At 47.9% G+C, this 144179-nt stretch overlaps 1 protein-coding gene across 1 annotated transcript; it reads left to right on the top strand.

Annotated features, from left to right (window-relative positions):
• Positions 1-43060: 43060 nt before the first annotated feature.
• On the top strand, positions 43061-141415 carry LOC146869605 (E3 ubiquitin-protein ligase TRIM39-like). The gene is made up of 6 exons (XM_085608559.1): positions 43061-43547; positions 51726-51821; positions 77459-77689; positions 99854-99876; positions 116911-116963; positions 135465-141415. Exons 1-6 carry the CDS (start codon positions 43131-43133, stop codon positions 135974-135976), a joined length of 1332 nt encoding a protein of 443 aa, XP_085464685.1. The 5' UTR covers positions 43061-43130; the 3' UTR covers positions 135977-141415.
• Positions 141416-144179: the final 2764 nt, after the last annotated feature.

Here is a 144179-nt window from a genome sequence, read left to right as displayed (position 1 = left end):
CAGATCGTTTTGACATTGTTTGTTTCTACAGCGTGAGAATTTCGGAACAATATTGCATGGAAAATGTGACAGACATTTTGAGGTTTGCAGGACATTGTGGATAAAATAACTTTTTGGAATTCACAAGAGAGACATCACCATGAACTCCCGTGGGTTTACAACAATATCTACAGTTGGTGGGTTATTCTTACATGGAACATACACCTTGGCAGAGAAACTAAAAAGACAAAGATTCCTGCACAGCCATCTATTCCTCAAACGCACACACATACTGGTTGGATTTGGCACGAGGGCGAGTGATGGTTCAGTATATTAAATTTTATTAACAAGAGATTTCACAAAAATGAAATGCACTGTCAATAATTAAATGGAGAAAAAACTGAACCAATGACTCGCAGCTCGTGAGCTGTAAAGGCACGGCAAGGCACCAACCGCTTTACAGGCCATTCACACACCTTTCATACGTGATACACACAAGACCATTCACACCACCAGGCACAAAAACAACACATTACAAAATTCACAAAAGGGACAAGGTACACCCTGCTTCAGAAAGGCAAATATTACTGCACAGTCATCTAATCCTCAAGCACACACACATACTGGTTGGATTTGGCACGAGGGTGAGTGATGGTTCAGTATATACAATTGTATTAGCAAGTGATTTCACAAAAATGAAATGCACTGATAATAATTGAAAGGGCGAGAAACTGAACCATTGACTCACAGCTCGTGAGCTGTAAAGCCACGACAAGGCACCAACCTCTTTACAGGCCATTCATACACCTTTCATACATGTGAGACATACAAAACCATTCCTACCGCCAGCCGTGGGCCCATCACATAACAAAACTCACACCAGCACACAGCGCCATTCAAGGGCCCATCACTTTCACACGCCCACATTCCTGACACAGCAACTACACAAGCTGATGGATTGCGTGGAGTGGCACTCAGCTAGCAGTGTGTGTAGTGACCAGCAGCAAGTCACTACTCACACACAGCCAGCCAAGCGCCAGTCCACGCACACCGCTAGCCTAGCGCCAGTCCACGCACACCGCTAGCTAAACACCAGTCCACGCACACCACTAGCAAAGCCCCTGTCCAGGCACACCGCCAGCCAAGTACCAGTCCACGCACACCGCCAACCAAGTGCCAGTCCACACACACCGCCAACACATTTAGGATTTTTTTTAGACAAAAATAAAAACACAAACAAATCGCAAATAGATGCAAATCTACAAACACAAAATCAGAAACTAAACACATTGCACTAACGCCAACCTTGAAACAGAATCAAATTTTTTAAAGACTACAGGCCAGGCAGTTCACTTTACCACTCATGAATGCTCCCAAAAATTCTTCTGCGTGTGGTATGCTCTAAAACAAGCAGGGACACACAGCCCAGGTTTAGATGGACCGTCGAGGTATTACATACGAATCTCCTTCCGCGTACCTCTTCGCCAACAGACTCTGCATCTCCTAGTGGGAAAATCTTTTGCCGGTGTGGGAGGGATGACATCAGGAAAGTGGCGATCTTTCAATCGAACCAAATCCTCCACCACTCCAAATCTAGGAACACTTGCCTGTTCCACAACAACAAGGCTAGCTATCACAGAGTGCTGAAACTGAAGAAATGTCAACTTTGACGCAGGAGAACACTCCTTGAACACAATAAAAGCATTGAACATTGCTAATTCGAAGAAATGGATGGCCAACTTCTTATACCAAACATAAGCCTTCCGAATAGCAGAGTAAGGTTCCAACCTCTGATCTACTCTGTCAACACCACCCATGTGCTTATTATAGTCTAGAATGCACACAGGTTTGCGCACTTCAGCAACCTGACCCCAAACAGCCACAGGTGAGGTACTCTCATCATGGATGGTAGTCAGCATGTACACATCCCTCCTGTCCACAAATTTTACAGCTAGTAGTTCATCACTACGCAAGGAACTGCACTGCCCCCTCTGAAGTTTTTTGCAAACAAGCTCTTTCGGATAACCTTTACGGTTAGAGCGGATTGTGCCACATGCAAAAGTGTCCACTTTATGCAATTCCTTAAATAATTGCACAGCAGTATAGAAGTTATCAAGGTACAAATGGTGGCCTCTGATAAACAGTCTTCTAGCAAGATCCCACACAATTTTCTCTGAAACTCCAAAAGTGGACGGACAACCTGGGGGGTCAATAGTAGAATCTCTACCAGTGTACACATGAAAATTAAAAACATATCCTGTCCTACTCTCAGACAACATATACAGCTTAATTTCATAGCGTGCCCTCGTGCTAGGGATGTACTGCCTAAAAACCAAATGGCCCTTGAACAAGACCAAAGACTCATCAATAGATATTTCTTTCCCTGGAGTATAGATCTCAGAAAATCGATCTACAAAGTGATCAAGAACGGGCCGAATCTTAAAAAGACGGTCACAGTCAGGGTGATCTCGTGGCAACGCCATAGAATTATTAACAAAATGCAGCATACGTAGCAAAAGTAAATACCGATTACGAGTCATAACTGCAGGAAATATGGCAGTTGCCAACAAGGGGCTAGTAGACCAATATGAAGCCAAGGTTGGCTTCCTTACCACACTCATCAATAAAGTCAAACCCAAAAACTTCTTAATCTCTTCCAGATATGTGGGAGTCCACCGGGTAGCTCTAGACTGGGGCCTAAGTTTGTCGCTGTTGTCCCTCAAAAACTGTTCAGCATACAAATTCGTCTGCTCAACAATCTCACCCAAAAATACATCATCCATAAACAACTGAAAAAACTGTATAGGCAAAAAGTTTTCACAAAGCACTGTACACCCTGCATCACCGCTAAAGGGAGGCAACACCGGCTGCACCATGTTTGGATCAACCCAAAGTCCAGCACTTCCAGTAGGAAGCCTAGCAGCCTCAGACTGCAATCCAGATGCCTCTTGCACCATCGGCACAGCAGTTTCCTCCTCTAAGACAGGCACTTCATCCGCACTGAGAGTTGCTTCATCCACACCAAGAGTACCTTCATCTGCACTGAGAGTACCTTCATCATCCGATGATTCCATGTTGAGTGAAAACTCACTGCCAGAATCTTCCCCTCCCTCCTCTCCCTCAGACGCACTGTCAGTCTCATAATCATGCTCAGAGGAAGATTCAAGAAGCATACCGACCACCTGTTGAGCAGTCATTCTACGGCTAGCCATATTGCTTACTAATAAAGGAAACTTGTCAAACAAGTCAACAACAACAAACACTTTATAAAATAAGTAATAAACAAAAAGCACCTTTATCAAAAACTCATATATACTCCAAAACAATACCACTTACTTGCCAGAGGCAGCTAAACTACTCACCACCACCTACTCTGTACAGACATAGTATGGATCAACAATATCTTACTGAAAAAGAAAGAGAAAAGCAATTACACATAAGACTATGCAAAACACATCGCAAAGAATTTCATGCTCAAGCCACTACTAAATATGCCGCCATTATGACATCACTTACAAAAAAAATCATTCAGACATTATAATATTACTCATTTGGAGTAAATACAACAAAAAAAAAATCTTACCAAAACAATGCAACTACACAGAACTGCAGAACAACCACTGTCGAAAAGCTTTAGACTAGAATAAAAAGGAGAAAAAAACTTTATTGTCACATATGCATATAATGCTCTAGACCATCACGTACTGCGCAAAATGTATTACTAGAACCTCCCACTTTCAAGAAGGAAAGATCGATGGCCCAATCCTTTACAAGCAACGCGGCGAGAATCTGGAACTGAGCCTCAGCTCCGGACCACCCCCTCCCTCTTCCCAGTCCTTCAAAACTGACCTCAAAGTTCTCCTCCTGCAAAGACACTTCCAAACTTAATTCACACCCTCTCTATTGTCTGAAGGAAGTCTTTACATTATAGGAAATTCTGTTCTCCATGCCCGTAGAAGTGCCTTCCCAGTGTGTTCCTGTGTTTTGCGTGTCTGCCATTTATTGCACTTTTATACCTCTACTTGTACTTTGTACTCTTTTGTAAGTTGCACACATGTCACTTTTCCTCTTGTAACGTATTGTTTGCTACCTCTTGTATTTTGTTTGCTTTTGATACATGCACAATTACCACCATTGCCTCATGTAACATAACGTTTGCTCTTGTTTTCAGAGTGTCTGCCATTTATTGCAGTATTTTACCTCATGTGACATCCATCAGAGAGCTGCGTGAATAATTACCTGGTAATCCCCTCAGCACAATGCAAACACCCACCCGAAATAGGTACCCAGTGAGGTCACACCGTTCGCATCGCCCTAACCTGCTCAAGGTTCATGTGACCTCAGTGACAGTCACAGCGACTGGATCACTGTTGCTCTAGGGTGTGCTGCTTCGTAGGCCTGTCAGCAACACTGGAGATGAACTTCAGTATGGATTGTGGTGGACAGGCCTTCAAGGATAACCCACAATTGACACCACTACAGTACACCTGCTTGTGCTAAGACATCAAGCCTTCTAAGGTCTAGTGGGGCCTTCTACGGTCTAGCATGGGAATGTGCTCCCTCAGTACAGTGGTGTGGTGGACTGGTCATGAATGCTGAACCCGGTTTCCCAGTTCCAAATTTGACAGCTCAGGCCATACTGCCACATCCCCACTGAACGCCATACTTGCCCACTGAGAGAAACTCGCACTGCCTTCAGCTATAACCTAATTGTGCCCGCTATAAACACTTGGATGTGGCTCAATTCAAATTATGCACTTGATAAGAGTAATACGCTGCCTAAAAAAAAAAAAAAAAGCAACCACTCATAGGGAATGCAAAGCATGTGAAATGTAAGCAGAAACAACATGGTTACCTAAACGATCTCTCACTAACTATTCAGAAATCAGCGAGTGGTTTCACCTGAAAAGTTATGGACATGAGGGAACCGTTTCACTGCCCATTGCTTACATCCTTACAAAACATAAGCAGTATGGTAGACCACATCCATAAACACAGAGCCATGGTGCACATTGTGTTTTCCAATTCACCCATCAACCAGGTATTGCGGTACCTCCAGGAATGGTACACTCTCCCACCCTGGAAACAACAATCTGGCCACTTTGCAACCCCTCTGTCTTACTTTATTTCGCCCCCCGGGAACAACAATGCTGTTCAAAGAAAGAAGAGAAAACGAAAGTAGCGCTTCACTGGCAAACTCTGTGATGCTGGTGTATTTGGATGTAAATAAAATCAATCTGGTCACTTTGCAACCCCTCTGTCTTACTTTATTTCGCCCCCCATGGGAACAACAATGCTGTTCAAAGGAAGACGAGAAAACGAAAGTAGCACTTCACTGGCAAAGTCTGTGATGCTGGTGTATTTGGATGTAAAAAACCCCAATCTGGCCACTTTGCAACCCCTCTGTCTTACTTTATTTCAACCCCCCTGGGAACAACAATGCTGTCCAAAGAAAGAAGAGAAAACGAAAGTAGCGCTTCACTGGCAAACTCTGTGATGCTGGTGTATTTGGGTGTAAATGAAATCAATCTGGCCACTTTGCAACCCCTCTGTCTAACTTTATTTTGCCCCCTGGGAACAACAATGCTGTTCAAAGGAAGACGAGAAAACGAAAGTAGCCCTTCACTGGCAAACTCTTTGATGCTGGTGTATTTGGATGTAAAAAACCCCAATCTGGCCACTTTGCAACCCCTCTGTCTTACTTTATTTCAACCCCCCCTGGGAACAACAATGCTGTTCAAAGAAAGAAGAGAAAACGAAAGTAGCGCTTCACTGGCAAACTCTGTGATGCTGGTGCATTTGGATGTAAATGAAATCAATCTGGCCACTTTGCAACCCCTCTGTCTAACTTTATTTTGCCCCCCGGGAACAACAATGCTGTTCAAAGTAAGACGATAAAACGAAAGTAGCACTTCACTGGCAAACTATGTGATGCTGGTGTATTTGGATGCAAATAAAATCAATCTGGCCACTTTGCAACCCCTATGGCTTACTTTGTTTCGCCCCCCACGCCCCATCCCACGCTAGAAGCACCCCTCACAGAGAAAACGAGAGGTAAAGGGCATCTCTCGAGAGCGTGCGTTTATTTTTTGGATCCATTTCACCTTCAAAGTAACTGCAATTGAAGAATCCATGCGCACGAACAAAGCGGAGCCTAAAATAAAACATTTCTACCCCCCCCCAACATTGTGCCCCCACCCTACCTAACCCACCGATCGCAATAATCCCCCCTCCCCAGCCCCAAAACTCACCTTTACTCTCCGACGCGCAGGAAGCAAATGGCTTCCTGCGCCTCGGAGAGCAAAGGGGAAACCTCCAATGACGTCAGCGCGCGAGCGCGGGGGAGGGGGGCGGGGGGAGGCAGGGGAAGGTCTTCCCCTGCCTTCCCAGTAAAAAAAAAAAGATCGACCACTCACGGGGGGTGCGCCAGCGCTTCCCCCGTGGGTGGGTGCCATGACGAGCTGGGCTCGCCATGGGCACAGCGCGACTGTGCTCCATGACGAGTCCAGCTCGTCATGGGCACAGAAAGGGTTAAAGTGTTTGTATTTGAACCCAGTGCCGGGACTGTATCTGGAGAGGTTTCATCCACTTTTCACGGTAAGTCACTACCCACCTACCTGGCCAAAGGACAGGCCTAAATGGTGAGAAGATCATGACACTAGACACTGGTGTCACCTTTATGTACAAGCACTTTCGTCCCGGATCAGAGCACAGGTCCCTGCTGCTCTGTGCATGCCAGTGACAAATTTAAAGGCCTCTTCCCGCCTGTGCTCTCCTGCTGCGGTGAGCATGCCAGTGACAAATTTAAAGGCCTCTTCCTGCCTGTGCTCTCCTGCTGCGGTGTACACACCAGACACACATTTAAAGGCCTCTTCCTGCCTGTGCTCTCCTGCTGCGGTGTACACACCAGACACACATTTAAAGGCCTCTTCCTGCCTGTGCTCTCCTGCTGCGGTGTACACACCAGACACACATTTAAAGGCCTCTTCCTGCCTGTGCTCTCCTGCTGCGGTGTACACACCAGACACACATTTAAAGGCCTCTTCCTGCCTGTGCTCTCCTGCTGCGGTGTGCACACCAGACACACATTTAAAGGCCTCTTCCTGCCTGTGCTCTCCTGCTGCGGTGTGCACACCAGACACACATTTAAAGGCCTCTTCCTGCCTGTGCTCTCCTGCTGCGGTGTGCACACCAGACACACATTTAAAGGCCTCTTCCTGCCTGTGCTCTCCTGCTGCGGTGTGCACACCAGACACACATTTAAAGGCCTCTTCCTGCCTGTGCTCTCCTGCTGCGGTGTACACACCAGACACACATTTAAAGGTCTCTTCCTGCCTGTGCTCTCCTGCTGCGGTGTGCACACCAGTCACACATTTAAAGGCCTCTTCCCGCCTGTGCTCTCCTCCTGCGGTGTACACACCAGACACACATTTAAAGGCCTCTTCCTGCCTGTGCTCTCCTGCTGCGGTGCACACACCAGACACACATTTAAAGGCCTCTTCCTGCCTGTGCTCTCCTGCTGCGGTGCACACACCAGACACACATTTAAAGGCCTCTTCCTGCCTGTGCTCTCCTGCTGCGGTGCACACACCAGACACACATTTAAAGGCCTCTTCCTGCCTGTGCTCTCCTGCTGCGGTGTACACACCAGACACAAATTTAAAGGCCTCTTCCTGCCTGTGCTCTCCTGCTGCGGTGTACACACCAGACACACATATAAAGGCCTCTTCCTGGCTATGCTCTCCTGCTGCGGTGTACACACCAGACACACATTTAAAGGCCTCTTCCTGCCTGTGCTCTCCTGCTGCGGTGTACACACCAGACACACATTTAAAGGCCTCTTCCTGCCTGTGCTCTCCTGCTGCGGTGTGCACACCAGACTCACATTTAAAGGCCTCTTCCTGCCTGTGCTCTCCTGCTGCGGTGTGCACACCAGACACACATTTAAAGGCCTCTTCCTGCCTGTGCTCTACTGCTGTGGTGTACACACCAGACACACATTTAAAGGCCTCTTCCTGCCTGTGCTCTCCTGCTGCGGTGTGCACGCCAGACACACATATAAAGGCCTCTTCCTGCCTGTGCTCTCCTGCTGCGGTGTGCACGCCAGACACACATTTAAAGGCCTCTTCCTGCCTGTGCTCTCCTGCTGCGGTGTACACACCAGACACAAATTTAAAGGCCTCTTCCTGCCTGTGCTCTCCTGCTGCGGTGTACACACCAGACACACATTTAAAGGCCTCTTCCTGCCTGTGCTCTCCTGCTGCGGTGTGCACACCAGACACACATTTAAAGGACTCTTCCTGCCTGTGCTCTACTGCTGCGGTGTACACACCAGACACACATTTAAAGGCCTCTTCCTGCCTGTGCTCTCCTGCTGCGGTGTACACACCAGACACACATTTAAAGGCCTCTTCCTGCCTGTGCTCTCCTGCTGCGGTGTGCACACCAGACACACATTTAAAGGCCTCTTCCTGCCTGTGCTCTCCTGCTGCGGTGTACACACCAGACACACATATAAAGGCCTCTTCCTGGCTATGCTCTCCTGCTGCGGTGTACACACCAGACACACATTTAAAGGCATCTTCCTGCCTGTGCTCTCCTGCTGCGGTGTACACACCAGACACACATTTAAAGGCCTCTTCCTGCCTGTGCTCTCCTGCTGCGGTGTGCACACCAGACTCACATTTAAAGGCCTCTTCCTGCCTGTGCTCTCCTGCTGCGGTGTGCACACCAGACACACATTTAAAGGCCTCTTCCTGCCTGTGCTCTACTGCTGCGGTGTACACACCAGACACACATTTAAAGGCCTCTTCCTGCCTGTGCTCTCCTGCTGCGCTGTGCACACCAGACACACATTTAAAGGCCTCTTCCTGCCTGTGCTCTCCTGCTGCGGTGTACACACCAGACACACATTTAAAGGCCTCTTCCTGCCTGTGCTCTCCTGCTGCGGTGTACACACCAGACACACATTTAAAGGCCTCTTCCTGCCTGTGCTCTCCTGCTGCGGTGTGCACACCAGACACACATTTAAAGGCCTCTTCCTGCCTGTGCTCTCCTGCTGCGCTGTGCACACCAGACACACATTTAAAGGCCTCTTCCTGCCTGTGCTCTCCTGCTGCGGTGTACACACCAGACACACATTAAAAGGCCTCTTCCTGCCTGTGCTCTCCTGCTGCGGTGTACACACCAGACACACATTTAAAGGCCTCTTCCTGCCTGTGCTCTCCTGCTGCGGTGTGCACACCAGACACACATTTAAAGGCCTCTTCCTGCCTGTGCTCTCCTGCTGCGGTGTGCACGCCAGACACACATATAAAGGCCTCTTCCTGCCTGTGCTCTCCTGCTGCGGTGTGCACGCCAGACACACATTTAAAGGCCTCTTCCTGCCTGTGCTCTCCTGCTGCGGTGTACACACCAGACACAAATTTAAAGGCCTCTTCCTGCCTGTGCTCTCCTGCTGCGGTGTACACACCAGACACACATTTAAAGGCCTCTTCCTGCCTGTGCTCTCCTGCTGCGGTGTGCACACCAGACACACATTTAAAGGCCTCTTCCTGCCTGTGCTCTCCTGCTGCCGTGTGCACACCAGACACACATTTAAAGGCCTCTTCCTGCCTGTGCTCTCCTGCTGCGGTGTACACACCAGACACACATATAAAGGCCTCTTCCTGGCTATGCTCTCCTGCTGCGGTGTACACACCAGACACACATTTAAAGGCCTCTTCCTGCCTGTGCTCTCCTGCTGCGGTGTACACACCAGACACACATTTAAAGGCCTCTTCCTGCCTGTGCTCTCCTGCTGCGGTGTGCACACCAGACACATTTAAACGCCTCTTCCTGCCTGTGCTCTCCTGCTGCCGTGTGCACACCAGACACACATTTAAAGGCCTCTTCCTGCCTGTGCTCTCCTGCTGCGGTGTACACACCAGACACACATATAAAGGCCTCTTCCTGGCTATGCTCTCCTGCTGCGGTGTACACACCAGACACACATTTAAAGGCCTCTTCCTGCCTGTGCTCTCCTGCTGCGGTGTACACGCCAGACACACATTTAAAGGCCTCTTCCTGCCTGTGCTCTCCTGCTGCGGTGTGCACACCAGACTCACATTTAAAGGCCTCTTCCTGCCTGTGCTCTCCTGCTGCGGTGTGCACACCAGACACACATTTAAAGGCCTCTTGCTGCCTGTGCTCTACTGCTGCGGTGTACACACCAGACACACATTTAAAGGCCTCTTCCTGCCTGTGCTCTCCTGCTGCGCTGTGCACACCAGACACACATTTAAAGGCTTCTTCCTGCCTGTGCTCTCCTGCTGCGGTGTACACACCTGACACACATTTAAAGGCCTCTTCCTGCCTGTGCTCTCCTGCTGCGGTGTACACACCAGACACACATTTAAAGGCCTCTTCCTGCCTGTGCTCTCCTGCTGCGGTGTGCACACCAGACACACATTTAAAGGCCTCTTCCTGCCTGTGCTCTCCTGCTGCGGTGTACACACCAGACACAAATTTAAAGGCCTCTTCCTGCCTGTGCTCTCCTGCTGCGGTGTACACACCAGACACACATATAAAGGCCTCTTCCTGGCTGTGCTCTCCTGCTGCGGTGTACACACCAGACACACATTTAAAGGCCTCTTCCTGCCTGTGCTCTCCTGCTGCGGTGTACACACCAGACACACATTTAAAGGCCTCTTCCTGCCTGTGCTCTCCTGCTGCGGTGTACACACCAGACACACTTTTAAAGGCCTCTTCCTGACTGTGCTCTCCTGTTGCGGTGTGCACACCAGACACACATTTAAAGGCCTCTTCCTGCCTATGCTCTCCTGCTGCGGTGTGCACACCAGACACACATTTAAAGGCCTCTTCCTGCCTGTTCTCTCCTGCTGCGGTGTGCACACCAGACACACATTTAAAGGCCTCTTCCTGCCTGTGCTCTCCTGCTGCGGTGTGCACACCAGACACACATTTAAAGGTCTCTTCCTGCCTGTGCTCTCCTGCTGCGGTGTGCACACCAGTCACACATTTAAAGGCCTCTTCCCGCCTGTGCTCTCCTCCTGCGGTGTGCACACCAGACACACATTTAAAGGCCTCTTCCCGCCTGTGCTCTCCTGCTGCGGTGTGCACACCAGACACACATTTAAAGGCCTCTTCCCGCCTGTGCTCTCCTGCTGCGGTGTGCACACCAGACACACATTTAAAGGCCTCTTCCTGCCTATGCTCTCCTGCTGCGGTGTGCACACCAGACTCACATTTAAAGGCCTCTTCCTGCCTGTGCTCTCCTGCTGCGGTGTGCACACCAGACACACATTTAAAGGCCTCTTCCTGCCTGTGCTCTCCTGCTGCGGTGTACACACCAGACACACATTTAAAGGCCTCTTCCTGCCTGTGCTCTCCTGCTGCGGTTTACACACCAGACACACATTTAAAGGCCTCTTCCCGCCTGTGCTCTCCTGCTGCGGTGTGCACACCAGACACACATTTAAAGGCCTCTTCCTGCCTGTGCTCTCCTGCTGCGGTGTACACACCAGACACACATTTAAAGGCCTCTTCCTGCCTGTGCTCTCCTGCTGCGGTGTACACACCAGACACACATTTAAAGGCCTCTTCCTGCCTGTGCTCTCCTGCTGCGGTGTACACACCAGACACACTTTTAAAGGCCTCTTCCTGCCTGTGCTCTCCTGCTGCGGTGTGCACACCAGACACACATTTAAAGGCCTCTTCCTGCCTGTGCTCTCCTGCTGCGGTGTGCACACCAGACACACATTTAAAGGCCTCTTCCTGCCTGTTCTCTCCTGCTGCGGTGTGCACACCAGACACACATTTAAAGGCCTCTTCCTGCCTGTGCTCTCCTGCTGGGGTGTGCACACCAGACACACATTTAAAGGTCTCTTCCTGCCTGTGCTCTCCTGCTGCGGTGTGCACACCAGTCACACATTTAAAGGCCTCTTCCCGCCTGTGCTCTCCTCCTGCGGTGTGCACACCAGACACACATTTAAAGGCCTCTTCCCGCCTGTGCTCTCCTGCTGCGGTGTGCACACCAGACACACATTTAAAGGCCTCTTCCCGCCTGTGCTCTCCTGCTGCGGTGTGCACACCAGACACACATTTAAAGGCCTCTTCCCGCCTATGCTCTCCTGCTGCGGTGTGCACACCAGACTCACATTTAAAGGCCTCTTCCTGCCTGTGCTCTCCTGCTGCGGTGTGCACACCAGACACACATTTAAAGGCCTCTTCCTGCCTGTGCTCTCCTGCTGCGGTGTACACACCAGACACACATTTAAAGGCCTCTTCCTGCCTGTGCTCTCCTGCTGCGGTTTACACACCAGACACACATTTAAAGGCCTCTTCCTGCCTGTGCTCTCCTGCTGCGGTGTGCACACCAGACACACATTTAAAGGCCTCTTCCTGCCTGTGCTCTCCTGCTGCGGTGTGCACACCAGACACACATTTAAAGGCCTCTTCCTGCCTGTGCTCTCCTGCTGCGGTGTGCACACCAGACACACATTTAAAGGCCTCTTCCTGCCTGTGCTCTCCTGCTGCGGTGTGCACACCAGACACACATTTAAAGGCCTCTTCCTGCCTGTGCTCTCCTGCTGCGGTGTGCACACCAGACACACATTTAAAGGCCTCTTCCTGCCTGTGCTCTCCTGCTGCGGTGTGCACACCAGACACACATGTAAAGGCCTCTTCCTGCCTGTGCTCTCCTGCTGCGGTGTGCACACCAGACACACATTTAAAGGCCTCTTCCTGCCTGTGCTCTCCTGCTGCGGTGTGCACACCAGACACACATTTAAAGGCCTCTTCCTGCCTGTTCTCTCCTGCTGCGGTGTGCACACCAGACACACATTTAAAGGCCTCTTCCTGCCTGTGCTCTCCTGCTGGGGTGTGCACACCAGACACACATTTAAAGGTCTCTTCCTGCCTGTGCTCTCCTGCTGCGGTGTGCACACCAGTCACACATTTAAAGGCCTCTTCCCGCCTGTGCTCTCCTCCTGCGGTGTGCACACCAGACACACATTTAAAGGCCTCTTCCCGCCTGTGCTCTCCTGCTGCGGTGTGCACACCAGACACACATTTAAAGGCCTCTTCCCGCCTGTGCTCTCCTGCTGCGGTGTGCACACCAGACACACATTTAAAGGCCTCTTCCTGCCTATGCTCTCCTGCTGCGGTGTGCACACCAGACTCACATTTAAAGGCCTCTTCCTGCCTGTGCTCTCCTGCTGCGGTGTGCACACCAGACACACATTTAAAGGCCTCTTCCTGCCTGTGCTCTCCTGCTGCGGTGTACACACCAGACTCACATTTAAAGGCCTCTTCCTGCCTGTGCTCTCCTGCTGCGGTTTACACACCAGACACACATTTAAAGGCCTCTTCCTGCCTGTGCTCTCCTGCTGCGGTGTGCACACCAGACACACATTTAAAGGCCTCTTCCTGCCTGTGCTCTCCTGCTGCGGTGTGCACACCAGACACACATTTAAAGGCCTCTTCCTGCCTGTGCTCTCCTGCTGCGGTGTGCACACCAGACACACATTTAAAGGCCTCTTCCTGCCTGTGCTCTCCTGCTGCCGTGTGCACACCAGACACACATTTAAAGGCCTCTTCCTGCCTGTGCTCTCCTGCTGCGGTGTGCACACCAGACACACATTTAAAGGCCTCTTCCTGCCTGTGCTCTCCTGCTGCGGTGTGCACACCAGACACACATTTAAAGGCCTCTTCCTGCCTGTGCTCTCCTGCTGCGGTGTGCACACCAGACACACATTTAAAGGCCTCTTCCTGCCTGTGCTCTCCTGCTGCGGTGTGCACACCAGACACACATTTAAAGGTCTCTTCCTGCCTGTGTCTCCTGCTGCGGTGTACACACCAGACACACATTTAAAGGCCTCTTCCTGCCTGTGCTCTCCTGCTGCGGTGTACACTCCAGACACACATTTAAAGGCCTCTTCCTGCCTGTGCTCTCCTGCTGCGGTGTGCACACCAGACACACATTTAAAGGCCTCTTCCTGCCTGTGCTCTCCTGCTGCGGTGTACACACCAGACACACATTTAAAGGTCTCTTCCTGCCTGTGTCTCCTGCTGCGGTGCACACACCAGACACACATTTAAAGGCCTCTTCCTGCCTGTGCTCTCCTGCTGCGGTGTACACCCCAGACACACATTTAAAGGCCTCTTCCTGCCTGTGCTCTCCTGCTGCGGTGTACACACCAGACACACATTTAAAGGTCTCTTCCTGCCTGTGTCTCCTGCTGCGGTGCACACACCAGACACACATTTAAAGGCCTCTTCCTGCCTGTGCTCTCCTGCTGCGGTGTACACACCAGACACACATTTAAAGGCCTCTTCCTGCCTGTGCTCTCCTGCTGCGGTGTGCACATCAGACACACATTTAAAGGCCTCTTCCTGCCTATGCTCTTGTGCTGCTTTTTGAAAACAAAGGTTCAAGCATAAGCACAAGAGTCGAGTCCAATCCTGCACCTTGCTCTGACACGAGACAACCATCTCTTATGTGGCCTCAAAGGGTATTTATTTGAAATCAGTGCTGGGACCGTATACGGAAAGGTTTAGACACTCAGCACAGCAAATCATCCCTAGCCCCCTCGGTCAAAGGGCGAGAATATGGGACACTAGACGCTGGTGGCCCCTTGTTGCACAAGCACGTTTGTTCCCATTCGGATCACCGCTGCCAGCTGGAGCGTGCATGCCACTTACGAGCCTAACAGATTTTTATTGTTTATTGTTTTTTATATTTCTTGTTTTTTGTATATTGTAATGATTTTAATTCATCGAAAAATGAAAAGAATTTATATAGAGATAACTGGGTGCATTCCTGCAGTGCCTAGGTCCTGCAGCTGTGGTGATAGCTGTGCGTGTTCCTGCAGTGCCTAGGTCCTGCAGCTGTGGTGATAGCTGTGCGTGTTCCTGCAGTGCAGAAGTGCTGCAGCTGTGGTAACAGCTGTGCGTGTTCCTGCAGTGCACAAGTCCTGCAGCTGTGGTGACAGCTGTGTGTGTTCCTGCAGTGCACAAGTCCTGCAGCTGTGGTGACAGCTGTGCGTGTTCCTGCAGTGCACAATTCCTGCAGCTTTGGTGATAGCTGTGCGTGTTCCTGCAGTGCACAAGTCCTGCAGCTGTGGTGACAGCTGTGCGTGTTCCTGCAGTGCACAAGTCCTGCAGCTGTGGTGATAGCTGTGCGTGTTCCTGCAGTGCAGAAGTGCTGCAGCTGTGGTGACAGCTGTGCGTGTTCCTGCAGTGCACAAGTCTTGCAGCTGTGGTGATAGCTGTAGGTGTTCCTGCAGTGCACAATTGCTGTCGCTATGGTGACTGCTGTGTATGTTCCAGCAGTCTATCAGAAAAAAGGGGGGGGGGTGGACCAGGAGCTAGTTGTGGTCCAGTGCCTGTGCTCCTTATGTCGACTGTATCAATCAAATCAGGAGGCACTGTTCCATGAGAGGGGTGCGAGTAGTCACCCACTCATTGAAAAGAGGAATGTATAGAGGGTCCTAGGCTAGATGTGACCCATGTGTCGAAGGGAAAAGCAGAGCTTGTCTCTTGATGCCCTCACACACCCCGAGAGGTGTCATGCTTCATCATTGGGCGTTTTGCTCCTCATCGGGCCGGCGGTGCAATGCCCTACGGGTCCCCTGAAGGGTCACTTTAGTGGAGATCTTTTGAGACACAACGCCGTATGGTGCATGCAGGTGTGGGTCCTAAAAAAGGTGGTGCAGTGGTGTGTGCAGAGTGAGTCTAAAACTGTCTAAGGGTTGCCCAAAAGGGTACTTTTAATGAAGGGGGTGGCACCCTTGACAGGTTAAAAAACCCATAGGTTAGGTGTTACCTTGATGGACTAAATGTTCCAAAGGTAACTACAACGAGGTCGACATGTTTCGCGCCCCTGTGGTCCAAACGGATTCGTGGTGCTTCCTCAGGACCAAGTAAATTGTGAGGTGTAAGTGAAAGTGAACTGAGGGATACTACCCTTAGTGTGCATCCGGGCGTATAAGGCCTTAATAGACCCTGCCGTCTAACTTGTTAGATCTAGGTCGCTCCTGGATACTGCCTAGGTAGAAAATGACAAAAAGAGAGAAGACAATGTGTCAGAGCTTCGAGGGGGCAGGGGAGAAGGTAGCCTTGCCCCAGAGTTTGTCCTAAAATTAATTTAAAAAGCTGGGTACGAACCAGAGATGGAAAATAATGGGCCTTCCAAAGAGTAGGTGGGATGCGGGGTCTCAACTATGAGTGACGAGAGTGAGGCGCGCATGTCAAGGGGGTGTTGGCGCCCTGGCACGTACGGCACCACTGACACTCTAGGAGTCACCTGCTAATCCCAATGCGCTCTTGTTAAGAAACCATCAATAATTGTCACCCAGTTATGCCTCATTCGTATCATTGGTGTGTTTATACGGCGTCTCATCAAGGGTGACTGAGACGAGTGATGGAACGTCCACCCTTGTTGTCGCCGCAGTATCACATCATTGTAGATATCGACCTCATCATCACAACGCTCACCTAAAGATAAGGAGAAAGTTGCTCCATAGACTAGGAGACGAGCGCCCGCACCTTCTCGGGCTAAATGAGAGGTAATATAGAAAATAAAAGCAGACACACTTGTAAGTATCATCAGGCGCCGGACTGTTGATCGTGCGGTCTAAGTGTTAGTAACTCAGGCATCATACCACATTCTTTATTCGGCGCGATATTACTCACAGTTTTGCTCGGGTGCTGGCTCTTGTGCACCTACCCCAGCCGTCCTCCTGCCTGTAAAAGAGAAGAGCATCGGTACCGGCTCTGTATGTAGTCCCGCTGGGCTCATTGTGGCAGTACCTGTTTCCGGTCCGATCGGCCCGACTGCGATTCAGCTGTGTTCAAGGAAGTGTTAGTGGTAACGCGCATGCGTGATGGCCAGACATTCTGTTCCTGCGCATGCGTGTGTTACCTATACTGATTGCCAAGTGAAGTTATCTCGTCATTTATGTTAGTACACGAAGGGATAACTAATCGGTAAAGCAATGAAGATGGGTGACATATATGAGTTCAGAGTCAAATAAGGGACATAGTGTGGACCGTGTGCCAACCTCTAATGATCATTGTGTTGTTGTTTATAATGTTGCTAGTAGGTGCATAAGGAGATCGTATTCCAAATGTCAGGTGGTTATGTGTCTTATTTGAGATCATTATCATAGTAAAGTGGGTAGCAGTCGCCGCCCAATCAAATTGTACACTCTAGTTCTTACTAGTAGGTCCTAGCCCTTGGTCATGGATCCAGTAGTTGCTAGTAAGCAAAGTTACACCCCAAGAGGTGTGTGCTGCGTAGTGTGCCATATGTGTTACTAGAGAGAAAGTGTGGCTCATATGAATAAATGCCATCGTACTGGAGTGACTATGTCATGGAGGGGCTGGACTAGATCATGGGTATGAGAGTTTAAAGTTCAGTCCATGTTATCTCATCATTAAGACCTTGTTCCTGTGTACGTAGACGGTGTACCCATCGTTGTTCACAGAGTAGTAAGGATGTGTTGTTCCACAACTGGTTACTCTCCAGTATTGTCCATTTTATGTCATCACATGAATGTCCTCAATGTAGTGATTAGTTAATCTTGTGGCCATTCTGCCCCGTCTGATCGTACTCCTGTGCTCACTGATCCTCATTTTGACCGGCCGTGTAGTCATCCCTATGTATTGGAGTGTACATGGGCAGGTGATCAGGTAAACACAGTTTCTGGTGTTGCAATTCGTGTGTCTACACTGTTCCCACGTGAAATCATTCAGGTTGAGGGTTTTGGTGTGTCGTGTGAGAGGACAAACACTGCAAGTCCCGCATGGGTAATGGCCCTTCACAGCAGGGAGGTCCCATAGGGTTGACTCCTGGGGGTTGTTTTTGGGGAGTGGTCTGGTGTTGATCAGTTGGTCACATAAGTTTGTGGTTCTTTTGAACGCAAAATGTGGTCATTCTATCGTCAAGGTGCCAGTGTTCAGGATCTTCCAGTTGCGGTTCACAATATTCTTGATTTTGTTTGACAAGGGTGTGAAGGTCGTCACGCATGTAATGATGTTATCAGGTTCTTTCGCCCTGTCCTCCAGGAGTGCCTGTCGATTATTGTTTCTGGCTCATTTACGAGCTCTCTTCACCACCATATCTGGATAGTCCCTGTCCTGAAGGTTTCTTGTCAAGGTGTTAGCTTGGATGTCATATTCATCGATGTTGCTGCAATTGTGGCGGATTCTCAGAAATTGCTTTTCCCTTCGACACATGGGTCACATCTAGCCTAGGACCCTCTATACATTTCTCTTTTCAATGAGTGGGTGACTACTCGCACCCCTCTGATGGACCAGTGCCTCCTGATTTGATTAATATGTTCCAGCAGTGCCAAGCCCGGCAGCTGTTGTTCTGCTTTTTGAAAACAAAGGTTCAAGCATAAGCACAAGAGTCGAATCCAATCTTGCACCTTGTTCTGACACGAGACAACCATCTCTTATGTGACCTCAAAGAGTATTGATTAGAAATCAGTACTGAGCCGAAAACATCACGGGGCATATTTACTAGAAACTGGCGGAGCGCTGTGTTACACCAAAATTGATAACGCCGCGCTCTGTCGTTTCAAAATGCAGGAATGCGCTGTATTTACCCCTGTGTTTCTCCTAGCTCTGGCGCTAAAGAAGCTGCCTAGCGGCTGGCACACCTTCCTGCACATAAACAATCTTTACAGGCGATTTGCTGTTTCTTTCTGTACTGACACATTTTATTCAACATCTGATCCTGTATTTTCCTTGATTCTTCAAATCCTCTAGACAACCTGTTTTTTCTACCACATCATAACATAGACTTCCTCATCGCCTAGTACTAATAATTTGTGCAAATATCTTCAATCTCACCATAGCAACCATACTGCTAAAAGTATTGAAAATCAGCTATGTGCTGCGCAAGAGCGCATGATAAGTGGAGTGATTTTATGCCCTCGAGTAGAAAATCTACTTGAGCGGCAGAAAATCTACTCGAACGGCAGTCTTCTGGCCACGACCGCTCACAAACGCCGGAGACCGCCCGCGTTAGGAAATCCCATTAGGGGACGCCAAATCTCGCTCCTGCTTGCCAGCTCGCATATTTTGGAGCCTCATGGAAGAAAAATTCTGCCGCGTGGCGATTGGCGTAATTTGGCCAGAATGCCGCGTTAAGAGTGTCCAAAATTCTAACAATTCATTCCGCCCACCCTTACACGTAATAAACCATGATATTGAGTGTAAGATATTTGTGCGCTATCAACCTATATCAGAGCATCTCGCTATATAATGAATACAAGCCGTGAAGTAATGAGCAAAATCAAGCGGTTATCATGATTACGTTGAGGAGTTCAAGACTAGAGCTAGGGTAATAATTGTTGTGAATATGTGCATATACAATCTAAAGACTTCGGGCCTAGTCACAAACTGCATTTTCTAGTACTTTTAGAAGTATCAAAATTGATCTATTAACGTACTGCAAAATGCAAATCCCAAACCCATGTGGTTCTATCTACGCCTTTGCTTCTCCTATCTTTTATGAGCAGGGATCGCCCTGACTGTAGAGCTCTACCCACACATAGGTATACGATTTATTAGTAACTGTGGGAGGGATGGGGCAATGGATGGAAAATGGGGAATACTTACTAGGGTGGGTGCTAAGCTCCACTACGCCAGGGGAGTTCACGGAGTTATGCCCACTAGTTGCTGTGTGGCAGAGTTTTTTCCACACACGGCTGAACATCAAGTTGGCGAGCCCGAGTGAGAAAATCGAGTGCTAAGACGAGTCTTGGTGCAATCTCTCAACGCGAGTGGCAGGAAGAAGAAGTGCCCTCCAGCACACCATGTGGTGCCATTCCCACACAATTTTACAAAGTAAAACAAGAGCACAGTGCTAAAAATCAGCAGGCGCATTGCGACGTACCGACATTCCGCCACTCATGCATCACGGCGGAATCTCGCTGAGTTTTAGGTAACTCCGCGAAATTCCACAGAGTGAAACTCTGCAAGTTCCACCCACCCCTAATACTTACTACTAAAGTGAAGGAGTTTTGGGAGGAGTAAGAACTGGGTAATGGGGGGTTGGGGAGGGTTTTAGATAAGAACATACGCCCATCCACAAAAGAGTAAGCCCCTTCCTATTCTCAAACTATTCTTCTAAGGTTACTAAATGCAAACAAGCATTTGCAATGCAATAGGTCTCGCATTTACAAGAGTTTGAGCTATTGCCTTTGTTAATGACAATGCCTTTTATTTATTGGCGGGTTTTAAAACAAATAAAAGTCATTGTCATTTACAATGCCAATAGCTTAAACTCTCCCTAACGTGAGACCTACTGCAGTGCAAATGCGTGCTATAAATGCGCGCTATGAAATCTTTTTCAAACGTTAGAGAGCATTTCACAGAAAGCAGGACAAAGCTATTTGAGAAATTAGTGCTTGGAGGCTGTAATTAAAGCCAACCAAGTAACAAAACATGTAACAGGGAGTGTCACCATGGTAGGTTACAAAATGAGACAAGGCGGTACTAAGGAGAAACTACTAAGCTTTTTGACCAATGAACAGCCACAGTTTACAGTGGACAATGACACAAGCCAATGTAATATATGGCGGAAAGGGGTCAGAGCTTCAAGTACCTACCTGAATACAGCATGCCTAGCAGAGCAGCACTTGCTTGCCCAGGCTAGACCTAAAAAGGAGTTTCTGAATGCAAGCAGTAGAGGACACAGCGATAATACATTAAATAAGAAATGCTCCAGAAGTAGGACAAATAAAAGAGAAGGAGGAAAGCCCTCAAAAAGTAGAAAATTAGGAGTATAAGTGATAATAGCCTTGAGCAAGACATTGTAACCTGCATCACAAACAGGTGAAATAAATAAGAAAAATATTAAAATAGCCATAAAAAATAGAAAAATCATGGAAAATATAGCAAAGTAAACATGACAAAGCCTCGGCCCAATATGTACAAGCTAGGCATATGTACGGAAATGGAGCTCACATATTTTGGAGAAAGCCATGAAGTTTTTGTGCCAAGAGGGAATGAGATGTGAATAAAAGTAAAACGCCTAAGATAGTGAAAAATGTAAAGGTGAAACAAATGATAAACATTAAAACAGTACGGTTATTCTAACCATTTGCATTCGTTAACGGGCACCAACGTCTCACTGTACATTTCCACATCATGATATGCAGACGACCACAAAAGCAGGCTTTGTTCTCATTATGTAACACTACAACAGAACAAGGAAGGTTTACAATCAAGAATTTTAATTGGGCGCTTGTTCATGACCAAGTTTTTAGTGGACGGTAAAGTCATGCAGCTACCTGGAAAAGATCCTTACTGAAGTCTCGTGGTCTGGCACACCTATGCCACTCGGACTTCAAAAACTAAACTAAAGCGAACACTCCTGGCAGCATTTGCTTACTTAGAAAAGTAATGCAACTGGATTCTGAGGCAGAGAAGACTGTGGTAGAGGAAGCTGGGCTGCGACAACGGCCCAAATACAAGAAACACCCAAAACGATAGCTGCTTAGCTGTTCCAAACCTCCATTTTAAATGCATGCCCAATTTTTAAACCGCATAATCTTCTCTTCTTGGTCGAACTTTTTACAAAACCAAAATGTTTACCCTTCCAATTTACTACACCTAGTTAATAATTACCCTAAACAAACGTAATAATTTTTGATAAACCGAAAAAAATGTGAAAAGCTAGATACGGGCAAACTAAAATAGTTGTATGAAAACGTGCAATCAATGCTAATTGGAATTAAGTACCAACTTGTACTGTATTTTTCATGCTTTCACCTAGCAAAAAGTAACGTTGGAAAAAATGAAATAAAAAAGAATGTTAAAAGCCGCACCTTACAGCTGCCAAAGGGACAAAGAGTATATTAAATATTTGAAAAGACCAGTACAATAAAGCCACAAAATTCTCCAACTAAGGAGAGGCCAAGTGTGAAACAGAATGACTTACAAGTGTCCCCCCAGACATTGCATAAAACCTTGACTGAAGACTCCGATTCGAAAACATCACAGACTCAAAAAAAAAAAAAAAAAAAGGTAGAAGTTCTCCCTGTGGCGTTAATTCAAGACTTGTCAAATATGCAATTTAAGAGTTAAAGCTTCGTTAATTTTGCAGAGAAAGATAGACACGTTTACATTCTGCTCATCCAGTAGCCTGTTTACATGATACAATAAACACATCACCTGTGACTTCTTCTGAATACTGTTAATTTCAGAGTTAGGAAGCAAGTCTTTTTACGTAGCAAGTGGCAATCCGGCTAATGTGAGAGAATTACTGAAGCTATTTAAACAAGCCCGGCGGAGCGTGGTGCGCGCGCTTGGCCGGGGCGGGGGAGCGCATTCCAGGCGGGGGAGCGGACCCTTTGAAGTTTGATGCCGAGGGCGCCAGTAGGCTGAAGCGCTTCGCCAAAAGTGGAATTGCATGGCGGCACGATGCACGTGATTGTGCGCGTGCTCGCCATGCAATCCACTTTTGGGAGCACTTTGAAATGCCCCTTTACTAAAGTCTCGCCTAGCAATTGCTATTGCAATAGCTAGGCGAGACCTAAAAAGGACCCAGAACAGTAATAAAATTACTCCAGCTTAGAGCTGGAGTAAGTACAGCACCACCGCTGGCCACTCACAACACTGTCACATAAAAAAAATAAAAAAGTAGGGACTCCTTACGAAATAATGTTAACTTTTAAAAAATATATGTACATTTATTACAATTCTTACACCTTAAATATTAAATTATACATAAATATTATTTCATTAAAATATTTAATAAAATGTTTGATTTAAAGAATACATCTAACTTTTAGAAAACATAATTAATTAATGTATTCTATACTTAAAGTTTAGCAATTTTTAATATATAATAAATACATATGAATACTACTTTAGGTGGGTGTTATTTTGCTAAAGAATTCTTTAAAAAACATTTACATTTAATATAATCAAATAAATAATTTTTTTAATGTAAAGTAGTTAATAGTGCTGCAGCAGTTTTTGTAATTATTCTACATTTAAAATTCATATATAAAATTAACATTTAACTGGCTAATATTTTAGGTTTTTTTCCAAACCTAAATTAACTTTTCATTATTGGAGTATACTCTACCACAGAGAGATTATGGAGGTCTCCACCGATATTGCAGACTGCCAAATATGGTTGTAAGTTCGCTGCTAGCAGTTACTTTACGTTCTTATATGACATTTGTACTGTCTCCACCCCCCTATTGTAAGTGACATTCAGAGTGGTAGTGTGTGTGACTATATTCGAAAGCAGTATTTTAGAAAATAAATGTAGTAATCGGTGGATGATTTACATGCAGTCTATAACATAGATTATGCATGCCTACACCTAGGTTAATCATATGAGTGCAATGTCTGGCAAGTGATTGTATCTCCAGCCCTTTATATAATGTGCCTGATTTATGTAATATATCAGTGACTGAGTAGTGGCAGTCTGCCCTTAGGGTGCATAGTTGAATAATGACTGTGGAGTGTGTGTTCAGTGAGTAAAGTGAGAAAGTGAAGGTTACAATCTGAATAGTTTTGTATTTTCTGATAAAGATTTTAAAGACAATGGTGTGAGCATTTTAATATAAAAAAAAGCTTAGTATGTTGAAATTATATTTAAGTGCGAAAATGTACATTTGTAAAATATGTGCATTCACATACTGAGCTGAGGTGTGGGGGTAGTAAAATTGTATTAGGTGAGTGCTATACATGGGTGTGTTAAATGAGACATGTGACCAGACAGGAACACTGACTGACTTGCAGATAGAAATGGTTGGGAGTTCATAACGTTACATTCAGTTGCACTGCTACTTAACACTGTGTATTGAATAAAGTTTTTTAAAGTTTTGCGTCTCTTCTGTTATGAGGGGGGTTGTGTTGTTGTTCATCCAGCACTAGCAGACAGAGCCCCAGGTCTGGGAGTAGCCATCCCATGTTGTTTGAGTTGGTTTTCTGGTTGTTGTGGGCAGGGTGTGGCTCTTTATACTCAGGCGTGGAGGATGGACCACCAGGTTCCCAGTGACGGGGGAGGTTACTCTAAATACGGCAGACAGAGTGTTGGCTCTCCGTTGCTCCATCCATCGTGTTTAGTGTTGGATTCCGCAGACGGAGGTAGGAACATGCGGTGGAGCAGCCTTTAGTGCGTCAACCCGCTGTGCTCTAAATCAGACGGATGTATCTCCTTGGTGGCGGCCCGGTGAACAGACGGATTTTGGCACTTGAAACTCATCCACCAAACTCTAAGTCAGGCCCTCTATTTCCAACACCGAGTGCGCACAGCCTTCGGCCTTGCGCAACACAGGTTGGGCATAGAGCCTGGCCTACGTCCAGGCCCAGCGTCCAAGCTTGCCGTGGGTGCATAATGCGCACTGTGCATGGCCTGCACCCAACCTAATGCTTGCGGCAGCCCCCACTGTCCAGCGCTGAAGGCCATGCATAGCAGGTGTTGGGCGCACAGCCCCGGCTGCCCACATCCTTCAGCTGTGCATAGCGGGGGTTGAGCACAGGGACTGTACTATGCATAGCAGGTGTGGGTAACACAGCACCAGCTGCACACATCCTTCAGCAATGTGTAGCAGGGGTTGAGCACAGGGTCTTTACTATGCATAGCAGGTGTGGGGCGCACAGCACCAGCTGCACACATCCTTCAGCTGGTGCTGGTAGCAGGGGTTGAGCACAGGGTCTGTATTATGCATAGCAGGTGTTGGATGCACAACACCAGCTGCACACATCCTTCAGCTATGCGTAGCAGGGGTTGAGCACAGGGTCTGTATTATACATAGCAGGTGTGGGGCGCACAGCACCAGCTACACACATCCTTCAGCTGTGCATAGCAGGAGTTGAGCACAGGGTCTGTATTATGCATAGCAGGTGTTGGATGCACAGCACCAGCTGCACACATCCTGCAGCTGTGCATAGCGGGTGTTGAGCACAGGGCCTGCGCTATGCACAGCAGGTGTTGGGTGCAAAAAACTTTGGCCCCTAGAGCTTCGCCTTTTGTCAGGCCTTTCCTTATTCAATTATTTTTACCGAATTGACAGACCTTTTGAGAATCCTGTGTAGCGTCTCACCCTGAAGCTTGCCACTGACACCAAAAATGGCATTCAGGAACTGCGGTACCAAAACTGGCACAATGGTTGCCAGACGCCATTTTAGGTTTCTGCGACTCATGAGCCACCAGTGACTCGTGAATCCTGCCACTCGGATTACTCATTTAAAACAAGCATTTGCAATGTAACAGGTCTCGCATTTTGTTTTAGAGCAGGGGTCTTCAAAGTGTGGGGCGCGACCCCCAGGGGGGCCGTGAAGTGATGGAAAGGGGGTCGCGCATTCCCAGTCACACTTCTGCCCAGGCACAACAAGGGATTCAGCCCCCCTCCTCCCCCGTAGTGTGTCTCAGCTCGAGCTGCTGTGGGCTCCGCTGGGCTGTCTGCAGTCTTATCTCCTGAGTTTTTCACATGTCATTAAGGACCATTTGCAGATTTACATACCTTTTGTAAAGTGGTTACTGAGGCTTAGTTTTTTTGTCTAGTTCCAGTACCCCCTGTGCCCCAACTCTGCCTTTTTCTTACATTTGTATTTTACAGTTACTGCAGTAGTGTGAGAATGCATTTCATGAAAATAAATATAAAGTAGGGTTGCAAGAAGAAAAATACCAGCCATTTGATGTTTAAAGAGCCTGCAAAGGCCTCCTCTTGACACTAAATGGGATTGTAAATAAAATCGTATGCATTCATTCGTAATGTGACTTTTCTGTCTTTGTTCCCTTTAATTATCAGTCATGGATCATTGAGGCAGCCCTAGAACACAATTAAAAGTGCTTTCTATTTATATTTGCTGTTCCAAGTACGTACAGATGAGTGCTGAAATATACAGCTTTAGGTGACTTCTTATTTTTGTACCGTCTGGGACATCAAATTAATGAGCAGGCAACCCTAACCATAGGTCTGGAAGTGTGTTGCAGGATCAGCATATTATTTATTTCCTCCACCCTCGATCCCTGATTAATGTCATAATAGCAATAGTTTAACTTATATCTTAAACCCCTACGCTGCCGTCAATAATATGCTGAGTTACTTCAAGTGTTTGGGAATGCACCCTGCAATCAGAGAACTCACTTCTCATTCTCGCATTTCACTTTCACGCTCACCCTGCACTCACAGCGATCGCAATGCACTCACACTGATCACCATGCACTCACATCATTCACCCTCTCCCACTGCACTCATAGTGATCACTCTGCAATCACAATGCACTTGCGTTGTTCACCCTGTACCTCAGCCTGCAGTCACACCACTCATATGCACTCATGTGACACCTCATTCACCTGTCCCCTCACTGCTCAATTTGCAACTTGCTCAAACAAACCCATCATTAACCATGGATTCTTTCGTCCCACTCTGCACTTACATCCGCACCCAAATTCATGGTCACCTCACTCACCCTGCAGTCACTCCTCTTTCACTACTCTCACACTGTCGCATCACTCACCGTGCACTCACATGGGCACACTTCTCATCCACAGAGTGCAGAGGGTTAATGTGCCTGCTACAAAGAACATGTACTATGCAGATCACAGAACTGTGAGTAAACTGAGTAGCACTATAAAAAAAAAATGTTTGTCAGAAAGGTGCTACAGAGAGATGAGGTGCTTTGTTGGTGAGTGGTAGTGATGGAATTTATGGAGAAGGAGGAAACGGGGATGGGGCACCAAAAAAAAGACTGTTGCGCCGTGTGTGGCCAGTGCTATGGCCAGCCCTGCCTGGGAGTGTAGGCTCCCTCGCGAAGTTTGGGTCTAGTCGCTCCCATGCTTCTGCCTACTACTATTATTATTTCCTTTTGTAGTGTGCTGCTATTACCAAAAGGTGTTCTGGGGCTAATAGCCATCTGCTGCCTGAAGGCAAATGAGAAACATACAGAAGGGGAAGGAGAACCCGCCAAATGGGGTGACCTACAGAGCATAGAGCCAGGTTTTTATATCTTCCTAAAGGATAATAGTCTTGGTGGAGCGAAGCAAACGAGGGTGGATGTTCCATAACTGTGTGGCCTGCACCAAAACAGCAAGACAAACAATTTGTGCCTTCCTGAATTAGGGAACAATAAGCAGAGTGGCACAGGCCAAGAGGAGCATACGGGTCCATCCCGTGTGCTCGGTGAGGAGAGATGAGAGGATGAGAAAGGACAGCAAGGGAGTGAGGGAATTTGATTGAAGAGGTCAGGGATGAGGAGAAATGTGAAGTGCCGAAGGGAAGTGCGGACACGCAAGAAGTGAGTGTGAGGGAAAGTTGAGGGCACAGAGGAGGGCTACTGTCAAACTGTGAGAGAAGATAGCTGAGAGATGATCTGTGACCTAAAAAGTAATTTGATGCGACATTGGTGAGGGACAGCAGCGATAGGGGAAGAGAGGGAGTACTGGGGTGGGTGCTGAGCAGTGATTAATTTGTAATTAAACATGTACCAGGAACCTCACCATTAGGCCACTGCAACTTTAACCACCCACCGCCTTGCATGTGCGGCCAATGTCAATACCTATGCAACTACCAACCATAACACTGTACAAGTGTGACTATTTCAAGCCCCCAAAGCTATAAGAATGGCATGGATGTCAGGAGTTTATCGTTTTTAATGTATATTGAATTAATAAACAGCTGTTCTGCTCATCTCTAAATTACACAGACAGAGCCATCAAGTGGCATGTGGTAGACGGTCATATTGCCAGTGTGCACAATTAGGTGCCAGTGCGGAGCAACGGAAACCACCTGCTCAAATTAAGCACTGGTGCTGAGGTAACAGGGGAGAGGGACATTTGTTCAAGAAGGTGTGAAAAAACAAAGGATAGATGTGAAAGATGAATGGGGGACTGGAGAGGTGTAAGATACAAATAGGCAACAATTTGAACGGAGAGACTTGAGATGAATGAGAAGTGCAGATGGGCACGGGAGGTGACAGGGCCAGAGAGGCCATGAGATAAATGCGAGAAACTGTTAGAGATGAGGGCAGTGAAAAGGCAGAATGGCAAGAGGTGATTAAGGGTGAAGTGAGAAGTTGAATGGGGAGAGTTTAGAAGTTGTAAGAAGGGGTGAAAGAAAATGGCCTGCAAAGTGAGAGAGGGATCCAGGATTGGGAGAGGAGAGGAGAGAGGGATGGAAGGGAGGGGTGAGAGGAAAATGGCATGGGTAAATTGCTTAACTCTGCACAAGACCACCAGGGTTTTAAGGGACCCCTGCTGCTCCCGGCCAGGGCCAGGTGAGCTTCTAATGTGGCAGCACGTATTCCTGCGGAGTGGAAGGCCCATCTTTCGATGTTAATTGCTGTATTTTGGTTATAAACTGGCACTGATGGGGTGAAATCTTTCCTCAGTGTTACTGTGTGCAAAAAAATTCAAAATAATGAAGCAATTCTATCCCAAAATAACGCTGCATCACATAACATTATTTAAATTTTCTTCCCACACAATTTAGTCAAGCCTGTCGTGTAATTTGGTCCTCACCTGCCTCGTAATTCCAGAAGCCCTGCCTACAGGTTTAGAAATGTTTATCAGGAGGGGGTCCTTACGACTGAAAATGTTGACAGGGGGGTCTCGGCACCCAAAAGTTTGAAGACCTCTGTTTTAGAGTTAGAGCTATTGGCCCTGTAATGGAAATGTTTTTTTACTTATGTGTGCGCCAGTGCAGTTATCAGATGTTCAAAACTGAGATTGGTAAATGAGTTATATAATTGGGTGGGAATAGCGCAATGTATTCATCAGAAAGAGGCCAACAAACGCGGCAATGTTGAACGGGGCTGTCATTTATACAAATGGAGTAAAATGTAGAAAACATGACCAGTTTGAAAAGACCAAAGAATCTCAAGGGTCCCAGAAGAGGAGGAAGCGAATGGTAATGGATTAGAGGCAAGGGTAAACAGAGAAGGTGTTTAAGATGCTTCAATGAAGGCGTTAGAAAGATGCTTGGTGTGACAGCTGAGAGCGCCAGGGATTAATACCTGCCCGAAGTGGGCGCAAATGAGATTAAACTAATGAACAAAAACACAGAGGGCGGGATGGATTTTTTTAAATTCAAGAAGCAGTGGCGCATCTAGTGGCAAACAGTGGTGCATCTAGGGGCAAACAGTGGTGCATCTAGTGACAACAGTGGTGCATCTAGTGGCAAACAGTGGTGTATCTAGTGGCAAACAGGGGTGCATCTAGGGGATAACAGTGGTGCATCTAGTGACAACAGTGGTGCATATAGTGGTAACAGTGGTGCATCTAGGGGATAACAGTGGTGCATCTAGTGGCAAACAGTGGAGCATCTAGGGGATAACAGTGGTGCGTCTAGGGGATAACAGTGGTGCGTCTAGGGGATAACAGTGGTGCATCTAGTGGCAATAGTGGTGCTTCTAGTGGCAAACAGTGGTGCATCCAGGGGCAAACATTGGTGCATCTTGGGGCAAACAGTTGTGCATCTAGGGGCAAACAGTGGTGCATCTAGGGGCAAACAGAGGTGCATCTAGGGGATAACAGTGGTGCATATAGGGGCAAACAGGGGTGCATCTAGTGGCAACAGTGGTTCATCTAGTGTCTCGACAGACACAGAGTTAGTAGCCACTCCCCTATGGGAGTGGGCACACTTGCACCCCCACACGCATCCCTCACAGGCATCACGAGTGACATGAGCCTGTCAATAAAAGGGCCCGGGTGCACGTGTTCGTGGCCAGTTGTATTACCCCACTAACGGTGTCTGTGTCACTGATTCATCAGCATGTGGGCCTAGGGTCCACAACACAACAATGGCGACGAGGGGTTCGAGCCCCACGTGTGTGCTGGCGGCTTTCTCGTGTTTGGTTGAGGGAGAAGTGTAGCCTGTGCAGAAGGCACCCTTTTCAGCACCTGCCATCAAACCAGTGAGAACGACGGCACATGCAAGCGGATGTCCCGCTGCCGCAGTACTGACCAGGCTGGTAGGGGGGGCTCGGCAGTGGAGGAGCAGGGGAGAACCAGTCCACCGCTTTGGCCGTGACCTCAGAAAGGTAGAGCCTGCTGACCCGTCTGGCGTGAGGTGAGCCAGGCAAGTAGCAGCATGCAAGTGGTGAGTGGCGCTCCGATACACACACCCTGCTGAGACTGCTAATCATAGCACACTAGGACCAAGCCAGCACTGGCTGTGAACGTCCCGAGGCCGCTGCACCGAACGGCCCCAGTGCATCCCTGCACAGCGCCGAAATGAGCTGCAATGCCCACTTCACAAATGGGCATATTATCACGCCAGGCGATAGAATTTTCAATTGGAATTCCATAGAGCATATTATCAAGCCCATTATCGCCTTTGGGTTTGCTTTGTTCGCCCTAAGTTGGCAGGGTATGCCCAGGCGTGGGTCCCTTGCTCACTTTGCCCCTGGAATCAAGATAGCCTGGCTGATGTGGGTTATGAACCCGAAATCGGTCCCAGGATGCTTGTTTCCGGTCCAGGGAAGACATGGCTTAGCAGTTCGGGCTGGACTGTTCCCATGATGTACAGGGTCAGACTGATTTGCATATGGCCATGTCTGAAATAGGGTGGCAGAGTGAGCTAAAGAATGATGATGGATTAAACCCAGATCAGTTGACTGGTGGTGAGTGTTTGCAATGTTCAAGCGCTCCGTCCATCATCCCCTTTGGTTTTGTTTTGTTCGCCCTAAATTGGCAGGGTATGCCCAGACGTGGGTCCCTTGCTCACTTTGCCACTGGATTCAAGATCGCCTGGCTGATGAGAGTTATGAACCCGAAACCGGTCCCAGGATGCTTGTTTCCGGTCCAGGGAAGACATGGCTTGGCAGTTCGGGCTCGACTGTTCCCCCGAGGCACAGGGTCATGTCTGAACTGGGGTGGCGGAGTGAGCTAAAGAATGATGATGGATTAAACCCAGATCAGTTGACTGGGGGTGAGTGGTTGCAATGTTCAAGCGCTCCGTCCATCATCCCCTTTGGTTTTGCTTTGTTCGCCCTAAGTTGGCAGGGTATGCCCAGACGTGGGTCCCTTGCTCACTTTGCCATTCGATTCAAGATAGCCTGGCTGATGAGGGTTATGACCCCGAAACCAGTCCCAGGATGCTTGTTTCCGGTCCAGGGAAGACATGGCTTGGCAGTTCGGGCTGGACTGTTCCCATGAGGCACAGGGTCAGACTGATTTCCATATGGCCATGTCTGAACTGGGGTGGTGGAGTGAGCTAAAGAATGATGATGGCTTAAACCCAGATCAGTTGACTGGGGGGGAGTGCTTGCAATGTTCAAGCGCGCCATCCGTTGAGGAGGATGCACCTCAGGGCTAAAATTGTAAAGGTAGCTTTGGCGATTAATGTTCCTGCTGGAGAGAAATGGAAGTTTTATCTAGTGACTGTTTCCACTCATGCTAAAGTAGCACAGAGGATTAAGATGCCTGCTGCTAAGAACATGTCCTCGTGAGTTCAGAGGTTTTCAGGCTACAATAAAAAGGTAAAGGTAACTTGGAGATTGAGGCTCCTGAAGGAGCGAGATGGGAGTTTTATCTAGTGGCCGTTTCCACTCCTGTTAACGTAGCACAGAGGATTTCATTACCTGCTGCAAATAACATGTCCTTGTGCCCCCAGAGGTATTCAGAAATCAATAAAAATTTAAAGGTAACCTTGGCGATTAATGTTCCTGCAGGAGAGAAATGGAAGTTTTATCTCATGGCCGTTTCAACTCATGCTAACGTAATGCAGAGGATTAAGATGCCTGCTGCAAAGAACATGTCCTTGTGCGTTCAGACGTTTTCAGGCGACAATAAAAATGTAAAGGTAACTTTGGCGATTAAGGTTCCTGCGGGAGAGGGATATGGGAATTTTATCTAGTGGCTGTTTCCACTCATGTTAAAGTAGACCAGAGGATTAAGATGCCTACTGGGAAGAACATGTTCTTTTGTGTTCAGAGGTTTTCAGGCAACAATGAAAATGTAAAGGTAACTTTGGCGATTAATGCTCCTTCTGAAGAGAGACCAGAGTTTTTTTAGTGGCTGTTTCCACTCCTGCTAAAGTAGCGCAGAGGATTAAGATACCTGCTGCAAAGAACGTGTGCTTGTCAAACAATCAAACATTTGTAGAGCCCACTACTCACCCGTGAGGGTCTTAAGGTGCTGTGGGGAGAGGGGGGGGGGCAGCTACTGGTCGAACAGCCAAGTTTTGAGGAGTCTCCTGAAGATCGGCAGGTCCTTGGTCCGGCACAGGTAGGCGGGGAGGGTGTTCCATGTCTTTGCAGCGAGGTGGGAGAAGCTGGCAGTTCGGGGTGTAGGACAGTCGTTCGTTGAGGTATGTTGGTCTGGCATTGTTGAGTGCTTTGTGGACGTGGGTGAGGAGTTTGAAGGTGATCCTCTTGTTGACCGGGAGCCAGTGCAGGTCTCTAAGGTGGGTGGTGATGTGGCTGTGGCGAGGGAGTCCAAGGATGAGGCGTGCGGAGGCGTTTTGTATACGTTGGAGTCTCTTCTGGAGTGTCACTGTGGTTCCTGCGTAGAGGGCATTGCCATAGTCCAGCCTGCTGGTGACGAGTGCTTGGGTGACTGTTTTCATGTTTCGGTGAGGATCCATTTGTAGATCATACGGAGGGTGTTGAAACAGGAGGAGGAAACAGTGTTGACTTGCTGGGTCATAGAGAGCGTTGAGTCCAGGAAGAACCCCAGATTGCATGTGCGATTTGTGGGTGTCGGGGCAGCTCCCAGTTTGGTCGGCCACCAGGAGTCATCCCATGCAGAGGGGGTGGAGCAGAGGATGAGGACCTCTGTCTTGTCTGAGTTCAGTTTCAGTCGGCTGGTCTTCATCCAATCTGCAACGGCCTTCATTCCTTCTTGGAGGTTGGATTTGGCGGTGGCTGGGTCCTTGGTGAGGGAGAGGATCAGCTGGGTGTCGTCGGCGTACGAGACGATGTTGAGGTGGTGGGCTCAGACGATGTTGGTGAGCGGTCCCATGTAGATGTTAAAAAGGGTCGGGCTGAGGGATGATCCTTGGGATACGCCGCAGGTGATCGTGGTGGCTTCGGATCGGAAAGGGGGAGGCGGACTCTCTGCGTTCTGCCGGTGAGGAAGGAGGAGATCCAGTCCAGGGTTTTGCCTCGGATCCCTGCGTCGTGGAGGTGTGTGTGCAGGGTGTGGTGGCAGACGGTGTCAAAGGCGGCCAAGAGGCCCAGGAGGATGAGGGCCATGGTTTCGCCCTTGTCTAGTATGGTCCTGATGTCGTTGGTGGCGGTGATGAGGGCGGTCTCAGTGCTGTGGTTGCTGCGGTTGCTGCGGAAGCCGGATTGGGAGGAATCCAGGACATTGTTCTCCTCCAGGAAGTGGGTCAGTTGTCTGTTGGCGGTCTTCTCAATGACTTTTGCCGGGAACGGGAGCAGGGAGATGGGTCAGAAGTTCTTGAGGTCCTTTGGGTCTGCCTTGGGTTTCTTGAGGAGGGCGTTGATCTCGGCGTGTTTCCAGCTCTCTGGGAAGGTGGTGGTCTTGAAGGAGCTGTTGATGATCTTTCGGAGTTGGGGTGCGATGATGGCACTTGCCTTGTTGAAGATGTGGTGGGGGCAGGACTCGGAAGGTGAGCCGGAGTGGATGGTGTTCATGATTTAGATGGTGTCTTCGTTGTTTACGTTGTTCCAGGAGAGCAGAAGGTTGGTGTGTGTTGAGTCGGGGGTGTCGGCGTCAGTCATCGGCATCTGGGTGTCGAAGCTGTTGTGAATGTCTGCGATCTTGCGGTGGAAGAAGGTAGCTAGGGAGTTGCAGAGTTCTTGCGACGGCGGTACATCATTGGAGCTAGAGCTGGGGGTGGCGAGCTCTTTCACGATGCTGAAGAGCTCTTTGCTGTTGTGTGCTTTGTTGTCGATGCGTTCCTTGAAAGAGGTTCTTTTGGCTGATCGGATGAGCTGGTGGTGTTTGCGTCTGGCGTTCATGAGGGCTGTGTGGTTGTCGGATGTCTGGTCATTTCGCCATTGCTTCTCGAGTCTTCTGCAGGTGTGCTTGGAGTTCTGGAGGTTGGCGTTGAACCAGATGGCTCTTGTGTCAGTGCGCCTGTTGGGGGGTTTCTTGATCGGGGCGAGGGTGTTGGCGCAATCGTCGATCCATTGTCTGAAGTGGTGGGCTGCTGCGTCTGTCTCGGAGGGCTCGGGTGGAGGGTCTCGGGCGAGTGTGGGGATGAGCTGGTCTTCGATTACTTTTTTCCAGTTGCGGTGTGGGATGAGTAGTGGTTGGTTGTGTGCGGTGTGTTTCTCGAAGGAGAAGTGGATGCAGTGGTGGTCAGTCCAGTGGAGTTCGGTGGTGTGGCTGAAGGTGACGTGGTCGCTGGCGGAAAAGATGGGGTCGAGCGTGTGTCTGGCGGAGTGGGTGGGTGCCGTGACGAGTGTGTCCAGAGGTTTTCAGGCGACAATAAAAATGTAAAGGTGACTTTGGCGTTTAATGCTCCTGCTGGAGAGAGATCGGAAGTTTTATCTAGTGGCTGTTTCCACTGATGCTAAAGTTGCTCACAGGATTAAGACGCCTGCTGCAAATAGGTGTCCTTGAGTGTCCAGAGGGTTTCAGGTAACAATAAAAATGTAAAGGTAACTTTGGCGATTAATGTTCCTGCAGGAGAGAGATCGGAGTTTTATCCAGTGTCTGTTTCCATTCCTGTTAACGAAGCACAGAGGATTTCATTGCCTGCTGCAAAGAACATGTCCTTGTGTCCCCTGAGGTATTCAGGCAACAATAAAAATGTAAAGGTAACTTTGGCGATTAATGTTCCTGGGGAAAGAGAAGGAAGTTTTATCTAGTGGCTGTTTCCATTCATGCTAAAGTAGTGCAGAGGATTAAGATGCCTGCAGCAAAGAACATGTCTTTGAGTGTTCAGAGGTTTTCAGGCAAAAATGTAAAGGTAACTTTGGCGATTAATGCTCCTGCTGGAGAGAGATCGGAAGATTTATCTAGTGGTTGTTTACACCCATGCTGAAGTAGTGCAGAGGATTAAGATGCCTGTTGCAAAGAACATGTCCTTGTGTGTTCATAGATTTCCCAGGCAACAATAAAAATGTAAAGGTAACTTTGGCGATTAGAGTCTTGCTGGAGCGAGAGATTAGAGTTTTATCTAGTGTTTTTTTTTACTCATGTTAAAGTGATGCAGAGGATTTAGAGCCCTCCTGCATAGAACATATCCTTGTATGTTCAGAGGTTTTCAGGCAACAATAAAAATGTAAAGGTAACTTTGGCGTTTAATGTTCCTGCGTCAGAGAGATGGGAGTTTTATCTAGTGGCAGTATCCAATCATGCTAAAGTAGCACAGGGGATTAAGATGCCAGCTGAAAAGAACATGTCCTTGTGTATTCAGAGGTTTTCAGGCAACAATAAAAATGTAAAGATAAATTTGGCGATTAGTGTTCCTGCTGCAGAAACATGGGAATTTTATCCAGTGGATGTTTCTACTCATATTAAAGTAGTGCAGAGGATTAAGATGCCTGCTGCAAAGAACATATGCTTGTGTGTTCAGAGGTTTCCAGGCAACAATAAAAATGTAATGGTAACTTTGGCGATTAATTTTCCTGCTGGAGAGAGATCGGATTTTTATCTAGAGGCTGTTTCCACTGATGCTAAAGTACCATAGAGGATTCAGATGCCTTGTGCTAAGAACATGTCCTTGTTTGTTCAGAGGTTTTCAGTCAACAATAAAAATGTAAAGGTAACTTTGGCAATTAATGTTTCTGTGGGAGAGAGATCGGAAGTTTTATCTAGTGGCTGTTTCCACTCATGCTAAAGTAGCACAGAGGATTAAGATGCCTGCTGGAAAGAACATATCCTTGAATGTCCAGAGGTTTTCAGGCAACAATAAAAATGTAAAGATGACTTTGGCGATCACTGTCCCTGTGGGGAAGCGATGGGAGTTTTATCTAGTGGCTGTTTCCCCTCATGCTAAAGTAGCGCAGAGGATTAGGATGCCTGCTGTTTGTGTGTGCAGAGGTTTTCAGGCGACAATAAAAATGTAAAGGTAACTTTGGCAATTAATGTTCCTGCTGGAGAGAGATCAGATTTTTATCTAGTGGATGGTTGCACTCATACTAAGGTAGAGTAGCCCGGAGGATTAAGATTGTTGCTGCAAATAACATGTCCTTGTGTGTTCAGAGGTTTTCAGGCAACAATAAAAATGTGAAGGTAAGTTTGGTGATTAATGTTCCTGCGGGAGAGAGGTTGGAGTTCTATCTAGTGGCTGTTTCCACTCATGCTGAAGCAGCTGTTGGACTTGGCCCTTTTTGCAGGGCCATCCCTAAACTTTTTGCCTTTCTCCTAGCCTTTTTTTCTGACATGGTGTTGGTGGTTTCAGGACTCTGGGCACTTTAGCACTGCTGTCCAGTGTAAAGTGTTTGTGCTCTCTTTGATAAATATGGTAAGATTGGTCTACACCTGTTTTGTCCTATTTAATCGACCTGTCAGTCCCTTGTAAAGTGGTATCTCAGATACCAAGGGCTGGTTAATTAAATGCTACTGGTGGGCTTGCAGCACTGATTGCGCCACTTACCAAAGTAGCCTTGCAAACCTATCTCAGCCCTCTGCCATCGCAGGGCCTGTCCGCGCAGTGTTACTGCCGCTGTGACGTGGCACCTGAAGTGTGTGCCATGTCCGTACCCCCCTTTTACTACATATCAATCACCTCTAAGGTAGGTCCTAGATAGCCCTATGGGCAGGGTGCATTGTAGGTAAAAGATAGGACATGTACCTTAAGTGTGTGGCATGACCTGGTGGTGACAAACAGCCCTTTTGGTTTCTCACTACTGTGTGGCTGCCCTTCCATAGGAATGCATTGGGGATTCCCTGATAAGTGTTTCAGTGGTAATTCCTGATATGAGAGGCGCAGCGTGGTCAAGTTTGGTATGTTTGGAATAGGGATAATAAATGCTACGCAATGGTGTGCGCAGATTTATTCTAACTATTTTAGAAATGCCACTTTTAGAAGTTAGCATTTCTGTGTGCTATGTGTCTGCCTGCCTGATGTGAATTGCATGTCTGGCTTTTGAGTAACAGGGGCTGGGAGGTGTGTGTGACTCCAGGAGGGGCAGGGTGAGTCACCGCTAGGCTGAATGGGACATCTACATTTGGAGTGGTGGTAGGAGAAGTCCCTGAATAGGATTATGCCTACCCTAGTGAATACTGGCTCCGCCCCCCTGTGGTGTGTCTGATGACGAGCCCCCACCTGACAAAGGGAAAGAGGAGCTTGGAAAACAAAGTGCTCCAATTCCCCCCTGAACCAGTTTTTGCTGCTTCCCCCTAGCCCTGTGCTCTGCAGAACAAAGTGAATAGTGGTATAAATGTAGGGGCTGTGACCCCATGTGAGTGAGCTGTTCCTGGACCTTTGGGGGCTTGCTGCTGCTGGGGCCAAGGAGGAACCACCATGGGGGCTGCCCTCCCTGCTGGAGGCCCCTGTGTGCTGGCCTCCCTGGGCCCAGATGTGTCCCTGAACTTTGCTTTTGAATCTTGGGACATCTAGCACCCGGGAAGCGCTGAGTTTTGATTTCCCAGAGAAGAGAAGCACCAGGCCTCCGCAACGCTGGGCCACAGAGGCATCCCGAGGAAATCCCGGCTTGGGGATTCCCCTGCACAACGCAGGGATCGAGCGGGAGACCACCCCACTGTTTCATGCTTCTTTAAGCGGGAGCCTACCCCGAGTTTTGGATGCAAGTCTGGCGGGTGCCCACCCTGCAATTGTATCCCTGAGAAGCGGGTGCCTACCCCACTTTTTCATTATGCTAAATGGCGGGTGCCCATCCCGCACTTTGGTGTGTAATTACCGCAGGTGCCCACCCCGCATTGGGAGGAAGTTCGGCGGGTGCCCATCCTGCGTTTTGGTGTGCGGCACAGCGGGAGTCCACCCCGCACTTCAGAAGAGGAAGAGAATCACCGCCGCAACCCGGGACAGGCAAAACAGGAAACCAGGCTGCCTGCCTGGTTGTAGGCAGGGCCGAGGGGAAGCGGGGCCGGAGACCCAGGCGGGAGCCCACCCCGTGCTGGGACGTGTGCAGGAGAAAAATGAAGCGCTGAGGGATCCTGGAGGCAGGGCTCCCGCAGCCGAGGTGTGAGTCCTGCATGTCCTGCCTGCTGAGACGGGCCCCCGGGAGTAGGGAAAAGCCCCGCGACGTGCCTGAAAGAAGGAGGGGTCCTGCGGCGGAAGGGGCCGAGGCACATTGTCGGTGCCTGCCCCCGCCGCGCTGGTGAAGAAGAGAAGGCTCCAGTAAGGTTGGAGAAGAGGTTCCAGCAACGGGAGCTGTCGGGGCACATTTCCGGTGCCCAGAGCCTGCGGAGTCACCCACAGAGAGCCCGGTGAGCGGGGCTCAGTTGGACACTAGTTGGGGGTGTCGGGACACATTGCCGGTGCCTGCCCCCTGTGGTAGTGCTTAGGGCACCGTGAGTGCCCGTGCTGATTTCCCAGCTGCCCCGCCTGAGAGTGGGCAGCTGCAACATTTGGGAGCAATTTGGCAAGTAAGAGTCCCGGAGTAGGGCTGTCAGGGCACTGCGTGACAGGTTTCATTTTTGTCCAGCTGCCCGCTTGACAGTGGGCAGCTGCAACGTGGACCTATTTCTTAAAGAGCTCAGTGGGGCTCACCAGGCACAGTAGTAGAACTAATTGGATAGGCCTGGAGTAACCCTTGACTTTCTGGACATAGGGCATTGGAGCCCTAGAAAAGTCCAGTTGGCCTAGGGTCAGTTTTTAAGGTGGGCCTACTGTGAGATTATTGCATAATGTGTTTATGCTGGTGGGGCCTAATGCATAATATGTTTATGCTAATGAGGTTTGGGCCTAATGTGTTCTATGCCTAATGCGTAGTGTGGTATAGGCGTAATGTGAGTTATGCGTAATGTGATTTAGGCCTAACGTGATGCAGACATAATGTGTTTAACACAAGGTTATATCGAAAATAGCCTTTGTATTATCATAAACACATTAGAAACATATTCACACATTTACACTGTGCCCACTGGCACTGGCAATATTCACAGAGGATTATATACAGAACCAGGCCAATCGGGCCATGGTCAGAACCATCAGGACAGGTAAGTAAATGTAAAACACAACCAGTAACTACTAGTACAATAAGGTACTTAGCATTGTCACCTGCAATTCGCATCTTCCCGGCAGCGGCACTTCTTTGCCAGCTCCCATTGAAATCGACGACGCAACTCGACACCATTTGACACCTATGCACCCGGCTTCCCTGGGTGAGGTAACACGAGTACTACGGTGCTCCTGTGGGTGTTGGCCCTAGAACTTCCTAAGTCCGAAAGGGTTTGGTCCTGACTCACTTCTAAGTGTCCCTAATCTTTAAAAATCTAACCGTAACTTTCCCCATAGAAGCTAACCGGAGCTCACGGCTGTGTTCACACACTGCACACGGCCCCGTGGGTCCCCTGTGTCACTGCCTTGGGTCGGGTCCCAGCGATTCTACAGGCTCTAGGCCTTGTGTCTAGTTAAGTTGTGGTTCTTATACCACTATTTTAGCATATGGTTTGGCTCGCCCCTAGGGCCTGACGTGTATTTGTGCTATTTAACTGTAATATTTGAAGTGTAACTTATGTGTTGTGACCTCTAGTCTCATAAAGAGACTAGGAAGGTGTGTTTGGATATAAATACGTATATCTTATATATATACCTGGTGTGGATGTCTTTCATTTAGGCACTCAAGAGATTATAGACTGGTAAAACAAGCTGCTTTACATTCCTTCAAGACTTAGCCTGAAGGCTGCTCTACACAGCTACCACTAGGATAGCTTTCAATAAAGGTTGTCTTTAACCTATAACCAATAAGGGGTTGTTTGGACTGGTACAGGGTGCCCACTATAACTAGTGGACAGCATATACCAGGCCAACTTCTCACACTGGAGTTGTGTGTTGTGTTTGTGTGAGGAACTGTGTGTTTGCGTACCTGAGGCGTCGTCCGCGATGGTCCATAACTTGCTGGTAGTGTATCAGGTACAACACCGGGAAGACGTGTAGAGCTGGAGGCATTGCGGTCGGGACCGGGTGGAAGGGACCGGGAATCTGGTTGCGCGCTCCGCTGAGGTGCTTCCGCCGTCTCTGGTCTTCTAAACCGCCATCACCAGGATCACTGGACTGCTCCCTTCTTTGTAATTCTAAACTGCTCTCCCCACCCAGCTCCACAGCAATGCAGCACAACCACCACCGTTTGTTCCCCTAAAACAGTTAACCTTAGCCCAGCTGTTGTAAGCGGGTTTAGTTTCCAATTTCTTTTTTATTTTGGTCTAATTTGGACCATATAAATACAAATACATTTCATATCCTTCTTTACACAAACTTACGAGCTTAAGAATATACCATTGTCATAAAACAACGCAGATGCATAAAATGAGAAGCTAAAGTCTTGAAGATGAACAAGGCCAGTTGTTGGAGGTAACCATGCAAAAAGGGGCACTTTCCTACACAACCCCTATCCCACAAACTAAAGAGGATGAGACTAACCTTTCCCAAGAGAGTCTTCATTGTCTAAGTGGAAAAATCTGGAAAGGCCATCGGCATGGGCAGTCCAAGGTCCATGTTCCACTGTAAAGTCCATTCCCCGTGGGGATCTGGGCCACCTCAAACGTTTTGGGTTTACTCCTTTCTTCTGCATCAGCCAACTGAGAGGTCTGTGGTCAGTTTGAACCAGAAAGTGAGTACCAAACAGGTATGGTCTCAGCTTCTTCAGAGACCAAACCCCAACAAAGGCCTCCCTCTTAATGGCACTCCAGCGCGGCTCCCTGGGTTGTAGCCTTCTGCTTATGAAAGCAACAGGTTGGTCTTGTCCAACATCAGTGGTCTGGGATAGGACCGCTCCTATCCATAGAGCAGAGGAGTCAGTCTGCACAATGAACTGCTTGGAGTAATCTGGAGTCTTGAGAATTGGTGCTGAGCACATTGCCTCTTTTAGGGTCTCAAAAGTTAGGCTTCCTTAGTAGAGCTGTAAGTGGAGTCTGGTATAGGAGCAGCAGGGGCTGCTCAGGTCAGGAGTGAGGGTCATGTGTAGAGCTGTGGGCGGGGCCTGGTAGAGGAGGAGCAGGGGGTGCTCTGGTAAGGAGTGAGGGTCCTCGGTAGAGCTGTGGGAGGGGCCTGGTACAGGAGGAGCAGGGGGTGCTCAGGAGTGAGGGTCTGTGGTAGAGCTATAAGTGGAGTCTGGTACAGGAGCAGCAGGGGGTGCTCAGGTCAGGGGTGAGAGTCTGCGGTAGAGCTGTGGGCGGGGCCTGGTACAGGAGCAGCAGGGGTGCTCAGGTCAGGAGTGAGGTTCCGCGGTAGAGCTGTGGGCGGGGCCTGGGGCAGGAAGAGCAGGAGGTGCTCAGGCCAGGAGTGAGTGTCCTCGGTAGAGCTGGGTGTGGGGCCTGGGGCAGGAACAGCAGGGGATGCTCAGGAGTGAGGGTCCGCGGTAGAGCTATAAGTGGAGTCTGGTACAGGAGCAGCAGGGGGTGCTCAGGTCAGGGGTGAGGGTCCGCGGTAGAGCTGTGGGCGGGGCCTGGTACAAGAGCAGCAGGGGGTGCTCAGGTCAGGGGTAAGGGTCCTCGGTAGAGCTGTGGGTGGGGCCTGGTACAGAAACAGCATGGGGTGTACAGCTCGGGGGAGGCGGCCCTTAGTAGAGCGGTAAGTGGGGCCTGGTACAGGAGGAGCAGGGGGTGCTCTGGTAAGGAGTGAGGGTCCTCGTTAGAGCTGTGGGTGGGGCCTGGTACAGGAGGAGCAGGGGGTGCTCGGTCAATAGTGAGGGTCCTCGTTAGAGCTGTGGGCGGGGCCTGGTACGGGAGCAGCAGGGGGTGCTCAGGTAAGGAGTGAGGGTCCACGTTAGAGCTGTGGGCGGGCCTTGTACAGGAGCAGCAGGGGGTGCTCAGGTAAGGAGTGAGGGTCCTCGGTAGAGCTGTGGGCGGGGCCTGGTACAGGAGCAGCAGGGGGTGCTCAGGTCAGGAGTGAGGGTACTTGGTAGAGCTGTGGGCGGGGCCTGGTACAGGAACAGCACGGGGTGCTCAGGTCAGGGGCGAGGGTCCGCGGTAGAGCTGTGGGCGGGGCCTGGGGCAGGAACAGCAGGGGGTGCTCAGGCCAGGAGTGAGTGTCCTCGGTAGAGCTGGGTGTGGGGCATGGGGCAGGAACAGCAGGGGGTGCTCAGGTCAGGAATGAGGGTCATGTGTAGAGCTGTGGGCAGGGCCTGGTACAGGAACAGCAGGGGATGCTCAGGAGTGAGGGTCCTCTGTAGAGCTGTGGGCGGGGCCTTGTACAGGAACAGCATGGGATGCTCAGGAGTGAGGGTCTGTGGTAGAGCTGTGGGCGGGGCCTGGTACAGGAACAGCAGGGGATGCTCAGGAGTAAGTGTCCTCGGTAGAGCTGGGTGTGGGGCCTGGGGCAGGAACAGCAGGGGGTGCTCAGGTCAGGAATGAGGGTCTGTGGTAGAGCGGTGGGCGGGGCCTGGTACAGGAACAGCACGGGGTGCTCAGTCAGGATTGAGGGTCCTTGGTAGAGCTGTGGGAGGGGCTTGGCACAGGAACAGCAGGGGATGCTCAGGAGTGAGGGTCTGTGGTAGAGCGGTGGGGGGACCTGGTACAGGAACAGCATGAGGTGCTCAGTCAGGAGTGAGCGCCCTCTGTAGAGCTGTGGTCGGGGCCTCGTACAGGCCAGCACGGGTGCTCAGTCAGGAGTGAGGGTCCTCTGTAGAGCTGTGGTCGGGGCCTCGTACAGGAACAGCACGGGTGCTCAGATCAAGAGGGAGTGTCCTCGGTAGAGCTGTGGGTGAAGCCTGGTACAGGAACAGCACAGAGCGCTCAGTCAGGATTGAAGGTCCTTGGTAGAGCCGGGGGTGGGGCCCTGAGGAGGACAGCATGGGGTACTCAGTCAGGAGTGAGGGTCCTCGGTAGAGCTGTGGGCGGGCCTGTGGTAGGGACAGCAGGGGGTACTCAGTCAGGAGTGAGGGTCCTCGGTGGAGCTGTGGCAGATGTGAAGAGAATCTTAGAACATAACAAATTACCGGTGCGTTTAGCTGAGAAAGGGGTAAAGCACAGGAGACAGTAACAACAGAGGAGTCAGTCCTGTCCTGCGCCTGTAACATGAACCCGGAAGTCCCAGCGCAGCCAGAGAGGGGCAGACGCACAGACACACCCACTTCACAAAGAGAGAGAAACTGAAACTCAAGTTTACTTCCTGCATTTCTGAATCATGGCGACAGCAGCTCAGCTCGGGAACCTAAAGGAAGAGGCCACTTGTTCCATCTGTTTGGAATATTTTACTGATCCGGTGATAATTATTGAGTGTGGACACAACTTCTGCCGCTCCTGCATCACTCAGAGCTGGGAGGGAAGAGATGAAAACTTCCCCTGTCCACAGTGCAGGGAAATATCTACTGGGAAAAACCTCCAACCAAACAGACAACTAAAGAACGTGGTGGAAATGTTAAAACTGTTTCATCTGCCCCCAGTGAAGCCCCCAGAGGACAACCTGTGTGAGAAACATGAAGAGAAACTGAGGCTGTTCTGTGCAGAGGATCAGAGGATGATATGTTTGGTGTGCCGAGAATCCAAGGAACATAAAACTCACTCAGCAAGTCCTGTAGAGGAGGCTGCAGAGGAGCACAAGGTACGTCTGTGGGCATTCAGGGACCACAAACTCACACTATGAACCCAATTGAGGGGCCTGCAAAAGTGTACAAGTTGTGTGTGTGTGTTTGTGTTCTGGACGGACAACAGAAGAGCACAAGGTGTGTCTGTGGAAATTCAGAGATCAGAAAGTCACTTCATGAGCCACATCAAGGGGCAGCCTGAGAACCACAGCTGTGTGTACACATTTTCAGAGGTCACAAGTCACCCTGTGTGTCCCATTGAGGAGGCTGCAGAAAACAAGAAGAAAAGTTTGTGGATTTCGAGGGATCGCCAGGCACCCCATGGCTCGATATAGGAGGCTGCTGAAAGGTATTAGGCACGTGTGACTCTGTTTACGCATCATATTGCACCATGTGGGCCCCAAAGTGAAGACTCCGCAACGTCTGTGTGTGGATGTTCAGGGTTCATAGGTAAAGACATTGTAACTTCCACACAGGATGAAGTTGCAGCACAATGTATGTCTGTGGGTGTTCAGGATTTACTAGTGAATTCACTCCTTAAGTCTTTATGAGGATACAAAGTATATTTTGGGGTGTTAAGGGATCAAAATTCACACTACGGATCCCATAGAGAAGGGTGCCTAAGAGTACATAGTGTGTATGCGGGTAGCCAGGATTTGCAAGTGAAGACACACTGTGAGTCCAAAAGAGCACTACAAGGAATATATGTAATCTTTCAGGGATCACAGGTTGTATACGTACTGTGTGCTCTTGGGCACCCTTCTCTTTAGGACCCACAGGGTGAACTTTGATCCATTAACACCCCAAACATACTTTGTATCCTCTTAAAGGTTTAATGAATAACTTGTGAATCCTGAGAATCCACAAATATCCCCGGCTTCTTACTCTGTGGAACCCTGTATGAGGCTGGTCTCTAGTTGTCTGTTCTCTGTCGCAGACCCTATATGAGGCTGGTCTCTGTTTGTCTGTTCTCTGTTGCAGTCCCTATATGAGGCTGGTCTCTGGTCCTCTGTTAGAAATTCAAACTCTGTGCAAACTTGACATTGATTTATGCATGTAGATCTTTGTGGTGTGAGTGAAGACTGTGGAGTGATTGTATGAAGATCAACAGGGGTTTTTCCTATTTGCTTCCTCAAGGGGAGTATTTATTTTACTGTTAATACGGTGCTCTGTCCCCTTGGTGTGTGGGGCCCCTCTCTCTCATCTAGTAGACTTCTTTAAAGTAGTACCACGTCTAAATGTTGCCATGCATTTAGGCGCAAAGTGCTGCGCAGTCTTTGCCATTTAGCAATAAGTGCCAATGATGAAGCTACTTTACCTGGGATTCTGGACCTAGGCCCAAACAGGCCTAAAGAAGTGACAGCACTGTCTGTGTCCTTGCCTATGATACTTGGGACTGGTACCTACAATCTGGATATGTGTGGCCGGTACTTACATTCCTGATATGAGATGCTGTAAACGGGGTTTTGGGTTTAGGTAAAGGCGCCACAGGGAAAATTTACATGTGTTTATATGTCCTGAACTTATAGATTGACGGTGCTACAAGGTGGGAAGTACCACCTGACTTCCCAGAATTATGAGCCTTTGCTCAGTACAGTTCTGAAAGCAATCCTTAGCACACGTACTAATTATATAAAGTAAAAATGTAACGTGTTTTCACAATGCACTTCAATCCAGTGTACAAAAGAAATGATTTAGTCTTTTTCTTCTAGATGGTTCTTTTATTCATTGGTAATCTTCTCCGTAGTTCATAACAGCCAGCCAACACGTGTTTCGTCGCTACATGGGAATGTAGTCCCGCGACTTTTTCAAGGCTATTCTTGGCTTGATATATATATTTAGTAGGTGGTGATAATTCCAAACCACCTATGGTTTCTGCGGTAATGGCGTCACTTGTTACTGTGATATTGTAATCCTTTGCGAGATCCTGTTACTTTTCAGTACTTATTCGACTGAAAGTGAATCCGTCGTGACGCCCGTCCCTGGTTTCCCGGTCTCGAGTGCATATCTGGATATGTGTGGCCGGTACTTACATTCCTGATATGTATGACTGGTACTTACAATCAGTATAATATGCGCCCATACATACAATATTGTATTGTTGTGTTATGTGGATTTGTAGAGCGCGGCTCATCACCCGTGAGGGTATCCAAGCATTGAGTGGGGCAGGCCTGAGGGGGGACGAGGAGATCCTATCTGTTTCGTCTGGAAGAGCCATGTCTTGAGGTTCCTTCTGAAGTCCATGAGGGACGGGGAGGTTCTGAGGTGTTGCAGGAGGTCATTCCACGTCTTGCACCATGTGGGCCCCAAAGTGAAGACTCAGCAAGGTCTGTGTGTGGATGTTCAGGGTTCATAGGTAAAGACATTGTAACTTCCACACAGGATGAAGTTGCAGAGGAGCACAAGGTATGTCTGTGGGTGTTCAGGATTTACTAGTGAATTCACTACTTAAGTCTTTATGAGGATACAAAGTATATTTTGGGGTGTTAAGGGATCAAAATTCACACTACGGATCCCATAGAGAAGGGTGCCTAAGAGTACATAGTGTGTATGCGGGTAGCCAGGATTTGCAAGTGCAGACACACTGTGAGTCCAAAAGAGCACTACAAGGAATATATGTAATCTTTCAGGGATCACAGGTTGTATACGTACTGTGTGCTCTTGGGCACCCTTCTCTTTAGGACCCACAGGGTGAACTTTGATCCATTAACACCCCATCCTCTTAAAGGGGTGGATTCTCAGGATTCACAGTTATTCATTAAATGAATAACTGTGAATCCTGAGAATCCACAAATATCCCCGGCTTCTTACTCTGTGGAACCCTGTATTAGGCTGGTCTCTGGTTGTCTGTTCTCTGTCGCAGACCCTATATGAGGCTGGTCTCTGTTTGTCTGTTCTCTGTTGCAGTCCCTGTATGAGGCTGGTCTCTGGTTGTCTGTTCTCTGTCGCAGACCCTATATGAGGCTGGTCTCTGTTTGTCTGTTCTCTGTTGCAGTCCCTGTATGAGGCTGGTCTCTGGTTGTCTGTACTCCGTTGCAGACCCTGTATGAGCCTGGCCTCTGGTCGTCTGTTTTCTGTTGCAGACGCTGTATGAGGCTGGTCTCTGGGTGTCTGTTCTCTGTTGCAGACCCTGTATGAGGCTGGTCTCTGGTCATATGTTCTCTGATGCACACCCTGTATGAGGCTGGTCTCTGGGTGTCTGTTCTCTGTTGCAGACCCTGTATGAGGCTGGTCTCTGGTTGTCTGTATTCTGTTTCACACCCTGTATGAGGCTGGTCTCTGGGGATCGTCTATTATCTGTTGCAGACTCTGTTTGAGGCTGGTGTCTGGTTGTCTGTTCTCTGTTGCAGACCCTGTATTAGGCTGGTCTCTGGGGGTTGTCTGTTCTCTGTTGCAGGCCCTGTATGAGGCTGGTCTCCGGACATCTGTTCTCTGTTGCAGACCCTGTATGAAGCTGGTCTCTGGTTGTCTGTTCTCTGTTGCAGACCCTGTATGAGGCTGGTCTCTGGTTGTCTGTTCTGTGTTGTAGACCCTGTACGAGGCTGGTGTCTGGTTATCTGTTCTCTGTTACAGACCCTGTATGAGGCTGGTCTCTGGTCATCTGTTCTCTGTTGCAGACCCTGTATGAGGCTGGTCTCTGGTCGTCTGTTCTCTGTTGCAGACCTTGTATGAGGCTGGTCTCTGGTTGTCTGTTCTGTGTTGTAGACCCTGTATGAGGCTGGTCTCTGGTTGTCTGTTCTCTGTTACAGACCCTGTATGAGGCGGGTCTCTGGTTGTCTGTTCTCTGTTGCCGACCCTGTATGAGCCTGGTTTCTGGTTCTGTTCTCTGTTGCAGACCCTGTATGAGGCTGGTCTCTGGTTTAGTTCACAGGTACAGACCCTATATGAGCCTGGTTTCTGTTTCTCTTCTCGGATGCAGACCCTGTCTGAGGATGGTCTCTAGTTGTCTGTTCTGTGTTGTAGACCCTGTATGAGGCTGGTGTCTGGTTGTCTGTTCTCTGTTACAGACCCTGTATGAGGCTGGTCTCCGGTCATCTGTTCTCTGTTGCAGACCCTGTCGAGGCTGGTCTCTGGTTGTCTGTTCTCTGTTTCTGACCCTGTATGAGGCTGGTCTCTGGTTGTCTGTTCTGTGTTGTAAACCCTGTATGAGGCTGGTCTCTGTCTGCTCTCTGGTGCAGACCCTGAATGAGGCTGTTCTCTGGTCGTCTGTTCTCTGTTGCAGACCCTGTATGAGGCTGGTCTCTGGTTGTCTGTATTCTGTTTCACACCCTGTATGAGGCTGGTCTCTGGGGATCGTCTATTTTCTGTTGCAGACTCTGTTTGAGGCTGGTGTCTGGTTGTCTGTTCTCTGTTGCAGACCCTGTATTAGGCTGGTCTCTGGGGGTTGTCTGTTCTCTGTTGCAGGCCCTGTATGAGGCTGGTCTCCGGACATCTGTTCTCTGTTGCAGACCCTGTATGAAGCTGGTCTCTGGTTGTCTGTTCTCTGTTGCAGACCCTGTATGAGGCTGGTCTCTGGTTGTCTGTTCTGTGTTGTAGACCCTGTACGAGGCTGGTGTCTGGTTATCTGTTCTCTGTTACAGACCCTGTATGAGGCTGGTCTCTGGTCATCTGTTCTCTGTTGCAGACCCTGTATGAGGCTGGTCTCTGGTCGTCTGTTCTCTGTTGCAGACCTTGTATGAGGCTGGTCTCTGGTTGTCTGTTCTGTGTTGTAGACCCTGTATGAGGCTGGTCTCTGGTTGTCTGTTCTCTGTTACAGACCCTGTATGAGGCGGGTCTCTGGTTGTCTGTTCTCTGTTGCCGACCCTGTATGAGCCTGGTTTCTGGTTCTGTTCTCTGTTGCAGACCCTGTATGAGGCTGGTCTCTGGTTGTCTGTTCTCTGTTGCAGACCCTACATGAGGCTGGTCTCTGGTTTAGTTCACAGGTACAGACCCTATATGAGCCTGGTTTCTGTTTCTCTTCTCGGATGCAGACCCTGTCTGAGGATGGTCTCTAGTTGTCTGTTCTGTGTTGTAGACCCTGTATGAGGCTGGTGTCTGGTTGTCTGTTCTCTGTTACAGACCCTGTATGAGGCTGGTCTCCGGTCATCTGTTCTCTGTTGCAGACCCTGTCGAGGCTGGTCTCTGGTTGTCTGTTCTCTGTTTCTGACCCTGTATGAGGCTGGTCTCTGGTTGTCTGTTCTGTGTTGTAAACCCTGTATGAGGCTGGTCTCTGTCTGCTCTCTGGTGCAGACCCTGAATGAGGCTGTTCTCTGGTCGTCTGTTCTCTGTTGCAGACCCTGTATGAGCCTGGTCTCTGGTCGTCTGTTCTCTGTTTCTGACCCTGTATGAGGCTGGTCTCTGGTTGTCTGTTCTGTGTTGTAAACCCTGTATGAGGCTGGTCTCTGGTCGTCTGTTCTCTGTTGCAGACGCTGTATGAGGCTGGTCTCTGGGTGTCTGTTCTCTGTTGCAGACCCTGTATGAGCCTGGTCTCTGGTCGTCTGCTCTCTGGTGCAGACCCTTAATGAGGCTGTTCTCTGGTCCTCTGTTAGAAATTCAAACTCTGTGCAAACTTGACATTGATTTATGCATGTAGATCTTTGTGGTGTGAGTGAAGACTGTGGAGTGATTGTATGAAGATCAACAGGGGTTTTTCCTATTTGCTTCCTCAAGGGGAGTATTTATTTTACTGTTAATACGGTGCTCTGTCCCCTTGGTGTGTGGGGCCCCTCTCTCTCATCTAGTAGACTTCTTTAAAGTAGTGCCACGTCTAAATGTTGCCATGCATTTAGGCGCAAAGTGCTGCGCAGTCTTTACCATTTAGCAATAAGTGCCAATGATGAAGCTACTTTACCTGGGATTCTGGACCTAGGCCCAAACAGGCCTAAAGAAGTGACAGCACTGTCTGTGTCCTTGCCTATGATACTTGGGACTGGTACCTACAATCTGGATATGTGTGGCCGGTACTTACATTCCTGATATGTATGACTGGTACTTACAATCAGTATAATATGCGCCCATACATACAATATTGTATTGTTGTGTTATGTAGATTTGTAGAGCGCGGCTCATCACCCGTGAGGGAATCCAGGCATTGAGTGGGGCAGGCCTGAGGGGGGACGAGGAGATCCTATCTGTTTCGTCTGGAAGAGCCATGTCTTGAGGTTCCTTCTGAAGTCCATGAGGGACGGGGAGGTTCTGAGGTGTTGCAGGAGGTCATTCTACATCTTGAGGTTCCTTCTGAAGTCAATGTGTGAGGGGGAGGTTGTGAGGGGTTGCAGGAGGTCATTCCATGTCTTGAGGTTCCTTCTGAAGTCCATGAGGGAGGGGGAGGGTGTGAGGTGTTGCAGGAGGTCATTCCACGTCTTGAGGTTCCTTCTGAAGTCCATGCGTGAAGGGGAGGTTGTGAGGTGTTGCAGGAGGTAGTTCCACGTCTTGAGGTTCTTTCTGAAGTCCATGAGGGAAGGGGAGGTTCTGAGGTGTTGCAGGAGGTCATTCCACGTCTTGAGGTTCCTTCTGAAGTCCATGAGTGAGGGGGAGGTTGTGAGGTGTTGCAGGAGGTCATTCCACGTCTTGAGGTTCCTTCTGAAGTCCATGCGTGAGGGGGAGGTTGTGAGGTGTTGCAGGAGGTAGTTCCACGTCTTGAGGTTCCTTCTGAAGTCCATGAGGGAAGGGGAGGTTCTGAGGTGTTGCAGGAGGTCATTCCACGTCTTGAGGTTCCTTCTGAAGTCCATGAGTGAGGGGGAGGTTGTGAGGTGTTGCAGGAGGTCGTTCCACGTCTTGAGGTTCCTTCTGAAGTCCATGAGTGATGGGGAGGTTGTGAGGTGTTGTAGGAGGTCATTACACATCTTGAGGTTCCTTCTGAAGTCCATGAGGGAGGGGGAGGTTCTGAGGTGTTGCTGGAGGTCGTTCCATATCATGGCTGCGAGGTATGAGAGGGAGCGTCCTCCACTTCTGGCCTTCTTGATGTGAGGGAGGTGAGCTCTTGTCAGGGACAGAGATCGAAGGTGTCTGGTGGGTTGGTAGAAGTTGAGGCGGTGCTTGAGGTAAGCTGGACCGATGCTGTTGTGCGCTTTATGGGCTTGGGTGAGTAGCTTGTACTTCCATCTTTCGTGGACTGGGAGCCAGTGGAGATTGTTGAGGTGCAGAGAGATGTTCAGAATGAGTCTGGCAGATGCTTTCTGCGTGGTTTGGAGTCGGCGTAGGACATGGGCTGGGATTCTGATGTAGAGTGCATTTCCGTAGTCAAGTCTGCTTGTGATAAGTAGCTGGGTGACTGTTCCTCTGGTGTTAAGTGGTGTCCACTTGAAAATCTTGCGCAGCGTTCAAAGGATGAAGAAACATCATGAGGCGATGGCGTAGATCTGTCTGCTCATGGAGAGGTTGGTGTGCAGTATGACCCCGAGGTTCTTGCAATGGTACGTAAGGGTTGGTGATGGCCAAATTCGGAGGGCCACCAAGAGGCATCCCAGGAGAGTGGTTGTTCACGATGATAAGGTCCAATATTTTGTCTATGTTGAGCTGGAGGCAGTTGCTTTTCATCCAAGCAGCAACGTTGTGTCTGCAGTTTGCGAAGTTTGCTTTGGTGGTCCTGGTTGAGTCTGTAAGAATACTATGCTGATGCCATGGTCTGTGACGCTACCCGCGAGAGGCATCCTGTAGACCTTGTAGAGTGTCAAGTAAGGCCTCGGGTGGGCACGGCTTCTGTCGGTGGGAAGATCAGTGAATGGGAAAAACCCGGGCGGGAATACCTGGTTGAGAAAAACCGGGAGTGAAAACCTGGGCAGCGGCGGTGTCATTTGGTCAAACGGCAGCAACTGGATCAGGCTGGAACAAGCAGGAACTGGAGTCCACAGGCAAGTGGCGGGCTGGGCTTGATTGGTACTTACAAGTCTGGGGGCCTAATTTACAAAGGTAAACTTAGACCAAAAGTTTAAATTTAGACCTGAAGTCTAAAGTTTGGACCTAAAGTTTAACTTTACTGGTAATAAAGTTAGACTTTTGGTCTACGTTTTGACCAAAAGTCTAACTTAGACCAAAACTCTAACTTAGACTATTAGTAAAGATAGACTTTTGGTCTAAACTTCAACTTGTGGTCTAAGTTTATCTTTGTTAATCGGGCCCAGGGCTTGTGCAGTTGTCCCTTTAGTGATTCTTTTCTGTAAGTGAGACCACACCCTATCCATCTTTACATATTTCTTGCGCTCTCATCCCTGCAGGTAAAACTTCAAGAGTGGCGGCGTCTTCTGAAGAAAGAGGAGGAATATATTCTGGTCTCTAAACTCAAGGAAGAGGAACAATATAAAACCATGAGGGTGAGTGGCGGCAGTGAATCCTGTGCGCCTGTTCATGTCTGTGCATTTGTCTATGCATGGACCTGTTAAGGTTACAAACATACAGAAACCGACGAGTCACCCAAAAGAATGGGTTATCATCCCCGCCAGGTAAATTCACTGACCGGAGTCACTGCCATGGTTATTGGGGCTCAATTTGCCAAGGATTTGTCCTAGAATAAGCAAACTGTAGTGTGCTCAAATGCTTTTTTTACAACAGAACTTTTCCCTGTTCCTAAATGCTGTTTGGCGGCCGACTGAAGATCGGACAGAAATGTCAATGTACTACGTTTCAACATAACAGTAAGTGTGCGCCTAAATTGAACCTAGCCGCCTTGTAACTTATAATTTGTAAAATAAACAAAAACACTATTTACTCTGCTGACCTTAGGGTATTATTTAAATGGTGTGTATTAGTGTGTGTATATACAGTTGTGGCATTTTCAGCTGTGAGTATGTACTAGTTTGTCTGAGCATGTTCTCGCTTATGTGTGCATGTCTTAGGATGTATTCATATATGGATGGCCCATGAATCCTCTCTGGGAGCGCATTCCTGTCTGCTCATCGCTGTTTTTAAGGACATAGATAAGTGTTTGTGTGCGTGTGTGTGTATGCATGCATGGATGTTGAGCCATGCAAATGCATGTGCGCATTTATGTGTATGTGTGTTAGGGGGTTTGTGTATGCTTTGGTCTGGATTTATTTTCTGTGAGTTTGTACTTGCATATAAGAATGCCTGTCTATAGGTTTGCATATTGCAAGGTCTGGTAGTGTTTGTGAGTATGTATGTGTGCCTCTATGAGTGTGTGCTCTGTGAGTACGTGTACGCATGGGTGTGTCTATGTGATAGTGGGCATTTGTTAGTTGTGTATGCACTGTTTAGAAATATTTATCTCTGAGTTTGTACCAGCATCTATGCATCTGTGAGAGCGCACACTAATGTGTGCATCTGTGTGAATGTGTGCCCCTGTGAGGTTATGTATGCACGGAGCGGAGATATCTATCTGTGAGTATGAGCATGCATCTATGCATCTGTGAGAGCGCACACTAATGTGTGCATCTGTGTGAATGTGTGCCTCTGTGAGCTAATGTATGCACGGAGCGGAGATATCTAACCGTGAGTATGAGCATGCATCTATGCGTCTGTGAGTGCGCACACTAATGTGCGCATCTGTGTGAATGTGTGCCTCTGTGAGGTTATGTATGCACGTTGCGCAGATATCTATCTGTGAGTATGAGCATGCATCTATGCGTCTGTGAGTGCGCACACTAATGTGCGCATCTGTGTGAATGTGTGCCTCTGTGAGGTTATGTATGCATGGAGCGGAGATATCTATCTGTGAGTATGAGCATGCATCTATGCCTCTGTGAGTGCGCACACTAATGTGTGCATCTGTGTGAATGTGTGCCTCTGTGAGGTTATGTATGCACGGAGCGGAGATATCTAACCGTGAGTATGAGCATGCATCTATGCGTCTGTGAGTGCGCACAGTAATGTGCGCATCTGTGTGAATGTGTGCCTCTGTGAGGTTCTGTATGCACGGAGCGCAGATATCTATCTGTGAGTATGAGCATGCATCTATGCCTCTGTGAGTGCGCACACTAATGTGCGCATCTGTGTGCCTCTGTGAGGTTATGTATGCACGGAGCGGAGATATCTAACCGTGAGTATGAGCATGCATCTATGCATCTGTGAGTGCGCACACTAATGTGCGCATCTGTGTGAATGTGTGCCTCTGTGAGGTTATGTATGCACGGAGCGGAGATATCTACCTGTGAGTATAAGCATGCATCTATGCCTCTGTGAGTGCGCACACTAATGTGCGCATCTGTGTGAATGTGTGCCTCTGTGAGGTTATGTATGCACACAGCGGAGGTATCCATCTGTGAGTATGTGCATGCATCTATGCATCTGTAAGTGCACCCACTAATATGTGCTTCTGTATGAATGTGTGCCTCTGTGAGGTTCTGTATGCACACAGCGGAGGTATCCATCTGTGAGTATGTGCATGCATCTATGCCTCTGTGTGCAAGTGTGATCGTGCATTTGTGCATATGTATGAGTGCGTGCCTCTGTACGTTTGAGTATGCATGTGTTAGAACACCTTTCAGAGGGCCACACAGTTACTGGGCCCAACCAAGGTGTCTGAGGCCTTTTACTCCTGATGTCCCGGGGCCCATAGTGTAGCTTAAGCAGTCAAGGCTCCTATGGGGGAAGCTCAGATGCAGATCAGTGAACATGACTCATAATTCATTGTGTGAGCAGTGCGAACAATAAATCAATGTCCTGTCAAATACTTGTTTTTATATAAAAAGAAGGTTTTTAATTCTAACTCTACTGAAACAAAGGTAAACAACATTCAAAAGCAACATCACAAAACCCTTGAGGTTGGGGCTCTAGTAGTTGTCAAGCCACTCCCTGTCTTCTCGCCTCTAGTGCAACGGGCTCAGTGTTATTCCCTGTTAGACCTGGTACCACTTCTCCCTTCCATTTTTTACTGATTGCCTACTCTGTTTTTGATATATTTTGCTGGTTTTGATGCTTTGGGCACTGTGCCATTGCTATTCAGTGCCACAGTGCGAGTTCTCACTATGTTAACTTGATGTTTTGATTAGTGACTCCATGATTAACTTATTTGGTTTACTGGCAGACCCTCGTATCGTGCACTGCGTGTGCCCACGGCTTGTAAATCAAATGCTGCTGGTGGGTGTGAGAAGTTGGCCTGATATATGCTGTCCACTAGTTCTAGTGGGCACCTTGTATCAGTCCAAACAACCCCTTATGGTGATAGGTTAAAGACAACCTTTATTGAAAGCTATCCTAGTGGTAGCTATGGAGAGCAGCCTTCAGGCTAAGTCTTGAAGGAATGTAAAGCAGCTTGTTTTACCAGTCTATAATCTCTTGAATGATCAAATGAAAAGACAACCACACCAGGTATATATTTAAAATTTATGTATTTAAGATAAAACACACCCCTCCAGTCTCTTTATGAGGCTGGAGTTCGAAGTTCTTAATTTACAAGTTAGCAATCAACAGTAATAGCACAAATACACGTTTGGGCCTTAGGGGCATCCCAAACCATATACCAATAAAGTGGTATAAGAACCACGACTGAACTAGACACAAGGCCTAGAGCCTGTAGAATCGCTGGAACCCCAAGGAACCTCCCAAGGTAGTGACACAGGGGACCCACGGGGGCCGTGTGCAGTGTGTAAACACAACCGCGGGTTCCCGTTAGCTTCTATGGGCCATATCTCGGTTGGAAATTTAAAGATTAGGGACACTTAGCATCGAGTTAGGACATAACCCTTTTGGACTTAAGAAGTTCTAGGGCTAGCACCCACGGGAGCACCAGAGTACTCGTGTTACCTCACCCAGGGAAGTTGGGTGCATAGGTGTCTTTTGGTGTTGGGTCGCGTCGTCGATTTCAATGGCAACTGGCGAAGAAGTGCTGCTGCAGTGAAGAGGAGAAGTTTCCGAAGAGATCCAAGCCTGGATCTAGGATGGAAGGGACCTGAAAGCAGAGGGGACAGAGTCTGAGTCACTTGCCAGTGGCCGAGGGCAGGATGGACCAATGGCCACAGATGTCGGGTGCTTCAGATGAGTTGACGGGTGTCTTGACTCTTCATCCATGAGGTCCAGGAGGCGCCGATGACGACCAGGAGCTGGATTCGAGCTGTCCCACGAAGTCTGTCGAGTGCTGCGGTGTCGGCGACCAGAATGGACCCAACAAGCCTTGGCAACAGCAAATCTTGTGGAAAGAGAAGAAGGACGTCGGTGCAGACCAGCAAGGTCTGAGGGACTCACCCAGCGAGGGTAAGTCGGGGCACGTCTGGAGCAACCAGCAAAGCCCAAGCAGATGAGGAGTTGCCTTTGTGGGGACCCACTAGCCAGCGGGCTAGCGATCGTGAAGGAGCCTCGAGCGGTCGCACTGGAACCCAGCCCACAGGTCACTCGTGGAGTGGAGGCCAGAGATCTTCGGTGCAGTCAGTGCTCAAGGCTGGGGCTACTCGGAGCCCAAAGTAGAACTTCAAGGATAAACAGGAAGTCGATGTACCAGCAATAGTACGCGGTGCCCAGGGGTCACGGTTCCTCGTCACCCACGATAGCCACGGGCCTCAGCTTTGCTGGGGACTCTGGGTAGCCTTGGGAAGTCAGGAAATCCACCTCTGGTGATGCAGAGAATTCGGCGTCCAATGGGAGCTTTAGAATTGCAGACCAGACAGTTGCTTCTTTGGTGCCTGCCAAGCAGGGGAGTCACTCCTTGACCCCAAGGGAGATTTCTTCAGTCTTCTAGTCAGGATAGAACGTCGAAGGTCCAGGATATATGTTGCAGAGTTTCGTCCAGGGTAATCTAAAGTCGCAAGGACTGGGTTCCCATACTTACACAAAGTTTGGGGGTTGGACATACTCTAGAGACCCACCTATGGGAGGGTTTGGAAAGAGTGGTGGTTACACCCATTTCCTTTGTTCAGTTTCGCGCCAGAGCAGGGGCAGGTAGCCCCTGCAACCGGTTTGAACTGGACTATGCACAGGGACACCAGGTGTGCCCCCAGTGCAGGACTTCAAAGCACCAGAGAGTGCTCCCGCCCAGCCACAATACATATCTGCCTGTCTGGGGAGGTGGTTACACCACCCTGGGACAGGAAACCTATTGTCCAGGCCTCCCCTGCCAGAGTTTCGGTCAGCAGCAGGAGGCCAGACCCGTGTCTGTGGCAGAGGCATCCATTTTGTGATGCCAGGGCTGTAGAAAGTCCTACCAGGTTAGACCAGTGTGAACATGTCTCTCCCTCTAGAAGGGTGGAATGCTACTCCCGCCGCCAGAACTGGTGGGGGTTAGTATTCCAAAGCGCTTGACACCAAACACGACATGTTTCCGTGCAGCCATCCCACAGTTAGCATTTACCGCGAGGTTATAATGCACTTAAGAGTATATGGTCAGGCCGCACCACAAACAGCATCAGAGGAGGTACTCCGAATGCTGCAGAAGGGCTCTGCTCATGCAGGGGCACCCTCTCGCATAAAAACCAAGCACTCTGCCTTCAGTATTGTCAAGGCCTGCCATAGGACTGACTTATAGGTTTTATATGTGTGTGCAATGGTGGTGATATAGGTAGCCTATACCACTGTAAGGGGTGCAAGCACACCCTTACTCAGGCTGCTGTAGCAGACCTGTGGTGCCATTTTGGAGCGCATCCCAGGGGTGGCATATTACATGCTTCAGCCCCTGGTAGGCCTCTGAGGTACCTATGCCCTAGGTACATAGTATACCATATACTAGGGGCGTATAAGGCACTCCAGAATCCAATTAGATATGTACCTAATATACATGCAAACCATTTTAGAGAGGAAGCAGCCAGGCTGGGGTCCTGATTAGCAGGGCCACAGCCAGACTAAGGTCGAAAAACAGTGAAACACCAGCAAAAAGTGGGGGTACCCATGTGAAGCAGATCCTACCCTCCTACACAACCCCCCTCCCCCAAACGCTGGGACATTAAACTAACCTTGACCAGTTGAGTCTTCATGTTCTAAGTGAAAATACCAAGAGAGTCCATCTGCATTGGCATGGTTACTCCCAGGTCTATGTTCCACTGTAAAGTCCATCCCCTGTAGGGAAATGGACCACCTAAGCAGCTTGGGGATTTCACCCTTCATTTGTTTTAGCCATAAGAGGGGCTTATGGTCTGTCTTGTCAAGGAAGTGAGTACCAAACAAGTATGGCCTCAACTTCTTCAGAGCCCAAACCACAGCAAAGGCCTCCCTCTCAATGGCTGACCAACGTTTCTCTCAAGGGGTCAGCCTTCTGCTTATGAAAGCTACTGGCTGATCCTGACCTTCATCATTCAATTGTGACAGCACAGCCCCAACCCCCAATTCAGATGCATCTGTTTGGAAAATGAACTTCTTGGAGTAGTCAGGACTCAGCAGAATGGGAGCAGTGCACATGGCCTGCTTCAGGTCATCAAATGCCTTTTGACAGCTAGCTGTCCACTGAACCTTTTTGGGCATATTTTTAGAAGTTAAGTCATTCAGGGGTGTCACTATTGATCCATACCCCTTGACAAATCTCCTGTAGTACCCAGTCACGCCTAAGCAGGCTCTCACCTGAGTCTGGGTAGATGAGCAACCCAGTCCATTATGGTCTGGATTTTGCTCTGTAATGGTTGAACCTGGCCTCCACCTACAAGGTGGCCCAGGTACACAACCTGACTCTGCCCTATCTGGCACTTAGTAGCCTTGACAGTTAAGCCGGCTTTTTGCAGGACCTCCAAAACATTCCTCATGTAGACCAGGTGATCCCCCCAGATGGAGCTAAAGACAGCAATATCATCTAGATATGCTGCACTAAAGTCTTCCAGGCCTGTAAGTACTTGATTTACCAACCTTTGGAAAGTGGCAGGTGCATTCTTCAAACCAAAGGGCATTACCACAAATTGATAGTGCCCACTAGGGGTAGAAAATGCTGTCTTTGGCTTTGCATCATCAACTAGTCTGATCTGCCAGTAGCCAGCTGTCATGTCAAATGTGCTTAGAAACTTGACTGAGGCCAAAGTATCTATTAGCTCATCTGCCCTGGGGATGGGATGGGCATCAGTCCTAGTGACTGCATTGAGACCCCTGTAGTCTACACAAAACCTCCTTTCTCTCTTGCCAGCTGTGGTGTGAGGTTTAGGGACCAGGACTACTGGACTAGCCCAAGGGCTAACTGAGGGTTCAATCACACCCAAATCCAACATCTTTTGGACTTCTGTCCTTATACAGTCCCTGACATGGTCAGGTTGCCTGTAGATCTTATTCTTCACAGGTAGACTGTCCCCAGTGTCCACTTCATGAGTGCACCAGGTGGTCTGACTTGGAGTCAGAGAAAACATATGTCTGAACTGGCTGAGAAGGTTTCTGCAGTCAGTTTGCTGCTGGGCAGTGAGGCTGCCTGCCAAGGCTACACCATCAACTGACCTATCATCAGGGTTCTGAGAAATCAGGTCAGGGAGTAGGTCACTCTCTTCCTCCTGTCCTTCATCAGTAGCCATAAGCAAGCCCATGTCTGCCCTGTCAACATATGTTTTAAGTCTGTTGACATAAAGTACCTTGTGGGGACTCCTAGGGGTTCCAAGGTCTACCAAGTAGGTAACCTCCCCTTTCTGTTCAACAATTGCATGGGGGACACTCCATTTGTCCTGGAGGGCTGCTGGGGCCACAGTCTCCAACACCCACACTTTCTGTCCTGGCTGGTAAACAGTCAGTACAGCCTTTTGGTCATGCCAGGCTTTTTGCAGTTTCTGGCTAGCCTCAAGGTTTTTGTTTGCCTTTTTCATGTACTCATCTATCCTGGAGCGGAGACCAAGTACATAGTCCACTATGTCTTGCTTTGGGGGCTTGAGGGGTAACTCCCATCCTTCCTTCACCAAACACAATAGACCCTGACAGGGTGACCAAACAAAAGTTCAAAAGGGCTGTAACCAATCCCCTTTTGAGGCACCTCCCTGTATGCAAATAAAAGGCAGGGCAAGAGTAGGTCCCATTTGCGCCTAAGCTTCTCTGTGAGTCCTTTAATCATGCCCTTTAAGGTTTTGTTGAATCTCTCAACTAAACCATTGCATTGTGGGTGATAGGGTGTGGTGAACTTGTAGTTCACTCCACACTCCTTCCACATAGCAGTTAAGTAACTAGACATGAAGTGTGCATCCCTGTCAGATACTACCTCCTTAGGAAAGCCTACTGTAGAGAACACACTCAAGAGAGCTCTTTCCACCACAGGTTCTGTAGTGGTCCTTAGGGGAATTGCTTCTGGGTACCTGGTGGCATGATCCATCACCACCAGTATAAATCTGTGCCCAGATGCTGTTTGGGGATCCATTGGACCAACAATGTCAGTCCCTACCCTTTCAAAGGGCACCCCCACCACAGGTAGTGGTATCAGGGGGGCCTTTGTAGTGCCAGCTGCCTTGCCACTGGCTTGGCAGGTAACACAGGAGCGACAAAAATCCTTTGTCTCTTCAGACATGTGGGGCCAGTGAAAGTGAGGGACAATACTGTCCCAAGTCTTGTTCTGGCCCAGGTGTCCTGCTAGGGGAATATCATGGGCTAGTGTCAATAGGAAACCTCTAAACTTCAGAGGTATAACCAACCTTCTGGATGCACCAGGCTTGGGGTCTCTACTCTCTGAGTAAAGGAGTCCATCATCCCAATAAACGTTATGGGTGCCACTAGCATTCACAGCAGCCTCATCAGCAGCTTGCTTTCTGAGGGGTTCAAGAGAGGGGCAGGTTTTCTACTCCTGGCTCAGATCAGACCTGGAAGGGCCCCCTGTCCCCAAGAACTCAACCTGGTCAGGTTCTAGCTCCTCTGAGATAGTTCCTTCTTCAGGCTCAAGAACATCTCCCTGAGGAGACTGATCAGCATTCTGAGTCAGGTGGGAAGGCTCTGCCTTAACCCTACTGCTCCTCCTCTTGTGAGGCACCTGGTCCATGTTTCCAGAATCCAGGGCCTGTCCAGCTTTAGACATTTTGGCCTGTGACCTAGTCACAGCAAAGACATGAGCAGGGATCCCTAACATTTCTGCATGTGTCCTGAGCTCCACTTCAGCCCAAGCTGAAGTCTCTAGATCAGTGCCAAGCAAGCACTGTACTGGTAGGTCTGCACTTACCACAACCTTCTTAAGGCCAGTTACCCCTCCCCAGGAGAAGTTAACAACTGCCAGAGAATGGTCTGTTCTGACATTGCTTGCATTGGCCACTTGGTACATTTCACCAAGTATAATCTGCCCAGGATCCACAATATCTTTTGTCACCATGGTGACACTTGCTCCTGTGTCCCTGAATGCCCAAGCTTCTACTCCATTAATTAAAGGGTGTTGTCTGTATTTGCCCAGATTACTGGGACTCACACAAGGGGACATATCCATGTCTCCATCACAGACAAGCACAGCCTGAGTTGGAACTCTGACTAGGCCAGAGTCCATCTCAGAACCCAGGGTCAACCCTACTACACCCTTATTCTGAACATTGCCACCACCTATTGTAGCTGTACTATGGGGAACAGTTGCCTTAGGGGCAATGGTGGCTGGAGTAGATTCTTTGGACTTGGTGCAGTCACTGGTCCAGTGAGTTTTCTGTTTACAGATTTTGCACCAAGGTTTCTTTTGGCCTTTTCCCTTATTTGACTGTGACTCCCCATTAGAAGAAGATTTTTGGGGCCCTTGAGAAGACTTCTGGTCTTTACCCTTGTCCCCACCCTTGTCAGAGTTCTTAGAATCCTGCTTCTTTGGGTCACCACTTTGGTTCTGTACCTTCTGCCTCACACTGGTTCTGACCCATTTGTCTGCCTTTTTTCCCAATTCTTAGGGAGAGGTCAGATCAGAGTCTACCAAGTACTGGTGTAACAGCTGATTTTGACAGTTATTAAGAATCTGCTCCCTCATTATCAGATTGTACAATCCTATGAAATCACACACTTTACTGCTCAATAACCAACCTTCCAGAGCCTTAGCAGCACAGTCAACAAAGTCAACCCAGTCTTGATTTTGTGCTTTTTGGGTGTCTCTGAGCTTTAACCTGTATTGTTCAGTGGTTAGGCCAAACCCATCTATCAGTGCACTTTTCAAGACTTTGTAATCATCAGCATCCTCTTCTCTTACAGTGAGGAGATTATCTCTACCTTTGTCTGCAAAGGAGAGCCATAAGATTGCTGCCCACTGACCTTGAGGGACCTTCTGTACTTTACAGGCCCTCTCCAAGGCAGTTATCCATTTGTGGATGTCATCCCCACTCTGGTAGGGAGGGACAATCTTACTTAGGTTTCTATGGTCATAAGACCTCTCCCTATCTCTAGGGTAATTGCTGCCACCAAGGGATTCTAGTCCCTCCTTTTTACTAGCACTATAGAGCTCTAGGGCTTCCCTATCTAAGGCCATCTGCTGCTTTCTGAGGTTTTAGCTTGTCTTGCTCATACGTCAAAAGTCTCTCTCTCCTCTCCTGGGAGGCTTCCCTCCCTCTGTGTGTCCCTATAGAGGAGTTAGACTGGACAGATCCCCTTGAGAGAGATCTATCCCTTCTAGCCCTACTTTCAACTCTTCCTGGAGGAATAAAGGAAGGAGCATTATTGTCATCCTCCTCATCCTCATCCAGGAGAGCTGGGTTCACCAGATTCTGATCATTGTCATCAGTCTGGTCAGCATTAGAGGTAGGGTCAGGGGAATTTGTACCCCAAGGCCCACACTCACCTGCTGGCCCACCCACACTGCATACCCCATCAGGCCCACTAGGCCCTGAGATATCATCCAGCTTAAGTATCTTTATGAGATGCTGGTGGTTGGGCTTTTGCCTGTTTTCAGCTTCCTAATGGAACATAAGGCCCTAAGCTGTGCAAAGGAGAGATCCTCATATTTATAGGGGAGAAGCCCACTGGCTTCTGGCAGGGACCCACTGGTTCCTGGCTGACTAGACATTACTAATGTGGTGTGGTGTATTGCACTACCCAGTACCTACACTAGTGTGGCCTACTAAACTCTCTTGAGTTGTAGAAAGGGTGTGCTATCCCTTAACACACAACTCTAAGTTCAGTAGAACTTACTGTAGCTAAACTTGATATTATATGTACCTAAGGTACCCTTAGTGGTTTTCAGTTGATCAATTCAATTGAGATTATCTGGTAAAACAATAGCAAGCTGGAATCCCACACCCTGCACACCAATGTGAGAAGGTGGCCTGATATATGCTGTCCACTAGTTCTAGTGGGCACCTTGTATCAGTCCAAACAACCCCTTATGTTGAATAGGTTAAAGACAACCTTTTTTGAAAGCTATCCTAGTGGTAGCTATGGAGGGCAGCCTTCAGGCTAAGTCTTGAAGGAATGTAAAGAAGCTTGTTTTACCAGTCTATAATCTCTTGAATGATCAAATGAAAGGACAACCACACCAGGTATATATTTAAAATATATGTATTTAAGATAAAACACACCACTCTAGTCTCTTTATGAGGTAGAGTTCGAAGTTCTTAATTTACAAGTTAGCAATCAACAGTAATAGCACAAATACACGTTTGGGCCTTAGGGGCGTACCAAACCATATACCAATAAAGTGGTATAAGAACCATGACTGAACTAGACACAAGGCCTAGAGCCTGTAGAATCGCTGGGACCCCAAGGAACCACCCAAGGTAGTGATGCAGGGGACCCACGGGGGCCGTGTGCAATGTGTAAGCACAACCGCGGGTTCCCGTTAGCTTCTATGGGCAATGTCGCGGTTGGAAATTTAAAGATTAGGGACACTTACCATCGAGTTAGGACCAAATCCTTTTGGACTTAAGAAGTTCTAGGGCTAACACCCACGGGAGCACCGGAGTACTCGTGTTACCTCACCCAGGGAAGTCGGGTGCATAGGTGTCTTTTGGTGTCAGGTCTCGTCGTCGATTTCAATGGCAGCTGGCGAAGAAATGCTGCTGCCGTGAAGAGGAGAAGTGTCCGAAGAGATCCAAGCCTGGATCTAGGATGGAAGGAACCTGAAAGCAGAGGGAACAGAGTCTGGGTCACTTGCCAGTGACCGAGGGCAGGATGGACCAATGCCCACAGATGTCGGGTGCTTCAGGTGAGTTGACGGGTGTCTTGACTCTTCAGCCACGAGGTCCAGGAGGCGCCGATGATGACCAGGAGCTGGATTCGAGTTGTCCCACGAAGTTTGTCGAGTTCTGCGGTGTCGGCGACCAGAAAGTTTGTCGAGTGCTGCGGTGTCGGCGACCAGAATGGAGCCAACTAGCCTTGGCATCGGCAAGTCTCGTGTAAAGAGAAGAAGGATGTTGGTGCAGACCAGCAAGGTCTGAGGGACTCACCCAGCGAGGGTAAGTCGGGGCACGTCTGGAGCAACCATGAAAGCCCAAGCAGAAGAGGAGTTGCCTTCGGGGGACCCACTAGCCAACGGGCTAGCGATCGCGAAGGAGCCTCGTGCAGGCGCACTGGAACCCGGCCCACGGGTCACTCGTGGAGTGGAGGCCGGAGATCTTGGGTGCAGTCAGTGCTCAAGGCTGAGACTACTCGGAGCCCAAAGCAGAACTTCAAGGATAAACAGGAAGTTGATGTACGGGGAACAACCTTTACAACGCAACTTTTACAACGCACTACCTTTACAACGCATTTTTTACAACGCATAATCCATTACAACGCATGACATTACAACGCATACCATTACAACGCATTTTTAAAAACTACCTTTACAACGCATTCCATTACAACGCATACTACCATTACAACGCATACCATTACAACGCATAATATTACACTACACTATCCAACACTTACCCTACTGTTGCACCCCCTGGAGTTAGAATAGTAATTTTTACCCCTATACTATCCAACACTTACCCTACTGATGCACCCCCTGGAGTTAGAATAGTAATTTTTACCCCTATACTATCCAACACTTACCCTACTGATGCACCCCCTGGAGTTAGAATAGTAATTTTTACCCCTATACTATCCAACACTTACCCTACTGATGCACCCCCTGGAGTTAGAATAGTAATTTTTACCCCTATACTATCCAACACTTACCCTACTGTTGCACCCCCTGGAGTTAGAATAGTAATTTTTACCCCTATACTATCCAACACTTACCCTACTGTTGCACCCCCTGGAGTTAGAATAGTAATTTTTACCCCTACACTATCCAACACTTACCCTACTGTTGCACCCCCTGGAGTTAGAATAGTAATTTTTACCCCTATACTATCCAACACTTACCCTACTGATGCACCCCCTGGAGTTAGAATAGTAATTTTTACCCCTATACTATCTAATACTTACCTTAAATGTAATTTAATATTATGCGTTGTAATGGTATGCGTTGTAAAGGTAGTATGCGTTGTAATGGTAATGCGTTGTAAAGGTATTTTTTTAAAATGCGTTGTAGTGTCCTGCGTTGTAATGTCATGCGTTGTAATGGATTATGCGTTGTAAAAAATGCGTTGTAAGTGCATGCGTTGTAAAAGTGTGCGTTGTAACGTCATACATCCTGATGTACCAGCAATAGTACGCGGTGCCCAGGGGTCACGATTCCTTGTCACCCACGATAGCCACGGGCCTCAGCTTTGCTGTGGACTCAGGGTAACCTCGGGGAAGTCAGGAAATCCACCTCTGGTGATGCAGAGACTTCGGCGTCCAATGGGAGCTTTGGACTTGCAGACCGGACAGGGGAGTCACTCCTTGACCCCAAGGGAGATTTCTTCAGTCTTCTAGTCAGGATAGAACGTCGAAGGTCAAGGATATATGTTGCAGAGTTTCGTCCAGGGTAATATAAAGTGGCAAGGACTGGGTTCCCATACTTATACAAAGTTTGGGGTGGACATACTCTAGAGACCCATCTATGGTATGGTTTGGAAAGAGGGGTGGTTACACCCATTTCCTTTGTCCAGTTTCACGCCAGAGCAGGGGCAGGTAGCCCCTGCAACTGGTTTGAACTGGACTATGCACAGTAACACCAAGTGTGCCCCGTGCCCCCAGTGCAGGACTTCAAAGCACCAGAGAGTGCTCCCGCCCAGCCCCAATACACATCTGCCTGTCTGGGGAGGTGGTCACACCTCCCTGGGACAGGAAACTATTGTCCAAGCCTCCCCTGCCAGAGTTTCGGTCAGTAGCAGGAGGCCAGACCCGTGTCTGTGGCAGAGGCATCCATTTTGTGATGCTAGGGCTGTAGAAAGTCCTACCGGGTTAGACCATTGTGAACATGTCTCTCCCTCTAAAAGGGTAGAATGGTACCCCCGCTGCCAGAAATGGCGGGGGTAGTTTTCCAAAGCATTTGACACAAACACGACATGTTTCCGTGCTGCCATCCCAAAGTTAGCATTTACCGCGAGGTTATAATGCACTTAAGAGTATATAGTCAGGCTGCACCACAAACAGCATCAGAGGAGGTACTCCAAACGCTGCAGAGGGGCTTTGCTCATGCAGGGGCATCCTCTCACATAAAAACCAAGCACTCTGCCTTCAGGATTGTCAAGGCCTGCCATAGGAGTAACTTCTATGTTTTATATGTGTGTGCAGTGGTACTGATATAGGTAGCCTATACCACTGTAAGGGGTGCAAGCACACCCTTACCCAGGCTGCTATAGCAGACCTGTGGTGCCATTTTGGAGTGCTTCCCAGGGGTGGCATAATACATGCTTCAGCCCCTGGTAGGCCTCTGAGGTACCTATGCCCTAGGTACATAGTATACCATATACTGGGGCGTATAAGGCACTTATACCTAATATACATGCAAACCATTTTAGAGAGGAAGCAGCTAGGCTGGGGTCCTGATTAGCAGGGTCACAGCCAGACTAAGGTCGAAAAACAGTGAAACACCAGCAAAAAGTGGGGGTACCCATGTGAAGCAGATCCTACTCTCCTACAGTGGGCTTGCTGCACCGATAGTGCCACCCACCGAAGCAGCCCGTAAAGTGTAACTCAGGCCTTGCATTGCAGAGCCTGTACGCAGTCTGGGACTGCTGTGTCTACTCGGCGAGTGCACCCACTCGCCAGTCCTTCAACCTTCCCTTTTCTACATATCAGTCACCCCTATAGTAGGCCTACGGGAAGGGTGCATTGTATGTAAAAGGTAGGCCATGCCCTGGTATGTGTGGCATGTCCTGATAGTGAATTACAACCTATTTTGTTTTTCACTATTGCAAGGCTACCTGTCCCCAAAGGCCAGAACGGGCGATTTGATTATAACATCTTATAATCCTAACTGACCCAGGGGACGAGGTAGAGTTCAAGTTTAGTATGCCTGAACTCAGAATGGCAAGGCTGAATAGGCCGATCTACCTGAGGAGTAGTAGGAGGAGTAGCGCCTGGACCTGAATAGGACTGTGCCTGCCTTCCACAATGCTGGCTTCACCTCCTGTGGTGCGTCTGATGACCCTGGCCTACTCTGACAAAGGAAGAAGTTGTGCACTGGCAGAATGCACCCAGAACTGGTTTGGAGTAGGTACAGGACCCTCTGCCTTCTGAGGACAAAGGATTTGCTAGTATAAATATGGGGACCCAGACCCCAAGAAGTTAGATCACTTCTGGGAACACAAGACAAATCTTTGCTGAGGAGAAGAACCGAAGGAAGCTGCAGAAGTTGTACTGTCCCTCTGCCCGTGTGCTGTTGTTGGGTTGGCCTGCAGTGGTGTCTTCATTGCCGAGGAAAGGAGAAGGAACTTTTACAGAACTTTCATCATCTTGCAGAATATTTCGCCAAGGGCATGACTCAAGCTTGCCTCCTGTCCGAAGTCTCAGGGATACAAAATACTTCACCCCTCCTGTTTGCTTGCTTCTGGAACTTGCTGTTTCAGTTGCTACAGAAGGAATTTGCAACACGAATGCCAGTGAACGTCGCCGCGATCTGCATCGAAGCCGTGAGCGCTGCTCTGACTTGTACCCGTGAACCGATGCCTACTGCTCTGCCGTATCGACTACGAAACCAACATCATCTCGGAGCCGATCCTAGACCAAGGTGGCCAAGAACTCATCGACATTTTGATATCGTAAGGAACCGTGGTGTCAGCATCATCGTAACGTCACCTCCTCTCCGGTCAGGATCCGACGCCTTCCCTGCCTGCGCAAGCATCCAGGACACCGAGGCATCATCTCCCCCGAAGCAAGGACCCGACGCTGCAAATGCGCCAACGACATCACATCTTGCCCACACGGTGAGCTGTCTATTTTCGCTTTCCAAGGTACTGTTCTGTGGGGGTCTGCTTTGACTCTGGGTCCGACGCTGCCCACCTTGTGGTCAGCGCCGTACTTCGGGAACACTTTGACCTCGACCTCACGATAACTCCCGTTGGAGTTATCTGTTGCTAATGACTGCTTTTAGTGAAGAACCTATTTTTGAATTGCTTCTACCATCGTGAATTATTAATTGTGATTACAGTATTGTGGATTTTTGCCATTTGTGGTCTTGTGATAAGTCTATATAAAGAATACTTATTTTCATACAACCCGGTGTGGTGTCCGTCTGTAGTGTTTTCACTGTATTACTGTATGCGTTCACAAATGCTTAACACACTGCCTCTGAGATAAGCCTGCCTGCTCGTGCCAAGCTACCAAGGGGGTGAGCAGGGGTTATCCAGTAGTGTAATCCCCTTTCCCTGATTTAGACGCACGGGTCCCTATTTGGACAAAGGTGTATGCCATTGCCAACTAGAGACCCCGAGTTCTAACATTCCCCATTTACTGATGGCACATCCAGGGAATGAAAACTAGTAAACCGTACTTACCTCAGACTCTGTGAATAAGTTCAGTCACTAGAGTCTAGGGGTTTGCTGCAACAAAGGCAGCATGTCCCCCGGGGCCACAAAGGCCCTGTTCTTGGCTTAACCATTCCAGTGGCAGGGAACCCCACAGTAATGCAGCGCGGTCCTGTTTTAGATCGGCTAAGTCGAGCTGAGGGTTAAATAGAGAATCATGCCGTACTTCTGTTCTATGCTCTAGAACTGTCATGGTAATAAGGCTAAGAATGTTACCGAGATGAGACCTGGGCTGGGGTTGGAATTAACTTCTTTACACCACGCATATTTCGCATTCTAATTATTTACTAAAGGACACTACACAGGCCTTCGCAGTGACGTTTGTCTTTGACGGATGCGACCTCCCACAGCAGTTTTAACCAGGACTTCAGTGAATGACTGCTATTGACATTTGTGGATTTCTAGACCAGGCCAGTGCTTTTGTATCAACGTTGATGATTATTTTAATTGGGACAGTTCTGACAGCGCGGGCACATATCAGGGCACCAGACAACAGAATGTTGATTAGAGCATTGGAATGTTAAGCGCTCCATTGAAGACAATGGAGTTTCTTCGGGCTGCTAATGGCCGGTAGAAGCCCGCAGCATCAACATTCCAATTTTATTTTAATTTCACAGCTGTTGCTGTGAATAAAGGCCTCACGAAGCCCAGGGGGCTTTCCTAATCCCCTCGGGCTCCGTGAGGCCTGTGTTTGACTAATTAGAACATTCTGCCTCCTAGGGGCTGAATGGTATAATAACTTTATAGCTGTCCATAGCAGGCTATGCAGGCCTTTAACTCCTTCAGTGCCCATGACGAGATGGTCTCGTCATGGAGCGCGGTTGCGCTGTGCCCATGACGAAACTATCTCGTCATGAACCCCGCCCGCTAATGAAAGGGCCGGCACAGGGCGGGGAAAGAGCGGGGCACTGAAGGGGTTAAAGGCCCTCTCCCCTGTTAAAGGCCCTCGTCTTTGGCATTTAATGCTGGAACGGGCCTTTAATGGCCGGTAAATCCCGCCATGGTGGGCTATGAGGCTATATTCTCATTTGAAAAGTTTGGCACAGATCAGATTGAGAACTGGTCTGAGAGCCAGGAGACCCCACGCAACTCTGATCATATCTGGCTACTCTCCTACTGGCTGTCAGCTTTCTCTGGGTGTTTCTCATCCTGGGATTATGCTGACTTCTCTCCCAGACAGACTCTGCTTCTGCAGTGCCTGGAACTCTCCTTCCGTTTCTCACCAGGCATACTTCTAGGTGCTAGCAAGACCTTCAGTTCTTCCAGCAAGTAGGGCAGACTTCAGGTTATGTCCCTTCACCTCTGGGAGACTGTTATGCAGACACCATCCATGATCACACAGGAATGCTACCCCCTAACTGCATGCTAGTGATCCGACACAAGAGCACAACCATCCCCCTCTACACTAGTGACACTTCAGAGACGCACAACCCTCTACCTCCTTACTGGTGACACATCACAGGAGCACAGCTCCCTACCTGTATACTAGTGACACATCACAGGAGCGCAGCCCGGTAACTGTATTCTAATTACTCATCACAGCAGCACAGCCCTTGACCTGTATACTAGTGACACAGCACAAGAGACTGACCCTCTACCTGCATACTAATGGCATATCACAGGAGCTCAGCCCCCTAACTGTATTCTAGTTACTCATCACAGGAACACAGCCCTCTACCTGTATACGAGTGACACAGCACAAAAGCACAATCCTCTCTCTGTATACTAGTGATACATTACAGGGTGCAACCCTCCACCTGTATACTACTGACACAGCATAAGAGCACAACCCTCTAGATGTATACTAGTGACAAATCACAGGAGCACAACACTCTACCTATATACTAGTGACAAATCACAAGAGCACAGCACTCTACCTGCACTCTAGTGACACATCACAGGAGCACCACCCTCTACCTGTATACTAGTGGCACCACCCTCGACCTGTGTACTAGTGACACAGCAAAAAAGACGACTCTCTACCTGCATACTAATGACACATCACAACCCTCTACTTGTATACTAGTGACACAGCACAGGAGCACAACCCTCTACCTGTATATGAGTGACACAGCACAAGAGCACAACCCTCTACTTGTATACTAGTGACACAGCACAGGAGCACAACCCTCGACCTATATATGAGTGACACAGCACAAGAGCACAACCCTCTGCCTGTATACTAGTGACACAGCACAAGCGCACAACCCTCTACCTGTATATGAGTGACAAAGCACAAGAGCACAACCCTCTACTTGTATACTAGTGACACAGCACAGGAGCACAACCCTCTACTTGTATAGTAGTGACACAGCACAAGCGCAAAACCCTCTACCTGTATACTAGTGACACATCACAAGAGCCCAACCCTCCATCATCTACTAGTGACACATCACATGAGCCCAGCCATCCATCATCTACTAGTGACACATCACATGAGCCCAGCCATCCAACATCTACTAGTGACACATCAGAGGAGCACAACCCCCTCTCTACCTGTACACTAGTGGCACATACAGGAGCACGGCCCTATACCTGTATACTACTGACAGAGCCGAGGAGCACAACCCTCTACTTGTATACTAGTGACACAGCACAAGAGCACAACCCTCTACTTGTATACTAGTGACACAGCACAAGGGCACAACCCTCTACTTGTATACTAGTGACACAGCACAAGAGCACAACCCTCTACTTGTATACTAGTGACACAGCACAAGGGCACAACCCTCTACTTGTATACTAGTGACACAGCACAAGAGCACAACCCTCTACCTGTATACTAGTGACACAGCACAGGAGTACAACCCTCTACCTGTATACTAGTGTCACATCACATGAGCCCAACCCTCCATCAACTACTAGTGACACATCAGGGGAGCACAACCCCCACTCTACCTGTACACTAGTGGCACATGCAGGAGCACAGCCCTATAGCTGTACACTACTGACGGAGCCGAGGAGCACAACCCTCTGCCTGTATACTAGTGACACATCACAGGAGCACAACCCTCTGCCTGTATACTAGTGACACATACAGGAGCACAACCCTCTACCTGTATACTAGTGACACATACAGGAGCACAACCCTCTACCTGTGTACTAGTGACACATACAGGAGCACAACCTGTATACTAGTGACACATCACATGAGCCCAACCCTCCATCATCTACTAGTGACACATCAGGGGAGCACAACCCCCTCTCTACCTGTACACTAGTGACACATACAGGAGCACAGCCCTATAGCTGTATACTAGTGACAGAGCCGAGGAGCACAACCCTCTGCCTGTATACTAGTAACACATCACAGGAGCACAACCCTCTGCCTGTATACTAGTGACACATCACAGGAGCACAACCCTCTGCCTGTATACTAGTGACACATACAGGAGCACAACCCTCTACCTGTATACTAGTGGCACATACAGGAGCACAGCCCTATAGCTGTATACTACTGACAGAGCCGAGGAGCACAACCCTCTGCCTGTATACTAGTGTCACATCGTCACGTGGCTGTTGGGGACATTGTCGACAACACTAAGTTAGCATTTGCCCTGCCGCCATTATGCGGCTTTGCACACGTTACTACATGGCTTTATGTTTTGCAAAGGACTTTCTTTGTGCCTTTCACAAGAGAACTGTCCGCTGGGTTCGTTCTCTGCCTGTTCCTGGAGTTGTCTGAACATTGTGTGCAAGGTCCATAAACAATGCCCCTTGTTAGTCTGTGCTGGTTAGGACCTAGCTCCTAGACACAACAAACCGATGCAGCTGTTATTGGGGACAACGTACTTTGGTCTTAGGGAACTACACAGATAGGTGGCACCCACTTGAAGTGGAACCTTTCCAAAGAGAAGAGCGAGACAGCACCTGTCATGTAGATTTCCCATCTATAGGCTAAGGTATGGGGTCTGCTGATAAAGCCTAGAGATCTTCTAATATATAATAATACTTCTTCTTTGCAAGGGGAGGAAGGTTCGGCTCTATAGTCTTTTCTCCATTGTCTTTGTATGACGACATCTCCCATCATGATTTATGGACCAGCTGCTATGCTGTCTGTATTTGTATTATGCATTTTCCTGCTTGTTGTGGCACCTATACTGCATGTTAGGGCACGTTAGTTAAAGTAAATATTTCAAACTGTTTCGTGTCTCTGTCAGCTCTTATTGTGGACAAGTACAAGAGTGAGAGCGGAAGGGGTGTCTTGTAACTGCGATTCCTGAGAGATCTGGGAGTGTTGTGTTCTGGGGTGTCTAATCACTTGTTTCACTGTAAGTGAGTAGGTGAGCACGTGAGACACTATAGCTAGTCGGTCCTGGGCTTATAGGTACTCAGGTGGTAGGATGGCTCAGTCCCTACCTACTAAGGTCCCATAATCCTACACATAGATCTGTTTTTGGGCAGAATCCCTGCAACAACATCACAGCAGCACAACCCTCTAAATGTATACTAGTGGTACTTCAAAGGAACACAACCATCTACTTGTTTACTAGTTACTCATCACAGGAGCACAACCCTCTATCTTTATATTAGTGGCACAGCAGAGGAGCACGTCCCTCTACCTGTGTACTAGTGACACAGCAGAGAAGTACACCCCGCTACCTATATACTAGGGACACAGCACAAGAGCACAACACTCCACCCATATACTAGTGACACATACAGTAGCACAACCCTCTACTTGTATACTAGTGATGCATCACAAGAGTACAATGCTCCAGCTGTACACTAGGTTCAAAGCACAAGAGCACAACACTCCACCTGTATGCTTGTGACACATACAGGAGCACAACCCTCTACTTGTATACTAGTGACAAAGCACAAGAGCACAGCCCTTCACCATATACTAGTGACAAGTACAGGAGCACAACCCTCTACCTGTATACTAGTAACACATACAGGAGCACAACCCTCTACCTGTATATTAGTGACACAGTACAGGAGCGCAACCTTCTACCTGTATGCTAGTAACACATACAGGAGCACAACCCTCTACCTGTATACTAGTGACTCAGCACAAGAGCACAACTCTTTACCTGTATATTAGTGACACATTACAAGAGGACAACCCTCCATCATATACTAGTGACACAGCAGAGGAAAACAACACTCCTCTCCACCTGTACACTAGGAACACTGCACAGGAGCACCGCCCTCTACCTGTATACTAGCGACACATACAGGAGCACAACCCCTACCTGTATACTAGCGACACATACAGGAGCACAACCCCTACCTGTATGCTAGCGACACATACAGGAGCACAACTCCTACATCTATACTAGTGATACAGCACAAGAGCACAACCCTCTACCTGTATACTAGTGACACTGCACAGGAGCACCGCCCTCTACCTGTATACTAGTGACACAGCACAAGAGCACCTCCCTCCACCTGTATACTAGTGACACTGCACAGGAGCACCACCCTCTACCTGTATACTAGTGACACATACAGGAGCACAGGCCCCCACCAGGAGTGGAGAGATACCTGACTCCACAGCATTCCTCAGTCCAGCTCTTCATGGCGACGCTTGAGAGACTCACAGCTCTCATCAGCTGAAACCCTCCTATTCTAGGCTGGGGTGTGATATACTTCACCTGATGGCTCACACCCTGTTATTTGAAGCTACGGTGTGACATACCTTATCTGATAACTCAAAGCCTCCTATCCTAGCATAGAACAAGATGTCAAACCAACCTCCGCGCCCATCCTCTATAGGAATTTGTTGTGAATTACCTGAAGGAACTGGTGCTGTAACATTGATTTATCTGGGAATTCTTGATTTTTATCGTTTTCATATCGCAAAACCCATAATCCTGGTATAATTGTGAGTGTGAAATTACTACATTAGTCACTCCACATCACTCTCCATGGGGGTGATAGTAGGATACCCCCTCAGCATCTCCTGGGCGAACACAGCCAATGTCCTTTCAGCACAGGAGTAGCCCGCACTCCCTAATTGTCGTGTCTTCCATCCCAAGTGCTGGAACTTCTTGCCCCCCTTTTCTTACATCCTCTCGTGTGAGTCACATTGACTCACGCTTGACTTCAGCCAGTCTTTCCACTCAGCCTGTCTCTGGGTCTTTGACTGTCTCTGCATGCAGTGGGTTCTCTTCCTTGCACTCGCTCCATGAATCAAGCGTCTCTGCCTGCAGTGGGTTCTCCTCCTTGCACTCGCTCCATGGATCGAGCGTCTCTGCCTGCAGTGGGTTCTCTTCCTTGCACTTGCTCCATGGATCAAGCGTCTCTGCCTGCAGTGAGTTCTCCTCCTTGCACTCGCTCCATGGATCGAGCGTCTCTGCCTGCAGTGGGTTTGCTTCCTTGCACTCGCTCCATGGCTCAAGCGTCTCTGCCTGCAGTGAGGTCTCTTCCTTGCACTCGCTCCATGGATCGAGCGTCTCTGCCTGCAGTGGGTTTGCTTCCTTGCACTCGTCCATGGGTCAAGCGTCTCTGCCTGTAGTGAGTTCTCTTCCTTGCACTCGCTCCATGGATAGAGCGTCTCTGCCTGCAGTGAGTTCTCTTCCTTGCACTCACTCCATGGATCGAGCGTCTCTGCCTGCATTGGGTTTTCTTCCTTGCACTCGCTCCATGGATCGAGCGTCTCTGCCTGCAGTGAGTTCTCTTCCGTGCCCTCAACCCATGGATTGAGCGTCTCTGCCTGCTGTGGGTTCTCTTCCTTGCACTCGCTCCATGGATAAAGCATCTCTGCCTGCAGTGAGTTCTCTTCCTTGCCCTCACTCCATGGATTGAGCGTCTCTGCCTGCTGTGGGTTCTCCTCCTTGCACTCGCTCCATGGATCGAGCGTCTCTGCCTGCAGTGGGTTTGCTTCCTTGCACTCGCTCCATGGCTCAAGCATCTCTGTCTGCAGTGAGGTCTCTTCCTTGCACTCGCTCCATGGATCGAGCGTCTCTGCCTGCAGTGGGTTTGCTTCCTTGCACTCGCTCCATTTGTAAAGCGTCTCTGCATTCAGTGAGTTCTCTTCCTTGCACTTGCTCCATGGATCGAGCGTCTCTGCCTACAGTGGGTTTTCTTGCTTGCACTGGCTCCATAGATCGAGCGTCTCTGGCTGCTGTGGGTTCGCTTCCTTGCACTCGCTCCATGGATCAAGCGTCTCTGCCTGCAGTGAGGTCTCTTCCTTGCACTCGCTCCATGGATCGAGCGTCTCTGCCTGCAGTGGGTTCTCTTCCTTGCACTCGCTCCATGAATCGAGCGTCTCTGCCTACAGTTAGTTTTCTTCCTTGCCCTCGCTCCATGGATCGAGCGTCTCTGCCTGCAGTGAGTTCTCTTCCTTGCCCTCACTCCATGGATCGAGCGTCTCTGCCTGCTGTGGGTTCTCTTCCTTGCACTCGCTCCATGGATAAAGCGTCTCTGCCTGCAGTGAGTTCTCTTCCTTGCCCTCACTCCATGGATCGAGCTTCTCTGCCTGCTGTGGGTTCTCCTCCTTGCACGCGCTCCATGGATCGAGCGTCTCTGCCTGCAGTGGGTTTGCTTCCTTGCACTCGCTCCATGGCTCAAGCGTCTCTGCCTGCAGTGAGGTCTCTTCCTTGCACTCGCTCCATGGATCGAGCGTCTCTGCCTGCAGTGGGTTTGCTTCCTTGCACTCGTCCATGGGTCAAGCGTCTCTGCCTGTAGTGAGTTCTCTTCCTTGCACTCGCTCCATGGATAGAGCGTCTCTGCCTGCAGTGAGTTCTCTTCCTTGCACTCACTCCATGGATCGAGCGTCTCTGCCTGCATTGGGTTTTCTTCCTTGCACTCGCTCCATGGATCGAGCGTCTCTGCCTGCAGTGAGTTCTCTTCCTTGCCCTCACTCCATGGATTGAGCGTCTCTGCCTGCTGTGGGTTCTCTTCCTTGCACTCGCTCCATGGATAAAGCATCTCTGCCTGCAGTGAGTTCTCCTCCTTGCCCTCACTCCATGGATTGAGCGTCTCTGCCTGCTGTGGGTTCTCCTCCTTGCACTCGCTCCATGGATCGAGCGTCTCTGCCTGCAGTGGGTTTGCTTCCTTGCACTCGCTCTATGGCTCAAGCATCTCTGTTTGCAGTGAGGTCTCTTCCTTGCACTCGCTCCATGGATCGAGCGTCTCTGCCTGCAGTGGGTTTGCTTCCTTGCACTCGCTCCATTTGTAAAGCGTCTCTGCATTCAGTGAGTTCTCTTCCTTGCACTTGCTCCATGGATCGAGCGTCTCTGCCTACAGTGGGTTTTCTTGCTTGCACTGGCTCCATAGATCGAGCGTCTCTGCCTGCTGTGGGTTCGCTTCCTTGCACTCGCTCCATGGATCAAGCGTCTCTGCCTGCAGTGAGGTCTCTTCCTTGCACTCGCTCCATGGATCGAGCGTCTCTGCCTGCAGTGGGTTCTCTTCCTTGCACTCGCTCCATGGATCGAGCGTCTCTGCCTACAGTTAGTTTTCTTCCTTGCCCTCGCTCCATGGATCGAGCGTCTCTGCCTGCAGTGAGTTCTCTTCCTTGCCCTCACTCCATGGATCGAGCGTCTCTGCCTGCTGTGGGTTCTCTTCCTTGCACTCGCTCCATGGATAAAGCGTCTCTGCCTGCAGTGAGTTCTCTTCCTTGCCCTCACTCCATGGATCGAGCTTCTCTGCCTGCTGTGGGTTCTCCTCCTTGCACGCGCTCCATGGATCGAGCGTCTCTGCCTGCAGTGGGTTTGCTTCCTTGCACTCGCTCCATGGCTCAAGCATCTCTGCCTGCAGTGAGGTCTCTTCCTTGCATTCGATCCATGGATCGAGCGTCTCTGCCTGCAGTGGGTTTGCTTCCTTGCACTCGCTCCATTTGTAAAGCGTCTCTGCATTCAGTGAGTTCTCTTCCTTGCACTCGTCCATGGGTCAAGCTTCTCTGCCTGCAGTGAGTTCTCTTCCTTGCACTCGCTCCATGGATCGAGCGTCTCTGCCTACAGTGGGTTTTCTTGCTTGCACTGGCTCCATAGATCGAGCGTCTCTGCCTGCTGTGGGTTCGCTTCCTTGCACTCGCTCCATGGATCAAGCGTCTCTGCCTGCAGTGAGGTCTCTTCCTTGCACTCGCTCCATGGATCGAGCGTCTCTGCCTGCAGTGGGTTTTCTTCCTTGCCCTCGCTCCATGGATCGAGCGTCACTGCAGCTTCACAAATTCTGACCTCTCTACAGTTTGTGAGGTGTCGGAGGGAAGGGGAGGGCAGGAGTGTGAGAACGACGTAAGACGGTAGAAGGGAAGGTAGTAATAGGCTGTAGTTCAGAAATTAGAAAAAGCACGCTAGTGTTCTGAGGAAACTATTAACCTCCCCACCTCCCTCTGGACTCCCACTCTAAGGACGGCTTGTAGAAAGCGTTTTTATATCTAACCATCTTTTATTTGCTCCTCACAGGACAGGTTAAGAATTGAGAAGCAGAAAATTGAATCTGAGCTTGAAAAACTGCAGCAGCTCCTGAAAGAAAATAAACAAATACTGTATGGAAAACTGGAGGAGATGGAGAAGAAAATCACCATGGTGGAAAATGCAAATATTACTAAATTGTCCAATCAAATCACCTCTCTCAATGCCCTGATAACGGAGATAGAAAAGAAGTGTGAGGCGCCGGCGCGGGAACTCCTGAAGGTGAGATACAGTTTGGGAAATACAACAAAAGAAGGAAGTTAATTATCTATATTTTGTGTGCAGTATTACATGTGTCGGCGGAACACACATGATCTCCTGTCAGGGTCAATGCACAGTGATGCCATGCACTCCGACAGGCACACAACATACATACAAACATTACTATACGGTCCCTTTTATGCTGGGAGCCCAATACAAACATACACACAGTTGACTTTACATTAACGTCCTACAGGGTCACATACATTCCAATAACCCATCTCAATATGAAGAAGAGTTGTTTTATATTCATGCATTTTTTCTATTGGGGGGGTGCAGCAACACCAACCAATCCCAGTGACAGTAATTAAGAAATGGAGACAAGGGAGCAGAATGTAAAAAAGCAGGATGAAAATGTGCAGCAGGATGAGAAGTAAAATCTGTGAGAATTGGAAATAAACCAACTTTCTCAGAAGTGTGAAAACACTTCTTTCTGTTCTACAGCACTTACTTTACTCCTAATGAAGGACACCACATATTTTTACCTGCGCCAACCTCATGTTAGGGTTAACAGTGAGCTATATAATTAGGCATTTAGAAATGGTACTGATTTTTTTTTTTTTGTGTTTGAAAAGCTTTATTTCAGGAAAATATTAGTACAAAGATATCAGCAACAGCATAAGTACAGTTAAATAGTACAAAAAGGGCAATATCATAAGAAACGAGCAAAAGCATTTTTTTTTAATAAGGATTTTAAGGGGAAAACAGGAGAAAGGGGGAAAGGAGAAGGGGGGAAAGAGATAAAAGAGGGAAAGAAAAAGAAAAAGGAAATGATACAATGCATTATGAAAATACAATAACATGTTTTAGAAAGTAAGTGCTGTAGGCGAAATAATATTCAAGTAGCAAACACAAAAGAGCAATTATAACAATAAATAAATCCTGTAATGTTACTGCAAGAAAAGAAGATGTACTTTCCTCAAGGCGGATCAAAGTTTTCTGCATTGGTACTTGATAGATTCTTACGAACCATCCGGTCTAGATATGAGGTAAGAGGTAACCAAAAGAGGTCCCTATTGTGAGTGGGATTACAGGAGGAAGCAAAAGCGGTATCAAGTCTGTGGAAGTGACATAGAGAATTCCACCAACAACGTATGGAAATCTTAGTGAGGGACTTCCAGTTGGAAGAAATATGCTGAAAGGCTAAGGCAAGCATAAGGTCAAAAAGACCGTGAGAATGCAGACGGAGAACTAGCGAATCTGATAAAATGCCAAGAAAAAGGATAGGTATAGAGTAATGAGAGGAAATTGCGAAAATACGCGAGATGTATAGCCAAACAGAATCCCAAAAGTGAGAAACAGAAGGACATAAGAATAAGAGGTGAAAAAGGTTGGCATTTGGGGCAGAACATGTCCAGCAGAGAGAATCAGCAGAGGAGGAAAAACGGGCCAGAGCAAGTGGAGATAGATATAGCCTATGATACAGATAAAAGAGAGATTGAGTGAGAGAGGCAGAACGAGAAATTTTTAGAGATCTGGACCAGAGTTTATCCCACATGGCAACGGACCAAACACAACCCAAATCCGCCTCCCAAGAAAGCTCCAATTTAGATTTAGGACAATCCGGGTTAGGAGCGGAAAATAATTTATAGATAAGGGAAGCTTTGGGGAGGACAGAAAGCACCTTAAGAAGAGGAGAGTGGGAAGCAGAAGAACGGGAAGAAGGAAGAGAATAGAAAATATCAAGAATAAGTGTCATTAAAGTAACAAACTTTTGCAAAAAAGAGCGAGGACAGTGAAAGGACCTCTGAAATTGAGGAAAGGAACAGGGAGAAAAGCCCATCAAAAAATTGGTTCACCCAGATGATGCCCTTAGACCTCCAAGCTTTCCAGAATATTGGTCTGTTCTTTATAAGAATAAGTGAATTATACCAAACGGGGGAATCCAGAAAGGACTCCCGAGTAATAGGTGAAGGATTAAAGAGAGGCTTTAAAAGAGAAGAAGTGTGCCTAAATAAAGGGAATGACGAGTGCGGAGCCTTGGCAGAGAAGCGGATAATCTCTTTAAAAGAAAAAGGCAACAACAATGTTTGTTCGATATGCAGCCACAGAGGAGCAAGAGGAGAGGGAGAAGAGGCCAGCCACCTGGATGCCTGACGGAGAGAGAAAGATTTATGATAGAGACGAAAATCTGGGAAATTAACCCCACCATTGGCTTTGGGCTTGCGAAGACGCGCTAATGAGATTCTAGCCTTCCTCTTGCTCCAAAGAAATCTCGACAAACAAGAATCGATGCGTTTAAAATAAATTGCGGGTATATGAACAGGTAACATAGACAAAATATAAATTAAAATGGGAGCTATCATCATCTTGATGGAATCCATTTGTCCCCACCAAGAAAGAAAGAGGGGGTTCCAGGTGGAAAATAAATGATCAATACGAGACAAAACCGCAGACATGTTTAAAGAAATTGAGGAGGAAATAGAGTTGTAAAACCATACCCCTAGGTACTTAATTTTGGAACTGTTCCAAGCAAATCCAGTAGAGGAAAATACAGAAGGGGTGCAAAATTTGGTAAGAGGGAGAATCTCAGTTTTATCCGAATTAATTTTATAACCCGAGACCTGGGAAAAGGAATCAAACTCAGACAGTAGAGGGGGGATAGAAGTTTCCAGAGCAGAAATGAAAAGGAGGATATCATCCGCATAAGCAGAAAGCTTCAATTGACTAGCCCCATAAGGAAAACCTAAAATAGAATCATTATTACGAATAGAAGACAAAAAGGGTTCAAGGGCAAGGACGAAAAGTAAAGGAGATAAGGGGCAACCTTGACGAACACCCCGTTGAAGAGGGAAGTACGAAGAAACTTGACCATTAACCAGGACAGCAGCTTTGGGGGAGGAATACAAGAGAGAAATAAGAGAGATGAAACGAGGGCCAAAACCATACCAATGCAAAGAAGCAAAAAGGAAAGACAAGTCAACTCTATCAAAAGCCTTCTCAGCGTCAACAGAAATAGCCGCCAAGGGGATAGAGAGAGATGGGACCTTATTTAAAACATTAAGAAAGAGACGAGAATTATCGGAGGTAAGTCTGCCTTTAACAAAACCGCATTGTCCCTTCCCAATAAGATGGGGCATAAGAGGGTCAAGCCGTAACGCAAGAACTTTATCAAACAACTTGTAGTCCACATTTACTAAAGAGATCGGGCGATAATTCTTGCAAAATTTGGGGTCGCGACCATCCTTGGGAATGAGACAAATGGTGGCTTCCTGGAATGTACCCTCAGCCTTGCCTAACAAACAAAACGATTGGAAGAGAGAAAGAAGTTTAGGGAGTAAAAGATCCGAGAAGTGTAGGTAGGATTCAACCGAAAAACCGTCAGGACCTGGGGTTTTGCCTTTGGTGAGAATATTCAAAGCCGCAGAGAGCTCTTGTAAAGAGAGGTCTGCATCCAAGTCTGGAAGATTAAGATGAGAGTACGAAGGTTTAGGAAGTTTATCAAAATAAGCCTGGACCAAAGAGGGAGGGGGAGAAGCTTCCGGAGTATAAAGCACAGAATAAAAAGGATTGAAACTGGTCAAGAATATCTTGAGGTTTATGTAATAAGGTGTTCTCAGATGAGTAGATGGATTCAATAAAGGAACGCTCCTTGCGGGACTTAAGATAGTTGGCAAGGAGTTTACCTGCCTTATTGCGTCCGCCATAATAACGAGCGCTACTGCGAAGAAGCACCGACGAAGCGTTGTCAGTAGTAGATTTATTGTACTCGAGCTTGGCACGAATAAGATCCAGAGGGACGGAATTATTGGGAGAAGAGTAAAACTTATGCTCCAAAGACTTAATATGGGCCAGTGTAGTTTTCTGCTTCTGAAGAAAACGCTTCTTCTTCTTAGAGACAAAATTAATGACAAACCCGCGAGCCGTGGCCTTAAAGGAGTCCCAAAGAGAATGGGGGGAGATGTTAGAAACATCATTTAACATAAAAAATTCAGTAGCAAAGGATCGAAAGGAGGAGGAAAAGAAAGGATCAGTAAGAAGAGAATTATTAAATCGCCAACGAGAAGACTTGGGACGCGGAGGAAGGAGGTCGAGATCTGTCACAATAGGGGCATGGTCCGAGATAAGTATAGGTTCAATAGAAGAAGAGAGTAGATTTTGCAATAAGGAAGGAGAAAGAAAAATATAGTCAAGACGAGAGAAAGATGAGTGAGGAGGAGAGAAAAAGGAATAGTCCAGAGTGTCAGGGTGTGAAAGTCTCCAGGAATCAGTAAGATGTGATTGGGAAATAGTATCTAGAAATTGTTTATGAGGCTTATGAGGAATAAATCGAACAGTTGACTTACGGTCCAGAAAAGGGTCCGCAATCTGGTTACAGTCACCACCTAGAATAAAGAGATCATCTCTATGCTGTATACATTTGCTCGTAATTGAGGGCCAAAAAAATAAATCGGTTGTGTAGGACCATAGACATTGAAGACAGTCAGAGGAACATCGTTAATCAGTAGCTTAGCTAGTATCCACCTACCATCAGAATCTGTTTCTTGTAATAATACTTTACATGTTAACCTTTTATGACACAAGACAGCAACACCATTCTTCTTATTGGTAGAGGGAGAAAATAACACCGTACCCACCCAACCTCGCTTTAGTTTGAGAGACTCAGCCTCCGAGAGGTGAGTCTCTTGTAACAGAACAATGTCAGGGTTATAAGAGGAAAGGTGGGAAAGAATCCTCTGACGCTTAATGGGACTAATTAAACCCTTTACGTTCCAGGAGATTACTCTGAATTTGAACGCAATAAAACATTAATAGAAACAATACCTACAGCAACAAATAAAAAACGAAAAGATATCATATCAAAGACAACAAATGGAGGAATATAAGTAGAAAGACAAAAACATGATACTAATAGAGAAGAGACAAAAGAGGATAAACGGGAGAGGAAAATGGAGAGGAAAAAAGGTAAAGGACAAGAGAAAAAAAGTACAAGAAAGTAGAAGAAAATAGAATCAAGTGGAAAAGTAAAGACAAAAAGACGAAATGAAAATGCAAATAAGGGAGAGGCAAGAGCAGATAACAGGCGGAACAAAATGGAAAGGAAAGAGGGGAAAGGACAAGAGGAAAAAAGCACAAGAAGAGACAGTACATATCCAAAAAGGATGATTGACAATAACATACCTGAGGGGGACATAAAAAGGATGGTGGGGTTGTGGAAGGATTCGACAAGATTGACCTCCCAATACCAGGAGAACAAACCGAGTCAGGACGGAAGACGAATAGGACAAACCGCATGGAATGAAGAGGAACACATCAGTCGATCTAGATAAAGAAAAATGAGGAAATAAACAATTACAATGAAGAAAATAACAACAATAAAAGACAAAAATGCATGGAATAGAAACATACTCCAATATGTATAATGAGAGAGAACAAGAGCGAATTAAAAAAGAAAAAAAAGAATCCGTGAGAAACACCTCAACAACAACAAACAAAAGTCAATAAGAGCGGTAGCTGAAGAACCTGCAAGAGAAAACCCACAAGAAAAAAGATAATAGTAAAATAAGCAATCAGCCAGTAGCCGAAGTGGAGGTGTCCATGCCAGAATTAGTCTGAATATGAATAAAGTTCTTGAGTTCAGCAGGATCATGGAAAGTCCAGGTTTGATTTTGGTGGGTAACTTTGAAGGTGCAAGGATGAAATAAACCATATCTGGCACCAAGAGAACGCAGAGGAGCTCGAAGAGTCAAAAATTCCTTCCTTCTCGCAGCAGTAGCAGCAGAGACGTCTTGAGAAAAGAATACTCTCTGACCCAACCAGGAAACTTGACGTTTAGCCCTAGCTGCCGAAAGGACTAGAAGGAGATCAGTAAATTTCAGAAAAAGAATAATGACTCCCCGAGGCTTAGTAGAAGATGATGAGCGAGGGCTGAGCCTGTGAGCCCTTTGGATAGATAAGGAGGTGGTAGGAGACATGTCCAAAAGTTTCAGCAGAAAGGAAGAGAAAAATTAAACAGGATCATCCCCCTCCAAGGTTTCCGGCAGCCCATAAATACGTAGGTTATTCCTCCTATTCCTATTTTCCAAATCCTCGGTGTGCTGTTGGAGAGTTAGAACAGATTTTTCTAGAGAGGCAATGCGTCGAGAATTGACTTGGATCTCAGTGACCTGTTGTTCCACGGAAGAAACTCTATTATCCATGGTCGACCACTTTTCTTCAAAAAGTGCCATTTTATTAGTTTCCTCCACAAATGGACGCAAAGCACGTATTTCCTCCAACAATAGCTCCAGGGAAATAGGAGGAGAAGGCTTATCAGGAGGAGGGGGGGAGGAGGGGGGGAGTTCTGCTTCAAGCGCTTCGATGATGCAGTGGAGGGAGAGGACTTGTGTGAATTTGGCTGTGGCAAAGAAGAGCGGTCCGGAGATGCTGCCGCCATCTGGTCTGAGGAGGAAGAAGTATCAGCTAATGAAGAAGATGGAGAAGGCGTCGTAGAAGGATTCTTCGAGGGCACAAAGACAAATTTAGGGGTCCGTAATTTCCCCCTAGGTACCCAAGTGATCAAAACATAGGGCAAAAAACAGCCAAAAACAACCAAAAATTAGCAACTCCGCAGAAAGCACAGACTTGAACAAGGCAGTGAAGCTATCCCAGTAGAGACGGGAGAGACAATTCAAGTATCTGCAGAAAGTCGACAAGCAGGAAAAAAAATATTGAGGGACTTCACAAGCAGCTGGGACTAAAAACACGCCAAATAGGAGCTGCTATGGAAAAATTGATGAAAATGGCAAAGTAAAGGAGGCTGGAACCAACAGGCAAAACACAGGCTCAAGTGGGCATCATATTCGGTAAGCGCGCATTCTCTTCCCTTGACACTTGCATGCGAGAGAGGAAATTCCTGTGATAATCTCCAACATTTAATGATATAAAGAGAAATTGAGGTGCATATTGAGGTTTCAACAGTCACTCTCTCAGACCACATTTAAAAGTTCAGTATGTATGTAGCGCTGCCTCTGGGGAAAGCATAGCGGAAAACTCACCACAACAAAATAAGCGCAGCATAAAAAAAAAAGATTTGCAGCTTTAAAGATTCAGTGCCGGTATAGAGCAGTCCAGTTCCACGCAGACCTTGCATTGAAGACAAAATGGCGGTCGCGCTGAGGCGCTCAAACTTCACGACGAAAAAGCCACAATTCAATTAGAAAAAAGATCTCTATGAGCTCACCAGGTGCACAGCATGCTCCGCTACCTGGGGTCCCCGGAAAACACGATGCGAGAGCCCTGAAAGCGCCGCAGACAGCAAAGAGTCCGTCCCGTCTCGGCGGAGCTCCGGGACTAGGCGGCCATCTTAGGCAGCGTCCAAGCCACGCCCCACTGATTTATTTTTAAATATTTCTTTTTTGGCATTTTGTTATAACATAACAGCAGATCACAGACATATATCAATACATATGAGCACTTAAGTTCCCATTGGAAACAGTAGTATGACCCTATATCAGCAAGCAATTTAGAGGTGGAATTAGTGTACATGGAAACGTGTTGTTCCAATATTATAGCAAATGGAAGTAACAAAGTTGTGAAAGCTCCATCAGGGTGATGCCAAAAATAGAAAGTTATCATTATAATAACAAAAACTGGAAACAACAGATTATGTCCTTGAGGCGGAAACTGAAGCACAAGAACATGATCACTGTAAGAACATGGTGCATAGCAGGAGTATCTGTGCGGGGGGGGGCATAGTGCACGCAGAACATCCGGCCCAAGAAAGCACCCAACGGGCCGTGGAGACAGACCGGGCGTCCTGGGTCCCCCAACGAAGTGCACAGTCGAGGCCGCATCGACGCCGAGCCATCTCAACCATCACGCAGGGGTGCCTAATTTGTCAAGGAGTTTAAGCACTTGAGTATCCCAGAGCCTGGCGGCAACACCACCCCCTCGGGGCTGCTGGTCATGAGACATGGCGTCCACCTCCGCTACTGCCCATTTATGTGCCACTCGGAGCCAACATTCCACCGAGGGGGCTGCGCTGCCTTCCAGGACTTTGCTATCAGGCACTTAAGTAGAGCCGTGGCCAGGTCTACCAGTTTCATTTAGTGTTTGGTGTGTTCCGTCCGTTTAGCAAACTCTTTCGAGCAGAGGATCGGGAGGCAAGTGCGCATCAATGACTGCAAAATATGTTCCATCACCTGCACCGATACCTGTGCTAGTGTCGGACAATCCCTCACCATGTGTGAAAAGTTGCTTCCGGGTGTCAACATCGCGGGCACAGCGGAGCCACACCTGGGAGCATCTTGTGGAGCCGCTGCGGTGTAAAGTAGGTGTGATGTAAATAATGAGATGGCGTAAAGCTCAGGCGGGCATTACATGAAACGCTCTTCAAGTGTTCCAGTGCCATCCCCCACTGTTTAACTTACAATGCCCCCCAAAACACTCCTCCCATCGAGGCTTACTGTGTGCTGATGGTCCAAGTCAGCAGCCTGCAGAGATGTGTAGAGCATCGTGACTGCCCTTCTGCCCAATCCATGGGTTAGGATACCCTGTATCCTATAGTTTGATGGCGGTTCCTCTTGTCCCACTGCCCAGGTGTTCCTGACTAACAAAATAAGCGCATTATAAGCCAGAAAGGGATCAGCCCCCAGTCCGTATGTGTCTTGCAGATCTTGAAAGGAGCACAGGCGCATCGTTATATTAGTTCCCTATGTGGGACACTCCCACTTCTGGCCACGGTGTTGAATCATGCGCCACCAGCAGGGCTCTCAGCCCTGGAGGGCCTCACAGCAGTAACTGTGGGGCGTAGGGCATCCGCCTGTGCCGGGCTGGATATATCAATACCAGCAGAGTTTATCGACACGCCCCAGCCTGCCCAGTTCCCTGGCGGGGCCCCCAGGTGTCAGCAGCCAGTACAATACTCCAACATCACCCAGCTCCTCCCGAATTGCTCTGCGCTCCTCCATTATGTGGCAGTTAAGGCATGGGCCACTATATCTGTGCGGCCACAAATGATACCTTGAGGTCAGGTGCCCCCAGACCTCCCTCCAACAGTGGCCGCTGAAATGTCTAAATGGACACCACTTTCCGAGCGCCGCCCCATATCTGGTCAGAAATCACACCACGTAAATCTCCAGAGGATGGTATCATCTGTGTTACCTCAAAAAAATATAGGAGCCGTGGGAGAAGTGTCATCTTGGCTGTGGAAGCACGTCCCATAGGCAACCGGCTGTCATGTATTATTACCATGGGCCGGGGGCATTGCACCTGTGGCCGTCATGTATTACTCATGCAGCTTTGGAGAGATGGATTATTAATATTATTACCATGGGCCGGGGGCATTGCACATGTGGCTGTCATGTATTACTCTTGCAGCTTTGGAGAGATGTATTATTAATATTATTACCATGGGCCGGGGGCATTGCACCTATGGCCGTCATGTATTACTCATGCAGATTGCAGAGACGTATTATTAATATTACCATGGGCTTGGAACATCGCACCTGTGGCTGTCATGTATTACTCATGCAGCTTTGGAGAGACGTATTATTAATATTATTACCATGGGCCGGGCGCATTGCACCTATGGCCGTCATATATTACTCATGCAGCTTTGGAGAGACGTATTATAGATAGTATTACCATGGGCCATGGACATTGCACCTGTGACCGTTATGTATTCCTCATGCAGCTTTGTAGAGATGTATTATTAGGCTGTACGGAAATTGGTTAAAACCGACTGTGCCCGACAGTACCCTACCGGATGAAAATCAGCTGACCTGGTTGAAACCAACTGTCACCGATTTTTCATAGTTGTTGCACCACTTGGCCACTTGATGGAGCCAAAGCATTACAAACCAAACTGCAATTTATCAATTTAGGCACGAGAAGGAAGCAGCTCGGAACGTGAGTCACCCCCTTTAAGTTTGGGGAGACACATTGGTTGGCAGGCATGTCAATAGATAGTAGAGAGACTTACGCTTGTTCCCGCAAGTAACACCAGCAACATCAGTTAGGCCTTTGATGTGCGCGCGGTAGACATTTCACTTGTTTTACTTCTGCGATACTTCTGTTTAAGCAAAACAAAGAAGCACGAGTATAAATAAAAAAGCAATGTGTGTACAGTAACCACAAAAAGACGACAGAAGGTGCAAAGATAGGAAATTAAAAGACGTTTAAAAGTAAAACAAATTGATCCTGTAGGAATGTGGGATCTGACTTCATGGTTGCCCTCATTTTTTTTCTGGTGTTTTACTGGTTTTCGACTTAGTTTGGCTGGGATCCTGCTATTCAGGACCCCAGCCTATCTGCTTTCCCCTTTAAATTGATTACACGTACTTTAGGTACACTCCAGATTGGATTCTGGGGTACCCTTGTGAGTCCCTAGTATATGGTATACTATGTACCCAGGGCATAGGTACCCCAGAGGCCTACCAGGGGTTGCAGCATGTATTATGCCACCCCTGGGAAGCCTTTTAAAATGACACAACAGGTCTACTACAGCAGCCTGTGTAAGGTGGTGTATGCACCCCTTACTGAGATATAGGTTACCTATATCTCCCCATATCACTGCACATGTAAACCTATTAGTCACCCCCATGGCAGGCCTTAACAATCCTGAAGGCAGGGTGCTTGGTTTCATGTGAGAGGTTGCCCATGCATGAGCAGAGCCCCTCTGCAGCTTTTGGAACCTTTATTACAGGGTTGTTTGTGATGCAGCTAAACCATATATTCTTAAGTGCATTGTAACCTCGCGGTAAATGCTCCCTTTGGAATGGCTGCATGGAAACATGTCGTGTTTGGTGTCAAACACCTTGGAATCATACCTCCACTCCAGTAACTGGTGTGGGAGGTATGATTCCACCCTACTAGAGGGAGAAATATGGCACCACCCGTATACCCAGTACCAGCTTAACAGAACCCTGGCATCACAAAATGGACACGAGTCTACCCTCCTGCTGCTGGACGAAACTCTGGCAGGGGAGACCTGGACAATAGGTTTCCTGTCACAGGGAGGTGTGACCACCTCCCAGACAGGCTTTAGTGTATTGGGGCTGGGTGGGTGCACTCCAAGAGTGCTTTGAAGTCTGCACTGGGGGCACATTTGGTGTCCCTGTGCATAGTCCCGCTCAAACCGGTTGCAGGGGCTACCAGCCCCTGCTCCGGCACGAAACTGGACAAAGGAAATGGGTGTAGCCACCCCTCTTTCCTGACCCTACCATAGGTGGGTCCCCAGAGTTTGTCCCACCCCTTCCTTGGGTATAAAGTAGGAACCCCTGACTACAGGACTTTAGATTTACCTGGACGAAACTCTGCTACAGAATCCCAGAACTTCAACTATCTACACGACGTTGGATGACTGAAGAATATCCCTTGGAATAAAGGAGTTACTCCCCTGCTTGGCAGGCACCAAAGATACATCTGTCCGGTTTGCATCTCCAAAGCTCCTGAGGACTCTGAAGAATTTTGCAACACAGGAGATGGGTTCCCGTGGTCTCTGAGGTCGATCTGTGTGCTCAGCAAGTCTGAGGCCTGTATCCCTCGTGGAGACCATGCAACCCGAGCCCCTGGGCACCGCAACCATTTGCAGCATCATATGCTTTTTGGTGATCCCTGAGGCTGTGCTTTGGACTACTTGTAGTCCACGCCTCAAGCAGTGTTTCCACCGAAGATTACTGGCCTATACTCACCGAGTGTCCCGTGGACTGGTATTGTGTGATTCCTCTCGAGGTCCCGTTGCGATCTCTGGTCCATCGACTGGTGGGTCCCTGTGAAGGCAACACTAAGTTTAATTGGGCTTACCTGGTTGCTCCAAACGTGCCCTAACTCTACATCGCTTGGGGAGTCCCCTGTACCTTGCTGGTCCTCACCGAAGCATCTTTCCCCTGACTGCGTGGGTTGAAGTTGCCAAGGCTTGTTGGTGTTCAATCCAGACACTGACCCCCAACACTCGACATCCTTCATGGGACAGCTCACCTCCGGACTGGTCATCGTCGATGTCTCCTGGTCCCTGTGGCTACAGAGTGAAGCTTCACCTCTTAACTCCTGAAGCGCTCGACATTGGTGGGCATTTGTCTATTGTGCCCCTGGTCACTGGCTAGTGACCCAGACTCTGTCCCCTCTGCTTTCAGGTTCTTCACATCTCCGATCCAGGCTTGGATCACACCGGACACCGGCAGCAGCACTTTGCAGCACATCGCCATTAAAATTAACGACGATTCCCAACACCATTTGACACCTATGCACCCGGCTTCCCTGGGTGAGGTAACTCGAGTACTCCGGTGCTCCCGTGGGTGTTGCCCTAGAACCCCCTAAGTCTAAAGGGGTTTGCTCAAAGTCCCCTCATAAGTGTCCTTAAACTTTAAAATTCCAACCGCGACTTTCCTCACAGAATACTACGGCGCTCGCGGCTGTGTGCTCACACTGCACACGTCCCCCGTGGGTCTCCTGTGTCACTACCTTGGGTGGTTCCTTGGGGTCCAAGCGATTCTACGTGCCCTAGGCGCTGTGTCTAGTCAAGTTGTAGTTCTTATACCACTTTCTTAATATATGGTTTGGTCCCCCCGGAGCCCATTGTATATTGTGCTATTTACTATCGTTTTAGAACTGTAATATTGTGTGCCTTGCTCTCTAATCTCATATAGAGGTTAGTAGAGAGGGTTTAGTAATAAATACATATATTTTACATATATACCTTGTGTGGTTCTCCTTTAATTTGGTCATTCAAGACGTTATAATCTGGTAAACCAAGCTGCTTTACATTCCTTCGAGACTTAGCCTGAAGGCTGCTCTCCATAGCTACCACTAGGATAGCTTTAAATAAAGGTTGTCTTTAAACCTATCATCAATAAGGGTTGTTTGGACTGGTGCAAGGTACCCACTATAACTAGTGGACAGCATATACCAGGCCAACTTCTCACATTGTAGCGCAGCGGTTGGATTCAAGCTTGCTATTGCTTTACCAGATAATCTCTTTGAGTGACTAATTGAAAACCACTATAGGTACTATAGGTACATATAAATCAAGTCTAGAATATAGTAAGTTCTACTGAACTTAGAGTTGTGTGTCAAATGCTTAGCACACCCTTTCTACAACTCAGGAGAGTTTAGTAGGCCCCACTAGAGTAGGTAGGTGCACACACCACACCACACTAGTTCCGTCTTCAAGGGCAGAAGCCAGTAGGCCCCTACCAACTAGATATGACCATCTCCCATTCCAAGAATTGAGAGCTATGTGTACTTCTAGGAAATTGAAGACAGGGAAAAGTGCAAACACCCAACGCCTCGTAGACACTTTGCTTTTAGATGACCTTAGAAAGACCCCAGCGTCTGATGAGGCAGGCAAGATGGGTGGGGCAGCAGAAGAGGAAAGGCCAAGTAGTGAACACTACTATGACCCAGACTCTGATGCTGGCCAGGAGGATCAAAATGACTCTAACCTGGACAATCCAACTGTTCCTGAAGGTGAGGGAGAAGGCCTCAGTGGCCCTCTCTTTACCCCCCCCCCCTCAGCACCCCCCAGAAGAGTTAAACGTTTACCCAGAAGATCAAGATCTCCTTCCCAGGAATCTAATCATTCTGGCACTTCTGTAGGGTCCTCTGCTTCTCATAAAAGGGACACCTCTTATGAGAAGAAATGCCAACTGCTTGAGTTTGAGAGAGCTAAGCTCAGGATAAAAAAGAGCAATTGGCCTTAGATAGGGAATCCCTAGAGCTCCAGAGAGCTTCCAGAAGGTGGGGGCTAGAGCCTCGTGGTGGCAGCAACAATATCGCGGAGGTGTCAGCGGAAAACACTGCTTCTGGGATGGGCCGGCACATGGGGAGCCAAGGTGTGAATGGACCAAGGGCCAGAGCAACACCAGGCCCCCTGCCTGGATCACGAGGGGGGAGAGGAGCTGTTGTGGTCTGCCGTCTGTCTTACTGAGGCCGCACCCAGTACTTCACAGGTCTTTAAAAAGACCATTCACTTAACAAGGCTTTGTTGTTCTTTCACCCCTTCTTAGAGCCCCTGCAGCTACACTCTGCTGATTTTGACTCTAGTTGTGCCTCTGGGAGCTATGTAAACTATGTAAAGTATATTTACTCACTCATGACCCTCTGTTGTACATTCAGACTCTGTACACTCTACCTCCTTGTACTTCTGCTCAGTTCCTCGAAGCAGCTTAGTGTGCTAGGGGAGCTATCGGGCGCGTAACGCCCATTGTGCTCAAAGGGCATTCAAGTGCCACCATACGATGTTGCTGGAGCTGGAAGGGCACTAATGGGGGTCACTTAAGTGGAGAGGAAATCAATAAAGGATTGGGCGACGGGGGTGGGCACGCTCAAGTTTCTTCCTTATTTTTTATTGTGCTGTATATTTGCTATTATCTCCAAATTATGAGCCTGACACATTGAACGTGAATTTAGAGGTGACCCATTCCACGAATGCACACTTTCTTGGGAACGAATACCCGTTAAGTTTAACTTAAGTTAGGATTTTCTCTTAAGACCAAATCTTAAGACAAACTTAAGAGAAAATCCTAACTTTACTACTCCTAAATGCCTTTTGTGAATACTGAAAGTCGTAAAGTTAGCATTTTGCCTCAGATTACTTTTGTGAATCGGGCCCTTTATTTATTAGTACAGACTGGTCAGGTTAAAGTCTTTGTCACTCAATCTTGGCAGGAAGAGAGAGTGGAGCTGTGTGTGCCGTGACTGAGGAATCTGAGACAAAGGCTCAGAAGAGAGGCCTTCCCACTTGACTGCTACACAGAACTGTATTAACTCTTCTGAGGTTGAAGAATGCAGGAAGTGGGCTGCGAATTCCCTCCAAGCTTCATTCGTCTCCCTCATTCCTTTCCTTTCACAGAAGTCTGGTCCACTTCAAAGACCTGAAGAAGGTTTCCACAATCTACCTCCCTATCTGGCAGGCTCCCTCCATCCTCCATCATATGTACTAATCACACATAGGGGATCCAAAATGGACTCCTGTCCCCATACATTAAATCACAATAGACAAACTCCATGCTCACCCAAACCCCCATATGTAGCACACATGTAACATCCACTCTCTCCGTTACTGTCTAGGCGCTATAGATTACAGCATGTAGCTAAACTGTAACAAAGATTATAGTGCATGACACCCCATTAGGATGAATCACATCACTGCAGAGGTCCAAATACCTATATTCAAAGCGTTACGTATAGAGTGTTCATGGGAAGAAACCAGTTTCCGTTTGCCACTCTGCCTGTGCTCTCAGTGTGTGTGATATCATTTGTAGGTCATGTAAAATGTCTACTCTACGGGTGGATATCATTCATGATTTATAATATTATGTGAAGTTCTCCTTGTTGACCGCTCTAGCTGTTAGGCCACATCCCGTCCCCCAATTATATCACACACTGGAATTGTGAACCTGCCACTATTGTTTAAGATGTGGGAGCTGGAGCGGATTCCAGGGTTGTGCATGTGCCATCTAATATAAAAGCCATTAGCTAACGGGTGCTTTTGTTGGTTATTCATTTTGGATAGCACCCAGAAGGTCATGCTGCAGGGGGCTGAAGGGGAACCCCCCATCATGTCACTTGACTCTGAAGAGAAGGGCACACTGCACTGACGGAAACTCACCAGCACAAACATGCTTAAGACCTATCACAGAGCTATCTGTCAAACCCGGGCCGCTTACTATGCAGCTGAGTTTTCCAACAGCCCTAACCCTTCTAAGTTAATTTTTAAGGTACTTAAAGACCTGATGGGGAAACGGGCCACCTCGCAAGAAATCTGCACGGACTCTCACTGTGGTTTTTTCGTGGGGAAGGTGCAGACAATCTATCGAGGATTCATACCATCTGTTTCCGGGGTTGCTCTTAGTGATATGAAGGTCTCGGTGTCCGAAACTATGTCCATCCTGCCGGCCATGTCTAACGAGGTATTTGACACTCTGAGCCTTAAAATTAAATCTGGCTCCCCCTTAGACCCACTGAAGCCGGAGTTTCTTACCCGTCTCCCGCCTCTCTGTCGTGAACCCATTTTGGACTTGATTAATCTTTCCCTCAGTGAGGGCGTGGTCCTGCCATCCTGGAAGCAAGCTGTGGTCAGCCCTATTCTGAAGAAACCCAACTCTGACCCCTTGCTCCCGGAGAATTACCGGCCCATCTCCCTCCTGCCTTGGACCGCCAAGGTCACTGAGGCACACGTGAATTCCATCCTGTCTGCCCACCTCTCTCGTAATAACATTCTTGACGAGAGTCAAAATGGTTTCCGCGCTCAACACAGCACTGAAACTGCCTTGCTCTTTATGACCGAGCATTTGCGGTCAGTGCTGGATGCGGGGCAGACTGCGGCGCTCCTACTGTTAGACCTGAGCGCCGCGTTTGACACGGTGTCCCATGACATTTTGATGCGGCGCTTTGAGGAAGTGGGTATTGGGGGGAAGGCTCTTCAGTGGTTCCGCTCCTTCCTCTCGGACCGGTTTTTCAAAGTAGCCATTCCACCTGGCCAGTCCTCTTTCCATTCTTTGGAACTGGGAGTCCCTCAGGGCTCTGCTTTAAGCCCCACATTGTTCAACCTGTATGTGAAACCGCTGGCTGCTGTCGTCAGGCAATGTGGCCTTACCATGACATCGTATGCCGACGACACGCAGCTGGCGGTGACACTCAGTGGGGACCCTGAGGTGACTGCGCCCAGGTTCCGTGCAGGACTTATAGCTGTGGCTAGCTGGATGCGTAGCAACTGCCTACAGCTCAATGCTAAGAAAACCGAGGTCCTGGTTGTGGGGAAGCAGGCGGAACTTTGGGGAGACCAGTGGTGGCCTTCTGAACTGGGGGTGTCCCCCATTCCAGCGGCCGAAGTTAAAAATCTGGGGGTTTGGCTGGATTCTAATCTTTCCTTTACCAGCCATACAAAGAAGACAGCAGCTACCTGTTTTGGTATTCTGCGAGGTCAGTCCTCAAATTCTTTGACCCTCCCACTCGGCAACTGGTGGTTCAGGCCTCTATTCTTTCCCGGCTGGACTACGGGAGTGCTTTGTTACTTGGAGTCAACCAGGCTGAGGCTACTAGGCTTCAGAGGGTGCAGAACGCTGCTGCACGGGCCATTGTTGGCCTTCCGAGACGATGTTCTGTCTCTGCTGTTCTGACCTCCCTTCACTGGCTTCCGGTCAGACAGAGAATCAAATTTAAGGCTCTCTGTCTGACATTTAAGATCCTGAAGCTTTCCTCTCCCCCTGCTTTGGCGGGCCTTATTTCTTCTTACGTCCCCACGCGGTCTCTCAGGTCTGAATCCTACCATCTGGCGACTAAGCCTAGGTTCAGGCTGAGTAGGATGGGAGGACGCTCCTTCCGTGTTCTGGCGGCTGATCTATGGAATTCCCTTCCTTTACATATTCGCGCCCTAAATAGTCTTACTCTTTTTAGACGTGCCATTAAAACACACCTGTTTGCCTCTGCTATCTGATTTTTCTTATCCTTAGCTTTGACCTGTTGTGCTGTGTACCTGATCAGGCGCCAGGACGCCCCTTCGCTGGGGCAGCTGTGCGCCTAATAAAAGTTATTAACATAACATAACATAACATAACATAACATAACATAACATAACATGCACACAAAAGGGCTTTTTTAAGTGTTTTAATGTTTACTTTAGACTTTTAGTTAACTGAATTCAACGATGAGCAACACGCGGGGGGCTGCATGTGTGTCAAGCTATACCATTTCCAGAGAATGGCTTGGTGGAGTGGGGGCTCAGCCAGCTTTGAAGCAGCGGATGCACTTCTGTTTCAAGAGAAAGCTTCACATCCACAGGCGCCGCACTATCAAAGCAGCTGATGCACTTCTGTTTCTATAGAAAGCTTCACATCCACACGCGCCGCAATAGCAAAGCAGCTGATGCACTTCTGTTTCCAGAGAAAGCTTCCCATCCACAGGCGCCGCACTAGCAAAGCAGCTGATGCACTTCTGTTTCTAGAGAAAGCTTCTCATCCACAGGCGCCGCACTAGCAAAGCAGCTGATGCACTTCTGTTTCTAGAGAAAGTTTCACATCCACAGGCGCCGCACTAGCAAAACAGCTGATGCACTTCTGTTTCAAGAGAAAGCTTCAAATCCACAGGCGCCGCACTATCAAAGCAGCTGATGCACTTCTGTTTCCAGAGAAAGCTTCACATCCACAGGCGCAGCACTAGCAAAGCAGCTGATGCACTTCTGTTTCTAGAGAAAGCTTCAAATCCACAGGAGCCGCACTAGCAAAGCAGCTGATGCACTTCTGTTTCTAGAGAAAGTTTCACATCCACAGGCGCCGCACTAGCAAAACAGCTGATGCACTTCTGTTTCAAGAGAAAGCTTCACATCCACAGGCCCCGCACTAGCAAAGCAGCTGATGTACTTCTGTTTCCAGAGAAAGCTTCCCATCCACAGGCGCCGCACTAGCAAAGCAGCTGATGCACTTCTGTTTCTAGAGAAAGCTTCTCATCCACAGGCGCCGCACTAGCAAAGCAGCTGATGCACTTCTGTTTCTAGAGAAAGTTTCACATCCACAGGCGCCGCACTAGCAAAACAGCTGATGCACTTCTGTTTCTAGAGTTTCTAGAGAAAGCTTCACATCCACAGGCGCTGCACTAGCAAAGCAGCTGATGCACCTCTGTTTCTAGAGAAAGCTTCAAATCCACAGGCACCGCACTAGCAAAGCAGCTGATGCACTTCTGTTTCAAGAGAAAGCTTCACATCCACAGGCATCGCACTAGCAAAGCAGCTGGTGCACTTCTGTTTCTAGAGAAAGCTTCACATCCACTGGCGCCGCACTAGCAAAGCAACTGATGCACTTCTGTCTCCAGAGAGAGCTTCAAATCCACAGGTGCCGCACTAGCAATGCAGCTGATGCACTTCTGTTTCTAGAGAAAGCTTCACATCCACTGGCGCCGCACTAGCAAAGCAACTGATGCACTTCTGTCTCCAGAGAGAGCTTCAAATCCACAGGTGCCGCACTAGCAAAGCAACTGATTCACTTCTGTTTCTAGAGAAAGCTTCACATCCACAGGTGCCGCACTAGCAAAGCAACTGATTCACTTCTGTTTCTAGAGAAAGCTTCACATCCACAGGTGCCGCACTAGCAAAGCAGCTGATGCACTTCTGTTTCTAGAGAAAGCTTCACATCCACAGGCAGTGGTTTTCACAGGTGCCTGTCCATGCCTACAATTGCCTCCAGTGTGCCAGTAGTAGTGGTTTTCACAGGTGCCTGTCCATGCCTGCAATTGCCTCCAGTGTGCCAGTAGCAGTGGTTTTCACAGGTGCCTGTCCATGCCTACAATTGCATCCAGTGTGCCAGTAGCCGTGGTTTTCACAGGTGCTTCTCATGCTAACAATTGCCTGCCGTGTGCCAGTAGCAGTGGTTTTCACTGGTGCCTGTCCATGCCAAACATTGCCTGCCATGTGCCTGTAGCAGTGGTTTTCACTGGTGCCTGCCCATGCCTACAATTGCCTCCAGTGTGCCAGTAGCAGTGGTTTTCACAGGTGCCTGCCCATGTCTACAATTGCCTCCCATGTGCCAGTCACAGTGGTTATCACAGGTGCTTGCCCATGCCGACAATTGCATCCAGTGTGCCAGTAGAAGTGGTTTTCACAGGTGCCTGTCCATGCCTACAATTACTTCCAGTGTGCCAGTAGCAGTGGTTTTCACAGGTGCCTGTCCATGCTAACAATTGCCTCCAGTGTGCCAGTAGCAGTGGTTTTCACAGGTGCCTGTCCATGCTAACAATTGCCTCCAGTGTGCCAGTAGCAGTGGTTTTCACAGGTGCCTGCCCACGCCGACAATTGCCTCCAGTGTGCCAGTAGCAGTGGTTTTCACAGGTGCCTGCCCATGCGACAATTGCCTCCAGTGTGCCAGTAGCAGTGGTTTTCACAGGTGCTGTTCATGCCTACAATTGCCTGCCGTGTGCCAGTACCAGTGGTTTTCACAGGTACCTGCCCATGCCAACAATTGCCTCCAGTGTGCCAGTAGCAGTGGTTTTCACACGTGCCTGCCCATGCCTACAATTGCCTGCCGTGTGCCAGTAGCAGTGGTTTTCACAGGTGCCTGCCCATGCCAACAATTGCCTCCAGTGTGCCAGTAGCAGTGGTTTTCACAGGTGCCTGTCCATGCCAACAATTGCCTGCCGTGTGCCAGTAGCAGTGGTTTTCACAGGTGCCTGTCCATGCCTACAATTGCCTCCAGTGTGCCAGTAGCAGTGGTTTTCACAGGTGCCTGCCCATGCCGACAATTGCCTCCAGTGTGCCAGTAGAAGTGGTTTTCACAGGTGCTGCTCATGCCTACAATTGCCTGCCGTGTGCCAGTAGCAGTGGTTTTCACAGATGCCTGCCCATGCCGACAATTGCCTCCAGTGTGCCAGTAGCAGTGGTTTTCACAGGTGCCTGCCCATGCCGACAATTGCCTCCAGTGTGCCAGTAGCAGTGGTTTTGACAGGTGCTGCTCATGCCTACAATTGGCTCCAGTGTGCCAGTAGCAGTGGTTTTCAGAGGTGCCTGTCCATGCCGACAATTGCCTCCAGTGTGCCAGTAGCAGTGGTTTTCACAGGTGCCTGTCCATGCTGACAATTGCCTCCGGTGTGCCAGTAGCAGTGGTTTTCACAGGTGCCTGTCCATGCTGACAATTGCCTCCAGTGTGCCAGTAGCAGTGGTTTTCACAGGTGCCTGTCCATGCTGACAATTGCCTCCAGTGTGCCAGTAGCAGTGGTTTTCACAGGTGCCTGCCCATGCCGAAAATTGCCTCCAGTGCGCCAGTAGCAGTGGTTTTCACAGGTGCCTGCCCATGCCGACAATTGCCCCTAGTGTGCCAGTAGCAGTGGTTTTCACAGGTGCCTGTCCATGCCACCAATTGCCTCCAGTGTGCCAGTAGCAGTGGTTTTCACAGGTGTGTGCCCATGCCGACAATTGTCTCCAGTGTGCCAGTAGCAGTGGTTTTCACAGGTGCCTGTCCATGCCTACAATTGCCTCCAGTGTGCCAGTAGCAGTGGTTTTCACAGGTGCCTGCCCATGCCTACAATTGCCTGCCGTGTGCCAGTAGCAGTGGTTTTCACAGGTGCCTCTCCATGCCAGCAATTGCCTCCAGTATTCCAGCAGTAGAAGTTTTTTATGTGTCCCTCTATAAGCCACAAAGTACCTTCAGTATGTAAGGGCCAATGGCAGACTAGCAAGCATTACATCAGATTCTCACTCACATTTACTCAGCCACACTCATTCATTCATTCTCACTTAGTCTACCTCACTCTCACTCGTTCTTACTCTGACTCCAACATACTTACTCATACTCACCTGCTCTAACTGTCATTCTCACACACTCTGTATCACTCATTCTCTCTCCTTCATTCACACTCACTCCAACTCCCGCTCACTCATACTTTTTCACTTGTGCACTCACTCTTATTGTCACTCATTCTGACTCTCATGCTCACTGCCACTCATTCTCACTTATTCTCACTCACTACCTTTTAGTGGCTCTCACACACTACCTGTCACTGACACTCACTTTTACTTACAAACACTCATGCTCACACGTACAAACACACTCACAAACAGACAACCACACTCCGATCCCCAAGCACGTACCCTACATACATTTAAAAGCATTTTTTTATTTAAGACATCTGCTACAGAAGTTCTCATTCTAGATCCTCGTGCCCCATTTTTTACTACACTAACAGTGAATAATAATCTATTATTCACTATTAGTTTAATATAAAATTGGTTGAAAACAAAGGCGGAGCACAACTCCCATAAAGGCGAGCTTCCACTGTGTTTTCGATACTCATTTTGCTACCTCTGAAGCCAGAAGTCGCACAAGCAGTGCCAGGGGTAAGACAGGAGTCACAGCTGCGACCCTTGGCAACCCCCTGAATGATGCCCATGCATGTGACCCTTTTGCGAACATCATACAATGTGTCAGGTGACTCCATTCAGAATATCAGAATGTGCTGTGTTTTTGAGACCCCATTCAGAATTACACTATGCTATGTCATTACCATTCCGAAGATCAGTTTCTGTTATATCATGTGACCTCCTTGAGAATCCCTCATTCTGTGCTTAGTCATGCCATACCCCAGAATGTGCTGTGTTATGTGACCCCAGTCACTGTTTTTTAACCATAGATAGAAGTGTGTCACTCCTAAAAATACTGCCATAACTTTAACATCTCCTGTGGAAACTGATTTCTCTGTATTTCTTTCTCTATTTTTCAGGATGTCAGAAGCACCCTAAGCAGGTAAGGCTGGTTTATTATCCTCCTGTCAGTGTGTAAGGAGCAGGTCTCACTGCTGCAGTGTGAATGTCACTGCTGAGCTCACACAAAGTGTTAGGAAACTTTCAGACCCTCATAAAATCACTTCACATTCTGAAAAATACCTTTAAGTCCTCAGGCTCTCCTGAAAACTTAATTTCTCAGTAAACTCCCCTGTGTCATCAGGAAACCCTTACATTTTCATAAATCCCTGCGAGTTGTCAGAAGACTCCTGTGAGTCCTGAAATAATTGCAACAAAAATGAGTTGCTGTCCTCACAAAACCTATTTGCATCTTTAAAGTTTAACTGAAGTCCTAAGAAAAGTAACCTGAACACACAGAAAACGCAAGCACATTCTGGAAAGATCTCTTTACGTTTTACTCAAATCAGAGTTGTGCAAAAACTAAGTCAAAATTTCCTAATTATACTAACACAAATGGTGGCTATGCTCACAACAATTGCAGATCCAATTTTCAGCACTATTGTTAAGGATGTTAGATCATACACATATATCTTCATGTGGGGTAGAGGTGCTACCATGGTACTACAGACACCCTGCCACCGAGGGTGTTCACCTGCTTAGGACAATGTCCTTGGCAAAAATTACAAAAAAATAATAAGTACTAGAGCACACATAGAAAGTCCATTTGATAAAGAAAGTAGTCCTAATGTGAAGTCCATCAAATTATTTGCCCTTTTTTGTGAAGTTATCTTATTCCATTTTTAGTTTCCACAATGTTTGGTTTATATATAAGCAGGAACAGCCAATATCTGGTCAATACGAGCACAAGCAGCTGACACGTGTTCGTCCATTGGGCTCTGTCAAGGCTGCAGAAAATATACATACATTGATATGGAACATCATCTCTCATGAAATCTTTTACGTAAAATTCTTACGTGTCATCCTCATATAGCAGTGATGAGGCAAAGGAAAATAGTGACATGAAATTATATATGCCGGTCACAACGCACTGGGGATATTGTGTAAGAATGCATTGTAGCGTCAGCTCACCCAAAGCCATAAAAAGCGGTACCCATGATAGGTGATGTTGAACGAAAGAAGAGAACCCATGGAAGGGGGCCACAGGGAATGCCAGTATATATTATAATACAAGTGAAAAACTAGATTTTGCATGCATTGTGCTCTCTAAGATAAAAAAAGAAATATGTGCATTTGGTGCTCCTTTTTGCGTGCAAGGAAAGAATATATATTAGTTGTGAGATTTAATAAGAATATAGAATAGCTGAGCGCCCTGTAGTAAGGACAATGTAAAAAAGTAGTCCGTTAGATACAGAGAGGATCTTGTCGGAATCTATTTAAAATATATATAAAACTGCATGTATATGCAACCATGCTGAGGAAAATATAGGATTGTGCAGAAAAGTAAAAATCAGTACACCGTAAGGAGAGCAAAGTCTCCTGAGTAGTAAAAAGGGAAGTGCAAATAACAACATATAAAAGTAGACCAGTTTATAATGAAAACTGGTCACCCAGGTGAAACGAGGGAAGTGATTCCATGTGTAGCGGAATGCAATGAAAAGGGCCAATGTTCCAATAGTTGTCCCGTGAATTTCCGAATGGAGTATATAATTCCATTTCCAGGGCCTTGAAAAAGTCACTCTTGTTACTGCTTTAAGCAAGCAGATATTCCGGCCATTCAAAAGGTTGTGTATGAGTATGTAGCATTCTGTCACGTCCGCAACCAGGCCACTCAGCTGAAACAAGAGCCCCGAGCCACCCATATGGATACCTCTCTGGCATAGGATGAAAAATGGATGAGTAAAGCTGTCCCCTCCGTTTTTTGGGGAGTTTCTGGGCTTCTGTCTCCAACATATGTGTCTCTCGGAGGAGAGCTAAATGAACTCTAATCCTTCTAAGATAGATGTGTGTACTACACAGTTTCACAAAGGAGTTTAGACCCCTCACATTCCATGTGGCAAATATAAAATTTCACCCATCTCGTAACATCCCATCCCCCCTCGCTCTCCTCCTCCGCAGACACACCTCCCCACACCATTCCCAAACCCCGCCACCCTCAGACGCACAACTGATGCTTCAACAACGATTATAACCCCAAACCATATGCGACTCCCATTATACCACCCGGGTAAACACCTTTCAACTTTGCTAGTGTACTCCCACATATAATGCTACTCCCACCCACCCAAAAACAGTCTAAATGTGTGTGTACAATCCCTCTATTGGGTATAAACTGGTATTATATCTTAGGAGCAGAGAACAGTCAGATCTCACCCCAGGGGGCGGCTCAATCAGCAGTTCCGCTCCCTAATACCCTGAGGTACTCACACTGGTAGTCAGGTAATCAGTCATACCACTGAAAAGTAGAAACAGGAGAAGATATGGGAGAAAAACAAGAAGTAAAGTATAATAGAGCAAGGGAAAAAGGGAGGGTTGGCAGCTTGGTGGGTGAAAGACCCGGGCCCTCTATCAGTGCCACCACCTCATCTTATCACACCTCACTTAAAGTCCGTACAACAATGAACGAGTGTCCCAGGGGGAGCCTCAACAAACAGACTAATCAGTCCCGGCGTCCTACTGGGTGGCATTCCCCCTCCAGCCCTCCTCATACCTGTCACTAAAGGGGCAAGTGCAACATCATTCTACAGCACCTTCAGTGTGGTCCATAAATATGTGTCCATATTCGACCATCTGCTCGCTCGGGTGTTCGTGAGTCCCCAACAGATCCGATTCTGTGCTTGAGGAAGCAGCAGAAGTAACTGCCTCAACTAAGGCCCTGGCTGCTTCTCACTCCTGTCATTGTTTTGCTAGGTCCAGAGTACCACCAGATTGCACCACCATTCTCACAGCAGATCTGGAACGGCGTCTACGTTGGCTTTGTCTCCTTGAAGTAGCTGAGGGGCCTTTTCCCTGCCACAGTGAATCCCGAGCCCATCCCGTAGATGTCGAAGGCTGACATTCAGCACTTTGGACCTCCAGCCAGTCCCAAGTGTTCTCTGGCATTATGATAAAATGAGAACGTCCATCCCGCAGCACCTTCAGTTTGGCAGGATAAGGCAACATATACGTCAAGCCAATCATTCTTAGCTTTTGTTTTACACTACCAAAGGACTGCCATTGCAATTGGACAGCTCTTGTATAGTCTGGGAATATTCGTATACTGCTATTTACAAATATCGGGTCTTCATGGCTCCGAACCCCTCATGGTAGTTTATCCCGTTCTCTGTAGTTGAGAAATTTCCCTATTATGCTTCGGGGTCGAGCTCCTGGTTGCGGCGGTGGGACCAATGACCAACACAAAAAATAGTGTCACGTTTGTGAGTGCCGTCTTGATCCAGTCTTCCATGAAGGTCTCTGGGACATTACCCTCGGCGCCCTCAGAGAATCCCATAAATCATAGGTTACATCTGCGGGACCAGCCCTCCACATATTCCATCCGTGCCTCCAATCGACTCAAGCAGACCGCCTGGGCGTCCACCGTCACCCTCAATATGGAGATCTCCCCCTGCACTTCCGTGACCTGTGTCTCTGTTTCCACTGATCGCTCCACTACCGTGCGAAGGTCGATGTGGAGGAGGTTCATGTCTATGGCCATGGCTTTGGTTTTGGCCTGAGGCTTCAATTGCTGCCAGAATCTGGGCCACTGAGGGCTCCATTGCAGGTTGTGTCGCCTCTTCAAGAAACTGTGATGTGGTGGTACCCACTCCCTGTACCGTGAACTGGTCAATCTATGTCTGCTTGCTGCCCCTGTGCTGTTTGTCCTTACCCATGCCACCTTGAGGACCTGCAACTTTTTCTCCCTCAATATCTCCAGGATTTCTGGCGTAAGCACTACAGTTGTGGTCGCTCCCCACACCTTGTGTGTCTAGAATGAATGCCACCAGTTCTTTTTTTTTTTAATAACAATTTTATTGAAAACATTGCAGCAGTCATGACACTTAATTAGCACCTTCACAGGCAAAGTATACATTTGGGCTTTGGAGACAACAAGTGATACATTCAGGGTAGTAAGCATTGGGTCAAATCAATTAGTGAGGCATTACAGAGGTGGTTACATGTACATGTGAGAATCGGGGGGCCCCCCGTATACCGTAAATGAATGGTGGCCTTAAGCTTTCAGGTGACCGCGCTTGCCCCCATTTTATCCAGTATAGCCCGTCTCCCCCTCCTAAGTTCAACCGTAGGAGAAATACAGATGTCCCCCCGATATTTGTTCCAACGTCCCCACTTGTGATCCCACTTCCGCTGGCAGCCTCGACTTTTGTATACCATTTTCTCCGCCACCATGGCCTGATCCATATCAGTGGCCCATACGCGCAGCAGCGGCATGGTGTCTATCCCCCATTTCTGGGCAATATTCCTTTTAGCAATGGCCCAACCCACGGCCGACCACTCCTGCTCCGCCTGGGTGAGGTCCGTATCTTCCCACACATTAAGGAGGCAGAGCTGGGGAGAGGGGGTAATGGGCTTATCTATGGACCTCGCCATCTGTCGGGTGACTTCTATCCAGTACTGCTGAATATGGGGGCAAGCCCGTAGAATGTGTAGAAATGTACCTATCTGGTGACAGTGTCGTAGCCAGAGCGTATCTGGACGTCTTCCCAATTTATACAACAGTTTAGCATCAAAATGCACACGATGCAGAATTTTGAGCTGAACGAGGCGAAGTCGCATCGGTATTGCTACCTCACGAGGGGAAGATGGCGCTTCAGTCCAGTCCTCGTCAGCCATTTCTCCCAAGTCTGTCTCCCACCTGGCCCTTAATTTCCGCATTGGGTCGGTACGATTATTAATTAACTTCTTATACGTCAAGTAGATAGCCCTACGGTCCATTGGGTCCAGCAACAGCCTGTCCTCCAAAGGAGAGGAGTCTGGAAGGGGGGCACCAGCAGGAAGGGCGCCGTCGATAGCATGGCTAATATGAAGATATCGAAAATACTCGTGTGAGGGTGCGATCTGATATTTAAGCTGGAGCTCCGCGAATGATGCCTTTTTTCCTTTAATCCATACATCCCCCACCGTAGAGATACCAATAAGGTCCCATTTATCGAAACCTGCGCAGGTGCTCAGACGCCCCAGACAATCAGGCTCCCAGAGTGGGGTGGCCTTAGTTAGCCGTCCGTACCAACCCATGCGCCGTTGGAGCCTGTGCCAGATTTCCACCGTCCGGGCCGTAGGGCCAGTCAAGCCTAGATTTTTTTTTGGTTTGAGTATAGTGCTCTGTTATACCCTCCCTTTCCCAAAAGCCAGCGTTCAGTACGGAAACTGGGATCATCGTGAGATCTGAACACCCACTGGTTGACTGCTATCAATTGTGCTGCCTGGTAATAAAGGCGTATGTCCGGCAAGCCTATCCCGCCATCGTACCAGCCCATAGTGAGTTTCTGCATTGCGATTCGAGGCGGCCCGGTATCCCATAACAAACCTCTAATTGCTGCCTCAATCTTCAAAAAATAGGATTCGGGAATCGGGATGGGCGTCTTCTGTAGGGCATAGAGAAGGCGGGGGAGGTCTAGCATCTTAAAAAGGGCTGCCCGATCCAGGAGTGTGAGGGGCAATGTCTTCCAATGGACCACATCTGCCCTGAACCGCTGCAATGGGCCCACTAGGTTTCGCTCATGAAATAGGAATGGGTTTAATGTTATAAAGATGCCGAGGTATTGGAAACCCTGTGATGCCACCGGAATGTTATACCCCCTGGGACTGTGTGATGGGTCACCCCAAAGGGGGTACATCTGGGATTTGGAGGAGTGGGCCCCAAAAATATGAAAAATATGAAGTACCCGACAGATGGAGCGCGCCGGCGAAGCTAGGTACAGCAAAATATCGTCCGCATACAAAGAAATACGGTCTTCATGATCTGCAGTCCATTTAAGGCCTCTGATTTCAGGGTCACCCCGGATCCAGACCGCAAGCGGCTCAAGTGCCAAGGCAAAAAGAAGCGGCGACAGTGGACAACCCTGTCTCGTGCCACGGCATAGGGAGAAGGAGCTCGAACGGTGGTTGTTAACTGATACGTGTGCCGTGGGCAAGTTATATAACAGTCTGATCCATCCGATCAGCCGGAGACCCAACCCCACACGAGCCAGGACATCGAAGAGATACTCCCACGCCACCGTATCAAATGCCATTTTGGCATCCAGCGCGAGCAAAAGTGCTTCTTCTTGGAGTGTTGCAGCACGGCCCAGTGCCCCGTGAACATGGCGCAAATTACGTGCAGTATTACGGCCTGGCATGAATCCCGACTGGTCAGGGTGGATCAATGCAGTGAGATATGGAAGCAAACGATTGGCCAGCAGTTTGGCTAAAATTTTGGCCTCGACTGTGATCAGGGAAATGGGTCGGTACGATGCACACTCGTCCGCTGGTTTACCGGGTTTGCGGATAACCACTATGGTGGCGGTGCGGATATCGGCTGGGAGGACGCCAGTCTCATAACACTCATTATACAAGTTCAGCAAGTGAGGCGCAAGCTTCAGAGCCATAGGTTTCAGTGTCTCTATCGGGATTCCGTTGGCGCCCATGGCCTTGCTGGACCGGATATCTTGAATGGCTTTTTGAATCTCCTCAACCGAAATATCCGCCTCCAGGGCCTCATTATCTTGCTGGGAAACACAGCGCATTTCAATAGTGGCAAGGAGGTCTACCGTTTATCAACAACTTTTTCACAGAGGGTCCAAGGGAAGCTTATTTATAGAACTATTGGTTTCAAATCCCTTGTAATCAATACATATGAAACACTATAGAAACCTAAGGTCTGAGCAAAATTATTGAAGTGAGCATCAAAAAGGAACAGCAGAACAAATTTATAATGTTAAAGAGTTATGACATAGAAAAAGAATCCCGTCAGCCACCAGACTGGCGTATATCATCCTTTGGGATGTACTTTTTCTTCACTTGCACTGCATTAGTCACCATCACATAAAAAGAGTTGTTGGTACTTAATGAATACCCTGCATCTATTGCATTTTTGCAGGAGAGTGAGTTCTCTCTATCTACTCATCTAGCCCTAAAGTTTTCAAAGGGTTATACTACTACAACTGGATCCCAAAGGATGATATACGCCAGTCTGGTGGCTGATGGGATTCTGTTTCTATGTCATAAGACTCTTTAACATTATAAATTTGTTCTGCTGTTCCTTTTTGATGCTCACTTCAATAATTTTGCTCAGACCTTAGGTTTCTATAGTGTTTCATAAGGAGGTCTACCGCCCATCGTGCCTGTGAGTTCTGTGGCGGAGTATAAATTTGCTCATAATACTTTGCAAACGTTTCGGCAATTTTTTGAGGGTCAGTGATCAGTACACCATCCGGCCCTTTGATCGCGCCCACCCACCGCGCAGCCAATTCCTTACGTTCCAGCCATGCCAACAGTTTACCGGTGCGCTCACCCAGCTCATGTATTCTGTGCCGGGTAGCAAGGGTGCGTCGGTTGGCATCTTCAAAGAGCAATTGCCTATAATCCTGTCTCTTAACATTAAGTGTGTGTTGGGTCTCGTGGGCAGGGGTATGCGAAACATCGCGCTCGAGGTGTAGTATCTCCGCCTCTAACTCGCTAACTCGTCGCTTACTTTCAGCCCTGTGTCCCACTATCATGGACAACGCCCGTCCCTTGATAACTGCTCCGTAAGCTCCCTATAGCGTTATCGCCGACGCCACAGACCCAGTGTTTTCTTCAAAATAGTAATCAGTGTCCTGCCACAAGGAGTCTCTAATGTGTGGGATTTTTAACAACCAGGGCTGAATCATTATGGGGCCAGGTTGCCGTACCCGACGGGCTCCGAAGATAGATTTTACCGGGGAGTGGTCGAATATCCCCCGTGCTAAGCTCGTGGACTCAGTGAAGTGTTGAATCTGTTGCGCCTGGGTGAACAGGTAGTCAAGCCGTGAGTGACTACCATGAACACCAGATTGAAAAGTGTAAAGTGCGTCCCGGGGATGTGACCATCTCCAAATGTCTACCAGGCCGAACGCATCATTAAAATTGCGTAATTGCGAGCCTTGTGGAGCTTCCCGTCGGGGTGGAGTGCGGTCTATGGCACCGTCCATCGTCAAGTTAAAGTCGCCGCCCATAACCAGGGCACCCTCAGGCAAGGTCATCAAGAGCGTCCCCACATCTGCTAGGGTCTGGCGCTGAAGGCCCGGTGGTGCATACACTGAGAGCACATTGAGGACTCTCCCCTCCCAGCTACCTGAGCAAGCAACACACCTACCCTGCGGTTCGGTCCGTGTAGTGTGAATCACATAAGGGCAACCCTTACGTAGGAGGATCCCCACCCCTCTGGATCCCGAGGTAAAGCCAGAGTGCGCTACCATACGATACCCCTTTCTATCCAGGGCCGGACAGGAGTTACCTATGAGGTGCGTTTCTTGGAGCAACACCAAGTCTAGTCGGTGCCCATAAATATTTTGCTGCACAATACCCCGTTTGATTTTGTCTCCCAGCCCATTGATGTTCCAGGTCATTAGGCTAAGTCCCTTAGTCATCGCCATAAGATCCCAACAGTAATATGCTAGAATGATCGGAGTGACCATTGCAGTGAGGCCCTTCAGCCACTACTCTAAATACAGCATTAGTCGCCACCTCGCCCTTCATAAGGACGAAGGCGATGAGACCAGGAGCCTGTAGGAAAGTACTCCGTACCACGTATTGATACAGAATGCCATTTAGCACTGCTGCAAGAAAACAATAAAAAACAACACCCCAAACAAACCAAATCAAACAAGCCGATACCCCTGATAAGGCATCTCCCACCCTGCCTCCCTGCATAACGGGACTAGAACCGCCCACCTCCCCCAACATGCAGAGCGCCTGTCGCCCCCCCATGAACAATTCGAGGAAACGTGTGCCGCCCCACTCCCAACATATTAACTGACATCGCATAGGATCCTTCCCCCCCACCCGACCCCATCCCCACTAGGAAAGAAAATTCTTAGCACTGCTTGGATTGCTAGAGCCCCTCCAAGCCAACTCCATCGTAGCGGCATTTGTCGCACCAGTGCCTATCTAGAAAACATTTCTAACGAATAAGTACACATTTGAGGAAAACCACTCTGCAACGGCGGAAGCCAGTCTATCGTCCCCTCAATGTCTTCAATGGAGGCCCATGGTGACAACGTACCAAAGGGGTGAACACTCCACACATCCCGGGGCACACCCATCCTAGTTATCATAGCCTCGTGAGACTACTAGTCCGCCACCGAACACGTTCCAGGGAGAGCCATACAAAACACTATACCATCTTACCAACGTCCAGAATTAGTGCTCCCCAGCTGGGCCCGGGGCATCAGAGTCTGAGCGTGAAGGAGAACGCCTCTGTTGGCGCCAATCTTCGGCCTTATCCTCTGCCGATGGTCCCTTTTTTTTCTTTTTATCCACAGTGTGCCAGCCCTCCAACCAGTCCCAAGCATCCTCCGGGCGAGTAAAGAACCATGATTTTCCATCGGCCTCCATCCGCAGCTTGGCAGGGAACATCATTGCGTACTTAACTTCCTGGTCATGAAGAGCCTTTTTTACCTCCAGGAAGCTACGTCTTTGTTTCTGGACTCTTAGGGTAACATCAGGAAAGAACGTGATTTTGCTGTTCTCAACAGTGACGGGTGGAGCCGCCCTCGCCGTTTGAAGAATAACGTCTCGGTCACGGAAATTAAACACTCGGGCAAGAAGTGGTCGAGGAGGTGCCCCTGGTCGAGGGTGACCACCCGGCACTCGATGGGCTCTTTCAATCGAAAAACACTTTGAAAGCCCTCTGGGCTGTAGGTGCTTGAGGACCAGGTCCTCGACAAAGAGGTCCACTGCCTGTCCATCCGCCCGTTCCGGGACACCAATAATTCGAACGTTATTCCGGCGCATCCTGCCTTCATAGTCATCCAACTGCCGAGCCAATACATCATGGGAGGCACGCAGGTCTGCGACCTCTCGTTTGAGAAGGCTAGTGTCGCTTGTCAGTTCTTTGGTGACACTTTCTACAGCACCCACGCACTCGGCAATATTTCTCACATCCTCACGAATCAGACCCACATCGGTGGCCACGGTATCGATCCGAGTTTCAAGGGACGCCTTGACAGCAGTGATAGCATCCAGAAGGTCTTTATTCGCCGGTTCTACCTTGCCGTCCGAGGCTGGCATCTCAACCCGATCACCGCCCTGCTGGTGTTGCCATGCGAATTTATCCAGTTTAGTCTGTGCCACCGTTCTGTTGCTCCGCCCGGATGTCATGATCACAACTCAGGGGGCGCTCCCCAGCCACAGGGCGCAGCCGCTATTCCCCGCCGCCTGCAGTGGAGAACTCCACCCGGCCTGTCGGTTTTCGCTGGCTACACCCCAGCCGCAGGGACACCCCTCTAAGGCCCAGACACCCAGCAATGGACCAAGGATATGGCAGGCCTATGCCCTCTGTACGCTCAGTTCGCCTCTTCAGTATTGTTGTGTTCCAGCCGTCACTGCCAACCCGGGGAAGCCAGGCGTCGCCGTCCGTCGATTTGCCCCAGTGCCAAATCGTCTAGAAAAGTCATCCTTCCAGTCCCGCGGGCCACCCGTTGTCCAATCACCACCGGCGTCCGAGGCCCGCCACACAGCAGGAGCGGGGAACCGAGGACCTCCCAGCCGGTCCCCGCACGCTGCGTTCAAGTAGCGCTGTGTAGGCATTGGGCACCCCCTGGATGTCTTCACCCCAACAGGGTATTACCAAACAACCCAGATCGGTCTACTGGGGCAGAGGAGCCGGAGGACCGCCCCCACTGCTCGGGGCAAGCACGCCAATCGCGCCGGAACCGCAGTCACTCGATTCTTAGCGGGACACCCAGCCTCCGGGGAGGACCCCCACAGCGTACCGGCCAGGTAGCGTCAGGGCAGCAGTCTGGTCACTCCTCTCCAAGCAGGGCCCTCGCAGCAGCCAGCAATGTTTGTGCATCCCGGTCGGCCGGGGCGCACGCCCGCCCGCACCGGGCCCCACCACGGCACCGACGCAGGCACCAAGCTCCCAGTCCCTACCTCCAGGAGCGGCCGATCGCAACCACGGCCTCACGCCATACACTCCCCGGTCGGGGCGCGTCCTCTACAGGCAGTATATCGGCCGGAGCACCGGGCCCGGAGCTCCGCCACGGCGCCTCCTCAATTTCGCTGCAATCAGCCCCGTGGATCAGCTGGAATCCACGGGCCACAGGGGAAGTCACAGGACACAGCGGAACAAGTTTCTGCAGTGTTGGAGGCGCCAAGCCTCAAATCGCCGCTCTCCGGAGAAAACAGGCCGCAGCCGCGACCTCGCGTAGTCCCGGTATCCATCCAGGACGCGTCTCACCCAGCCCGGCCACCGTCCAGAACGCGGGGAACGGAGCCCCGTCTCGGCACCACCTCCAATCTGCCCCAAATTTCGCCGCTGGGTCGGCGGGAGCCTCGGGACCACAAGGGACACCTCACAGCACGGATCGGGACCACGGGGCATGAAGGTTCAGGATATTGCGGGAGTGGCGCTTCAGAGGCTCGCTACTGAGCGGCCATTCCCGTCGGCAGCAAGCCACGCCCCCCCCATGCCACCAGTTCTGATTCAAATCCAGGGTCCGGTGTTCAGATGCCTGTGCAGGGATCGCACCAGGCACTCATGTGACTGTGGACGCCATGTTCCTAGTTCAGAGCTAGTTACCAGCGAAAATCCTACAGGAGGAGAATGTCAGGATCAATGGCAGGTTGCAAGTCACACAGCCCACTCACCAGTCAATGGGACCGGCCACCAAGATTGTGGGCTCACGTCCAGTCCAGTTCACCTCCACGCTGCCAAGGCTGACTATTAGTCTCCTCTCGCTCCTCTGCACAACCCTCAATCCCGGGGTGGGGCGAATAAACAATTGCTGGCAGCCGCTCACTTGTGTGTGCAGCCACATTTATTATACCCTCCAGGCATTCCCCTGGACAGCACCTGGATGGGGGGGGAAGTCCACAGAAAAGCTCCTCCTCAAGCACCATGGGTCCACCAGGGCCACCAACGCACCCGTCTTCAGCATCCTACCGAGGGCCATTTGCATCAACCAGGGCGCACCGTTGTCGCGGCTCATCTCCACCACGGCATGTAGGAGTGCCTGCAATGTCCAGGGGATCAGCGGTCACAGTCTCTCTTGCACTCGGCCTCAGGAGGGGGGTAAATCAATGCAGCCACCATGTTGGGGGGTCTCTCCGTGGCGAGGCAGTCACCAAGAGCGGAGGCATGCCGGGGCTCCGTTACAGGCTGCAGGTTCTGTCAGCAGGCCGGCCCCACCACTATCGGGGTATCAGCCATCCCGCTTTACCACCCACACTCCGTTCACCTCCTTGCGGCAGCTCCCCAGGTCCTCCCCACAGCTTCGGCAGGCAAGGTGGTCTCCAGCAGAGAGGTAGTGACTTGAAGGCCGCTCCTCGGTCTGTGCATCAGCGCGTTGCAGACAGCTCCAGGGTGTCACTATTTCCATGCCCCCTGGCGCCGCCCTATCCGGAGATCAGTTTCAAGATTTTCAGAGTCGAGGGGGCGGCAGGAGGATGGAGTATGCCTCTGCCTGGGCCGGAGCTGTCTTTTAGTGCTGCCGCCAGGCCATCTTGTTGGCCACGCCCCCCAATCTTATCTGTCATTAATAAAATGAATGGCCATGCTGATCCTATGGATCCACCATAGGCTAAATGAACAGCTAGATCCTATGGATGCCGGAGCCAAAGATGAAAAGAAGAATCCTAAGAAGTAACAGTGCCTAGAGGTTACAGCGTATAGTGACATGACCTCTCCTTTCTGCAGGGGTAGTATGGGGCACTAAAAGATCTGAGCCATTCTGATACCTTTGGGGGGTCGGGAGTAATCGATTTCTTACAGATTTCTGTTCTTGCTAGCGATATCAGAACAAATATCAGTGAGGCCTGATCCAAGTTTAACTCGTCCCAGTGCGGGCACAAGTCCATCCCAAATCGGATCAGGTAGGGGCTTACCTTAACTTCGCAGCCATTGATTTCTTAAAACGTCTGACTTACATACCACCAGAAGAAGGCAAATAACGGGCAGTCCACGAACATGCGTATATCATCCTCCTCTGTGTCACCGCACTTCTAATATTTTAATGGTTCCTATGTGATCTTAGCCAACTTCGTTGGTGACCAATAAGGTCTATGGAGAGTAAACAAATGATTCTTTTTAAGTGGTGCTGGTTTGATCAGAGTGTATAACAGATTTAAAGATACTCGCTATAATTTCTCTTTAGCTAGCGCCAGAAGATCATTTTCCCAGTGCAGGTATGGGACTCCCATTTTCTCATCTGTTGCGGAAATGAATACCCAATACCACTGGGAAACCCCTTTTTAAGGTTGTTACTTAGCCCTCACCCACCCGAGAAAATCCTCCTGCACCGAACCGCTCCCCTCTGACTACGTTTGGGATGACCACTAACAACAAAGCTGCGCTTGTCATGTCACTCCAGGTGGAAAGGTTGCCATGCTGGTGAGGGTAACTAAGTTTATCTGGGGTTCCAGGAGAGCCCCAAATTGGTGCCAAGTCCGCATTGTAATCTATCCCGAGAATTCTCCTAAAGGATTCCCACACCCTCAGGATTGTTAAGAGTACCATTAACCTACCTTGTTTAAAAACTTTGGGTCCCCAAACTTGAACAAAAAACTTTTCAGGCTTAAATGCTTCAACATGGCTCTATACAATTGACCCATGTGAGAATTATCTAGCTCTCCAGCCAAGAACCAGGAATTCTTGAACTGGAAAGAATAATAATAGGCTTGACAACCCGGAGGAGCGAGGCCCCCTTGCTTCAGTCTTATCCAGACCTTTTTTCATGAGATCCTGGCTCCCTTGGACGCCCATATAAAGCTGCTGACCCTCCTTTGCTTCAGTCTCCTCCAGAGCGTCCTTCATGAGATCCTGGCTCCCTTGGACGCCCATATAAAGCTGCCAACCCTCCCTTGCTACAGTCTCCTCCGCAGCTTCTTTCGTGAGATCCTAGCTCCCCCAGATGCCCATATAAAGCTGCTGACCCTCCCTGGCTTCAGTCTCCTCCTTCTTTCATGAGATCCTGGCTCCCCTGGATGCCGTATGAAGCTGCCGACCCTCCCTTGCTTCAGTCTCCTCCGGGGCTTCTTTCGTAAGATCCTGGCTCCCCTGGATGCCCATATAAAGCTGCCGACCCTCCCTTGCTTCAGTCTCCTCCTTCTTTCGTGCGATCCTGACTCCCCTGGATGCTCATATTAAGCTGATGACCCTCCCTTGCAATGTCTGCAAAAGCTTTTTGTGGAAAGGAAGTGGTTTAGTGTTAAACAAGACAATCACCTTCGGAAGAACCAGCTTCTTAATGGTGTTCACCCTCCCATAGATACCGAGGGGCAGATTTTCTCTCCATCTTGTAAGGCGAGCATCTATATCACAGTGTTGCTTGAACATGAAATACCTTTGAAAAACCTTTGGCAAAAGAGGAACAGTTTGTTTAATTAAACATAGCGGCCGGGAGAACAGTTACTGGCACAGGGTCCGAGGAATGTCTCAAATTACAATCAATCTGTAGCGTTCTTATATACAATTCATTATAGGCAATAAAATGTTTCTGGAGATCCTTGTAGGGAGGGGAATGTAAGTTGCTCCCTCTAGATTCATAAATTAATTTTAATTGATAATCCAGGTGGGCCTCGACCTTGCAAGGACAAAATGCAGCCAGTGGTTAAAGTGTCCAGATGTCTGCCACGGGGAGCACTTGATCACTGCGTGTTCTGTGTTCTAATTTGCTCTATGTTCCTAACTCATGTGGCATCTGACTTTATGCTGCTTTTGGAGCGCGCGTACCCCCTGTGCGCTTTATTGGGGCCAATATCCCTTAACAATTGTATTGTCTCTTCACTAATCTGTGGGATTGATCTCGGGTTTCCCGTCCATGCATTTGTCTGCCGGCTACGTGCCACCCCACCTGTGGCCTGTCAATCAGTAACCTTGGGCCTCGGTCTCAGTGCTTGCCAGGCTACGTATATGCGAGTCGGGTTGATGCGGCGTTCACATCGGGTAAATTTGTTAATAAGGACGTGATTTTGTTCACATAAATAAATGTATCATTTGTCATATCAGCATTGATTTTTTTCCTAATTGACAGTGGGATACCCTAGTTAAGTTTACATCCGATATTTCCTCAAACTCTGAGTTCCGATGCGCCCATGATTCCTAATCTGATTTCTGGTTTGAAGCCCTACTTTCTCTTTAGCCCGGTCTTTACCTTATTGATTAGATACCCTGACAGACTCCCAAAATCTCTGGCATGCGTCTCAAGCTGTGGAACACAGAGCTCTGGCTTCGATGCATACGGAACTATGTCATCAGCATGCAGTGCTAGTCTGGTTGGTAACCCTGCAGCTTCAAAGGGAAGAATGGTCTAATCCTGCCGAATCATCTGGGAAAAGGGCTCAATATATACACGGAACAGAATTGGCGCCACAGGACACTGCTGTCTAGTTCCCCTGGATATCTGAAACGAAGCTGTAAGTTTGCCATCCAAAATCTTAGCGACCGGCACCTTGTATAGCATTTGCACAACTTCGGTAACATTGCTGCGGAAACGATAATCCTGCAATACCTCCCAAAGATAGACCCAATCAACCGTATCAAATGCTTTATCAGCATCGATTCTTGCGATTGTCAACAGGAGATTAAAGGCCTCGGCCATATCATTCGCACCGATAAGTCATTGGGTTAATTTATACACCTTCCTTCCAGGCACAAACCACTTATGATCGAAATGGATCAACTTTTGAAGGACAGCTGATAACCTTTTAGCCAAGATTCCTGTAATCATTTTGTAATCACAGTTCATCTAAGATATTGGTCTATAGGAATCTCCTAACCTAGCACCTTTACCCGGCTTAAGGATCATAACTACAGGTGCCTCATACCGGGAAGGTGGAATTTAACAGCCTTCCAGAGATATCTCATTAAAATAAGATACCCAGAAACAGAAAGAGGATTCAGATGGGATCCCGCCTGGGCCTGCTGCTTTCCCTTTACTGAGCCTCCTAACCTGTTCCCTTATCTCTCCCTCTGTGATCCCGTCTGGCCTGCTGCTTTCCATTTACTGAGCCTCCTAACCTGTTCCCTTATCCCCCCCTCTGTGATCCCGCCTGGGCCTGCTGCCTTCCCTTTTACTGAGCCTCCTAACCTGTTCCCTTTTCTCTACCTCTGTGATCCCGCCTGGGCCTGCTGCTTTCCCATTACCGAGTCTCCAAACCTGTTCCCTTATCTCTCACTCTGTAATCCCGCCTGGGCCTGTTGCTTTCCCTTCACTGAGCCTCCTAACCTGTTCCCTTATCTCTCCCTCTGTGATCCCGCCTGGGCCTGCTGCTTTCCCTTTACTATCCCTCCTAACCTGTTCCCTTATCTCTCACTCTGTGATCCCGTCTGGGTTTGCTGCTTTCCCTTTACTGAGCCTCCGAACCTGTTCCCTTGTCTCTCCCACTGTGATCCTTCCCCTACAGCCTAAAATCTGCTGTTCTGTACGACTTGGGAGTTTTTGTTTTGCAACCAGTTTTTCATTACTAAGCGGTCTGGGTTCAAATCTTCCTCTCTCCAATATCTTAGCTGTAGAGAATGGTGACAAGATTTACACCGGCAGGGAGTGGATGTGATAATGTTGTGTTGTGGGTGCTGTCGGGATTTCACGTGGACCTCAGGTAGGAAGGTATTAAGTATATACACAAGACTCCACCAGGAGCAGATGTAACCTGTCTCTGCCCCCCTCTCATTGAGCTAACGGCCACTCCTTGAGACCCACGCTGTGGCACTCCGTGGCATCACATGAAGCGCGCTGGTCTCACTGAGCTATCTGCCTTAGAACAACCACATCCTGTCATAAGATGTTAACGGTACTTTTGGATATCGTTAGAGCTTTGACTGTTGTGTATGAACAGTAACTCACACTGAGTTCTAGTCCGCAGGCGCTGCTCTTAATACTGAATCGTATTTCAAATACAGGTCCTATGTGATGGTCATCCTTTGTTCCTGTAGCTGTCATTGTTCTTTAATACAAAGATGATGTGTGTGTTATTACAGGTGTAATAATGTGAAGATTCAGAGCCCAGAGGTGGTGGTGAAGAGTTATAAAGGTAAATACCATTGTGATGATTAGCTCTGAATATTACTGTTTATGACTATGATATGGTATGATATGGTGTGGTGTGGTATGGTATGGTGTGGTGTGGTGTGCTATGGTATGAATGAATGAAAGGGCATTTGTAAAGCCCATGGCTACCCGGGAGTGTCCCAGCGCTAGGTATGGTATGGTGTGGTGTGGTGTGGTATGGTATGGTATGGTATGGTGTGGTGTGCTATGGTGTGGTGTGCTATGGTGTGGTGTGGTATGGTGTGGTGTGCTATGGTATGGTGTGGTATGGTGTGGTGTGGTGTGGTATGGTATGATATGGTGTGGTGTGGTGTGCTATGGGATGGTGTGGTGGGCTATGGTATGGTGTGGTGTGCTATGGTATGGTGAGGTGTGCTATGGTATGGTGTGCTATGGTATGGTGTGGTATGGTGTGGTGTGCTATGGTATGGTGTGGTGGGCTATGGTACGGTGTGGCGTGGTGTGCTATGGTATGGTGTGGTGGGCTATGGTATGTTGTGGCATGTTATGGTATGATGTGGTATGGTGTTGTGTGCTATGATATGCTGTGGTATGGTGTGGTATGGTGTGGTGTGCTATGGTATGGTGTGGTGTGGTATGGTGTGGTATGCTATGATGTGGTGTGGTGTGGTATGCTATGGTATGTTGTGGTGTAGTGTGGTGTGCTATGGTGTGGTGTTGTGTGGTGTGCTACGGAATGGTATGGTATGTATGGTATGTTATGGATATTATGGTGGAATGGGATCAGATGGGATGGTGTGGACTGGTATGTTATGGAATGTTATGATGGTATGGTATAGTGTACTATAGGGTGAGATCATTGTATAATTTGGTATAGTGGTATGGCATAGTTTGTTATGGTGGTAATGGATTGAATGGGATGGCGATATGGTATGGTGTGGTCTGGTAGGGTATTGTATGGCATTTAGTGGTAACGTGCACTCACGTCAGGGTACAGTTACTTGATGTGTGTCTCTAAACTTTGTCTTTTCCAGATTTTTCTAGATTTCTGCTTATCTCCATTCTGTATACGTGCTGCCGCATTTCCTTTGTTTAAATCATTCTTTCCCTTGGAAATTCATGCTAAGTTTATTGGAAATTCAGATGCTGTAATTTCACACCTCGCATTAATGATACTTCTAGGCTTGACAACTGCGAGCAACTCAGTTACTGCAGTATTCTGGGACTAGTGAATGGGAAATTACCTCAAAATTTGGTATTTACCACATAACATTCTATTTCCCAGAGTTTTAGCACCAACAGGGAACTAGAGCATGCATCTACACGGACCCAACGCATGCATCTAAACTGACCTAGCACATGCACTTACACTAACCTAGCGCAAGCATCTACACGGACCCAACGCATGCAACTACACTGACCTTACGCATGCTCTACACGGACCCAACGCATGCATCTAAACTGACCTGGCACATGCACCCGCACTAACCTAATCTACACGGACCCAGCTCATGCAACTACACTGACCTAACACATGCATCTACACTGATCTAGTGCATGCATGTACACTGACCTAGTGCATGCACCTACACTGACCTAGTGCATGCACCTACACTGACCTAGCGCATGCACCTACATTGACCTAGTCCATGCACCTACACTGACCTAGCACATGCACCTACACTGACCTAGTACATGCACCTACACTGACCTAGCGCATGCACCTACACTGACCTAGCGCATGCACCTACACTGACCTAGAGCATGCACCTACACTGACCTAGCGCATGCACCTACACTGACCTAGCACATGCACCTACACTGACCTAGCACATGCACCTACACTGACCTAGGGCGTGCATCTACACTGACCTAACACATGCGTCTACACTGATCTAGTGCATGCATGTACACTGACCTAGTGCATGCACCTATACTGACCTAGCGCATGCACCTACACTGACCTAGTCCATGCACCTACACTGACCTAGCGCATGCACCTACACTGACCTAGTCCATGCACCTACACTGACCTAGCGCATGCACCTACACTGACCTAGCGCATGCACCTACACTGACCTAGAGCATGCACCTACACTGACCTAGCACATGCACATACAATGACCTAGCGCATGCACGTACACTGACCTAGGGCGTGCATCTGCACTGACCTACCACATGCATCTACACTGACCTAGTGCATGCATCTACACTGACCTACCACATGCGTCTACACTGACCTAGTGCATGCACTGACACTGACCTAACACATGCGTCTACACTGATCTAGCTCATAAACCAACACTGACCCAGATCATGAACCTACTCTGAGCTCGCTTGTGACCCTACACTGACCTAGCACATGCACCTACACTGACCTAGCGCATGCACCTACACTGACCTATTGCACATACACACAGTTTATAAGATCTTCCCTCACAGTCCACACTCACACCCTGCACTTGCAGTTAGGCCCGTCGCATCACGCACATATGCACTCATGCCATGCATGCACACACACAACACAAGACAACAGTAGAGTACTGCTGCACTGATTTCTGCAGATAATTCCTGAATACTATTTGTCGTTTTCCTGCTACAATTTCTGTAATTTCAGCCAAAATGGAATGTGTCCCCAGTAATATCTGGTTGAGTGGAACCGCATGTGGTAATACTGCATGTGGTAACCCTGTATGTGGTAATACTGCATGTGGTTATGCTGCACATGGCTATACTGCATGTGGTAATCCTGCATATGGTAATACTGCATGTGGTTATGCTGCACATGGCAATCATGCACGTGGGAATACTGCATGTGGTAATCAATTCAATTCAATTCAAATAGCTTTATTTCGATATCCAATATCTTAAAAGCAATTCCATTATTACATCCATCAGTTAATAAAACAAGTTAAAAAATATGAAACATCAATTAAAAGAATATATAAAAAAACATCCAACATTAGGCTCATCAAATACAGAATACCTTCGGATCTAGAGGCAATATTTACAGAATTCATTAGTTGCCCTTCTAGGAACCTTTTTTCCCCCTTTATTGCGAAGTGACTCTCGGAAATAAAGTGACTGTGCAATGTATAGCGAAAAGGACATAACAGTAATGATGAAGAAGTGATTAATTACTAGACTTTGCTCTGTGGTAAATATTTAAATTACCTGTACTATTTTTTATGCGGTAAAATCTAGTAAGAATAACTCAGTAAAAATAAGAGGCAGAATCCGTGGTATTAGAGGTTCTAAAGGGCTTTATTCCTTACAAGGAAATATGGTTCGAACCATAGGTATCATATTCCATCACCACGAAGGTTCAGGAAGGGATAGACGATACATTATTGACAAGTAACGACATATATAGGAAAAGCATTACATTGAGACAGATGCAGGAGGCGTAACAGCTGATAAAAAAGATAAGCATACACATACGTAATGAAGAAAGGCGTGTCAATAGGCGTATATTAGAAACGTCATTAAAAGTGATGTCACAAGTGGGCGGATCCATAGGAGAATCCTGCAGTGTCAGCAGAAATACTTGGCAGAGATGCGCGCGCAGCCGCATGACGTGTGATTGACGTGCAACTAGGGGGTGCAGGGGAATTGACATTTAGCTCTACATGTGGAGACAGAAGTCTGGAGGGTCAGGTCAACCTAATCCCAAATCATATCTAATATCTTATGTTGAAGGAACTGTATTATCCAAAAGGAGAAGGTCTCTCGAACAGAATCTATTCTATACTGACTGTTAATGCGTGTGCAAGCGTCTAAGTGTCTACATGAGATGCGAGGGGGGCATGGTAACAGGGCTATGAATTACTTGTATGAAGACAGTGAAGCCGGGCCCTTTTCACGGTAGCTGGAGGAATGTTTACCTAAACTGCTAGACAGGAATGCATTGGACGAGGAGCGGAGCAGATAACCTGAAGGCTGAATACAGTTTTTGGCAGGCAACAGGCCGTGTCAGGCACCGTTAGCCGCGCATGGAGTAGGACAAAGTTCATGGATACAGATGCGAGCTCAGACTGGAGCTTTCAGAGGCAGAAGACAGGAAAAGGCTTGATGGCAGAATTCAGGGCCTACTTGCATGAACTGTAAAACGTGGAAAGTGAACCACATAAAATCGGTGGCCTTTCATACTTAGGAATGGAATATCCGACCCATTTATGGCGGATCTGAAAGAGGGCATGTTGACGTTGGACGCACATGTATTTGCGTCTTCATAGCTGGAACTGGAGGGAACATACATGTACTCGTAGCATGTACATGGAGCCGTTGGGGTCCAAGATAGGGGACATAACTGATCACAAAATTCATATTTCCTCATTCCCTCCTTGTCCCCTACGGACCCTTTATGAGATATCGATCTTCAGTAATCCATCAATCTGTTCATATAGCATCATTTGTTCTTCTTTCTTCTTCCGGGATCTTGAATGAAAACTTGAAGGTGGGATACACGATGTGGCACACAGACCACAAATCGCTGGCCCACATTGTAGACATAAGCAACAACTGAATAGTATGAGAAAGCCAATACCTAGGAAGGACAGGATCCTCCATCCCCAGGCTGACAACACGCTCCAAAACCAACCGGACCAAGTCCAGGTACCTGGATTCTGGTGTATCTGGCTTACAATAGTTGCATGTCCCTTTTACAGGACCTACTGAATCATTGGACTGTCTATGACTGTCAGCTGGAACCGACTGGGCAACAAGCATCTTCATTTTCGTGTCTTTCATACGTTTTTGTTCATGTTCTTGTTCTTCTCTAATTCTATTGTGGTGATATTGTAACATTTGTAACATTTGTGACGGGGTGTTACCTTGCCAGGTACTCTCGAATTTCAATACTCTATTCTTAACTTGGGGCAGGGAGTTTTCAACTAATTTTGTCACAAACAGATGTGGATATGACTCGCTACTTGCTTTTATGCCACTATTAATACCAAAACATTTTTCAAATCGGGCATAGAAATCACTAGTGTCTTCATCTTGTTTTTGTTTACAGGCTGAGATTGCACCCCAGTCTTCCGTTTTCGTAGTTAATAAACGTGGCAATACTTGCACTAGTAATCCTGGTAATGCTGTAGTCTTTTCCCCAAGCCCTGAACCTGCAGCTCGGGCCTTTTCTTCGGTTTCTAATGCTGTCCAATCTATCTTTTGCTCTCCCACCTCCCAGTCCTTTTCCTTGAGTTTTTCGTAAATGCCGGCAGGCATTAATACTTTTAATATTTTCATAATGTCAGGATAAGTATACTCTCCCATGAGCAACATGTCTTTTATCTCACGGTGGAAACCTGCTGGGTCTTTGTCATGGCTAGGTACTACTTTCTTCATTTCTAATAATTCAATTTTAGTTATGGGCGTGTACACAAACACGCGTTTAAAATTATTGTCATCACCTTTTATTGGGTGTACTTCGCGTAAGGGATTCTGTCTGTCCATGTAATACGTTATTCTTTCCTTGATGGGAACTGAAACATGTTCTGGGCATACGAAAACAATATACTGGTTTCGAAATTCTAGAATTTCTTTAATTAAATCAGTACCTGAACCTCTCCACCTATTCGTGAGTAATTCTGTCAATATGTCAGGTAGGGGACCAGGATCGGAGTGTTGGCTTTTATATAATATAAGGAGGTGTTGAATCATGTATATACCAGCTAAACGCTGTTCATCTGGGGTAAGGTTCAAAAACGTGTGTGCTAGTGCATCATCACTGTATTTTCCGGGACTGTCCGCCCATTGTACTGCTGACCTGGCTAATTCTTGTTCATCCATGGAATCGAGCATATGATACCCCCTTCGATCTCGGAGTAATTTATCAGCAGCTTGGAATAAGTGTTCAGGAGACCTTATATTTATGATAGGGGTTTTAAAATTACTGTTACATTCTGGACGTATTGGATCATTAAAACATCTAGTATTATTAAAAGGTCTTCCTCTACCTACATAAGCCATCGTGTCTAACTGTCCTGTGGGCATTTCTGATTCTTCCTCCTCCTCTCCTTCTGGTTCAGGTTCGTCTGTCTCTAATCTTTCTTTATGTATTCGTTCTACTTCTTTGCGGATCTTTCGGCACATAGCTACTATACATGTCTGTTTATCATGTTTCCCTTCTGATATATTCCGACCCCATTTGGCAAGTTTTTGCATTTCATCCGGATCTACCCCAGGCCTATCTTGATTTCTGATCACACAGTTTATGAAGAAGCGTAACAATTGCCCCTGTACCTCTGCTTTCTGATATTCCATGGCTTCGTTAATACTTTCAGGGCCTCGCCCTGATTGGACAAAGTGATATATATTTTCTAAATGTGCCGTCATTCCTGGTAGCATCATTAAATACATTGTAGCTCGTCGTATACGTAATGATGACAGCAGCATTTCGTCCCGTTTACCGGGCACAGGATCATATCTACAATCCACTAGAAGTTCTTTAAACATGTCGGGAGTTGCTAGTTTGGGTGTACGTTGGTGTGCTAAATCTCTAAGGGATAATTTATTTCCTCGGGGTGGCGTGGCGAAAATGTCTGCCGTACCTCCTGTAGCACCGTCTGAGGTGCTGGGCACGAAAGGATTGGTTGGATGTAAGACAGAAACTGTAGATGCGGGAAAAACGGTAGAAACAGATGGGCCTGTTGGAATGTGTGTAGGAGTTTGTTGTTGCGGAGGTACAGACGGATGATCTTGGCGTTGAGCACCATCGGCAGGCGGTGCGTGTGGCGTAACATTAACATATTCGGGAGCTGTATCGTCTAAATAGGAAGAAAGGAAAATATCTTTCGCGGTCTTGGGATGTGCTTTTAACGGGAGTAATGGAGGTGTCAAGTCTTTTGGTATTTCTGGGATGGCCTTAGGTAACCCTTCGGCCAGAAGAGGATACATACCATTCATAAGAGCGTTTCGTTGTCTGTCTACTTGTTCTGATTTTACTCGGGTACCCTCCTCAATTAATAGATTTTCTCGGGCTTTATTTGAATTCTCCCTATTTTTCTCTTCTAATCTGAGCGCTTTCTCTGTGCGTCTATGCGATTCTTTACGCCATAATTCAATGGCATCTTTCTGTGACTGTCTGGCTTTCTTTTTCCATAATTCTTCTTCGACTCTCATGATGCAATCTGCATCCCATGTCCCAGCTGCGGGCCACCTCTGACTTTCTGGTAAATCCTTGGTGTAGTCCACCCATAAATCAAGAAATAATACGGCATCTAGGCCGTGCTTATGGTACATAAAGTACCCTGGGGTGTCCCTAGGTGGAATGGGAACAGCTTCTTCGAGTACCCCTTTTCTAGTTTTGATCTGTCTTAGTTTTGAAAAGAGCGGCATCTTTAAACCTTGTTACTTGATTTTGAACACAATTAATAGAATAAACACAATAATGACTACTCATTCATACCACGATTCTAAAACATATTAAAACATTTAATATTTAACATTTAGAACGAACAATGATAATTAGAAGAAAACTGGTTACTGACATAACACTAATACTAGATAATACTGGATTATGTATAAGACATACTAGATATACTGCTAAACAGTACAGATACACTGCTGAAACAGTGCAGACCGGATCTGTGTACCCAAACCCGTCTTGACCGGCACAAACTAATGTGCACGTTTAAATGCCTCCCCGGCAATGGTACTCACCGGGTAGCACGGAACGGAAGGCCTCGGAACGGAACTGAACTGGATCGGACTGGACTCGACTCGACTCGGAACTTCGGAACCTGGCGGGCCTCTGTATACCTCGGATCTTGCTCTCTCAGCTAGGCTCTGGTCGGGATACTTCGCACTTCTCACCGCCTCGTCTGGGTGTTGATCGCAGCCTCAGTCACCCCCGCTCGGCCGGAGGGAGATACAGGAAATCCTGCGGGTACGCGTAGTTGTCCGTTCAGCTGTGGCAGGAGACCGGACCTGCAACGCACCGCCGGCGCGTGAGATGAGAAAGTGTCCCTGTTCGGGCGCCAATTATGTGGTAAATATTTAAATTACCTGTACTATTTTTTATGCGGTAAAATCTAGTAAGAATAACTCAGTAAAAATAAGAGGCAGAATCCGTGGTATTAGAGGTTCTAAAGGGCTTTATTCCTTACAAGGAAATATGGTTCGAACCATAGGTATCATATTCTATCACCACGAAGGTTCAGGAAGGGATAGACGATACATTATTGACAAGTAACGACATATATAGGAAAAGCATTACATTGAGACAGATGCAGGAGGCGTAACAGCTGATAAAAAAGATAAGCATACACATACGTAATGAAGAAAGGCGTGTCAATAGGCGTATATTAGAAACGTCATTAAAAGTGATGTCACAAGTGGGCGGATCCATAGGAGAATCCTGCAGTGTCAGCAGAAATACTTGGCAGAGATGCGCGCGCAGCCGCATGACGTGTGATTGACGTGCAACTAGGGGGTGCAGGGGAATTGACATTTAGCTCTACATGTGGAGACAGAAGTCTGGAGGGTCAGGTCAACCTAATCCCAAATCATATCTAATATCTTATGTTGAAGGAACTGTATTATCCAAAAGGAGAAGGTCTCTCGAACAGAATCTATTCTATACTGACTGTTAATGCGTGTGCAAGCGTCTAAGTGTCTACATGAGATGCGAGGGGGGCATGGTAGCAGGGCTATGAATTACTTGTATGAAGACAGTGAAGCCGGGCCCTTTTCTCGGTAGCTGGAAGGATGTTTACCTAAACTGCTAGACAGGAATGCATTGGACGAGGAGCGGAGCAGATAACCTGAAGGCTGAATACAGTTTTTGGCAGGCAACAGGCCGTGTCAGGCACCGTTAGCCGCGCATGGAGTAGGACAAAGTTCATGGATACAGATGCGAGCTCAGACTGGAGCTTTCAGAGGCAGAAGGCAGGAAAAGGCTTGATGGCAGAATTCAGGGCCTACTTGCATGAACTGTAAAACGTGGAAAGTGAACCACATAAAATCGGTGGCCTTTCATACTTAGGAATGGAATATCCGACCCATTTATGGCGGATCTGAAAGAGGGCATGTTGACGTTGGACGCACATGTATTTGCGTCTTCATAGCTGGAACTGGAGGGAACATACATGTACTCGTAGCATGTACATGGAGCCGTTGGGGTCCAAGATAGGGGACATAACTGATCACAAAATTCATATTTCCTCAGCTCAAGTGTTTAAACCTTACAATCCAGGCACGACCAAGGTATTTGGCTACACCACAAGCAAAGAGGGTCCGCGGGTCGGCCTTTAGAATACGTAAAGCAATACAATAATCACGTGTCTTTAAATCTCTACAGATAGGTTTCAGCCATTTTGCCCTTGCGCTTTTGTAGGCGGGACAAGCAAACAAAAAGTGGGCTATGCTCTCTGCCGGTGCTTTGCAGCAGGGGCACCCTAAAGGCGCCTGATATGGGGTGCTCCATGTCGCTGTTAGCTCTCTAACCGGCAGAGAGCCAACCCTGAACTGGATATAGAGCGCTCTATCGCGTGGTGTTTTTATAAAATCAAGATATGGTTAAAAAAACATGCGATTCTTATGGAGAAAGAATTCTTCCGTCATCCTGACAATTCTTGGGTTGCTGTGTTCTTCAGCATCGACCCAGGCCCAATAATGTTTTTTGAGATCATCCTTACTGGGGGGGGGGGGGGGGGGGGGGGGGGGTTTGCGTGTCCCATTGCTCCTTAAAACCTAAGGCATAAAGGGATTTTTTGAGATTGGCCAGCCAGCTGATTCTTTTATTGACATCTAGTGCCATGATTTCTGTTAGTGCGGCTGTATAGTTGGCCAATTCAGGGGTCCGGCATAAGCGGGCCCAAAAAAGCAGAGGTCGTAGTCTCGCTAGGTCTTTAAAGGAGTGTCTACCTAGATCTTTTAGCAGTGGTTTTAATGGCGTGCTTCTGGGGACCATCACTAGTGTTTTCAAAGCCCCACAATTCTGCTCCGTAGAGGGCGGAGCTGACCGCTTTAGCTGCATAGATTATCAGGGCAGGAGCCACAGGTCTGCTCAACGATAGGCGAAGTTCTTTGCTTAGAATGCCTGTGACACGCTTGTGGCTTAGGAGCATCTTGTCGATGTGATACCTCCATCGCATTTTTTCATCCAGTCTTATTCCCAAGTAATCGAACATTGGGACTTTTTCCAAGTGTGATCCTTCTAAGCTAAAATTATTTCTGAAAGGTTTGTAGGGATTAAACACCATGAGCTTGGTCTTAGTATTATTTATAATCAAACCCCTAGTTTTACAAAAGGAGTAAAATCTATCTAGGAGCTTTTGGAGCCCTGCTGGTGTTTTAGAAATAAGGAGCGTGTCGTCTGCGAAAAGTAAAGTAGGGACCCGATCGCCCGCCAGGGCTTGTGCATCAGATGGAAGTTCCTGTAAATAGCTAACGACCCCATTCATATATAGGGAAAATAATGTGGGAGCCAGTACACAGCCCCGGCGAACTCCTCTATTTACCGTAATCCTATTTGTTTTTTGCCCCTGGGACCCCCATCTCACTTACACCGTGCCATCTAATACAGTCTACTGACTAGTAATGTATACCTTCTAGTAGCTCTCCTACACTGCACCAGCCAATGCAGTGTACTGACAAGTGCAATATACCTTGGAGTAGATCTGTCATTCTGTGTCATCTAATGCAGTGTACTAACTAGTGCTGTATAACTTACAGTAGCTCTGGTACTGTGTACCATCTAATGTAGGGTACTGACCTGTACAGTATGCCTTAGACTGACTTTGTTACTGTGTACTATTTATTGCAGTGTACTGAGTAGTACAGTATACCTTGGAGTCGCTCTGTTACTTTGTTCCATCTACTGCAGTGTACTAACTAGTGTATTATGCCTTGGAGTTGCTCTGTTTCTTTGTAAAACACAATTCAGTGTACTGACCAGTACAGTACACCTTCTGGAGGCTCTGTCGCACTGTACCATCTAATATAGTGTGGGGACTACTACAGTGTACCTCCTAGTAGCTCTGTTACTCTGCACCATCTAATGTAGCGTACTGACTACTACAGCATGCCTTCTATTAGCTCCTCCACGCTGTACCATCTAATGCAGTGTACTGACTAGTAATGTATACCTTCTAGTAGTGATCCTACTCTACACCGTCCAATGCAGTGTACTGACTGGTACTGTATACCTTCTAGTAGCCCTCCTACTCTACACCGTCCAATGCAGTGTACTGACTGGTACTGTATACCTTGGAGTAGCTCTGTCACTCTGTGCCATCTAATGCAGTGTACTGACTACTACATTATACCTTCTAGTAGCTCTCTTACTCTGTACTATCTAATATAGAGTACTTACCGGTAATCTTCATTGCTCCGAGTATAGTCTTCCTCGCCACATGATTAACAAAGTGAGCTTCAGCTCCACATCAGAACCCTCCAAAGCAAAAGTTAGCCTCCCATGCCTCCCATCCCTTCCCAACATGGCCGACCCCTATCACCCCTGACCTCTATAAGAGGAGGTTCGGCCCAACCCTCAGCCTGAGAACTACCAAGCAGAAACATGAAGCCGATAGCAACACAGGGAGGGAGGGATGGGAACTCATGTGGCGAGGAAGACTATACTTGGAGTAATGAAGATTACGGGTAAGTAACCAGGACATTATCTCCTTGTAAGTCTTCCTTGCCACTTGATTAACAAAGTGAGCACATACTAAAGCCAAGCAGCTTCATGGAAACTCACAAGAAACTAATGGACCAGAAGGGGATGCCAAAGAAGCAGTGCAAACCCAAAAACACAGACGAGTGGAAGAAAACACCCAAGAGACAGGCAACCATGAGCAGGGAGAACCAGCCCGGACAGAGAGACACCGGGAGGGAGGGCCGAAAACCCAAAACCCCTGAGACCCGAAGGGCTGCCAGAAAATCCGCCCGAACCAATGACTGAAGGAGGACAGAGAAGGAACGCAACCAGAACGTACGGAGCCAAAAGCAACAAACAAACGAGCACCACAACAGCAAGAGGCCAGCTGGCCCAAACTGCCAAGACTGCCCGACAGACAGTCAAAAGAGAGAGGGAAGCAAAAGCCCCAGGCTCTGGAATCGAAGGAAAGAGGGCAACGCCACCACAGAGACAACAAGATGCCACAGCAGCCAAAAGACACAGTCTGACGCAAACACAGAAAATCAACATGTTGGACCACCACACCGAGAGAACAGAAACCACCCCAAGTCCAGTGATCGGAAGGAAAGAAGGAAACAAAACCCAACAGGCCCGGCGGTCAACTGAGGAAACCGAAGGCAAAAGCCGAGGAACCAGACGCAGCCAAGCAGACCGGCAGGAGCCGCAAGAACGGAGGAGAGCGCTGAAAGGAACCCAGCACCCCCTCCGACCCACAAAACGGAATGCCAACAAAACACCATCAACACAGTGAAAAACAGGCAGGCCATGGACTCTATTGTCTCAAAGGACCCGGAAGGGAACACAACACCAGCAAAGGCACAGGGTAAAACAGCCCCCGGTAGCCACAGGAAACAACCCGGAAGCAACCCGGCCACCAAAGCAGCCAACAGCGGAAAGCCCGCAAGGCCGCCCAAGGAGCCCGAAAATCAGAAGGGACCAGGTCCATGGCTAAGCCACCAGAAAGAAAAGCGAAGGCCCATCACAGGACCACTATGCACAAGGAAGCATACAGCACCAGCAGCATGGGGAAAGCTGGGTGAACGATCGTGACATCCCAGCGCAGGGGCCAAGCAACCTGTCCCTGTAATGGTTCACGTGTAGTGAACGAGCCGCCGAAGCGAGGACCCAGGAGGCCACCAAGCCAGCCACTGACCAGGCCCGACCCAGCTGAAAAACTGAGAGCCACCAAGAAAAGGAGCGTACAGGGAGGTAAGGCCATAGGCAGAAACACACCAATGGCTAGAAGGAAAGAAGAGTCGGTAGAAACGACCCCGAAGCAATGCCAACACCTCCAGGGAGCAACCCCAAGCCAGCATGTACCAGTACCTACCCCAGAGCCAGGGTTAAAGAAGAAGAGGTCACAAAATCCGGACAGGAAGCGGAGGGCCCCGCAAAGGGGAAGGAAGAACCGGGAAAGCCCAGCCACCATGGACAATCAACACCCAAAGCGGCAGAAACCAAGGGAGAAGAACACAGGCGAGCACCACCAACAGGTCAAATGCCCCGTCCAGGCCAAACAAGCCCAGAACCCGCATAAGCAAATGGAGTGGAGGAAAGCGCCAAGCCTGAAGCCCGAACGAGGAAGCCAAAGACAGCCACCACCGAGGACCCAAACCGAGCCCGGACCAAAGGAAGCCAGCTGTCCATAGGAAGACGGAAGTCATGGGAGGAAAAAACCTGCACCAGAGAAACAACATGCAGAATACCCCTGGGAGAGAAACAGTCCCGATTGACCACCCCCGGACCCCAGCCAAGTCCAGAACAAATTCTCAATGGAACGGCCAACAGAAGGTAGAGGAGAAACCCGCCAGCAGGGGGACCAACCGACCCCGCACAGACCGGGAACCCACGCACGCCCCACAGGCCGGAAAAGACCACAACCACCTGGGAAGGGGACACCAGAAAAGGAAGACCTCAGGCCGCAACTGCAGACAGGGCAGAAAGGGAGCTGCATGCCCGACCCGCGACCAAGAAAAGGGGAAAAGCATGGACATCACCAACCCGGACCGAACCCGTGGAGCACAACCACAGGCATAACGGAACCGTGGGCGGGACTAGAGAAAGTAAACCCACGAGGACATGTGAAGACGAGAATGCACCAGAACCCAGGACGGCCCAGCAGCACTGAGACCCACCGGATGGGACGAGCCCCCAAGAGAAGGACAATGCAAAGCACCGCCCGCCAACAAGGCACAAGAACACCCGACACACATCCCGTGGAGGTCCCCGACCAAGGAAGACCACCCCAACTTGAAAACCAGGGGGGCAGAAGAAAAACCAAGGGGGATCGGCAGGAATCGGAAGAGCACCAAGACCCCACCGGGAAACAGGAAACGGACAAACAGGCCCCGCCGGAGAAGACCCTGGGAGACTATCTTGAAGTTGCTCTGTCACTCTGTAACATACAATACAGTCCAGTGACAAATACAGTATGCCTTCTGGTATCTCTGTCACTCTACCATCTAATGCAATGTACTGAGTAGTACTGTATACCTTGGAGTAGCGTTGTCACTCTGTGACATCTAACGCAGTTTGCTGACTACTACTGTATACCTTCTATTAGCTCTTTTGCTCTGTACCATCTAATACAGAGTACTGACTAGTATAGTATACCTTCTAGTAGTTCTGTTACTCTGCACTATCCGATGCAGTGTACTGACTTGTGCTTTATACCTTGGAGTTGCTTGGTTACTCTGTGTCATCTAATGCAGGGTACTGACTGGTACTGTATACCTTGGGGTAGTTTTGTCACTCTGTGCCATCTAATACAGTGCACTGAGTAGCACTGTATTCCTTCTAGTAGCTCTGGTACTCCCTTACCATCTAATGTAGAGTATTGACTTGTACAGTATGCGTTGGACTAACTCTGTTACTCTGTACTATGTTTTGCAGTGTATTGAGTAGTACAGAATACCGTGGAGTAGCTATTTTACTTTTTACCATCTACTGCAGTTTTCTGACTAGTACAGTTTGCCTTGGAGTGGCTCTCTTTCTCTGTATCATTTAATTCAGTTTACTGACTAGTACATTACACCTTCTGGTCTCTCTGTTGCTCTGCACCATCTAATGCAGTGTACTGACTAGTACAGTACACCTTCTAGGAGGAGTTCTATCGCTCTCTACCATCTAATGCAGTGTACGGACGTCTACAGTATACATTCTATTATCTCTCTAACTCTGTATTTTCCAATGCTGTATACTGACTAGTACTGTGTATCTTCTAGTCGTGCTCCTTCTCTGTGCCATCTAATGCAGGGTACTGACTAGCACATCGCACTTCTAGTAGCTCTGTTACTCCCTACCTTGTAGTGCAGTGTGCTGACCAGTACAGTGTGGCTTCGAGGGTCTCTGTTACTCTGTAACATCGAATAAAGTGCACTGACTAGTACTGTATACCTTCTGGTAGCTCTCTTACTCTGTACCATCTAATGCAGTGTACTAACTAGTACTGTATACCTTGGAGTAGCTCTGTCCCTCTATGCCATCTAATGCAGTGCACTGACTAGTACTGTACACTTCTAGCACCTCTCTTACTCTATGCCGTCTCATGCAGTGTACTGACTAGTACTGTATACCTCTGGCAGCTTTCTCACTCTGTACAATGTAATCCAGTGTGCTCACTTGTACTGCTTTCCTTGTAGTAGCTCTGTTACTGTTTGCCATCAAATGGAGTGCACTGACTAGTACTGAACACTGCTAGTACCTCTGTCACTCTGTGACAGGTAATGCAGTGTACTGACTAGTACTGTATTCCTTCTAGTATCTCTTACTCTGTACTATCCAGTGCCGTGCTCTGCCTCGTACTGTTTACCTTCGAGTTGCTCTCTTACTCTGTACCATCTAATATAGAGTACGGACTATTACAGAATGCCTTGGAGTAGCTCTGTCACTGTGACATCGAATGCAGTGCACTGACTAGTACTGTATACCTTCTAGTAGCTCTCCTACTCTGCGCCATCCAATACAGGGTTCTGCCTGGTACTGTACACCTTGGAGTAGCTCTGTGCCTCTGCCATATAACACAGTGTACTGACTAGTACAATATACCTTCGAATACGTCTGTCACTCTGTACCATCTAATGAATTAGTACAGTACACTTCTAGTGCCTCTGTCACTCTGTGACATGTAATGCAGTGTACTGACCAGTACTGTATAGTGTCTAGTAGCTCGTATCACTCCGTTCCATTGAATGCAGTGCACTGACTAGTAGAGTACACTTCTAGTACCTCTGTTACTCTGTGGCATCTAATACAGTGTTCCGACTAGTACTATATAACTTCTAAAAGCTCTCTCACTCTGTGCCATCTAATACAGTGTACTGACTACTGGTGTATACCTTTTAGTAGTTCATCTACTCAACACCATCCAAATGCTGTGTACTGACTAGTACAGTATACTTTCCAGTACCTCTATCACTCTGTACCATGCAGTGCTGTGTACTGCCTAGTACTGTACACCTTCTAGTAGCTCTCTCACTCCGTACCATGTATTGAAGTGTATTGACTAGTACAGGTCACTTCAGTAGTACTGGCAAGTAATGTATGCCTTGGAGTAGCTCAGCCACTCTGTGCCATCTGATGCAGTGTACTGACTATTACAGTATACCTTCCAGTAGCTCTGTCACTCAGTACCATGTAATGCAGTGTACTGACTACTACTGTATTCCTTCTTGTAGCTCTCCTACTCAACACCATCCAATGGAGTGTCCTGGCGCTAGTACGATACCTTGGGGTAGCTCTGTCACTCTGTGCCATCTAATGGGGTGTACTGACAGGAAACATCGTTTACAACGCGGGGATTACATCGCGATGCCATTACATTGCGGTTTTTACAACGCAAGTCATTACAACGACTTGCGCTAGATGGCGCTCTAGGACAAGGAATAGTATAATTTACTATCCAACACCTTCCCTACTGTACGTAGACTGGAGTTGGAATAGTAAATTATACTACTCCTAAGTCCAGCGCCCTCCAACGACTTGCGTTGTCAGAACCGCGATGTAATGTACCGCGATGTTAATGTATGCGTTGTAACGTCATACATCCGTACTGACTAGTACAGTAGACCTTCTAGTAGCTCTGTCAGTCAGAGCCATATATTACAGTGTACTGACTAGTACAATATACCTTGCAGTATCTGTGTCACTCTGTACCATCTAATGGCGTGTACCGAGTAGTACAGTACACTTCAGTCCCTCTGTTACTCTCTGCCATCCAATGCAGTGTACTGACTAGTACTCTATACCTTCTAGTAGCTCTCCTACTCTGCACCATCCAATGGAGAGTAGTGCCTAGTACGGTTTACCTTGGAGTAGCTCTGTTACTCTCTATCATATAACACAGTGTACTGACTAGTACTGTATACCTTGGAGTAGCTCTGTCACTCGGTACCATCTAATGCAGTGTACTGACTAGTACTGTATACCTCTGGCAGCTTTCTCACTCTGTACAATGTAATCCAGTGTGCTCACTTGTACTGCTTTCCTTGTAGTAGCTGTTACTGTTTACCATCGAATGGAGTGTACTGACTAGTACTGAACACTGCTAGTACCTCTGTCACTCTGTGACATCGAATGGAGTGTACTGACTAGTACTGTATTACGTCTAGCAGCTCTCTCACTCTGTACAATCTAATCCAGGGTACTGACTAGTACTGTTTTCCTTGTTGCAGCTCTGTTACTCTGTACTATCTACTATAGAGTGCTGACTAGTACAGTATGACTTGGAGTATCTCTTTCACTCAGTACCATCTAGTGCAGGGTACTGACTAGTACTGTATACCTTGGAGGAGCTCTGTCACTCTGGGTCATCTAATGCAGTGTACAGTACTGTATACCCTGCAGTGTACTGACTAGTACTGCATGACTTCTAGGAGCTCTCTCACTCTACAATATAATCCAGGGTACTGACTAGTACTGTTTTCCTTGTAGCAGCTCTGTTACTCTGTACTATCTATTATAGAGTACTGAGTAGTACAGAATACCTTGGAGTATCTCTGTTACTCTGTGCCATTTCATTCAGTGTACTGACTAGTACTGAATACCTTCTCGTAGCTCTCTCACAAGTGTACTGACTAGTACTGTTTCCTTATAGTGGTTCTGTCACTCTGTGCCATCTAATGCACTGTACTGACTAGTACTCTATACCTTCTAGTAGCTCTGTTACTCTGTACTATCTATTAGAGAGTACTGATTAGTACAGTAAACCTTGGAGTAGCTATCACTCCGTACCATCTAATCAAGTTACTGTTACTCTCTGCTATTGTAGTGTGCGTCATGTGTGGTAGAGCAATGTAGTATGCTGCGTGTAGTGTGTAGTAGAATGTCCTATGTAGTGAAGTGTGCTGTTTGGTGTAGTGTGTGCTCTGGATGAATACGCTCTCTAGTGTAGTGAGCAGTTTAGTGTTGCGCGCTTTAGTGTAGTGAGCAGTCTAGTGCTGCACGCTTTAGTGTAGTGAGCAGTCTAGTGCTGCGCACTTTAGTGTGTGAGCGGTCAAGTGCCACTCGCTTTAGTGTAGTGATCAGTCTAGTGCCGCGTGCTTTAGTGTAGTGAGCAGTCTAGTGCTGTACGCTTTAGTGTAGTGAGCAGTCTAGTGCCGCTCGCTTTAGTGTAGTGAGCAGTCTAGTGCCGCTCGCTTTAGTGTAGTCAGCAGCCTAGTGCTGCTCGCTTTAGTGTAGTGAGCAGTCTAGTGTCGCGTGCTTTAGTGTAGTGAGCAGTCTAGTGTCGCTTGCTTTAGTGTAGTGAGCAGCCTAGTGTCGCGCTGTCTAGCACCGCGTGCTCCTGCCAGATGTGGTGTACATTAATCATATGTATAACAGAAGCAGTAATTACAGCCTTTCTTTGTGTCGTTAAATCTCTAATTGTGAATCTCTTCTCTACAGTGATGGTGACTCTGGATCCTGACACGGCTCATCCTGAGCTCCTCCTGTCTGAGGGGGGGAAACGTGTGAGACAGACGGGCACAGCGCAGACCCTGCCGGACACCCCCAAGAGACTCACCTACTACCCCTCTGTGCTGGGGAGCGAGGGGTTCACCTCCGGCAGACATTACTGGGAGGTGCAGCTGCTGCAGGAGGGGGTGCAGTGGCATGTGGGGGTCGCAGCAGAGTCTGTGGACAGGAAGGGACACTTCACATGGTCACCTGAGGGGGGACTCTGGGCTGTGCAGGGCTGGGAGGGTCAGTACTGGACTCTCACCTCCCCTCGGACCCCTCTGTCCCCTCGTGAGAAGCCCCTGAAGCTGGGGGTGTATCTGGACTACGAGGGGGGGCGGCTGTCCGTGTACAATGCTGACTCCATGGAGCTTCTCTACTCCTTCCCGCAGGCGCCCTTCACACAGAGGCTCGTCCCGTACTTCTGTCTCTGGGGAGGAGCAGAGCTGAGGCTGGTATGAGCCCCCCCTGCCACCCAACTGTCATCCGCGGTTCAAACACCAACATTCCAAAGGACCTTCTTCACAAGGACCCTCTCACCTGTTTCCATGACAACCAGAAGCCTCACGTGACACTATGTATCTCTTTCCTTGTACATTTTTAAAACAAGGGCAGACAATGTTTGCTGTGTGAATCATGCACCAAACCGCATGTAACATATGATAAAGTCTCTGCAGAATGAAACAAGCATTGGAATAGCCAACAGGTCTCGCCTTTAGGAGCTTGTAAGTGTTTAGGTATGTTGTAGAGCAGTGTGGCTGCTGTGCTCCGTACTGCTGTGTTATAAGGTGTGTGTTGGTGGGATGCATGTGGGTAGTGTGCTGGGGTGCATGTGGTTGGCATATGCATCTTTACACCAAAAATCCCCAATTGTAATTAGATTAATAAGGCTTGTCTACAAACTATTGAAAGGGCAATAAGGGTAAATGTAATATGCATGGCCCCATGGACCAATCTAACATGTTTATAATAGTAAAATATCGATTGAAAACAACGAAACTACCGGCCTGCCATTAACTCTTACGTTTACTGTTTGTGTTTCCAAATTGTTAAATCCCTAACCACATCGATTGGCGGCAATTTCCCAGAACACACACTCACTCATTGCAATGATCTAGCAACATTTTTTTTTTTAAATCTCCGAAATTTACTGTTCCCTATAAAGTACAATAAATGCACCAAATTCTACCCCCCAAAAAAAGACTCTGGACTCACCCACCGTCTGCATCACAAACGCCCCCTCCCCATTACCAGATAAACTCTTCCAACACTTTTTAGTAAAGTGAAATCTAGTTCCGCTGTAGACCCCACACATCCCCACATACTCCTTCAAGGATGCAGCCACTACTTCCTTCTCACTCCCGCAGGAACCTTAATCGCCAAAGTTAAATTTACATTTTTATTGTCGCCTTAAAACCTCTGAACTCACAAGGAAATGTTCTTTGCAGCAGCCATCTTAATCCTCTGCGAAACTTTAGCATAAGTGGAAACAGCCATTGGATAAAACTCCGATCTGTCTCCTACAGGAACATTAATTTCCAAAGTTAACTTTACATTTTTATTGTTGCATGAAAACCTCTGAACACACAAGAGCATGTTCTTTGCAGCAGGCATCTTAATCCTCTGTGCTACTTTAGCGTGAGTGGAAACAGCCACTACATAAAACTCCCATCTCTCTCCAGCAGGAACATTAATAGGCAAGGTTACCTTTACATTTTTATTGTTGCCTGAAAACATCTGGACACACAAGGACATGTTCTTTGCAGCAGGCATCTTAATCCTCTGCGCTACTTTAGCCTAAGTGAAAACAGCCACTAGATAAAACTTCCATCTCTCTCCACCAGGAACATTAATCGCCAAAGTTAACTTTACATTTTTATTGTTGCCTACAAACTTACAGACACACAAGGACATGTTCTATGCAGCAGGCACCTTAATCCTCTGCGCTACTTTAACATGAGTGGAAACAGCCACTAGATAAAACTGCCATCTCACTACAGCAGGACCATTAATCGCCAGAACTACCTTTACATTTTTATTGTTGCCTGAAAACCTCTGAACACATAAGGACATGTTCTTTGCAGAAGGCATCTTAATCCTCTGTGCTACTTTAGCATGAGTGGAAACAGCCACTAGATAAAACTTCCGATCTCTCTCCCACAGAAACATTAATTGCCGAGGTTACCTTTACAGTTTTATTGTCGTCTGCACACCTCTGAACACACAAGAGCATGTTCTTTGCAGCAGGAATCTTAATCCTCTGCGCTACTTCAGCATGAGTCGAAACAGCCACTAAATAAAAATTCCATCTCTTTCCCACAGGAACTTTAATCGCCAAAGTTCCCTTTACATTTTTGTTGTCGCCTGAAAAAGTATGAACACACAAGGACATGTTCTTTGCAGCAGGCATCTTAATCCTCTGCACTACTTTAGCATGAGTGGAAACAGCAACTAGATAAAACTTCCATCTCTCTCCACCAGGAACATCTGATAAAACTCTGATTTCTCTCCCGCATACACATTATTTGCCAAGGTTAACTTTACATTTTTATTGTCGACTGAAAATCTCTGAACACACAAGGAAATGATCTTTGCAGCAGGCATCTTAATCCTCTGTAAAAACTTTAGCTTGAGTGGAAACAGCCACTGGATAAAACTCCGATCTGTCTTCTGCAGGAACATTAATTTTCAAAGTTTCCTTTACATTTTTATCATTGCCTGAGAACCTACAGACACACAAGGACATGTTCTTTGCAGTAGGCATCTAAATCCTCCGTGATCCTTAAGCATGAGTGGAAACAGCCACGGGATAAAACTTCCATTTCCGTCCTGCAGGAACCTTAATCGCCAATGTTACGTTTACATTTTTACTGTTGCCAGAAAACCTCTGAACACACAAGAGCATGTTCTTTGCAGCAGGCATCTTAATCTTCTGCGCTACTTCAGCATGAGTGGAAACAGCCACTTGATAAAACTTCTATCTCTCTCCAGCAGGAACATTAATCGCCAAAGTTACCTTTACATTTTCATTGTTGCCTGAAAACCGCTGCACACACAAGGACATGTTCTTTGCAGCAGGCATCTTAATCCTCTGCACTACTTTAGCGTGAGTGGAAACAGCCACTAGATAAAACTCTGATCTCTCTCCCACAAAAACATTAATTGCCGAGGTTACCTTTACATTTTTCTTGTCGCCTGAAAACCTCTTGATACACAAGGACATGTTCTTTCTAGCAGGCATCTTAATCCTGTGTGCTACTTCAGCATGAGTGGAAACAGCCACTAGATAAAACTTCCATCTCTTTCCCGCAGGTACTTTAATCGGCAAAGTTATCTTTACATTTTTATTATTGCATAAAACTCCCATCTCTCTCCAGCATAAACATTAATCGCTAAAGTAACCTTAAACATTTTTATTGTTGCTTGAAAACCTCTGAACACACAGAAACATGTTCCTTGCAGCAGGCATCTTAATCTTCTGCGCTACTTTAGCATGAGTGGAAACAGCCACTAGATACAATTTAAATCTCTCTCCAACAGGAACTTTAATCACCAAAGTTACCTTTACGTTTTTATTGTTGCCTGAAAACTTCTGAACACACAAGAGCATGTTCTTTGCAGCAAGCATCTTAATCCTCTGAGCTACTTTAGCATCAGTGAAAACAGCCACTAGATAAAACTTCCATCTCTCTCCAGCTGGAACATTGATAGCCAAAGTTACCTTAACATTTTTATTGTTGCACAAAACTCCCATCTCTCTCCAGCATAAACAATAATCGCTAAAGTTACCATCACATTTTTATTGTAGTCTGAAAACCTCTGAATTCACAAAGACATATTTCTTTACAACAGGCATCTTAATCCTCTGCGCTACTTTAACATGAGTGGAAACAGGCACTAGATAAAACTCCCATCTCTCTCCAGCAGGAACATTAATCGCCAAAGTTACCTTTACATTTTTATTGTTGCCTGAAACCCTCTGAACACACAAGGACATGTTCTTTGCAGCAGGCATTTTAATCCTCTGCGCTACTTTAGCATGAGTGGAAACAGACACTAGATAAAACTTCCATTTCTGTCCTGCAGGAACCTTAATCGCCAAAGTTACTTTTAAATTTTTATTGTTGCCTGAAAACCTCTGAACACACAAGAGCATGTTCTTTGCAGAAGGCATCCTAATCCTTTGCGCTACTTCAGCATGAGTGGAAACAGCCACTAGATAAAACTTCCATCTCTTTCCCGCAGGAACTTTAATCGCCAAAGTTACCTTTACATTTTTATTGTTGCCTGAATACCTCTGAACACAAGGACATGTTCTTTGCATTAGGCATGCATCTTAATTCTCTGCACTACTTTAGCATCACTGGAAACAGCCACTAAATTAAAGTCCCATCTCTCTCCAGCAGGAACATTAATCGCCAAAGTTCCCTTTACATTTTTATTGTCGCCTGAAAACGTATGAACACACAAGGACATGTTCTTTGCAGCAGGTATCTTAATCCTCTGCACTACTTTAGCATGAGTGGAAACAGCCACTAGATAAAACTCCGATCTCTCTCCCGCAGACACATTATTTGCCAAGGTGAACTTTACATTTTTATTGTCACCTGAAAACTTCTGAACACACCAGGAAATGTTCTTTGCAGCAGGCATCTTAATCCTATGCGAAACTTTAGCTTGAGTGGAAACAGCCACTAGATAAAACTCCGATCTCTCTCCCGCAGACACATTATTTGCCAAGGTGAACTTAACATTTTTATTGTCGCCTGAAAACCTCTGAACACACAAGGAAATGTTCTTTGCAGCAGGCATCTTAATACTCTGCAAAACTTTAGCTTGAGTGGAAACAGCCACTGGATAAAACTCTGATCTGTCTCCTGCAGGAACATTAATTTACAAAGTTAACTTTACATGTTTATTCTTGCCTCAAAATCTCAGGACACACAAGAGCATGTTCTTTGCAGCAGGCATCTTAATCCTCTGCACTACTTTACCATGATTGGAAACAGCCACTAGATAAAACTCTGATCTCTCTTCAGCTGGAATATTAATCGCCAAAGTTACCTTTACATTTTTATTATTGCCTGAAAACCTACAGACACACAAGGACATGTTCTTTGCAGCAGGCATCTTAATGCTCTGCCTCACTTTAACATGAGTCGGAACAGCCACTAGATAAAACTTTAATGTCTCTCTCCTGCACAAACTTTAATCACCAAAGTTACCTTTACATTTTTATTGTTGCCTGGAAACCTCTGAACATACAAGGACATGTTCTTTGCAGCAGGCATCTTAATCTACTGCGCTACTTTAGCATCAATGGAAACAGCCACTGGATAAAAGTCCCATCTCTTTCCCGCAGGAACATTAATCGCCAAAGTTATCTTTACATTTTTATCACTGCATAAAACTCCCATCTCTCTCCAGCATAAACATTAATCGCTAAAGAAACCTTAAACATTTTTATTGTTGCTTGAAAACCTCTGAACACACAGAAACATGTTCCTTGTAGCAGGCGTCTTAATCCTCTGCGCTACTTTAGCATGAGTGGACACAGCCACTAGATAAAACTTCCATCTCTCTCCAGAAGGACCATTAATCGCCAAAATTACCTTTACATTTTTATTGTTGCCTGAAAACTTCTGAGCACACAAGAGCATGTTCTATGAAGGAGGCATCTTAATCCTCTGAGCTACTTTAGCATCAGTGAAAACAGCCACTGGATGGTCAAGTCAAAAGTTTATTGTATATGATTACTTAAAATCGTTACAATTTACACTTTAAAAAAGTATTAAACTTTTTCTTCCATTAAATATCGTTTTATAAGCAATGAGGTCGGCAAACTTTTAAAATCTGAATAACATTAATAAAGATCATAAAATGTTGGCTAACTGGTTAAACAATCTGTGAAAGTTCTATCATTCACAACTTTCCAAGGAACTCAAGTGACCAAAATTATCCAAAGGTTAAATTATTTAAGATAGAATGTCCATATAAAATGCCAAACTTTCCAGTAAGGTTTGGTCAGCTGCCGTTTTTCTGTATTGTTCCTATTATCTTGTGAAATGGGATCGCAGTCCTTTTGCTACTTGGGCTAGTGAAGGAGAGCCATATTTGAAGCCCCTGCCGTCCGTGTTCATACTTTATCAATATCCTCTAAATCGGCTTGCCTTAGAAGTTCCCTTACTTTTGCCAGATATTTTACCCCCGGCACGCCAAGATTATAGAGGAATCTTCCAACCAACGTATCACGGCTTGCCTACACGTGCGAATGTTCAATTCGTTAAAAATCGGTTTTAAAAGCCCCCTCCCTATTTCCTTAACTGGGGGGCAGGCACACAAGAGATGAGTTAACGTTTCATTACAAAAACCGCATAGTCGACAGTGTGCTGCTTGTTGGTTGCTTTTCCAAGACGGTTGTAGATCTTTTGAGTCATGCATGCCCAAACGGTAATTGGTGAAACTCTTTTTTAACTCCACACTAAAATGAGTTACTAAATAGGCCTGAGGCTTTGTTGATATGTAGGAGTTAATCACAGTCCACCCATGCCTACGTTTCGAGGATGATTTTTTATGCTCTAAGAAGGACTTCTTCTTTGCCGTCTCATTTGCCAATTTGCCAAAAACTGCCCGGTCCATCTGGCTGTCCCATGTCGTTTGTATATCAAGTTCCGCCAATGATTTTCTCAGATAGGCTCCCCATGAGTGTGGGATGCCCTCCTCCATCTGGATTTTGATTTCTTTCCAACATAGATTGTTTAATGTCCCCAGTTCAGATGCACGGAATTTGTAGCATAGTTTCACGAAGCCGCTCAAGCTCTGGAATTTCAGATTTTGAAGGCCGAATTTCAGCCGGATCTGAGCTGGGGCAGTAAATTAAAAACAGCTTTATAAACCTTCGTCTGAAGTTCGTTTTGCAGTTCCTCCTCTTTACCACACCAAACTACTAGGGCATAGGACAATGTCGGTACTATTTGTGCAGCCATCACTTTTAAAAGATGTGCATGGTTCGGGCAACCCAGTTTTTTGTTCAATATTCTGTACGCAAAAAGTAACTATTGAGATTTTGCATTTAGGCCCATTTTGTGTTCCTTGTGTGTGGGGCCTCTCCCCATTTTTAAGCCGAGGTATTTATAGGCCGCTTGTTCTTCAATTATAGTCCCATTTACGAACCATTTGTACTTGGTTTTTTAGGGTCCACAACGCGTACAACCTTGGTTTTGTCTTTATTTTATTCCAAGCTGTCTCCATCCAGATAGGTGGCTAGGTTGTTTATCGCTCTTTGTAGCCCGATGGGGCTTTGGCTCAGCACCACTATATCGTCTGCGTGCTGTAAGAAGGGTATTGGCTCTTTTACTAAGTTTGGCGGATGACACTCGGCTGCTTGCATGTGTTTACTGATATCTGCCATAAATAAATTGAATAAGCTCGGGCTAGGACGCAGCCTTGTTTTAGGTCTTGCTGGGTGTGAATACTGGTGGTGGTACTACTTCCATCGCCTAGTTTCACTCTTGCCCAAGTGTCACTGTGCAGGGCTATTATTACATCCAGTAGTTTGCTCGGTAGCCCCCATGCTCTTAGTTTTTCCCAGAGGCGATTTCTGCTTACTTTGTCGAATGCGGCTTTCAAGTCGACAAAGCATGCAAACAACCGTGTTTTCCATTTTCTTGCTTTTTCGATTAAGAGTGCCAACGTGGCCAGGTTTGTTAAAGTGCCCATGCCTAGTCTGAAGCCGGTTTGGGGCTTGGAGATTATGCGTGTCTCATCCATCCAATCTTGCAGGTGGAGAAGTAGGCATGATCCGTATAGTTTGGCCTCCACATCCGTCAATGATATCAATCTGTAGTTTTCTGGATTGTTGTGGTCTCCCTGCTTAAATATGGGATGAATAATGTTCGCTTTCCAAGATTTGGGGACGGTGTTCTGTCTGCACATCTGATTAAAAAGAGGCGCGAGGTAGTCAGCCTAAAACACCGGAGCGTGTTTAAATTGTGCATTGGGTAGTCCATTCGGGCCTGCCACCCCCTCCATTTTTTATCTTTTTATTATTCCTCTCAATTGCTTTATGTCGATCAGATCATTTGAATCGTTGCAGCTTACTGCTTGACCGATATATTCTTCTCCTTCAGGTCTTAGATCTTTTGGGGATTTTGAGGGGTCTGTTGCCGTTGCACGCTTATCATTCCTCGCATTGCTGTACCTATTATGTATATGCTGTATCCAGATTTTCTCGCCAATTCCCGCTTGTTGTTGTAATTTTTTCCCTCTGTCATGTTATTTATGATGCCCCAGAATTCCCTACTGTTTGGTAATGTGCTTGCCCACAATAGTTTTGTCCAGATTTTTTCTTTATATTCTGTCTTTGCTTCCCTCAGCATCTTCATATAATTCTTCTGTAGATCCTTTATTTTACCCTTATCTGTATTCTTACCCATTTTGTCCACTATGGCATGGGTTCACGCCTCTTTTGCCATCCTTCTCTTTTTGTCTCGTAGCATAAGGTTAAACCATGGATCCTTTCTGATGTCTATCCTTTTTAGGTCTCGGCTGCGAAGGCTGCGCTTGCGCAGTCTAGCTCCGAGATTTAATATTTTCGGAAGAGGGGCTTGAACCCGCCCCTCTTCTCCCCTCTTCTCCATTGGCTGGCCTCTTAAATGCTGGTAA

Source organism: Triturus cristatus, chromosome 1_1 (genome assembly GCF_964204655.1).
Source record: "Triturus cristatus chromosome 1_1, aTriCri1.1, whole genome shotgun sequence".
Taxonomy (NCBI): domain Eukaryota; kingdom Metazoa; phylum Chordata; class Amphibia; order Caudata; family Salamandridae; genus Triturus; species Triturus cristatus.
The sequence above is the reverse complement of the archived record's forward strand: the minus strand, read 5'-3'. Positions and strand labels throughout refer to the sequence as shown.

Excerpts from the sequence above, each read along its gene's own strand:
- LOC146869605 (XM_085608559.1), top strand. The coding sequence starts at position 43,131 with ATGGCGACAGCAGCTCAGCTCGGGAACCTAAAGGAAGAGGCCACTTGT. Across the intron at positions 51,822-77,458 it reads AACAATATAAAACCATGAGG|GACAGGTTAAGAATTGAGAA; the intron begins GTGAGTGGCGGC and ends TGCTCCTCACAG. Across the intron at positions 99,877-116,910 it reads GTCAGAAGCACCCTAAGCAG|GTGTAATAATGTGAAGATTC; the intron begins GTAAGGCTGGTT and ends GTGTTATTACAG.